Raw genomic sequence first — 144,179 nt, 5'->3', positions numbered from 1 at the left:
CAAAGCATTGAGACGCTCGGAGGTGCGGGGCGTGTCTGTTTTCAAGGGAGCATGAGATCCACACAGACGACTAGACCGCACTGAAGACATGGCGTCGGCCATGTTGAAGGTGAACGGAGTAGTGACTATTGACTGAGGGACCAGGCAGACCAGAAGGGTCAATATCGCTGATTCATGACACAATCAATAATACAATGCACAATGGGGGATGAGGAAGACGCTGCACAGTATATTCTCAGGTTTCAAGAGATGTGGAGAGCAGAAACGGGCAGCACCTGGGATCAATCAACGTCTTTGTTTTATTTTATTGTGAAAAGAGGGCTACCCAAGGAAGTGCAGAAAGTGCTCGATAAGATAGCTGGGGTGTAAGCAAAAGGGTGGCCTGATATTCAAAGTATCATAGTACACCAGTGTAGGAGGATCAAAGAGTGGCAGAAAGAAACTGTTCAGAGGCGGCAGGCAAAGGTAGCAAAACTAGTTCCAAATAAACTAGTGAAGGTAGCAGCAGTATCCACAGTGCACCCCCAGAACAGATGGAACAGGAAGGGTGTGTCTCCATTGCAACCCAGGCGAGGATGGCAGCAGTGTGGGCTGACAACGGACAAGGACAGTGAGAAGGAAACCAACACTTTTCGGGGGCCCAGGGGCAAGGAGGGCAGCAGCAAGAACGAGGTGGGTTCCAAGGACAAAGAGGAGGGGGATTTAGAGGACAAGGACCAAGGGGTGGTGGACAAGGGCTGTGCTGGTCATGTGGAAGGTGGGGACTTTTTGAGAGAATGTCACAGCAGGCAGGGAGGAAATTATAACTACAAGCAACAACGGTATGGGTATCCCCACCCACGTTGCCCCCAAAGGCCCGCTGAGAGAATGTCATCAATTCCGTACGAGATTCACCAGTTCTATACACAATTTCCTCCCCAAATCCCCAGCCATTACCGCTGCTTCAACCAACAGGCTGCGCAGAACAGAACCCAAATCGTAACTGCACCAAACGGAGCAGCAGCCCCATATCAAGGAGCAACAGTGGTAGGAGGAAACCCTTTCTCGTTCCCCGAACAGACACGTGCCCCGACTAGGACAGCCCACAGAGAGCACTTGCATGTCCCCTCCTGTCAATGACCTTACAACCAGAAGAGCATCCACTGGTGGGGCAGAGATAGGGAATAAACAATTCATCTTCATGTTGTACTCGGAGTGAAGAAGTCATGCATTAGTGAAGGTAACTTCCCGCTATCAGGAAACACTCTCGAATGCAGGGATTCTCTGGGGCTGTTTTAACAGTTCCTTACTCAAAAGACCTAGACGTCAAGGTGGGAGGGAAGGTTGTACGTGCCCCCCTCCGCTCGGAGAGCTCTCCTGTCAACTTGCTCCGTACGGACCTGCTTAGCAAACTGAACATGATGATCTTGTTCAAAGACAGCGGGATTGTCTGTGCCATACCTGGCATGTGCTCCTTATAAGCAATGCTGGTAATACATGCTGTGGCAAGTGAAGTGGCAGTGAGCGGTATTCCTGTCATTCTGGACATGCTTATTTATGGCATCAGTATGCTTGCACGAGCGGTCCCTCAGATTACGAGTGGAGGGTACCCACTGACTTCATTTTCCAAACTGTAGTGCTCCCCGAGTTGGTTGCAGGCACAATCCTTACATTAGACTTCGAGGGCCCAGTGATGTTGGCTAAACGAATTGTAGAGCTGGGTACTGGCCCCCACGGGTGCCAATGGCGCACTGCGTTTTGTATGGATCCCAATGTACCACTGCGAGAATTGATGGATGAAATGTGGAAGGTGGCTGTGGGGTGATAGGTGAAGGGGTAGTGGATGGAGTCAAAAGGGGTGAGCAGATGGGAAAGGAAGATTAGTAGACTGATGTTGCCACATCTTTGTTTGTCTTGCTTCTCTTTTGCTTTGAGTTTGTACTGTTTGCATAGCTCATTTAAATCATATTAGTTTAATAAAAAGGTGTATAACATTTCTTCTTAGGGCACGATTACTTGTGATTTACCTCTCAGGCTTCTGTTGAGAGGTCTGCAGTATATAGCTTTAAGTGTCCATGCTTTGGCATTAGTTTTTCTTATGTAGAAGGGGGGAGCAGGTGGAAGCTGAAGTGAGTAATGAATGGACGATCAAAGTATTGAAGGAAACAGAGGGGTGGATAGAAGAGCAGATCAGACAATTTGGAAGGGGTACAGGAGAACAAGTGATTTTGGATGGGATGAGCAGATGGAAGGGGAGACCAGATCTCTAACTTGAACAAAATGAGTGACTGTGGGCTTATCACTTTATGCCAGCAAAGCCTTGTGAGGTGGCCAGACTGTGTGCAGCCACAAATATACCCCTAAAAACACAACTCCAAAAGTAGAAAAGACCACTTAAAAAACATGCAACATTTGTCGCACTCGTGACAGCCATTCACTCCTCCCATCCTAAATTCCACCCCAATGCCCCACCTATCCACGGCCCTCTGTCAGTCTTGACCATGGAGCCCTTTGTCTTAAATCTACCACTGTGTACAATCATAGGAAGCAATTTCACAAGCATCCTGATCAGACATTCAAGTAGTCTTGCGGGTAAGTGTCTCGCCCCTAGTACTAACAACCTGGCTTTTAATCCAGGCTTCTGCACCTTTTAAAGCAGTCCGGCAGACTAAACCAATTTAAGGCTGCAAATGGATTTTTAGGGATCCAGGAAGGAAAATCTGGAGCAAAGCCAGTGCTGTCTTCAGGCTACTCCTACTTCAACACCCAATGGAAGTTGGGCCCCCTGACAAACCTTGTCCACTAAGATGAAAGTTTCTGGAGCCAGGCCTGTGTTTACTGTCACGGGGCAGGACTGTGGTCTGGGTGACTCCCTTAAGGTGGTTGAGGACTCCCATGTATATCAATTAGGGTTATGTCAAGGCCCATGCCTTTCTTATGTTTGAACATGTTTCCGGTATCTCACTGGTTTCTGTTTCAGCCATCTGTCTAGCATAGATGCCCCCTCTGACAATTTTTGTTGTTCCTAATTGTTGTTTTTCTTTCTGTGTGTGCTAACCACGCCTCCTCTTGTTAATTTCTCCCAATGCTAAGAATCTCTTTCAAGGGCACGCGAGTGCTCTCTACATAATAATAATAATAAAAATCCATCAAAAACCAGGCTGGAGGATTACCATCTCTTGGAGGATTACCGTTTCTTGCAGACTAGGAGGCCGGATTTTACAGGAAGTACAGAGTGAAAAGATGGAACACAGGGAAAATGCATGAGAGAGAGAGGGATGAGAGACATAGAGAAAGGACAAAGAAACAGGGACACAGGAAAGGGATTCTGAACATTGCCGAAAGGAGAGCAAGAGTGGGATAGAGAGAAGAGTAGAGGAGAGAAGGGTAAGAGGGAAAAAGAGATAACAAAGGAGAGCTAGAAGAGAGAGTGATACTGAGCAATGAAAGACAGAGAGACAGAGAGGAAGACCCTGAAAATGTCATTCATAGATGCTGAAGCGTCATATACCCTACCATTTTGGTGCTTTCTGATTTCTACTGCTCACTCTCACTCACTCTCACTCATCATTCCTCCGTCTCACTCCTCACTCTCCCCTCTTCTCCCATATGTCTTTGTTCTTCATCCCTACTCCCCGCACTTCACTGCTACTTCCTCTCCTTCCCAGGCACATTGCACATGTTATGATATTATCATGTGTACTCCTCATTGGTCAGCTCCCTACTCCTTTCTCACTGCTTCTCCACTCTCCATCCTGTCACGTAGTAACCTCCACATCGTAATGTGCGAGGCAGGGCTAGGGAGGGGGCATGAGAGGGGAAGTGAAGTTGTAGATGCAGGAAGCCTCAGTTATGATATTAAAGCAGTGGAGAATAAATGTGCATGTGCGGCTTCCGTTATTGCATAGCTTGTGCACACTACAAACTATCCCTGCCGTGGGCCGGAACTGACAATGGAGACGAGGTTGTTCCGGACCCGGCGGGGTGTGTGGAGTCGCACACACCTTCTCGCTCTCCCACAGGTGTGGCCTGCAGCGCTGCCAGTGCCCAACCAGGAAAGGAAGGGGCAGCATTCCCTGACCACGGGAGGTGCATCGACCCTCCCCATGTGGCCGCTTGAGCAGCTGCAAACATAAACATTATCCTGCCCGGGCAGCAGCAGTGACGCAGAGGGTTTTCCCATGCTGTCAGACCCCCACCCACTCTGGACGCACAGGAGCATGCAAGAGACGCGACAGGCCAGGAAGGCCCAAGACCTCATGCTCACCATGGCGATGCCAGGCCTCACGTGACCAGGGGCTCCCAGCAAACATCCAGTAGCAGTTGCTCCCACAACCACAGGGTTCAGAGGTGAGGAGGGTGCACAGGACAAAGAGGGATCTCCAGCTTCACATAGGAAGCCAGCAACTGAGCCAACATGTCCGCAGAGGATATCCCGGCCAAAGTATCGGCCCGCCTCTCTGATGTATTCCAGAACATGCAGGGTGACAGCTCCTCATGGCAATTACCCCCAGCTTTTGGCCTCAATGACACAGGAACCCTTGGACCCCGGTGGGTCTGATGGATGAAGGATTTTACAGTATGTATGGGGGCAATGGGCCTCATGGGTGACAGACATAAGAAGAACATCTTGACCCTGGCAGTGGGGGCGGCAGTAAGGGACATACTGTATGAGCGTGTCGATGCAGAAAAAGCAACCTTTCAAGAACTTTAGGAAGCCCTTGCCACATATTTTCCCCACACACCAATGTGGACTATGAAAGACACATCTTTCACACCACCATGCAGGAGAGGGGTGAGGCCCTAGATAACAAAGTTGTGAGACTTTGCATATGCATCAAACACTGCACCTTCCACCCAGTGGTCGAAGTGTAAGAAAAGAAGTAGTGGAACTATGTTCCCTGCTGACCTGCCCAGCTCCTCACAAACCCCATTGACCTGTCCCCTCCCACACACAATACAAACCCCCATACACATTTGCCTGCTCTTTAAGGGAATGTTTAGTGCAGTGCACTGAAAGTGCAAGTTTCAACTTCTTCCTACACTGTTATTTTAAAACGAAACCGTTGCGGAACAGTTCTTTTTAAAAATAAAAGTATAGGAGCTGTAAAACTTAATTTAAAAAAGTAGAGGAGCACCGCTCCCAACCGCTCCTGCTCACTTCGACCACTGCTTCCACCGCTTTTCAAATGAGGAGGCACTCCGCTCCCAAGTCATTGTCAGATGCGAGTCCCCGGAGTTCCAAAAGAGACTACTCCAGAAACATAGGTCCCTCAATGAGATTCTGCCCATGGCAAGCACTGACTCGGCGGTATCCCATCAGGTGGTTCACATGGGTGGGGTGAAGATATCCTCGAACCCCAGCGACCAAGAGACAGTCAAGAAGCTGAAACCATCACCGCCTGAAAAAAGCAACCACACCAACATGCTTCATGTGTGGTTATGAGTTCCCACACAAAGGCGTGTGCCCCACCTTGGGGCAGAAATGTGCAGCTTGTGGCGGTGATGACCTCTTCAGGGCTGTCTGTAGAAACACCCCTTGCCCAGCGAATCATGACAGCTCCCAGAGGGGCAGCAGGCGACAGCCTAACTACCGTCCAGGTGACAGTAAGCCCAGCCTTGAGTATAGGCGATACCGCCAAAGGGGAAGCAGACAGAAAACCGTCCTGGTGATCTCACAGGTCTCAAGACAGAAGAGGCACGTAAGGCCACAGCGAAGTGTACGATATGTAGAAGTTCACTCTCCATCAGGCAGTGAGTGGTCATTTTCCCAAGATAGTCAGAGGAAATGAAGCTACCTATGGGTGCTGGGAAATGAGAAAGTGAAATAACACAGCTCCATGATGATCCTCCAAGTACACTACACACCGACGGAGTTCCTAATCAACACAGGAGTGACGGTCAACATCATGAGCGAAGAGACATTCAACCGACTCCCGCACCCACCAGAACTGAGACCGTCACTAGTGGACATATTCCCTTATTTCTCCAACAAGCCCCTACCATGCAAAGGGACTTTTACGACAGTGTGCGCTCACAAGTCATACACGGCCCGCATCCAGCTGCATGTAATCTCCACTGAAGCCACCAGCGGATGCATCTTGAGCTTTAGAATAGACATACAGATGGGACTTGTCTACATATTGTACCGCATGATGGCCCACACATTTCTTGCCCCATATGGAGACGTCACAATAGCATTTCCAATCCTCTTCAAAGGCTTGGGCAAACTGAGAAACTGTAAGGTAGGACTGCCTATCCATCCAGCAGTCAAGCCTGTGGCCCAACACTACAGGGGCATCCCAATCAATAAACAAAAGCAGGTGGAGGAGGAAATTAGACACCTGCTTGATCTCAACATCATTGAGCCAGTAGTGGGGCCCACCCCATGGATCTCCCCAATTGTGCCAGTCCCAAAAAGATCAGCGGAAGGAGCCATCTGCTTATGCGTGGACATGCAACGCCCAAACATAGCCATATAGCTGGAACATCACTGGGCCCTCAGAATAACAGACATGATCTGTCTCCTCAATGGAGCGACCCTATTCACAAAATTAGACCTTAACAAGGGATACCACCAGCTGGAGCTAGCCCAGGAATCTCGGTACATCACCACCTTTGTGACTCACATAAGGCTCTAACGCTACAAGCAACTACATTTTGGCATCTGCTCAGCGGCCGAAATCTTCCAGGAAGAAATTCATCAAGTAATAAACCTGTCCAGGGCTGTTTAAATTACAGTGGTGATTTCCTGGTATTTGAAAACATTTCCCAGGAAATTACAACACACTATACAAGGTCTGTGCAGCATTGGAAGCAGCCCATATAACCCTTAACAAGGACACGTGTGAATTTGGCAAAAAGACCCTTAAATTCTTTGGCCACATATTCTGAGGCCAAGGCATGCACCCCGACAAAGTCACAGCACTACAAGAAGCCCCGCGCACTGTGAAAGCATCAGACATCAGGTCATTTATGAGCCTGGGCAGTTATTGTTCCCGCTACCTTGAGAACTTTGCACCAGTAAGTGCCCCACTACGAGAACTAACTAAAACCAATCAAGACGTCTGGACGCCAGAATATGAAGCCGGTTTCAAGGACATCCGAGCCCGAATCACAGTGGCAATGAGTATGGCCTATTTCAGTTCAGCCAAAGACACAAAGTGACAGTAGACGCCAGCCCAGTGGGACTTACTAGCACAATACGATCCTCGGTCCCCACACATCAAGAAGGTCATCTCATACGCCAGCTGCAGCCTAACGGCCACAGAACCGAAATACTCGCAAGCCGAAAAGGAGAGCTTGGCAGTGGTCTGGCCCTGTGAACATTTCCACCTGTTTCTCTCAGTAAAGGCCTTAACAATAATAACAGACCAACAATCGATTCTCACCATCTACGGAAATCCTCAGGACCGAATGCCACTGCGCACTGAAAGATGGGGACTCTGTCTCCAAGATGTTAAATTCACCATACAGAACAGGCCCAGGACAGAAAAAAACCTGGCAGATTACCGCTCACACCACCCAACAGGACCCTCACACCCAGAACACTCAATTGCAGATGCGTATCTACAATACGTCATCCACCAGATGAAACCATTCCCGGTGGCATGGAGAACTCTTCAACAAGAGTCAGCGGGCCACCCAGTGCTAGCAATCATCTCACTGTGTGTTGACCAGGGAAAGATGAAACATGCCAAGAAACATGCCAAACACCTTGACGAGATGTCACAGGTCAACATCAAAGCCATGGTACTGATAGAAGACGTGCTCACTACCACTGAAGACCAGATTATCATGAAGGGGTGCAAAGTTGTGCTGCCTAAATCACTATGCCAGCATGTCATAGACCTGGCTCACGAGGGACACTGAGGGGTCGTGTCCACAAAAGAATTACCACAGAAGAAGCTCTGGTTCCCTGAGTTGGACAAGCAAAGCAAGTGTAAGACACCCTGAAGAATTGCAACCTTTGTCGTGTGATGGCAACGCCCCCTCTCACCAAACCCCTGCTGATGTCCCCACTACCATGGGGGATATGGAAGGAGCTGGCCATTGACTTATTTGGACCCCTCTGTGACGGCACCTATGCACTGGTCATAATTGATGAATACTCAAGATATCTGGAGGTGCAGTGGCGACCAGGGTCATTCCGGTCTTGGACTGCATCCTCATGGCATATGGCGTCCCACAAGTGATCAAGTCAGATAATGGGCCGCTCCTTCACCAGTGTAGACTTTGCGAACTTCGCCCAATATATGTGCGTCAAACACCAAAGAAACATGCCCCTCTGGCTTCAAGCCAATGCCATAGTTGGGCCCTTTATGGGAAACCTCAAGAGAGTGCTGCATTTTGCCCACCTATCTCACGTTTTGAGCAGATATTGCACCAGCTCCTAAAGGACTACCGTCACACGCCTCACAGTACTACCGGTGAGTGCCCAGCTGATCCCCTCTTCGGTCGATAGCTGCGAACACGGCTGCCACCAGGGCCCCTGGAGGGGGTCCACACCAGAGGACCAGGAGATCTGACCCAGAGATGCAGAGGAGAAACACAAAATGAAAAAAAGCGGCCGACGAATGAAGGGTTGATCAACAAAACAACCTGGAGGAAGGTGATTAAGTAGTGGTACGGCAGACCCAAAGGAGGAAAGAAGACACCAGGTTTGCGCCAGAGCCCCTTACAGTCACACGAGTAAAGGGCACTATGATCACCGCAGCAAACAAAGAAGGACTTTAGATCACCAGAAATGTGTCGCATTTTATATGTTTCGAGGCGAAGTGACTGATGGTGGGTGCAGAGAGGATTTGGAGTACTCGTACATGGGAGATGGGTAAGACTCGGAGTACGGAGGAAGAGAAGCACTCTGCAAACACTCACATGACAGTCCAGAACAGGAGCGCGCAGGCAGGCAGGCAGGCCTGTGCGAGCTAAGGCTAAGCCAGTAAGCCTCATTGCGGAAATGGGTTCATATGTTTGACTATTCGGTTAAAAGAACGTTGTCACATCGTAACCTCCACATCGTTATGTGAGAGGCGTGGCTAGGGACGCAACATGAGAGGGGAAGTGACGTTGTAGAGGCAGGAAGCCTCAGTTCTGATTATAAAAGGAGTTGCGACCAGAGTACTTGTGTGGGCCTCAGTTAGTGCATAGCGTGTGCTACACTCTAGAAGGGTCCCTGCCGTAGGCCGCAACTGACATCTCCCTCATCCCTCCTCTATTTTCGATTGAACCACCCCTGCCATTCTAGTACTGGAGGCATGCATAGATTTGCTAATGCACCCGAATCATGACCCACTATACAGTCAAGATTATCCAGGGTGAGCAGGCTTCATGCTTCTGACCAGGAGTGGACTGGCCTATAGGGAACTCTGGAGATTTCCTGGTAGGCCTCTGCTCCCTGGGCTTCTTTTATGTGGTTGCCTTTTTTATTTCCAAATGTTCTCAAAGGAAAGGGGTTGGGCTTGCTGAAAATGTGTAATATGCAGCCACTTTGAACATTATTACAGGGCCTCAGTCCACACCTGCTTGTGACTTCAGCCAGCTGCAGTAAATGCCAGCACTCACACTATAATAGTTATACGAAGTGCACAGTTTATATGTTCTAATGTTCTATTCACTTTTCTAAAGTGACATCTTTTCAGATTCCACTGAGGGAAGTTATACACTCAAGTAAACATATATATATTATCAGGAAATCAGGCTTTCCTGCAAATCTACCCCTAGGTTTACTGGAAACAATCGTGCCAGATTGCGCGATCCATCAGGTCACGGGAGCGGCAGCTTTTCGCCTGAAATCTTGTCATCGGGTTTAGAGAGCAGGCCAGTGTTACTTAGAAAGAGTAGTTAGTCTAATCCCTTCCATACAGCAGCGGTAAGTAAAATAATCATTCTGCACAAGAGCGAGGCGGGATGGTTGCAGTGATAACAAAATGCAATTAAATTCCCGGGGGGACCAGGGAGAGCGACAAGGACACGAGGGCGGATGATATCTCAGCTGAAGCCCTCCTGGGAAAAGACGATGGGATCGCAAATGCTGGGGGTTGGAAGATCAGCTCTGCAATAGAACAATGACATGTCTGTCAAGGACAAGATAGTGAAGTGCAAGCGAGTATAAATTAGTTGCTAATGCAGTATAGTGGGTAAAATAGCTCAGCGGGTTGAGCTCACGCAACATCGACTCAGCCTCTCATCCTTCCAAGATCGATAAAGTGAGCACCAATTTCAATTGGGTAATAATAATGTATGCACGTAGGTTCTATTTAAAGCGCTTTGTATCAAAGCGCTCCATACATTGTAATTGTTTATTTATAGAGCGCTGTCACGCTCGGCCGCCGTTGGCGGCTGTGGAGACGCTGGCGATGGGGCGGCCATTGATTCGGCCGTCACGCTGCCGGCGTCCGCATGTAGCGGTCTAGTCTTCCGCCCCTCCTCTGCGGAGCCCATTTAACGTCATCCAACCCGGAAGCCCGCGCGTTGCAACCTTCGCGTCAGGCTCCGGGTTGGTACGCTGCAGTTTTCCGTTCCGTGGCTGCTGCCACCGTTCTCTCCCTTTGCTTCTCTTCCCTTCTCATACCTTCTCCTTCCACTCCTCATTGCCTCCCACGTCCTTCTCGTTCTTCCTCTCCCTCGTCTTGGCTAGCGTGTGTTTTTTCCCCGTGCATTCTCTCTGTGCCCGGTTCCCTGCTGGCTCTCCTCTTTGCTTAGCCGCTCTGCTTTCTGAAGTAGGTCCTCCTGCCTTTGCCCTGCCCAGTGGTCCTGCCAAGCTCTACTACAAGACCTGCAACAAGGGGTTTTTTGTGCCTGCTCGGCTTTTTCCCCTACACCGGTCTACCCCGGTTCGGGGGCCCCCTTTGCCCCGAGTTAGAGGGGCAGGGTGGCTTCCTCTCGGGGTAGGTCTTATCATCAGACAAGAGAGCAAGCGGTCTGGAGAAGGAGATTTGGAGCAGAACCGGAAGAGATACCCCCAGGTGAGCAGGAAGGAATTAAAGAAAGACGGGGAACAGGGGTGAAGTTGGGAGAAAGTAGGAGTTTATCTGACAGATTGCAACGCCAGGAAGCAACTATGGCCACCCCTGAACAAGTACAAGAGTTAGTGGCTGCAGTCCAGGCCTTGAACGTCGAATTACAGAACGTTAAGGCTGACAATCTAGCATTGAGACAGTTGATCACTTCTCGAGAACCCAGGGATCACGAATTGCCTCCCATGGCTTTGTCTACTGGCAAGTTTGATGGGACCCCGAAGCGCCTCAAAGAATTTCTGGAAGCATGTTCTATGTATTTCACCTTCAGACCAAGTTTGTTTTCAACTGATCACACCAAGGTGGGGTTTATGGTATCCAACATGACAGGGAACGCATTAGCATGGGTCACTCCCTTGGTGTCAAACAATGATCCTGTGATTAATAATTACGGTGGTTTTGTGACCTTATTGCGTCAGACCTTTGAACAAGCTGAGATTACTCATATGGCAGCAGAAGAGCTATTGGACGTTCAACAGGGTTCCAGCGACCTGTTGACGTATATATCCACCTTTAAGCGCTTGGCTTCCACCGCAGGATGGCCAGAACAGGCCCAGTATACTGTATTCCGTCGTGGACTGAAGGAGGAGATAAAAGACGAACTGGCAAGAATAGCTCGTCCCACAACCCTGTCGGATTTGTTCTCCATAGTCACCCAGATTGAGTATCGTTTGAGCGAACGCAAGGCAGAAAGAAAGAAGCATAAGTCCCCTGTCTTCCTTCCTCAAGGTACCCATTCCTTACCTTCTCTAGCTCACCCCAGCAACAAGGAAGAACCTATGCAAGTCGGGTCAGCCAGAACTCCATTGTCATCCGAAGAGAGAAGATGCCGTAGAGAATTGGGGCTTTGTATGTACTGTGGCTCGGATTCCCACCTGCTTCGAAATTGTCCCGAAGTACCGCCGAGACGGTCGGGAAACGAACGACCTCGGAACTAAAAGGGACGAGTGACCGAGGTCGGACTATTAGTCCCTATCTTACAGTGACGGTGGCTCCTCACCCAACCACGCTGGACTCACGTCTCATGGCAGTTCCCATCCAATTGACTACCTCGACGGAGGTCCTTACCACCATGGCCCTGTTGGATTGTGGCGCTGCAGGAGTGTTTATGGATACTATGTGGGCACACAAACAAGGGCTCCCTCTTGTACAAAGGGAGGAAGTCCAGAAGGTTGAAGGAGTCGATGGTTCCCCGCTTTCGTCGGGTCCTATCACCCACTCCACAGAAACCATGACGGTTCGCATCTTCCACCATTCGGAACAGCTACAGTTTGACTTAATCCGAGCAGCGCATTTCCCAGTAATTCTTGGAATCCCCTGGTTGAGGATGCATAATCCGCTCCTAGATTGGACACAGAACACTTTGGCCTTCACTTCCTCATTTTGTAAACACAATTGTGGACTCCATCCCTCAGAAGAGCCGGTACAGGTCCTTACTCCTCTACAAGAAGGGGTAAACGAGATTTGTAAGGTCCCTCCGGAATTGACCGAATTCTCGGACCTCTTCAAAGACAACTCGGTTTTGGAGCTACCCCCACATCGGCCGGAAGACTGTGCCATCGAGTTGCTGCCTGAAGCCCTGGTGCCATTCAGTCGCATGTTCTCCTTGTCTCTTATGGAAAAGAGGGCCCTTCGCAAATATTTGGATTCCCATTTAGTTAATGGCCTTATTCGACCTTCCAAATCCCCGGCCGGTGCTTCTCTCTTCTTCATACCTAAGAAGGATTCTTCGGAGCTAAGGCCCTGTATTGATTATCGTGGCCTGAACAAGGTCACGGTTCGAGACCGTTACCCCATGCCCTTGATAGCAGACATTCTGGAAGCAGTCCAGGGTTCCACAATATTTTCTAAGTTGGACCTACGTAGTGCTTATCATCTCCTACGAATTAGACATGGGGATGAATGGAAGACTGCCTTTCGGACCCCGTTTGGCCTTTTTGAGTATCGGGTGATGCCGTTCGGCCTAGTAAACGCACCCGCCATATTCCAACGCTTTATGGATCGCCTGTTTTCCGATCTGTTGTATTGCAGTGTCATAGTTTATTTGGATGACATCTTGGTGTTCTCGAAGACCGACTCTGAACACGTGTGTCATCTTCAGACAGTATTCCAGCGTTTACGGTCGCAACAGCTATTGGTCAAGCTTGAGAAATGCCTCTTCTACCAGCCCTCTATTCCATACTTAGGATACATCCTCTCTCAGAAAGGAATCTCTATGGATCCGATGAAGGTATCTGCCATCTTGGACTGGCCAGTTCCTGCATCCCTAAAGGACGTCCAACGGTTTCTGGGGTTAGCCAATTTCTATAGAAAATTTATCAATCACTTCTCACAGATAGTGCTTCCCATAACCGCCCTACTGAAGAAGGATGCCAAGCCCTTTCTTTGGTCGGAATCGGCCAACCAAGCCTTTATGGATCTGAAGAAAAGATTCTGCTCAGCGCCGATTCTGTCTCAACCGGATCAGGATCAGCCCTTCATAGTTGAGGCCGACGCCTCGGCCAACGCCTTGGGAGCTGTTCTCCTTCAATTTAAGGATGGCAAGGAACATCCGTTAGCCTATCTTTCTAAAACTCTTTCAACAAGCCAACGGAATTACTCTGTAATAGAAAAAGAACTTTTGGCTCTCAAGGTCGCTTGTGAAGAATGGAGACACCTACTACAAGGCGGGACCCATCCTTTCGTATTACGTACTGACCATAAGAACCTGAAGGTACTCAGAAGTATGGATTGTGTCAACTCAAGGCAGGCCCGTTGGGCACATTTCTTTAGCCAGTATGATTTCACTATAACGTACATACCAGGCACTCAGAATAGTCTGGCCGATGCTTTATCCAGAAGTCAGTCTTCCGAGTACCTCACACCTCCAGTCTGTAACCCTCTGTTTCCCCGAAGCCGGATTGTGGGATTAGTTTCTTCCTTCCTGCAAGAAATCAAGATGGTAACCAGACCGGACTTAGTCACCTCAGTACCTGGGAATCTACGTCCACAGGTCCGTTGGTCGGAAGGACTTTTGCTTGTGGGACAGCATTTGTATGTTCCCTCCAAAACCCTACAGCGGAAGGTCCTGGTCTGGGGCCATAACCATGTGACCGCTGGACATAGAGGAGTTAAAGGAACTACAGAGTTGATCTCTCGCTCATTCTTTTGGCCATCGCTCTCCCAGGATGTGAGACATCACTGTAGAACATGTATGGTGTGCGCACGGAATAAGAACACAACCCGCAAAACCATATGGTTTATTGACGCAACCAGAATTACCCAACAGACCGTGGTCTTAGTTTTCTACGGACTTCATTGTAGACCTGCCCTTATCCCAGGGTTCGACCTGTCTTATGGTTATCATAGACACATTTACTAAACTGGCACATTTTTCTGCACTACAAGGAATACCGTCTGCCGCTCAGATGGCAGAAGTTTTTCTTAGGGACATATTCAGACTCCATGGTCTTCCCGATAAAATCATCTCTGACAGGGGTAGTCAATATACATCTCGATTTTGGGGAGCCCTATGCCACCGACTAGGGATAGAAAGGGCTTTATCATCTGGCTTCCACCCCCAGACCAATGGTCAGACGGAGCGACTTAACGCCTCCCTCGAGCAATACCTTAGGTGTTACATCAACAAGAATCAGGACAATTGGGTTAGCCTTCTGCCCACAGCAGAATTCGCATACAATAACGCAGTACATTCGGCGACGGGTCTTAGCCCTTTTTTCTGTTCTTATGGGTTTCACCCTCGTAGTATACTTCCTGTTTTTTCCTCACCCTCTAATTTACCCACTATTGAATCTACCTTGGATCATGTAACGGCCGCACATTCTACCGCTTAACGGAGTTTGGCGGCCGCTAGGCACAAGTATAAGGTTTTTTCTGATAGGGCTCGCTTGCCCTGCCCGGATTGGAAGGAGGGTGATCGGGTTTGGTTATCAACCAGATTCTTGCCTAGATGGGTGCATTCGACCAAATTGACCCCTCGATTTGTAGGGCCTTATAAGATCATCAAGAAGATCAATCCAGTTGCTTATAAATTACAGCTTCCCAAGTCCATGCACCGGGTACACCCGGTCTTTCACTCCTCCCTCCTCTGTCCTGTTGATCCCCACATTTCAGTTAAGAAGGCTACAGGGCTGTCTAGTTATGCCAAATCCCTGCCCGAAGAATACGAAGTATCGGCCATCCGTGATTCCAGATATCTCAGGGGCAGGTTGGAATACCTGGTTTCCTGGAAGAACTACCCCAGTTCCGAGGACTCCTGGGAGCCTAATTCCTATATTCATGCACCCGGACTAGTCAGGAGTTTTCACCGGGCTCATCCGGGTAAGCCCGGGGGGATCGGCTCTGGAGGGGGGCATACTGTCACGCTCGGCCGCCGTTGGCGGCTGTGGAGACGCTGGCGATGGGGCGGGCATTGATTCGGCCGTCACGCTGCCGGCGTCCGCATGTAGCGGTCTAGTCTTCCGCCCCTCCTCTGCGGAGCCCATTTAACGTCATCCAACCCGGAAGCCCGCGCGTTGCAACCTTCGCGTCAGGCTCCGGGTTGGTACGCTGCAGTTTTCCGTTCCGTGGCTGCTGCCACCGTTCTCTCCCTTTGCTTCTCTTCCCTTCTCATACCTTCTCCTTCCACTCCTCATTGCCTCCCACGTCCTTCTCGTTCTTCCTCTCCCTCGTCTTGGCTAGCGTGTGTTTTTTCCCCGGGCACTCTCTCTGTGCCCGGTTCCCTGCTGGCTCTCCTCTTTGCTTAGCCGCTCTGCTTTCTGAAGTAGGTCCTCCTGCCTTTGCCCTGCCCAGTGGTCCTGCCAAGCTCTACTACAAGACCTGCAACAAGGGGTTTTTTGTGCCTGCTCGGCTTTTTCCCCTACACCGGTCTACCCCGGTTCGTGGGCCCCCTTTGCCCCGAGTTAGAGAGGCAGGGTGGCTTCCTCTCGGGGTAGGTCTTATCATCAGACAAGAGAGCAAGCGGTCTGGAGAAGGAGATTTGAAGCAGAACCGGAAGAGATACCCCCAGGTGAGCAGGAAGGAATTAAAGAAAGACGGGGAACAGGGGTGAAGTTGGGAGAAAGTAGGAGTTTATCTGACAAGCGCCTATACACAGGAGAAATACATCAAAGCACTTCAAGGCGGGACGGGAAGAGGGGAATACAGTCATTCTTAGGCCTGGAAATTGATCTTGCAAAAATGACGAGTCAACTTGGCCCGATGGCCACACTACAAGTACAGGGATTAGACTAAAGGAAGGAGGGAGAGGAGAGGGAGAAGAACATACAATCTTTGGCCAACGCAGTTTCAAATAGTGCAAGTGCGTGACAGATGGTAAGGCACTAAGCGGTGTTGGTGGGGAGAAGGACAAACAGAAACAAAAAACAACTGTCCTAAGCCTGGCAGACCAGGCCCAGTACATTCTAGGTAACCTAAGTGCCAGACATGGAATGAAAAGGAGGGGGGGGAGGGGCAAGTGCGCCCAGTCCAAGGCCCTGGCTTAAGTGCCGAGATGTGACCATTCACAAGGAATGAGTAAAGAAGTGCAGAAGTGGTGGGTGGAGTGCAGAGGCGTGGGGGCAAATGACAAGATATTATCAGAGATGCATTGTTTGTTTGAGACATTTTTGGCACAATGTTTACATTTCTATTTGGAAAATAGTGGCCATGCAAGAGCACAGATTTTGTGTTTGGAATTACAGAAGTAAATAAAGCAAAAGCATGGAGTACTTAATCAATAAAACACCTGTTTGGGCATCAAAAGCATAAGCTCTCTGAGCCCGAATGAGCAGCAGGAAGTGACGGTTGCAACGGGATTCATTCCGTCATAATTAGGCTCTGTTATAAAGTGAAACGCGTTTTTTTTTTAAACTTATCCTCGATGTGCTCAGTATTTTAAACGGACATATTCTGCGGCACTGAACTGAAGATGCCTATGTACCGAGTGCGTGGATTCTAATGGACAGTCTGCTGGCACGGACACTCTGTCGGACATGACGAATTCTCTGGTACATTACATGAAATGGCGGGCGGAGAACTCCAGCTAACGTGCGTGCCTTGACATGAGAGATGGGCTCCACACCCTGGTTGGGTCCCACTCAGCCATTCATAATCCTGAGGCTGATAAACTGAGTACCACGAGTGGGTAATAATGGGGACACCAATTATCACAGCGCTTAGAAAATGGAATATTGGTGTATGCAGCACTATTCATATGAACACATTATTATTATCCAATCTCCTGTGATAGGATATAAAAAGGATGGTATAGGCCTTGTACAAGAAATTTGAAGGTCAATATTTGTGCCGTGGTATATGGTAATGATTGGGACACCAATTATCACAGCACTTAGAAAGTGGAAGATTGGTGTATACAGCACTATTCATATGACCACATTATTATTATCCAATCTCCTGTGATAGGATATAAAAAGGATGGTATAGGCCTTGTACAAGAAATTTGAAGGTCAATATTTGTGCCGTGGTATATGGTAATGATTGGGACACCAATTATCACAGCACTTAGAAAGTGGAAGATTGGTGTATACAGCACTATTCATATGACCACATTATTATTATCCAATCTGCTGGGATAGGATAAAAAAATATATGGTATTGTCCTTGTACAAGAAATTTGATGGCCAAGTTTGTGCTCCAGTATATTTTTTCATCTGAGCTTTTGATAGTGCACCATAATGCTAGATTTTAGCTGAATCCATTGTTTACACTGAGCATAGAATGCATAGAACATCTTTCTATGACAATTCAACCTTGCAGTCAACAACAAGGCCACCAAACTGATGAAGAAAGCTCTCCTTAGCCTTCTTGACACCTTCAACCTCACACAACACATGAAAGACCTAACACATGAGAAAGGTAACATCCTCAACCTAATCATCACAGCACTGTATTCCCTACACTACAGCTCTCCTCTCCCGCTTTACTGGATTGACCACCTAGCCATGCCTTTCAACATCCTGCACACCGCCCCAGTCAAGCACTCCCAGCAGAAACCCAGCAGACAAACCTTCAGGTCCTTTGAGAACTTCCCAATGGAAGCCCTCACAGAAGACCTCCAAAACCTACACCTTGCATGGACAAAACACCCCCAACCTATCTGTGACTCTCCACTGGAAGCACTCAACACCACCATCTCGGCCTCCTTTGGCCAATACATGCCTATGAAACAATGCACCTGCAAACCAAAACCGTCAGAACCCTGGTACACACAAGAACTCAACCTCAGCAAAAGAGTCACCTGGAAACAAGAGAAAACCTGGTGCTGCACCAGGACTGCATCCGACCTGGCGCTTCTCAAGGAACTCCGAGCAACCTTCCGGCAACTCATCAACACAGCCAAGGCCACCTATCAGAATACCATAGCAGAAGCCGGAAACAAAAGCAGAGCCCTCTTCAAAGCGGTCAAGCAGTGCATCAACCCGCTACCAAGCCTGTCATACCACACTCGATTGAAAAATCCACTGCCATCAACACCTTCTTCAATGACAAAATCAGCGAGATTTGCAAGCACATAGATGCCAGCTCTGCATCCACAAACCCTCCTCACATCCCTCCTTGCGAAATCTTCACACCCTGCACAACATTCAAGACACTTTCAACAGAGGGCCTGGTAGAAACCCTGGCCATCCTCAAAGCCACATTGTATACAGATGACATCCTCCCAGCATCCATCCTCAAGACCCTCCCTGCAGAAGCTCACCTTCCCTACATGGAGATTATCAACAGCTCCCTAACTCAAGGCAAATTCCCATCAACCCTAAAAACAGGACAAATCCTCCCTCTACTAAAGAAGCCCATTCTGGACCATTGTGTACATTCTGCACAACAAACTAGGCAACTATCGCTCCATCACCCATCTTCCCTTTCTAGGTAAAATCATTGAGAAGGAGGTAGCCGCATAACTGCAGCAACACATCGACACCAACAATCTCCTCCAAACCTACCAATCTGGATTCAGACCAGATGCAGCACGGAGACATCAACCATACAGGTGGTTAATAATGCACTCAACATTCTTGACGGCCATCCCTGCCTCCTGGTTAGACTCGACCTCTCAGACACATTCGACACAGTAGAGCACCAGGCACTTACAGACACCCTACACTCACACATGGGAACCAGCAACCTTGTCCTGCGCTGGTTCCAGTCCGACCTCACCAACCACAAGCAGTTTGTTCAGGTGTATTCCTCTAGATCACCATTGTTGCCCATCACCTGTGGAGTCCCACAGGGTTCCATCCTCTCCCTATTGATCTTCAATCTACACATGGAGCTGGTGATAGCCCTCCAAGCCCCACACAACATCCACTTCCACCAATACGTAGACGACACACAGCTATACCTCAAGATCGACTCCATAGGTTCAAAACCTGCCTAACACTGATCCAGTCTTGGATGTCCAGTGCATACTTGAAGCTCAACTCCTCCAAGACCGATTTCCTGCTCCTCACCAACAACACAGACCACCCAAGACATGCAAATCCTAGCTATCAACCATGAACCCTGTGGGCTTCACACTCAAGCTTACCTCCTGCTCCAAGTCCCTTGGGTTCCTCATCGACAAACACCTCTACTTCAAGACACACATAGCTAAGAAAACTCAGACAGCTTGGTATCAGCTCTGCCCCCTGTGAAAAGTCAAGCCCTTCTTCCCCCTGGACAGCTTTACATCCACTGTTGAAGCACTGGTCCTATCCCACCTGGATGATTCAATACACTCCTCAAAGGCCTCCCTCCATCCTCTCTTGTGCCTATGAGAAGTGTTCTACATGTGGCTAAACATGCCTCATCAACGGTCTACACAGATATGATTACATCACCCCAGCCCTCATCAACCTTCAATGGCTACCACTGCATGCATGAATCACCTTCAAGTATTCTTGCATCATCTATAAGGGAGTCGCCCTCAAGTCATCGAACTACCTCGCAGAGAAATTCTGCATCTGCAGCAGACAGTGCACCACCAGAAGCCAGGACACGTGCAAACTTGAAATCCACTGGTGCAAAAAAGATACAAGCCTTCTCTGCCTACGCCCCAAGACTATGGAATCTCCTCCCCATCTGAATCAGAGTCGCCCCCATGCTTCTAGAATTCAGAAAAGAACTCAAGACCCACAAGGAGTCTCTCATCCTCAACACCTAAGCCATCACGTCGCCCCTTACACCACCTGACTCGCTAGACTCACTAGATGCCGCCCAACCTTTTACACCCTGCCACCCGGTACAGCGGTACCCCTCCTTTGTCCCCCTCTGTATCCTACCCCCCTCCTGCATATCTGTTCTGTTGTTACAACTGAAAAGCACCCTGTTGTGCATCTGTAATGTTGAACACCTATGTAAAGTGCTCCGTTATGCATCTGTATTGGTGTATACCTCTGTGAAGCACTCCGTTGCTTCCCGAAGATAAGTCAGCGCTCAATAAAGACAGTAATAATTATAACAATTATTATTATTATAAAACGCTTCTGTGAATTAGGCCCAACATAAGGTGCACACCAAATATTGTGTAAGATGTATACTGTAAGGTAAAGTGCCATCATTGATTTTGTTTTTTACCTGGGATCATTTGTTTGTGTGTGTTAAGCTATGCAGAAATCAGAAAGCATAGATGAGTCTTCAACAGAGTTTATTTATATTGCTGATACAGGGAGAATTGAACCGTCTGGTAGATTCATTCAGATGTCTTTTCTGCCCCTCATTTTCGGGCATACTTATGTTAGTAACACACACGTGTATTGTATCCTGAACTATTACCAGTGCGTTTTTGGAGACGTTATTTGAACATCTGGCTATACAAAGACCGCACAATTCCATCTACTAGACATGACCATTTATTTGAAATCACTTTACAGTTCTTTTAACATTCAAAGAAGCAAAGCTCTTCATGGAAGGCATTTCATTGGTACAAGGGCAATATTTTGCTTTACTAACTGATTGGTTTATGATTTACCATCAATTGTAATGTGGGTTTAAAGAAAATGACAAGAAAAAAGCCTTCTACCTGTCATGTGAGAGTAGAATAGGCAATTCAAGCTAAAGACTCATGCACGCACACTCACACACACACAAAACACCTCCACCCCGCCCCACCGAACCCTCCGCCCCCCCCAGTAGCAGCAGTCCCAGGAAGTGCACCTCCAGATCAGAGCACTAGGATTATGCAAATTAGCAGAAATGCTGTCTTTCTACTCCATCGGGAATAGTCATGTGGCCTCATAACAAGTTGGGTAGTGCAGTTAAAATTAGATGGTATTACTGTATACCGCCACATCACCGCACCACCCAACTATATACGTTTGTTGGAAAGTTGGAGGGTAATGCACAGACTTTCTGCCAAATTTCAGTGGAATTGCCGATGGTGGAATTACTGCAGCGGGAAATCCCCCATGAAGTCCCGGACACCAATTAATGAGGACTAGCACCGCCTACCACTTTTATAATCCAGCGGTAATAACGTTGGACCGTGTAGCAGTAATTGTAATACAGATTTGTGGTATCACAGCAGATTTACCGCTGAAATACCACCAAACCTATAATGAGGACCATTGGCTTACAGGGCAGCACTACTTAATACACAGCTTTAGCAACGGAGCGCTGACAACTCTCAAGGATTCAACTTCCAACTGCGTGCCCATTTCACCCTTAGTGGGGTCAGTGTGGCACAGGTTGACATTCTTGATATCGCAACTTCCATTGATGGCTACAAGGTGACACTGGTTGTGTGTGTGGCTATTTAGCTTAAATAGCCTATTCCACTCTCACATGAATCAATTGGGGCATTACTAGTGCTTGTTGGCTCTAACCTTGCCTTGTGCATGTGATTAGATTCTGGTTCGGGAAGGGACCTGTTCTCTTGTCAGTCTCAGGCATGTGCCCAGACACCAGATCCCTGAAAACCTCCTGAGCATATGGCCCTTTGGGAATCGTGCATGCAATGGATGGGGATGCAGAATAACTCTGACACCAAATAATGGAACCAACTCAGGAAGATGGCTAAGGTAGCCTGGCGCACGACCTTTGCTGTTTTATTAACAATTATATAAAACAGGGAGTTACAATGGACATCAATGGACGTTCGCTCGAGCTCTCAATGCATTTCTCATAAAAACAACCTTTTATACAAAAAATTGGTCAGACGTGACATCATACTACATGGCACAATAAGAAAAACCTAAGAGGTATTGTAATACGTTCAAGAGGAACATCTAAGTATACTTTCTATAAGGGGTGGGGTTGTGATTGGTTATCTACTGTTAGGTGGAGAATTTATGACTACCGCTAAAACATGTAATCTTCAACACTATTAAGTACACAGTATATCATTGGTTATACAGACTTCTATAATTGGTTGGCACGCTCGTGCCATGTCTGGAACATTCGGTTCACTTAGCAGCACTTAAGTTCAGACCCAGGTGCCAGGAGGTGGACTTGACATTTCCTCCCCACCCAATTAGCCCAACATCTCTCATCACCCATGCCTTCTGCCATGAAGATTGTTTTTGAACTTGGCCTCGCAAAGTATTCTTGTCCCTGGAAATATATGGTAGTGCGAGCATGCACTATCGTTGTTCTAGGACTCCACGCTCAACTCTATTTCCAATCTTGGCTCACGTGACTGGAGACCACGGTTTGGTCCATTTTGCAGCATTTAAATGTCTTAAATCAATAAAACTTGGCACGCTTGGGGTTCTTTCTTTGCACCTTAACAAGAGATGATTCAGCTTCACATGTTCACTACCTCCAAGAATAGATAACCAGTCTTGCCTGGATCAGCTTTGATACCAGGCCAAACAGCCTCTCCATTCATTTCACAATCTTAGCTTTATTCTTGCTGGGACACAGTTCTCAGCCTTTCCTCTCCATGGGTCCTGGCTTACTAAATTCATGACATCAATGTCCAGTTTCTATATAATGGCAGCGCTTCACCTGCAGTCTATTCACTATGCATAGCCAGTTTCTATGATCACTTAGTCTACTTGCGTTACAGCATCTGTACAGTTTTTGAACGGCTTGCATTTTCTGCAGTGCTTCGCACACAACTGCAATCTTCTTTTGTGGCACAGGTTGACATTCTTGATATCGCAACTTCCATTGATGGCTACAAGGTGACACTGGTTGTGTGTGTGGCTATTTAGCTTAAATAGCCTATTCCACTCTCACATGAATCAATTGGGGCATTACTAGTGCTTGTTGGCTCTAACCTTGCCTTGTGCATGTGATTAGATTCTGGTTCGGGAAGGGACCTGTTCTCTTGTCAGTCTCAGGCATGTGCCCAGACACCAGATCCCTGAAAACCTCCTGAGCATATGGCCCTTTGGGAATCGTGCATGCAATGGATGGGGATGCAGAATAACTCTGACACCAAATAATGGAACCAACTCAGGAAGATGGCTAAGGTAGCCTGGCGCACGACCTTTGCTGTTTTATTAACAATTATATAAAACAGGGAGTTACAATGGACATCAATGGACGTTCGCTCGAGCTCTCAATGCATTTCTCATAAAAACAACCTTTTATACAAAAAATTGGTCAGACGTGACATCATACTACATGGCACAATAAGAAAAACCTAAGAGGTATTGTAATACGTTCAAGAGGAACATCTAAGTATACTTTCTATAAGGGGTGGGGTTGTGATTGGTTATCTACTGTTAGGTGGAGAATTTATGACTACCGCTAAAACATGTAATCTTCAACACTATTAAGTACACAGTATATCATTGGTTATACAGACTTCTATAATTGGTTGGCACGCTCGTGCCATGTCTGGAACATTCGGTTCACTTAGCAGCACTTAAGTTCAGACCCAGGTGCCAGGAGGTGGACTTGACATTTCCTCCCCACCCAATTAGCCCAACATCTCTCATCACCCATGCCTTCTGCCATGAAGATTGTTTTTGAACTTGGCCTCGCAAAGTATTCTTGTCCCTGGAAATATATGGTAGTGCGAGCATGCACTATCGTTGTTCTAGGACTCCACGCTCAACTCTATTTCCAATCTTGGCTCACGTGACTGGAGACCACGGTTTGGTCCATTTTGCAGCATTTAAATGTCTTAAATCAATAAAACTTGGCACGCTTGGGGTTCTTTCTTTGCACCTTAACAAGAGATGATTCAGCTTCACATGTTCACTACCTCCAAGAATAGATAACCAGTCTTGCCTGGATCAGCTTTGATACCAGGCCAAACAGCCTCTCCATTCATTTCACAATCTTAGCTTTATTCTTGCTGGGACACAGTTCTCAGCCTTTCCTCTCCATGGGTCCTGGCTTACTAAATTCATGACATCAATGTCCAGTTTCTATATAATGGCAGCGCTTCACCTGCAGTCTATTCACTATGCATAGCCAGTTTCTATGATCACTTAGTCTACTTGCGTTACAGCATCTGTACAGTTTTTGAACGGCTTGCATTTTCTGCAGTGCTTCGCACACAACTGCAATCTTCTTTTCGCATATGAAAGTTTCTCAATTTTTAACTTCGTCATCAGTTTCTGTAAGATCAATGCATGCTCTTCAGCCAGTATCCTCAGGGCGTCACGCTCGTCTCTTGTGACGTCACTGGCTTCTCTTTCACTCTTTTTCATATGTCTTCAGGTAGATCCTCCCTAAAATTGTCATCTCTTCATGGATACATTTGGTAGGGTTTTCTCAGTGGGTACCTTCTTTCAAGTACTCGCCGTGGTATGGTCACAACAGCTGGTGTTAATCATGGTACAATCTCAGGTTTCCAACATATAGGCGATAGGAGGGCAGGATTTTCTACAGAGGCATGTAACTGCTCCTCTATACTCCAGAGGCTTTGACTGTGGGCACTGTCTTTGAATTATTTCTCAAGACAAGATGATAGAAACAGAGACAAGGGAGAATCCTATTCCAGGGTTTTTCAGTGTTGCACCCTTACCTGAAGACTCTCTGTCTGGGGCTTCAGAAGAGTGAGAGGCAGCATGTCCGAACATGAACCCTCTCTCCTTCTGGATGTCTCTCAGTCTTAAGTATACTCCCATGACTACATTGCATCTCCCAAGGTAATCTGTCCATCACAGCTTCTAGCTGGCCTGCCTACTAGAGAGGCAAGGTCGTCATCACAATTCTCACATTGCTTAACATGAGAAATGACACAACGCCTTAGCAATCCCTATTACCAAGCCTAGAGAGTTAACACCTTTAGTGCCAAGCATCATTCTGAGCCCCATTTCAATACAAAGCACTGCATTTCTGTGCAGGGGATAATAACACCACTTTGGAGCCCAAGATGCAACATGCCATGAACTACATTGCTTCTCTTGTTTGTCAATCACAATTACGGTAGGGGTTTGGGATTTGACTCCAACTACTTGGTACACATGTCCTTCCTTCAGGACCCTTAGGCACCTCTTAAAACCCTTGATAAACAAGCAAGGCCCTCCCTTTCTATCAGGAAACGTACAGCCTGTGTTGATACTCTAGTCAGTATAATAGTGGACATTCACTTGTGATTCAACAAAACCATGTAAAAAAGCATACACTTAATTTTGAAATGTTTTTCTTTAAATAACACATATTTGAACTGTTGATGTGTCCTAAAGCAGCAGCACACGCCCCGCTCATTGTACCACTTGCAGGCATTAGCCAATACAATTCATGGTTTAAAGTGAGTTGAATGAGGTACCAGGGGCACTGTCCCCCTGTGTAAAATTGCCTTGGAATGTATCTTAGAATCAGTAGTCAGCACATAGGGCCTCATTACGACCCAGGCGGTAAGTTACCGCCTGGGCCGTGACTTTACCACCATGGCGTAAACTGCGTTTACGCCATGGTGGTTGGCGGATTTACCGCCCCTTTCCAACCTTGGCGGGGCGGTAAATCCCCATTTTCCCATTTTCCCTTCCCCATTCCCATTTTGCCCCATAGGGCATAATGGGAGTGGGGAAGGCGTTAATTACGCCACCGTAAATTACGGTGGCGTAATTAACATCAAGGTCCCTTAGCGCCATGGATTTTAACACCTGCTAAAAGCAGGTGTTAAAACCTCCATGGCGCTAAGGGACCTCGGAATCAGGCGGTAAGGGTCGGCGCTGTTTACGCCGCCGTAAAACCCTTACCGCCTGAGTCGTAATGAGGCCCATAGTGTTTAACTGGACTTTAAAGTCTTTCTTAATTTCTTTTCATATGAAGAGGGCCCTGGATCAGCACGGCACACTGAGGGCCCGATTCTGTACCAGGCGCATTGAGCACGTTAAACAGTATGCTTGCCTGCGCCTTTTCCTGACGCCCAGACACCACGCTAATTCTGAAGTGGGCTTGGTATTGCAAGTCTCAGCAGCAGTTTAGTTAAATAGCAAGTTCATTGCAATTTAACGAAACTACTGCCGAGAACATGATAAAACACAAATAAACGGGTACAACAATTAAGCAGCATTTTTGAGAATGAAAGTGTAAGATGTACATTTGCAATAGTGTGCCCAGCATGTATAAAGCATGCTTTTAAAGGAATGGTTCGGTCCAAAGTTTTTATTGTCCCTATGAGTCGGCCATGTGTTTTTAAGCCTAAATCACATGATTTTCGAAAAATTTCCTATGGACCTTACCCGAGTTTTCGTCCATTAAACGCACGCGAAAACAGGCACCAGGGCGCTGCCATTTTGTGATAATCCTATCTCTTGCCCCATCGCTCCGGCTGATCTGCTTTTGCGGCACTAAATCATATCCCCGCCCCTGAGCCTGTCATCAGCAGACGCGTACCGCCCATTTCACAACGCCAAAGCACATCTCGTGTCAACAATCGCTGTGCTTCAGCTAATGACGTGTCACCATGGAAACGGCAGAAAGCCTCTTTACTCAATAAGTATAAACAGACCGTTTCACAACACACAGCAGCAGATTTTCGATTCCATTCCTCTCTCTGTGTTACTTTGAGTATTCTGTGACTCGTTTCTGTGCTCTGGTCAGCTACCTTTGCCGCTTGCAGCCCGTGTGAACACCTGTACCATCGCTATAAATTATTTTAGTTTGTTTACCACACAATGTCTACAATAATGCCCTACATGTACGAGCCCGAGTATACCGAGGAGGAACTACTGGAAAGGGAAACACGCGAAAACGATGGGGCTTCGGATGGCAGTTGGCAGGACGAATCAACGGATGAATACACTGGACCTAGTCGCATGGACGGTGTTTCCACCTGGTGCACATGCAATCGGTGCGAGCTGATGCCAACCGAGGAGGAGAACTGCTGCTGCTGTGAAAACTCTGGATGCGTGGCCTACATCTCGGAAGGCGAGCCACGACCGCAATGCATCACCAAGCTGCCAGACTTCAGGGCAGCCTGCCTCACACGGTCCGTGTTGAGGATAATGATGGTGCTTATGCACGAACTTCGCACAACTGTTCGTCTTCGTAATCCGAGTAACGAGTAAGTATACTCTGCTTGTGATGCCACTCCCATATCATGGTGTTCTACTATATCCACAATTACATATACATATCATGTTAACGCATGAAAGTCGTTCAATAGTGTGCAGTCTCCAGATAGCATTTGTCCAAGCAGAATGCCATTAGATACAAGAATTGTCATTGACAACAAACCTTTAATAAACTTATCTTGTTCATTTAAAAACAGTTTGTATCATTCTTTTTCACAGGTGGTACCGGCTCGTGGCCTATCGTTCCTTTACATGGTGGCTTCAGGGGAGGCTTGGACACCGCGTTCGAAGACTAATACCCGCCTGTGCCGTTCGTGTCATAAGAGAAACTTTCCCGAGTGACAGCGGTCAGTACAGGGGATTTTCCCTCGCTGTGCTGCAACCTGACCTGTACAATGTGTAAAGTCTTGTATTTTTGTGCCATCAAAATAAGATACAAAATAAAACACCACATATATTTCAACAACGGTTGTTTTGATTTTTTAAATGAATGAAGTGTGTCCCCATTCAAGGATGGACGTCAGACATCTGTGCTCTGAATGGGTGAAGGTCAGGTCGCTGTGAAGCGGGGTGATCACTATCTAAGCTAACATAATATATTCTCAATAATGCATGCACTAAATAACACTTGTTCAAAGTCTTTCAGTAGGTTATGTCTCTATAAAAGTCACACATATATCTATACTATCAATTAACACACTGGTTGAAGTGTGGGTCTGTGCTCACAAGAATCTCCGGTATGTGTCATTTGTTATTGATAGGCAACGATATACTGTGGTAGGGGTCTAATGTTAGTTGAGGATCTGCTAGGTGGGCATCATGGCGTGGTCAGTGGTCTGGCATATGAAGAGAATACCTTGCAGGGACACAGGGTCAGAATGGAAGTAAGTTTCCACTGGCGAGGGTGCGTGGGCAAGGACACGTTTGTGGAGATGAACGAGCTATGTGCTTAGCTCAGGCTGGTTCACATGCAGGACAGTGATCTCAGAGGAAGATTGATGTGTTACATTTATTAGCTGTTGTAAATACCTCCGGGGTTTCCCAGTCAGAGTTGGAACGAGGGTGGGGGCCATGTGCTCTGCGTGCTGGTCTATCGCAGTGAGGCCTGGTCACCAAGTTGGAGTCGAAAGGGGGTACAAAAATGGATTCCGCGTGACCTGCTCAGTGGTCCCATCTACGCGAATGTCAACTAAAGTTAACATCACATAAGGGCAAGGGGCGAACCCACTACTGGAGGCACTTGGTCCGAGTTTCTACTGAGAAGTAAAGGATGAGAGGGGCCTGATGGCCCCTCGCTCCCACACACTTGCCTGCACGCCCACCGGCCCATCCATCCACCCCCCCTATCAAAGGCATTTTGCACCCGTGGATGAGCGCTGCCATGGTGTGCTGTCAGGGGCGATAACGGCCAAGGTGCCATACACCATGTACACTTCAAAAGGTATCACACGCCAAAGGGGCAATCGCTCACATGGCCTCCTCAGACCCTGTGTCTGCAGGCAGGCCACCCCCCTGCAATCCACATAAGTGTGTCGCCATTCAGCAGTCTTCCTGTGCCTTGTCTGCACGCCCACCGGCCCATCCATCCACCCCCTCTGCCCTATCAAAGGCATTTCGCACCTGTGCATGAGTGCTGCCATGGTGTGCTGTCAGGGGCGATAACGGCCAAGGTGCCAAACACCATGTACACTTCAAAAGGTATCCCACGCCAAAGGGGCAATCGCTCACATGGCCTCCTTAGACCCCGTGTCTGCAGGCAGGCCTCCCCTGAGGCAGGACGCCCCACTGCAATCCACATAAGTGTGTCTCCATTCAGCAGTCTTCCTGTGCCTTGTCTGCATGCCCACCAGCCCATCCATCCACCCCCCCTCCCCTATCAAAGGCATTTCACACCCGTGCTTAAGCGCTGCCATGGTGTGCTGTCAGGGGCGATAACGACCAAGGTGCCAAACACCATGTACACTTCAAAAGGTATCCCATGCCAAAGGGGCAATCGCTCACATGGCCTCCTCAGACCCCGTGTCTGCAGGCAGGCCTCCCCTGAGGCAGGCCGCCCCCTTGCAATCCACATAAGTGTGTCTCCATTCTGCAGTCTTCCTGTGACTTGTCTGCACGCCCAACGGCCCATCCATCCACCCCCCCGCCCCTATCAAAGGCATTTCGCACCCGTGCATGAGCGCTGCCAGGGGCGATAATGGCCAAGGAGCCAAACACCATGTACACTTCAAAAGGTATCCCACGCCAAAGGAGCAATCGCTCAAATGGCCTCCTCAGACCCCGTGTCTGCAGGCAGGCCTCCCCTGAGGCAGGCGGCCCCCCTGCAAACCACATAATACCACGACATTCACACGTCATTCATTCACAAACACACCCCTGTTTCTAATACTTTATAAACCACTTGATATGTCTCATGAGAACATCTTTGTGCTTTGCAAGTCAACTCCTGAACGTTCTACCTGAGAAGCACTGAGATCTATGCTAATCTGCTCGTCGTTGTGCCATCTGTGACCGCTTCGAGAAAACTCGTCAGTGTGCTACCTGTGGCCATCTACCTGTTCTCCTGCAACATACTGCTCTGCCTGCTAAATACAACTGTTTGTTGGTCAAGGTAAGGCCATGTATCCTAGTCATATTTCGGTCATTTTTAAATTTCTATCTATTTGCGATTAGAGTACCCAATAGTGCTATGTTCATTTGGCTCATTGCTATTGACTTGAGTTTCAATTGGTATGCTATCGATAGATCTATTTATTTTCATCTGTGTCAATTGTTATCGAATTGCATCCTTCGGCGGTCCAGTCTATAATGTAAACATCTTTCCTTCTCGTGCAAGACAGAACATCCAAGGGACGAGTCACATGTTCAGAGTTTAGTCACATCATTTACAAATTTCTGCAATTTATGCAAACACTAAGCCGCACATGATGAACTGGTATAGTTCCGGCTAGTAAAACAAACTTTGCATTGAACATTGTATGGTTCATTTACTTTTGTATCACATTTTTATTCATCAAGATTTATTTTCAAATTTGTTTATTGGCATTTATTATTTAGTACATTTACAGGACACCAAGTATGTCCGTATTTCGAGGGTAATGAGCATTTCAGAATAAAACATTTAACAAATTAACATTACAACATTAACTATCTCCCAGTGTTTTTCCTGTTGAGCTAATGCTGCTTGGTGGAGCAGGGGGGGGGGTCCAGATAGTCTGGAGAGGGGCAAGGGGAGGGACCATGCCTGTGAGAGCCCAGTGAGGTAGCAGCAAAATGGTCACAGGTCTTGCCAACTCAGTTCATGGGTCTGTTTTCAGTGGATTCATACCAGTTCATGCAGGCTTGTCATCTGAGGGGTAAAACAGGGAGTCTGTGAGTTCTTTCCAGGCCTCCGGGGTGATACTAGAGTCATCTGTGGATCTGTCTACACTGTCCTCCCAAGCCGTTGTTTCTGCTCGTACCCAGCGTTTCAGCTCAGAGTGCCAGCTTTTCTGTTGGGGCCCGGCCGTTTTCTTCCAAGACATTGCCATAGTCCTCTTTGCCAATATACACATAATGTCCATTAGTCTGGTGAGGTGCTTGAGTTTGGCCGGTCTAGTGTATGTGCCCAATAGGCATTCCTCCGGGGTCCATTTCTATCTAGTCACCCCCAGATTATCGCTTGTCTGCTGTATGGCGGTCCACAAGGATTGTGTCTTAATGCACTTCCAGAACACGTGGATCAAGTCCGCATTATTCTGTCCACACCATGTGCAATTGGAGGGCGACATATTATTGATTTTTGCCAGCCTGGATGGGGTTAAGTATGTTCGGTGTAGTTGGTTGAGTTGTAATTGTCTGAATCTGTGGTTCCTGGAGACAGACTTGGGAAATGTCAAGGCCCTCTCCCATTCTCCATCTGACAATTCCCGGCCCATGTCCGCTTCCCATTTGCCTCTCAAAACGGCACTCTGTCGGTTGGGGATGTCACTTAGGTGGCCGTAGATCTGGGACACCGGCTTCCAACCTTCACCCAGGGCATAAAGTAGTGTAATCAGGGGGTTTGATTCCGGTTCTTCCGGCCATGACGTCCACTTGGTTCGTGCTGTGGTTCTCATCTTCTGATACCACATGAACTGGCCCGTATGGACTCCATCTACTTCCTGAAGTGTTTCAAAATCTTTAAAAGCCCCATCCACAAACAGGTCGCCCCATGAGTATATCCCATTCCTTTCCCAGTGTCTGAGGTGGTGCAGATCTGCGACAGAGCCGCATAGGTCCGAGAGTAGTGGTATGTCCGGGGAGTAGTGGCGCTTAGTGCAGGTAAGGGTTACTGTCCTGCGCCATATTATTTGTCCCAGGATGGCCATGAAAGGGGCACTTCGCATCAGGTGGGAGGGGGCCCAGATGAGTTTTTTCATATGCAACGGGGATACTAGGGTCTGCAGCAGGGGGGTCTCAGATGTGGCTTCATCTACTAGCCATTTGATGACAAAACTAAGCTGTGCTGCCAGGTAGTACTTTTCAAAGTTTGGGGGTTGGATTCCCCCTTGGGTGTACGGTAGCATCAGGGTGGAAAATGCTATTTTGCGTCTCCATGACCCCTACAAGAAATCCCGGGTTAACCTTTCTAGCAGGTGGAAAAAAGGCGCATTGATGTAAAAAAGTATATTCTGGAACCCGTACAAGAATCTGGGAAGGACAATCATTTTAATTATGGCAGCTCTTCCCATCATGGATAGGGGGAGTTTCGCCCAGAATTGCATGGATTTTCTCAGGGCCGGGATCGCAGTCTTCGTATTGTGCTCATGCATTAATGTAGGGGTATGCATTATGTGTATCCCTAAATACTTGAATGAGGTCAGCTCCCACTGTATTCCTACCGCAGGAAGTTTTGTTATGTCTTTCCCCTTGAGGCCTGCCAGGGGGAATAGGCAGGACTTCGCCCTACTGAATTGCATAACAGAAAACCTTGCAAAGTTGTCCAAGACGTCTAACATCGTGGGCACGTTGTTTTGTGGGTCCCTGACGTACAGTAGTACGTTGTCTGCGTAAAGAGAGATAATATGGTCAATACCCCCCAGCCGTATCCCAGCGTCAAAGAATTGTCTTCGGAAGTATATAGCAATGGGTTCCAGTCCTAGTACGTAAAGCATGGGGGAGAACGGGCATCCCTGCCTAGTGCCCCTATATATGTCCCAGGCCTCTGATATGTATTTTCCTGTTTTTACTCTGGCCGTAGGTTTGGTATAAAGTATCTTGATCCATCTAATGAACCCTGGGCCAAAGCCGAAACCCATATGTCTCCGTATTAGCCTCCGTCTGATAAATAACCTGTTGTACTCTACGTAGGTTCATGGTCCTGTTCCGGCCTGGTATGAAGCCACACTGATCCTCGTGCACTACATGCCCTATGATTTTGGCCAGTCTATCTGCTAATACCGTGGTCAATATTTTTACATCGTAATTAAGCATGGCTATTGGGCGGTAGGAGTCACATTTGTCGGCAGGCTTATTAGGCTTGATAATTGGAATTAACAGGGTCTCCCTCATGCTGTCAGGAAGTATCCCTCTCTCATGTGCCTCCTGGAAAACCTCATGTAACAAGGGTGTTAGGGAGGTCTCATATGCCTTATAAAACTCAGTGGGCAGTCCGTCACTCCCGGGGGTCTTAGCGGTGGCCAGTGACTTGATTGCCTCTGTTATATCCTCCGCTGTGATATCTGCGTCAAGAGCTTCAGCCTGTTCAGGGGTCATTTTGGGGAGCCCGATTTCCTCCAGGGTGTCTATGATTTGCTCTCGGGGAACCTGATCCCTGTGAGAGTAAAGGTTTTCGTTAAAGCCCTTGAAGGTTTCGTTTATATCTTGCTGTGTCTGTACTACCTTACCTTCTTCAGTCTGTATCATGGTGATCGTGTGTTTGGGGTGTTCTTTCCTACATAACCAGGCCAGCATTCTGCTAGGTCTATCGGCTTCTCTGTGCGTTCTGTTTGTTTTGGTGGCATAATCAAATTTGGCTAGTCTTTCCCATGCCAGGGCACATTTAACTCTAAGTTCCTTAAGGTTATCTTCTCTTTGGTGAGTGTTCACCGGGGTAGCTTCGAGTTGCTCAACCTGTCGTTCCCACTGATCTAATTCACCCCTCAATTGTTTCCTGATGCCCCCTGCTTTTGCGATGATTTCTCCCCTCGCCACTACTTTAAGAGCGTCCCACATCGTGCTCAGGTGGGTAACGCTCCCTGTGTTCCTCTCAATAAAACTATCTATAAATTCATGCAGTTCGTCCCTGAACACCGGGTCACTTAGGGCGTCTATCAGCATTCTCCACATAGGGATAGGGGGTCTGGGGCCAGTTTGATTCCATTCTATTAAGAGCGGCGAGTGGTCAGAAATGGTTCTTCCCAAATGTTGTGCTTCTTCTATTTGTGACAGGTGTTCTTTGCCTATGAAGATGTAGTCTATCCTCGTGTGAAGATCATGAGGGGAGGAGAAGTATGAGTACCCCAGAGAGTCAGGATGACGCTCTCTCCAAATGTCGGCTAGGTTCAATCTATCTGATAATAAGGACAAGGCTGTGGTTGCCGCTGAGGGTCCTTTCGGGTGGGACAGGGACCTGTCAAGGTTTGCATCATGGACACAATTAAAGTCTCCCCCCCAGAAAAAAATACCATGTCTGTAAGGTGCGATTTTAGCATACATAGAGTTCAAGTGTGCTGCAATGTTAGTATTGGGGAGGTAAGAGTTTACTATGCATATTTCTTCCTGTTCCAATCGGCCCCAGAGAATTAAAAACCTGCCCTCAGGGTCTGTCTCAGACCTGATTAAGTGGAATGGGAGTTGGGGATGGATTCAAGTGTACACACCTCTTGCGTATTTAGAGTAGGTAGTGCCCACGCCCTGTCCCCCCAATGTTCCCCCAGTCTAGCCAGGGAGTCCACCGTGCAGTGTGTCTCCTGCAGCAGCGCTATTTGCACTCTTTTTCTGTTCAAGTAGGACTTGATTCTGTTTCGGCGTAAGTAGGTTCCCAAGCCCCTCACATTCCAAGTCATTGGGCCTCATTACAACTCAGGCGTTAAGGGTTAACGCCGTCGTTAACCCTTAACGCCTGATTCCGATTTTAACGGCTGCTTTTAGCAGCCGTTAAAATCCATGGCGCTAAACCGCCTTGGTGCTAATTACGCCACCGTAATTTACGGTGGCGTAATTAGCGCCTTCCCCACTCCAATTATGCCCTATGGGGCAAAAATGGGAATGGGGAAGGATAAAATGGGAAATGGGGATTTACCGCCCCACTCACCTTGGAATGGGGCGGTAAATCCGCCATCCACCATGGTGTAAACATAGTTTACACCATGGTGGTAAAGTTGGCGTACTTACTGCCTGGGTCGTAATGACCCCCATTATCTTTATTTTAGCATTAGATGCCATGTCGAATCAATCGAATTGTCTCTGAATCAGTCCGGCACCTACCAGTGTCTTCTGCAGGTTCACCTGATCCCTGCCATCTCCCCTCCCGTCCACCTTCTTCAGCATCTTTCGTTTCACTCTTAGGAGATTCTGTAACTTGAGTAACTCCCATTGCCTTGAATGGGGAAAACAAACAAAACAAGTTGAACAGTCCCTAGCAGTTGCTCCCAACTTGCAACTCTCAGGGGGTCCCGAGCCTTCCAGGCCGCTCCTGGCCTTCCGGATCAGGTTGTGTGTGAGCAGACTGCTCACACAGTTTTCTGTGGGGTGGGTTGCCTAACTTCGCTCGTGTGGTCCTTTGATCTCTCGTCCGGTATAGCTTACTTTACAGAAGACTTGCATTGGATTGTGCTTGGCTGGGGTCAGTCATTATGTGGGGAGTACCCGTTTCCTTCTCTTTCTGGCAGGTTCCTATTCAGCCCTGATCTGACTTTGATAGTCCTGTTCCATCATCTGCCAGGTTGTTATGTTCAAGCCACATGTTGGCCGCGGCTGGAGTCTCTAGGAATATCGCTTTTCCGTTATAGAGAACCTTGAGGCGTGATGGGTAGAGCAGCATTTATTTTAAGTTAAGTTTCCTTAGCCGGGTTTTTATTGGGATAAAGGAGTTCCTTGCACGTTGCACTGCAGGGGTATAGTCGGGGTATATAACTATTGTTGAATCTTTCCTCTTTATCTCCCCACCTTCTCTGGAATATCTCAATACGGTTTCTCGATCTCGGAAATTTAAGATCTTGGCTATAATTGGGCGTGGATGGGATCCGGGCAGAGGACGTTTCTGAAGGGATCCATGGGCCCTTTCCACGAAGAACCCTTGGGAGAGGTTACCCGGTCCAATTTCCTGTAGCAACAGTGTTTCAATGAAGTCTGTCGGGTCTGGGCCCTCCAAGTCCTCAGGGACCCCTAGTATGCGAATATTATTTCGGCGGCTCGCCCTTCGGCCTCCTCAGAGCGGGCCTCCAGCCTAACCACTTTCTGTTCCAGATCCTGGACCGTCTTCTTCAGGTCTCTGGTGTCCTCTACGTTTTCCTGGAGAGTAGTCTCTGCCACCGTGACCCTTTCAGTTAGGTTGCAGGCGTCCTGATGCATGAGCTGTATGTCCGATTTCACCTCTTCCAGTCTTCCTTCGAGTGATGTAATGAGGGCAGCTATTGCTTGTAGGACTTGCGCATGTTTGAGATCCTCCCCTTGTTGGGGCAGTTCGTCGACAGGTTCTGGATCTTGTTGTGACTGTCTCTGGGGTCTAACTGGCGTGAAGGAATCCATCGTGACCAATTTCAGCTTGCCCTTGGGGGGAGACATCTCTTGTTTTTGAGGCTGTGGGTTCGTTTCTGCACAATGTGCAGGTTGGCCTAGCGGCCCCTTTTATTCGCTAATGTGTTTTAGATGTCAAGTAGCCCTTAGCAGTTCCGTATCTGGCGGCCCAGATGCGGTTTCACAAACAACCCTCTCTCGCTTCCCGGGCAGTTGGGTGGGGTACTGTCGCTGTTGTTCGGACTGTCGATCCGGCCGGGCGTAGGCCCTTGCTGCCCGCTAGTTTCAGGGTCTCAACCCCACCTTTGCCACTGTGTCTAGCAAGGAGCTTCCCAAGGGCCAGTCTGCAGACTCTCGGCCAGTGAGTTTAGTCCTGGGAGTTTCAAAGATTCAGGTCCAAGATGGCGTTCCCTCAGGAGCTTATTTTGGATTTGAAGGGGTGGACCGGCGGGGGTCCCCCACCTATGTTGTCAGTGGGCTGCTGGTGGGGTTCGGTGTTCCTGGCCTTCTGTAGGATTAGTCCCCAGGGGCTTATTCTCCGCTGCTTTTCTAGGAGCTTCGATGGAGGAACCGTGGGTGATTACCCCGAGCTTCCGGGGGCCGCTGTCTAGCACGAACTCCCTCTCACGGGTCTATCAGGCAGGTCCCGCTCCCTCCTCCTCACCTGCTGCGCCAGCCACGCTCCTCTCGGCCCGCTTCTGCTCCGTGGGGTGAACTTCTCCGCTTCTGCCTCGGTCCTTCTAGCGGGGGACACCGATGCAGCTGGAGTCCCGAGGCCCCGGTCAGCTCCGCCTCCGGCAGCCGCAATCGCTCCGTAGGCCCGGGGGGTGCAGTCCTGGACTTTGCCGCTCCTCCACACAGTCACCAGTGTTGAGGCGGAGCTGGAGCGCAATCAGTCAGCCCCAGCAGCCTCAGTGCAGGCGCGCGTCTCGCCCTGCAGTACGTCGCACTTGGTCGCATCTCTTCTTGGCCCGCAACGGGCGCTGCCATCTTGCGGGCCCCAGGGGCTTGACTTTGGGCTTCCTGTTTTCTGACTTTGCTTCTCCGATTCGGACCGGGAATCAGGACGAGTTTTGGGAAGTGGTTCCCCTTCCGTTCCGTCCGGTCCGTTCCTGGATTACCGACCCATTACAGCGATATTCTTGTCATATGGAAGGATCACGGACGGAGCTCCGCAGGAGCCTGTCTTCACAGCATGCGCGCAGGCCACGCCCCCCTCTTTATTCATCAAGAATGTTCAATAATGTCGATATTGACTTTTCAAAATTTTCAACAATGCCTGCCTGTTCGATTAGCGGTTGCCCTTCGAAGACCCATGCTAAATCGGAAGGCACTACAATGCATGTATTCCCGAAAACTGTTGATCGAATAAGAGAATTTGTCAGACATTGCGGATATCCACTGCATGAGCTTGAAAGTAGAATCCAACAAGTCTTTGAGGACAAGAGGGGTGATCGATACCGCATCTGCAGCCGGCACTTTCCCTCGAACATGTACGCCACATCTTGGGTAACAAAGAAGAATAAACGGCGAACGACACGAAAATTGCTCGCAAACGCCATTCCCACTCTATTCGTCCACATTCCGCCAGTGGTGAGTCAAGTGTCCGTTTTTAGCTTTAGGCCTTGCGGTAGTGTGTAGGTAGCCGAATGGATTCATTGATATTTTAGGTGTTTTTTCCAATTTGTAATACTTTCGACATTGATATGAGTGTATAGCTTTTTGAATAATGACATTTATCAATATATTATTTTTAGATTTCATAACCCACAAACGAAATCTATATATGGGCACAGTGAACTGTGCTATATTGCGCATTTTCAAATGCATTACTCAAGTATTCTGTCTCCTTACATGGCAATTTCAAATATTGGCATTTCATTATCAAACAATAATTTACCTTTACAACTGCTTGACTATCCCTTGAATCTGAAGCAAGAACATTCTACCTCTGTGACGTGCTCGCAGTTATCAACCACTTCTAGCGCGTATCAGGTAATCTTACTTGGCTATTCCGCTACAGACTTGTTTTATGCATGTCAAGTAATAGTTTTTATGTATCGTGTGCTTATTTTACCAATTGTTTGTTTAGTGCTTTCCAATTGATATGCACCTTAGTTGTCGTCCCCTGGTGTTTGTTTTCAGTTATAATTAGTGTTATCCATACTAATGCAAGTACTGTCTTTCAGGGAGATGCTGAAGCGTCCACCACATTGACAACAGCCCTAGATGTTCTTCAGCAGCACGAGGTATGGATACTGACAGCTCCATCGACCGTGATCATCAGGACTGGAACACTGGTCATTTGTTCTACACCATGTTTCATTCGTGGTTAGCCATTGATATGTACCTGTGCGGTCGACCCCAAGTGTGTGTTATGTTTTCAATATTGTAATCCTTAGTAATGCAAATACTATGTTTCAGGCAGTTGTTGAAGCGTCAACCCCCGCACTTGATGCAGAGCCTGACATTCAAGTAATTCCAGGGGAAGTGGAAGCGGGACCATGCGGATACGAATCGGCGCAACAGCTTTCGGAAGTGCGCACTACATTTACAACATCCCTAGATATTCTTCAGCAGCACGAGGTATGGATACTGACAGCTCCATCGAGCGTGATCATATAACGTGATTCCATTTGCTATACTTTCTTCCCTATTAACGCAAGTACTGTGTTTCAGGGAGACGATGGAGCTTCCACTACAATCACAACATCCCATTTAGATGATGCAGATGTAAATAAATCAGAGAAATAAGTCGATTAAATCTGATCATATTTGAATATTCCTTGATTCTTTTAGACAAAGCATCATTTGTGGTTATCTCTTTATATGTACCTGTGCCGTCGACCCCAAGTGTGTGTATGTTTACAATATTGAAAACCATACTGGAAGGGAAGAGATGCGGAAACGAATTGGAGCTACAGCATGCAGATGTTGAAGGTCGAGTCACAAAAGTTGCAAAGAAAAGAAACAAAAATAAGGTTAGTTACAATCAGTTCATAACTTTAGAAATGTTTTTGTGCTGGGGACTATTTTATGTTTTTTTCCAGTCAATTGTACTATACTTTATCTTGTATTTAAACTGAACATCCCTTTTCCAATCTGTCTTCTAGTTACCCGTGGGTGTACGAACTATACATACACAGACAGTGAAGCGAATGAGAGATGTTGCTTGCCAGACCATTTACACTATGGAGGAACTATTAATTCGGACGCCGCGTGTTGAGACTAGAGATGCTCATGTCCAATGGCCAGAACATGAAATTAATGTGTCCGGAGAATCCAGTAAAGTTTTAATGGACCATTGCTATAGTGTGACTGCAACACCACAAGAAGATGATACTGAATGTATTGAAGATAGCTCTGAAGTAGTCGCAGATCAATTCACACAATCTACACCCGCCAAAAAAATGCCACCCAAAAAGCTGTCGACAATGTTGTGTTCTCCCATCAATGTTGAAATGACAGAGAATTAACCAGCAGCAGCATTCACCGACGCATCAGAACCTGATATCGGCGATATTTCTTTCAATGTTGCTGATATGTCCTCAACGATGCAGTCCGAAACAAGTGCGATGCCGGATGACAGTCTAATGAAAGAGGGCAAATACATAGTATTAGACAGTTGTTTGATGGATATTATAAGTATGCTGAAATGTGGGCATTCCGTCAGAGGAAAAGTATGTCGGAAGCCATTGATTCATGTGACTCGTCAAAAACAAGGCAGTAACCTCACAATGCATGCCGCCTGTAGATTAAATCATACGTTCTCATGGTCTTCACAACCGATGCTGGGGAAACTGCCAGCAGGCAATCTACTGTGTGCAGCTGCATCACTTTTTAGTGGCTCCAGTTTCAGAAAGTTAAAGTCTTTCTTTCAGTTTGTGGGACTCCATTTCATTTCGAAAACGCAGTACTACAGATACCAACATGATTATCTATTTCCGGCCATTAGTGATGCTTGGAAAATTGAACAATTGTCTCTAACAAGTACATTCGAAGGCAAACGATTCAGGCTAGCCGCCGATGGACAGTGCGACAGCCCTGGATTTTCTGCCAAGTACTGCACATACCACTTTCAGGACATGGACAGTAAGAAAATTGTGAGTTCGGTGGTCGTGCAGGTGTCCCAATGTAAATCCTCAGTGGCCATGGAGAAACTAGGATTTATAAAATCAGTGTAATATCTACAATCGAGGGGAATGCACATCGATCGCATGGCCACGGACTGACACGTTTCAATTGCCAAGACGATGAGAGAGCAGTTCCCACATATTTAACATCAATTTGATGTATGGCATTTTGCTAAATCAATCAATAAGAAAATCTCGGCTGCAGGGAAAAAGAAAAGTTTGGAAAGTATTTCACAGTGGTCCCAGTCTATCAGCAACCATCTTTGGTGGAGCTCCAAAACTTGTGAAGGGTCAGTGGAAATCCTACTTGAAAAATGGCAGTCACTGATGCACCACTGTACAAACGTTCACGGCTAGACAGAAAACCTACATTTCCACCAATGTGAACATGGCCCTTTGTCCCCAGAGGAGGCACGGAAGAAGAAGTGGTTGGTTCCATCTTCGCCCAGACACAAAGCCATTGAGTAGATTGTTTTCGATAAAACTCTATCAAGAGATTTGAGGGGGCTGACAGAATTCTGTCACACAGGAGGTTTGGAAGTGTTCCACAATATGTGCCTAAATTACAGGCCAAAGCACTTGCATTTCAGCATGCAGGACATGAAATATAGGACTCTACTTGCAGTCTTGGCCCATAACGAGAATTTGTGCCGTGAACAATCTAGAACTACAGGTAATGTAGGGATGCGTTGCTACACTACGGCCTTTGCAAAAAGAAGTAAGCAATGGGTGATCAAACCAATCTATGAGGAAATGGAGTTCAACTTTGTTAAAGCCTTATTGTTGCTATACTCGAGAAGCACAGATATGGAATTTTGAGCGTTTCTGTGCAGAGCACTGATACATTGCCACCAAACATTGCCACTGTGCCATGTCCACCCAAAGAAGAACTTGTTGAGAAGTACAAATCCCGGTTTAAATCATTATAATCTGATTGTCTGTTTGTAAAAAACTGTTATTGTACAGTGTACATACAAAGTATGCAAACCTTAAACCCTACCTTCACCATCCTGGGTGGTGAACAACCTGGGTGTCATCTTTGACTTCTCTCTCTATTCACCTCATATCGCTGACCTTGCCAATATGTGTATGTATATATTTTTGGTGATGTTACTAAGCTTCACAATCTCATGTAAATGCTGCGCACTGTTAACCAAGGGGAGGCTTGCATATTCCAAATAATAAAACAAACAAACAATAAATCTCACTTTCAACTGAACTCCTCGGGTACTTTATACTTTCCCTGACCTTCCCCCAAAAAGTCAATATCCCCATAGTTATGGTTCTCTAGGGCTGCAAAGCTCACGGACAACAAGGACAAAATTGGGGGCCTTAGAACGCGCCAAGCGAGCCATTGCAGATGGGAGAGAAGCCAGTTCGCATTTGCACATTGAGGCCCAGTACATAGATGGATTCGAAAATTCAAGTTCTCACAGATGGCTTTACTACGGGATGTTGCAAAGTAAGAATGTATGCTCATTTCGAGTGAAGGTCAGCGACTTTGATTTTCAGCTCGTGGCCTGAAGAGGCCCACAACTCGCACTGGCAGTATAAGGTTCTATTGTTTTTTTGACCTTGAGAGACAGGGACCATGCCGAAAGGACTTCATTTGAAGGAGGTGGGCAATAACGTAAGAGACGATAAGGCAGAAAATTCGGAAACTAGACCGAGTGTCATATTAGTTTAGTATACGAAAAATCGTTGTCACAAGCACAGTGGAATTTACGGACTGCATTACGCAGAGACACAATGGAAATTGCAAATATAATGTAAGTAACTCTTTAGACGCTATTATACCGGAATGAAGAATTAATGAATGGATGAATGAATGAACGAAGAGCAAGTAAAATGTTTGTGGGATCGTCTTTGTACCGGGCACATGGGCATGCAGGTCCACATTCCACACGCATGTAGACAGTTGTTTCTCATTGTGTGTTAACCTCGATTTATTTCGTTAGTTTTCACATTGATTTTAGAGCCAAACATTCTCCATTGCACTATCCTTGCAAGCAAATAGTTTCTGATCGGCCGTAATGAATAAAATGAATAATAGTAATAAAGATCGGCTGACGAGACTATTTATAATTTTTATGTTTTCAAACCAGGTATATCCTACCCTACTGCTACTGCCACCAGTTTCAGACCCCGGCAGATTGTTTTTTCAACCGCCGGCTGCAGCTTTTCGTAACCAACTGCACCACTTTGACGATCTTATGGGACGATCGCCAAGGGCCCATATGCCCTTACGCGGTACTAGCGGCTAGAAGCAACATATCAACCTTTATGCTGGCCTAGTGCCTAGTTGATGGAACAGCCTTGTGTTTCACCGTGCAACCAAAGTGCTTCTTTTAACGAAAACCAACACCCTGTGTACCATAAAGGAACAGCGCGTGACTCACGATAAACTTTTACGGATTTGCGGCTCGAGAGAAAAGAAAAAAAATCACATTCCGATTTAATATGCAAATTGATGAATATTCTATAAACATTTAATGTCAAATAAATGTACTTTACCAAATGTACCCTGTTGCTTTTTGATTTTAAAGTACAGTTTCATATTCCGAATTGTGGCGCGTTGTGTTGTGAGTTGATCTGTGTTGGTTTCCGGGTTCTGTGTGAAGTCGCGTAGAAGACGACTGGGCGCGTTTGCCTACGCAGCACAGTAACGTCATGGAGAGAGGCGGGGAATATGAATGTTTTGATAATGTCACGTTCAGGGGCGGGGGATATGATTTAGTGCCACAAAAGCAGGTCAGCCAGGGCGATGCGGCAAATGATAGGGTTATCACAAAATGGCAGCGCCCTGGTGCCTGTTTTCGCGTGCGTTTAATGGACGAAAACCCGGGTAAGGTCCATAGGAAATGTTTCTAAAATCTTGCGACTTAGGCTTAAAAACACATGGCCGACCCGTAGGGACAATACAAAATTTTGACCGAACCATTCCTTTTACAGTGATGGCCCCATTCCGACACTGCTGCTACAGAAGTGAAGGGGGCAGGAGACCCTTCTCTCATGCCTGGCTGACGCAGGAGCGTCTAGCTGCAGCATTCTAAGACCTGGCGCATAACCGACGCCAAGTTTCCCCTTCTCATCATCCACCTCACCTTCAAGCGGTGAGCTCCATGTGGGTGTGGGCACCCTAACCCCTATCAGATCAGAGACCTTTTTAGCACTTTTTCTGCATTTCATTCCTGCTTCAGCCCGCTTTCCCCCCGCGGCTGCTTGATTCTAAAATGGCCGGCGGCACACAGTGCCACAACGAGGCTGCTTGTGTGGTCACCTAGCAACCAAGTACCTTAAGCTTCCAATCCACTGTGCCAGCAGGTCGGAAGCCGGCCAGTGCAGGAAGGCCAGAGAAAAAGGCCTTGTCTGTGCTTCATTGCAGACATGGAAGTGAAGAGGACAGGTGCCCCTTCTCTCATTCCCAGCTGACACAGGAGCATCTAGCTGCAACATTCCACGACCTTCCACACAACCGACGCCACGTTTCCCCTTCTCATCTGTTAGAGGTGGCGTGTGACCCCCAGGCCACCCACATGCACACACACGCTCGCAGGCATGGATACAGGAACACACAAGGGACGCATGTTGTTGGTACGCGGTCCTAGCTGCAACTGCCGTCGCGACCTCCTGTATTAACAACGTGCATGCGCGGCCCAGAACGAGGCGCACGCATGCGCACAATGCGTATGCACTACGCAACATCCCTCCTTTTTCCCCAAACAATTAACAAGTCCAACACTAACAAAGAACACACCCGACCTGGGAACACCGGAACAGTTCTCGACCTCCTAGGAGACTGGGTCCATGATAAAGTCCTGGAACCTCTGCAGGTGCTGTCGACCTTCACGGCTCGTGTACCTTCTGGACTCCTCTCGAGGTGGTCTTGGTGTCCCTGGGACCTCTGGAGGTCTTGGTCCCTCGGTGGTGGTGGTCCAGGTCCAGGTCCTGGAGAGGACGCCTCCGGCGGCACCGGGGGTGATGATGCCTCGATCCGCTTGAAGAACGAGACGTTCTGTGTGATGGTTCCTCTCGCATTGGCCGCCGTGACCATGGACCCCTTGACATGGGTCACCCCTAGTGGCTGGGCCTCGTACGGGAGTGACAGCTTTCCCTCCGGCCTTCTGTTCCGGACCAGAACAGTGTCACTTACCACGATCGTCTTCTCGGGCAGGTTCCTGCGGGCGCTTTCCCTCTCGTTCTTGACCTCACGCTCTACGCGTACACGGTTATTGTCAATCTACCCCGGGCAGTGCCCCTCCGCTTCCGGCAGCAATCCTCTGGGGCACCAATTGAATAGGGCCTTGGCCGGCGCGACCCCGGTAGACTGATGTGGGGTCGTGCGGTACTCTCGCAGAAATTCAAAGAGATTTTGGCGTAATTCCCCTCCCCCATCCAACGAGATTCGGAAGACCTTATTGAGTGTCCGCATGAAGCGCTCGGCCTCACCATTTGCCCTGGGCCATAGTGGGGTGACCTTCCGGTGGGTGATCCCTCTTTCCTCACAGTACCTGTCGAATTGCTGCCCCTGGAATGGCGGTCCGTTGTCCGAACAAAGTTCAGTGGGGAACCCGTGGGTCGCAAACATCTTCTCCAGTGTCAGGATGGTGTGGCCGCTGGCCGTTGACTCTACCAGCTCCACCTCGGGATACCGTGACCATTGGTCAACCACTGCGAGAAAGTACAGTCCTTGGCCTGTGGATCCGAAGTCGGCGTGCACCATCCCCCACGGCTGTTCACTTCTTTCCATTGCTCTAATCAGTGGACCTCTTTTCACCGGACTGGCTGCTTGGCATGGTACGCATGAGCGCACAAACTCGTCCACCCTTTTCTCCAGGTCCGGGAACCACACCTTCAGTCTTAGGCGTGCCTTTGTCTTCGCGGTTCCCTGGTGCCCCTTGTGGGCCAGCTGCAGCACTTTCATCACCAAGGCTCGTGGGATGACGATTTGGCACCCTCTCAACAGAAGGCCGTCCTCCGCAACCGAGAGCTCGTTGCACACTTTCCACAGCGCTTGGAGATCTCTTTGGGCCCCGGTCTCCCTCCTGGCATTGTTAGTGAGCACCTCTCTCCATTCCCCGCTGTCCATGGCCTCCTTAATGATCAGAAACATCATATCTTCATTCGAAGCGTCCGCAATCTTCTAGTGCGCCAGGGCCACTGGCAGGGCAGCCTCCACAACGTTGTGCATCATCTTGATGCAGTCCACCACCTCGGCTGTGTCACAGGGGCGCCCGGCCCCTGGATGTCTGAACAGGTAGTTCGCGGGGTTATGGGTGCCCGGGCGATACTGCAGCTTGACCCCATATTCTATCAGCGACAGCATCCTCCTCTCGATGCGTGGCAGTGGCTTAGAGGAGGTACCCGCCATGATTGGAATCAGCGGCTTGTGGTCTGTTATCACAACAACCGGTTTACCCAAAATGTAGATCCGGAAGTGCTTGCAGGGCCACAGGATGGCCAGGTCTTCCCGCCCGATCTGGGAGTACTGTTTTTCTGTATCCGTGAGCGCCTTTCTGGCATATGCGATTGGACGCATGAGCCCATGAGAGTCTGCTTGCATGAGCACCGCACCCAACCCCACTGTGCTGGCATCCACAACTATCTCGGACTCCCTATCCGGGCTAAAGTACGCCATGGTTTCCTGGCCCGAGAGAGCGTTCTTGATCTCGGCAAACACCTTTTGTTCCTTCGACATCCATGCCCATGCGACATCGTTCCTCGTCAGGGCCCGCAAAGGCTGTGACAGTGACGCCAGGTCGCGGATGAACCGTCCACAATAGTTCACCATGCCGAGGAAGCTTCTTATCTCTGCCGGTGACTCGGGCGGGCCGCCTCACGAATGTCTCTCGCCTTCTCTGGGTCGGGCGATATGCCCCCCGCATGGAATATGAAGGCGAAGAACTCTATCCGGTCCTTGAGGAACTCACATTTCTTTCTGTGCAGGGACAGCCCCAAGCTTTTTAGTCTCTCCAAGGCACGTTCCAGTCTCTTCAGGTGTTCAGACTCTGACTGTGCAGAGACCAGGATGTCAACCGACATGTTTATGACTCCTTTGAGTCCTGCCAGGGCTCCCCGGATGACGTCCTGGAAGACCTCCGCCGCTGACGAGACACCAAAACAAAGTCTTTTAAACTGATATAGCCCTTCATGGGTCGTAAAGGTGGTAATGTACCGCGACTCCGGGTGGAGTTCAAGCTGGTGGTACCCCGACCTCAGATCAAGCTTGGAGAAGACTTTTGCTCCTTGCAGCTCGCCCACCATATCGTCCAGCATGGGTGTCAGGTGACGCTCCCTCTTAATGGCGGCATTTGTCAGTCTCATGTTCACGCAGATGTGGAGAGCCCCTGGGCGCTTGGGCTTTGGTGCCAGCTCTATGGGTGAGACCCACGGAGTAGGGCCCTCTACCCTCTCGATAATGTCCAAATCGATGAGTGACTGAAGCTCTTTCTCCACCTGCGCCCTCAGGTGGAACGGGATTCTTCGATGCTTGAGGGCCGTCGGCCTTACGGACCCGTCAATGTGGAGTCTGATGGGGTCACCCTTCAGCTTCCCTACCCCTTGAAAGATGCTTTCGAACCGTTGCAACAGGCGATCAATGTCTGTGTGGTACACCGCCAGAGTGAAGTGCATGATGTTGAGGGCTTCAGAAGCATCACAACTCAATAGGGAGTGCTGGCTCACACTCGTCACAAAGAATCTCGCCTTGATCTTGTTCAGCCCATGTGACACCGGGGCTACAAAGACTCCCTGAGTCGGCAGCGGCGTATCCCCTCCAAAGGAGTAAATCCAGGCTTTGGACTCCTCCAATTGGGGAGGGCCCGGGAGGGCCTCATAGTGTTTAGCAGCCAGCACACAGACCGATGCCCTGTATCTATCATGACTGGGGTGGGCACATTGCCAATGTTCACCATGCACGTCGGCTGCCTGCTCTGCCTTGACCTGATGGCTATGCTCAAGATGAAAAAGATTTCCTCCTCCTCTTCTTCCTCCTCGGTGATGTCCAGATCTTGCACGCCCTGCTCGATTGACGACACACCCCTCATGCGCCAGGCATTGTCCCCGACTGACCTTGCTGGCCCCCTCGACACCGCCACTGGAGTTGAGGCCCTGCACACTCTCGCGTAGTGTCCTGGTGTGCCACACCGTCCGCAGACTCTTGTCTTTGCAGGGCATTCCCCAGCATGTGGCAAGTCATATCCACAGTACGGACACGACTGGGGGTTTCCGGGCGCAGAAGGACTGTCTACTCTTCTTGGGGCCCATCGTGCCCTATCTGAGGCAGAGCGCCCGATGGCGAAAGCATCCTCACACTTTCCTGGGTGCATTGGTGTGTCCATTTTCACAACTCTGGACTCCGCCAGTTCATACGCTCTCCCAGTGTCAAGGATTTGCGGCAGCATCACACCTGGCCCCCTAAGCACCTGCCTCCTCAGCTTTCCTGAGCTGCACCCCTGAATCAGCTGGTTCCTCACCATCTCCTCCTCATTCACCCATCTGCAGGTGCTTGCGAGGTGTCTCAGCCATGCACAGAACTGGTCCAAGGACTCCTCCCCTTGCTGCTTCTCTGCACACATCACAAATCTGTCGAAATCAACATTCGCCATGTGGAGGAAGTGGTCTTGGAGGGCCTGTTTCACCGCATCATATGTGACCACCTGAAGATTCAGTGAGTCATAAATCCTGTGGACATCCGTGCCAGCTGAGTATACCATCGTGGCCACCTTCGCATCATCATCCGTCTCTCATGAGGCCCTGAAGAACATCTCTAGCTTCTTCTCCCAGAGTAGCCACTTCTGCCCCAGCTTGGATGGTGGGCCTGTGGTGTCGAATTCAGGCATGGGCGCCAAGGTACTGTGCAACCTGTGTGGAATTGGCGCTGGGGCTCCCTCTTCTCCCTCCTCCTCACCCATGGTGGTGACTGGGTTGAGGGTATTGCCGGCGGGTCAGCCCTGGATTGCCTACATTGACCTTCAGGAGTCCAGGCCCCAAAAGCTTTGGATGGATGTGTGGTGGGCCTGCAGCAGGTGGAGGAGGCACCTTCAGCCTTATCTTCTTTTCATAATGATGAGCCACGGCCCTTATCACAAAAGGGCCATGGAGTGTCCAAAAATTATCTAAGGATGACCTGGAACACAGCCGGCGCACAAGCACCCATGTGGGCCGCAACTGCTGTGATCCGTGTGTGTCCCAAGATTGCCGCCGGCCACGTGCGTAGGTTCACGACCGCATGGGGAAAGAACGCACTATGTCCGACTCAGCAGCAGTCGGAGCAATGTCGCTTTCCCCAGCGTCGCCGTTCCTATCGCCAGTGTTAGAGGTGGCGTGTGACCCCGAGGCCCCCCGCAGGCACACACACGCTCGCATGCATGCATACAGGAACACACACGGGACGCGTGTTGCTGGTACAGGGTCCCAGCTGCAACTGCCATCGGGACCTCCTTTATTAACAACGCACATGCGCGGCTCAGAACGAGGCTCGCGCATGCACACAATGCGTATGTACTACGCAACATCATCATCCATTTCACCTCCATTGGAACGGTGAGCTCCATGTGTGTGTGGGCACCCTAGCCCCTATCAGATCAGAGCCCTTTTTAGCCATTTTTATGCATTTCATTCCTGCTACGGCCCGCTTTCCCTCACGGTCGCTTGGTTCTAAAATGGCCGGTGGCACACAGTGCCCCAACGAGGCTGCTTGTGTGGTCACCTAGCAACCAAGCACCTAAAGCTTCCAATCCACTGTGCCTTTCAGGTGGAAGCCGGCCAGGTGAAGAAGGCCAAAGAAAAGCTTTGACCGCACTGGGGCTGTGCTGCCGTGTCCCAAGAGAGTGCAAATGCTGTCTGTCTCTCTAGCTGGAGGTAAGCACACACAGTTTCTGTCTTGTCTGAAGCTGCTGCCTATCTCCCAGCCTTCAAACATTTAATGCTATGAACTAAATCATGGTTCCAATACTGTCACACTAGACTGCTCGCTACAATTTTTTACCAGGCAGTGATTGGCTGAAATATTCGTACACGATGTCATGCTGCAATGGACCCCTTGAACATTTGAGACTTTCAGTCTAGTCCTTAACGGAAATTACTGCCTCTACCTCGACCTACATACTGCTGCCCTGTGAGTTTTTTTCATAATTGCACTGCCCTTCTACAGATAGTGTTGTTACTAACTGCTCGCTCAAACCTATTCATGTATGTATAATGTGCTTTGATTCATGAGTTCAGATGTTTGTCCTTCAGCAGGGAAATAGCTCAATGTTATTGCCTTACCTGATTACTCTTGTTAACTGTATGGCCAACTATAGAAATGTATCCTGACATACTAGTAGCTACTCAAGGTCCGTAATAGGTTGCTGGGGATTTTGACTAGGTGCAAATATGTTAACCTAGTAATTATTTTGATAGGACCTTTGCCATAGCTGGACTTATATTTTTAGGATATTGTATTAAGATACGTTGTTATTATGTTAGCCTAGCAATCACTTACCCTAAGGTCCTGACTTGTTGCTAAGCATATTTGAGGTCATATTCCCTTGTTCACCTGAGTTCATCCTGCAGCATAGTAGCCACGCTACTCTTCTTGTCACACCTTGTCTACATTTCCTTCAGAGTCAGTTGACCATTCCATTCATAATATGTATGCTTTCATGTGTCTCCCGTTACTACTGCTGCCTTTTCTACTCGTTGTTAGGTCCTCTGGTACAGTTGGAAACGCCATTTACTCTGAGTGTCATTTCTCCACCATGTCTACTCCCACTCCACTGCCACTATGTATTAAGCCAACATTATTCTTACCTCACCTTAAGTGTTTTCCCCCACCCGACATCCATTAGACCTACAACCTTCCTACCAGAGTTAAAACGAGAAAGCAAACCTCATAAGATAGATGCTGTCACTTCTAATGGATCAGAAGGATCCCTATCTCCTATCCAAAGATCCAATAGCTCCGCCACTAGACCAGCACCGAACATTCCATGCGCTACTGGAGCAAGAAATATCAGGCTTTGCTCAAGACTTACCAAAACTCACTGGCCTCTAACCTGCCTGATTACTAAACCAAGACCTGCACTTAATAATCCCCCAACGAAGACTACCCATACAAAGAAAAACAGAACTAGTCAGAGAAACGTTGTTACTGTTACTCTTCTGATAAGAAGGATTGGCAATAGCACCTTTTCTATCACAGCACATAGAGTCAACACACAGAGAAATGACCTCACAATCACAGTTAACAATTAACAGACGGCTGTTACACTGATCTGATCTTCGGATGTATAATGATGACAGGAAAGTCCACCTAGCACTCCCTCACCTCGCCTAAAATAAGGCTCGGCGTGAAAATGCCAGGGAAACCCTCTTGGGGGAAAAAACCTTTGGTGGTTGGAGAGCGTCTGGTAGATGTTTCAGCGCCTGATGAATGTCGCAAAAAGTGCTCCGACATCCTGAAGTTACCATTGTATCCTAATGGTGTCTGTGTGAAGAGAGACAACAATTTAGAAAGGGAAGATTGAAAAAAGGTTACACTCTTTTGGCTCGTAATTACCTCTTGAACCGAGGCAGACTCTCAGTGGATGAATGGGAAGAAGGCGGGGCTTTCTTCTGAATGGTACAGGAAGAAACTGCAGGAAGATTCACTATTTATTATCGAAATGAAAGCAAAAGACCGAAGGGGAGCTAGAGTGCTATTTATCTTGCCTTTGACCTACCCCACTGGAATTCGGTAATAATCGAAATGTACGTAGCTGTTTCCCTATGGAATGCATTAGACGTGACAGGAGGTGTGGTCTTGTTTGTTTCGCAAAGGAAATTGTGTCTGATGGAGAGAATGGGAGTCAGTTTCAAAGAACAAGTGGGGTGTTACGGGTAAATGGGTAGAACGAGGAAAGGAAGTACACCTACTCTTGGAAAGCATGCAGAGACGTTTCATAGTGTTGCATGGGTTGTAGAAATGGAAAGTGTTGCTAGGATAGGGTTCTGATTTCTAAAAGAAACACGGAAGAGTTTAAACAGTGGGAGTGAATTGAAATATCGTAAAGCTAATCTAGAATACTAGAGGAGCCGGACTTACAAAGCGTGGCTGCCGAGAGCAGTAGCAACGCGCTGCTGACAGGAATCTTCCGGGTAAGTAGGAGAATCCTGTCTGGAGGCAGACGGCTGGATCACATTCAGGGAGGCGTTGAATTAGGCTTCAAAGTTTTTCCCGAAGTGTTATTCGAAACAATGTTTTAACACACAAGAACACTTATTGGGGTCCACCTTTTCAGTGTGGAGACTGATCCTTATTTTGGTACCATTTAATGGGTGACCTCAGAGGATAGGTTTCACAGAAGATTCCTCATAATGTATGGGGGCTCCTGTCCTTAGGCATGGGGTGCATGGGGCTGTTGCCCATTTCAGAGACAATTGTGTTGTTTCATAAGAACTTGGGGCCACATTTCAGTGAGGAACTATTTTTTCTTTTTATTCGACCTTCATAAGAAGTGTGTGGTCCCCGAATTATAAATCACCCGGTGATTCTTCAAGAGTGAGGTTTTCGTAGGAAATTTTTTTAAAAGCAACGAACTTCGTCCATAGTGCAGAGTTATATGGTGTTGTTCACAGGGTATCCCGGGTTGGTTTTTGGGATATCCTTAGTTAAAAAATGGTCGACCGGTTTCGATGAATTTAATTGATCATCTTCTTCAGGACCTCGATTTTGGCTTGTCTCTATGAGATCAGGGGTATGGGAGGGGCATAGACACCATCATCCCTTTTATCTAAGAGAAATCAAACCGAAATGGGTTTTAGATCTTGGGGCCACAGTGATTCTTGAAGTTTTATTCTATAGTACTTTCTATTGATTTTACACAATGAAATTGATATGCTAAAACATTTTTTAGCAGTCATTTAGCTATTTGGGCTAAAGTGGACATAGAAGGCAGCTGGTAATTACCTTATATATATAGACGCTGACAGCCGGGTCTTTTTTGTATCATGTGTGTCTCCAGGTCCTGCAAGACATTAACAAGGCGTATTTTAGAAGACAAAAAAGCCTGCATGAGCCCTCGTGGTGCTGTATCATAAGTGAGTTGTAATACGATTATAGGGATGTCTGGCACCGTCTGTTTTGAGGTTGACAGACGGAGCACTGGTGTGCGCTCATATCTCTGTATTTGCTTCCATTCGCACGTGCAGCTGTTGGTGTTGCGGTTCGCGGCACAGTGCGGGGAAACCATTTGTTCTAAGGAACGCCACTTTCTTGTGAAGAGGGGCCATCCCAGTCACATGCGCGTAGGCCATATGGGAATACATCTGCCCACATTCATGCGCGGTGAACAAGTCTACATATCTGTCCATAGAGCGTTGATATGAGCCCGAATGCTTGTAAAGATACCGATCAACGTGCGCGGCTGCTATCCCAATAACAGTTTGCGGTCGTGCGCGAGGGATCTTAATTCTAAAAGGGCCATGAGTGTCGACGCATGAATTGCGTTCGACTAGGAGATCACTCACCGTGTGTCACGAATGCTTGCTGGTGTCTGTGAGAAGCCGGAGGAGTTGTTCTGTTTTAGCAACCGTTGCCCGGCAACGGCGGCATTTATACGTTGGCCGTTTTCGCTGTTGATGATCCTCGTTTTTGGGGGCCATCTTAGAGAGTTACATTTAGGGGATATACATTTTTGCATAGGCGGTTTTGTGGCGGGCTGCAAAGATAGCTGGTGCAGCAGCCTTATTTTCTTTTAACTCCTGTATTCATTACGGCAATCCTTTTTAAGACACAGTGGTCTCGTTCCCTTATTTGGTTTTTGAAAAAGGGGAAAAGGCAAAGATAATTTGTTATTCTAAGTAGTGTCCATATTTTATTTATACCACCTACATATGTATTCGCCTTCTGTCTTCATCACGGGTGCTGGGCAGGGGACTTGGGCGTAATTGCGATTCCTTATTTGGGTAGCTTGGTGATTGTGTTATGTGTAAGGGGGGGCGCGCGGGGCGGGGCCTCAGCACCACTTGACTGCGGAGAGGAGGTTCCACATATGTAGGGGGTGTACATTATCATTTTTTTATCATCATTTTTCAGGTGTATCCCCAGTAGACGAAATCCCATGTGGAGTTTCTTGTCATGCTTCTTCATCTCTTTTTTGAACAATATCTTCATTTCATTAGAGCCAGGCTGTTCCACTGGATTTCTTCATTAAGTCCATTTTTCTCTGTATTGAGTCTGAAAATCCAGAGTTGTTGTCGTTTCAGGAGCATCTTTCCAAAATCCCCGCCCCTTCTGGGTGGGGTTAATTTTTCCAAGATGGTCCATGTGAAGTCTTCTTGTTTGTGACCTTTTTTCACGAAATGGTTCACAATGGGGGCTGTCAATTTTTTTGTACGAATACATGATTTGTGTTCAATAAGTCTTGTTTTTACTTCTCTCGTTGTCATGCCTACGTATCGTAGGGTACATGGGCACGTGATGAGGTAAATTACCCCTTTGGATTTGCAATTGGTGAAACTCCTCTGTTGCCATGGTGTATGCCATCCGATCATGATGGATTTGCTACGTGTAGTTTGGGCGCACATTGAGCACCCTCCACATGGTGTGTGTCCCGTTGGTTTGATGGCTCCCCAGATTGTGTTCTCCGACTCATTGTTGCTTGGTTCTCTCATAGTGTGGACCAGACTATCCCTTAGGTTTCTGCGTCTTTTGATGGCAAAGGACAGTAGAGCCAAGGAGCTGGAGCCTGTGTTTAGGATGGGCCAAAGTTTTTTCATTTCTTTTTTGATGCGGTTGAACATGGGGGAATAACTTATTACTGCTGTTATTTCTTCTCTTTTTTCATCTTTTTTGTGTTGTTGGAGAGTAATTTCTCTCGGTATATTTCTTGCCCTTTTGCAAGTGTCATTAATGATTCTTTTTGGATAGCCTCTTTTTTTCAGTTGTTTCTTGAGAGCTCCAGATTGTTCTTTGAAGTCTTCCAATCTTGTACATGTCCTGCGATATCGGAGAAATTGTCCAAATGGGAGGTTGTCCCTCAGGGCTTTTGGGTGATAGCTGTTGTATTGTAGTAATGAATTCCTATCGGTGTCTTTTTTATAGACCCGTGCCAACAGTCCATTTCCTTGGTTTGTGATATGGAGCTCCAGGAAGTGTGTCTCTGTCCTGTTGGCCTCAATGGTGAATCTCAGGTGTGCATTACAGTTGTTCAGCCACTGGTGGAAGGCTGTGAGTTCTTGTTCAGTCCCTTCAAATATCATGAGGACATCGTCGATGTACCTTTTCCAGACTTTTATTTTGTCCCGATAGGGGTTTGTGTCTTCATATACGAATTCCTTTTCAAAATGTTCAACATAGAGATTCGCCAAGCTAGGCGCAAAGGTTGCGCCCATTGCTGTCCCGGAAATCTGCTGAAAGAATACGTTTTCCAGAATGAAAAAGTTTCTAGTTAGGGCTATTCTAGCAAGTTCTGTGATGAAGCCCACATGTCCTGGGGTTAGACTCTGGTCATTAATCAGAGTTCTTCTTACCATTTCCACTGTCTCCTGCAGGGGAATAGTGGTATAGAGTGCCTCGATGTCCATTGTTACTAGCCATTGGTTGGTTCCATCAAAAGGGAGAGCAGTGAGCAGATTTAAGTGCTTGGGTGGACTTACCTGTGGCAGACCATGCTGCTTACTTACCAGACTCTTAGAAGTCCTCGGTGAACTGGGACTACTTTCTTACCTGGGTGGGGCAGCTCCACTCCCTGGATACAGCACTGGAACTCTTCTGGAAGCAGGAACTCTTTTCTTACCTAGGCGGGGCCGTGGAAGGAGATGCCTCATCACTCCTAGGCTATTTAAACCACACCCGATTGATGAAATGTGCTTCGCGTTATTCTGCATCTGCAGCAGAACGCTCACCGAGTCTGTTCCAGCCTTTCTTCTTTCGATCCTGAACCTGCAAGAATTATACTTACCATTCCTGTACCCGATCAACATCAGCACCTGCAAAAGACCCGAAACAACAGGTTAGCAGAACGAACTTTAACACGCAGTGTTTACTTACCTGATCCATCGGCAGCGGCCGTGTCTTACGCTGCACCTTCGCCTGCAAAGATAAACAGCATTATCATACTTACTGGCACGCTGTGCATTCCGGCTTCTTCACGCTGCATCTTCGCCTGCAAAGATAAACAGCATTATCATATTTACTGGCACGCTGTGCATTCCGGCTTCTTCACGCTGCATCTTCACCTGCAAAGATAAACAGCATTATTCTACTTACCGGCACGCTGTGCATTCCGGATTCTTCACGCTGCGTCTTCACCTGCAAAGATAAACAGCAGTGTTACACTTACCGGCACGCGGCGAATTCCGGATTTCTTCATTCTGCATCGTCGCCTGCAAAGACAAAGAAAGGTGTCCAGAAACTTACCGGTCGTGCAGACAACGACGGTACCCATCCTCTGAAGTCAAGAGGCCAACGTTTTACCAGTGAAGGAACTGGCAACGGCACCCTGCACTAGACGCAGATGGAGAGCCCAGCATTCACCTATCTAAGGTGAGCACGTTGACCTGGGAGGGGGGGTCAACAGTCAGGCTTAGAGGAGAGAGATAGGGACATTCACAACCCAGACCTTTAACCCCCATATTATTTCACCTGCAGAAACCTCACCCTTCGAGTCCGACACACAGTGCGGAGAGGTTCGACCCCAGAAGCCAACCGAATCCTGCACATCACGTTTCGTGTTACAGACACCTTCCTGCCAAGACCCGCGCCTCCGTGGGAATCAGGTGAGCGTTACAGAACGCGAAGCCCACCACAAAACTCCTACCCAGGCGCAATGGAAACCTCAGATACTGATCAACTAGCCCAGTTGCTTGGGGAATTAAGAGCAGAAGTACATGCAGCTCGCCAGGAAACTGGCTCTCTAAGAAGAGAACTGATAATTTCTAAGGAGCGAACAGAGGACCTTGCTAGGCAGTTGTTACAAACGCAGGCAGGACAGACACCTTTGCCCGTTCCAGGAGGGAGTTATCCTTCTGCATCAGCTTCAAATCCAGTGCAAATCAATCTGCCCGGTAATGTGCCCTTGGCTCCGCCCGAACGCTTTGCTGGTGATCCAAAGAAATTCGCAGTGTTCATCAACCAGTGCCGCCTGCACTTCTTATGTCGACCAGCTGCATTCCCAACAGACCAGGCCAAGGTGGCTTTCGTGCTTTCTTATCTCAGTGGCAGCGCTGCAGATTGGTCGATCCCTTTAGTCACCCAGGATGACCCGGTTTTACACGATTTTCAAGCCTTCCAGTCCAGCATGGAGAAACTGTTCGCAAGACATGCACAAGGGCAGGCCTTGGACAATGAACTTCTCTCATTACGACAGGGTAACCAAGACCTCTTGACTTATATAGCCTCTTTCAATAGACTCATAGTGGAAACACAATGGCCCGAGGACAAGAGAATAACGCTTTTCTACAGAGGCCTGCGTGGGGAGCTCAAGGATGTGCTAGCGCAAGTTGTGAATCCTCCACAATAATGTTCGGACTATATTGACTTAGTTGTCCAACTGGACCATAGACTACAGAACAGGAAGGCAGATCGTTCCAGATTTGATACCCGAGTGTTTTCTAAACCACAGACCTCGAATAAGGGAGCTGACACTGTGGAACCCATGCAAATAGGGGGCATGAGAGGACCTTTAACCCAGAAAGAGCGGGAAAGAAGAAGGCAGCTGCAATTATGCCTCTATTGCGGTAATTCAGGACACTTTCTTCGGGACTGTCCCGTGAAACCAGCTAAGAAGACTGTAGGAGCCGCGGATACCTGTACCACAAATTCTGAGCAGGGAAACGACCTCGCCCGACAAGAGTAGAGGTCCTCTTGCCGAGCGTTAAGATCTGTCCTGTGACCTCGCATTTCGTGATACCCATGGTCCTCATTAGTCCTGAACGTCCGGATCGTTTGCATGCAATTGAAGCTTACATTGACAGCGGAGCAATCGGTAACTATGTGGACCGTGAAATGGTATCAAGGATGAATCTACCCCTTGTCCCTAAGGCAGTAAAAGACGTCATCACTACTGTGGATGGCACGGAGATAGCCTCCGGACCAGTAACGCATGCCACCCAAGAAGTGACGTTGTTGAGTCACAATGGACACCGGGAGAGAATAGTGTTCGATGTAATCAAGGCCCCTCAGTTCCAGATCATTCTGGGAATCCCTTGGTTAGAGAAGCACAATCCTCAGATTGATTGGCGAGCAAAGACGGTTCAGTTTCCAGAGTGTTCTACCACTTGTTATCCTCGACCTGATGTTTCATTAGCGTCGATCTCTTCTGAGGAGATTCTCAAATTGCCTCCCGAATACCAGGAGTTCCAAGAAGTCTTCCAGGAGGATCAAGCTAACACTCTACCTCCTCATAGGTCTTACAACTGTCAAATAGATCTGATACCTGGAACAACTCCTCCTGGCAGCAGGATCTATGCCCTCACCGAGCCAGAGAACCTTCACCTCAGACAGTACCTGGACCAATACCTAGCTAACGGGTTTATCCGTCCTTCAAAATCTCCAGCTTCATCGGCTTTGTTCTTCGTTCCGAAAAAGGAAGGAGACCTTAGGACTTGCATAGATTACCGCGCCCTGAATCAGATCACTGTTAAAAACAGATACCCGTTACCTTTGATCCCTGAACTCCTGGACAAAGTCAAAGATGCATGTATATACACAAAGCTGGATCTCAGAGGAGCCTACCACTTGGTACGGATCAAAGAGGGTGATGAATGGAAAACGGCCTTCCGCACCAAGTACGGGCTATTCGAATATCAAGTGATGCCCTTTGGACTGTGTAATGCTCCTGCTGCTTTCCAATATTTTATGAACAATGTCCTTAGAGAGCTCATTGACGTGTGTGTAGTTGTCTACATTGACGACATCCTCGTATATTCCTCATCTGAAGAAGAACATCAGAGACACGTTAAAAAGGTTCTCAAGAGATTGCGTCAACATAGTCTTTTTGCTAAGCTTGAGAAATGCGTTTTCAACGCAACGGAAGTCGAGTTCCTGGGATTCATATTGTCACCTAACGGAGTCCATATGGATTCAAAGAAAGTTGATGCAATTATCAAGTGGCCATCACCAACCTCTGTAAAAGGAGCTCAAAGCATGTTAGGATTCGCTAACTTTTACCGCAGATTCATTCCTGAATTTTCCCGGATAGTCCAGCCCATCACCGCTCTGTTGAAAAAGAACAAACGTTTTGAGTGGTCTTCTGAAGCGGAACAAGCTTTTCAAGACTTAAAAGCTAAATTCATTTCTGCACCTGTTTTAAAACATCCTCGCCCAGAACTTCCTTACATCATGGAAACGGATGCTTCTAGTCTTGCTATGGGAGCAGTGTTATCACAAAGAGATTCGGTCACCAACCAACTACATCCGGTTGCCTTCTGGTCCCGCAAGTTTTCGCCTCCTGAGATCAACTATTCAATTACTGACAAGGAACTTTTGGCCATCAGATCGGCCTTTAAAGCCTGGCGGCATTATCTTCTTGGAGCCAGACACACAGTCACCGTAATGACTGACCACCGCAATTTACAATATCTAAAGACAGCCAAAGCTCAGTCTTCCAGACAGCTTCGCTGGGCTCTGTTCCTAGCAGAATTTGACTTTATAATTACTTATCGACCAGGTAGTAAGAACGGAAAGGCGGATGCCCTCTCCCGGATGGGAGTAGATGAACATTTGATCAATCCAGATCCAATACCCATAATCCCAGAACAAAGGATTTTGGGTTTGGTCAGCACTCAATCTTTTGAAGACATCAAGACCACGGTGAAATCGCTCCTAACTCCGACCGATTTGCAGGACTGGCAATTAAAGGGAAAAGAATTCTCAGTAGATCAAGACCTACCATATTTCCGAGGACGATTGCACTTGCCCTGTGAGAAACTACAAAAACAAGTAATCTCCGGTTATCATGATTCTCTAATGGAGGGGCACCCTGGCATTACCAAAACCATGGAAAAGATTAAAAGACATTTCTGGTGGCCATCGTGGAAAAGGGATATTAGAGAATTTGTAATCTCCTGCGGTGTGTGTGCCCAGAATAAAAGTCAAAAGCAAAAACCAGCCGGCCTATTACAGCCACTTGACATTCCTCCCTGTCCATGGCATACCCGGTCCATGGATTTTATCACGGACTTACCTCCATGCTTGGGATATACTACCATCTTAGTAGTCGTGGATCTATTCTCGAAAATGACTCACTTCATACCCTTGAAGGGTCTGCCTTCAGCCTCAGTATTGGCCCGGGAATTCTTGGCAAACATTGTCCGCTTACACGGTTTTCCTTCGGTTTTAGTCTCCGATAGGGGAAGTCAATTCATCTCCCACTTCTGGCGCAGTTGCTGTCGTCTAGCCCAAGTTGATGTAAGACTTTCGACCAGTCACCATCCCCAAACTGACGGACAAACCGAAAGGACAAACCAGACATTAGAACAATATCTACGCTGCATGCTCCCACAAACAGAAAAACCCTGGAAGGATATTCTTTGGATCGCTGAATACGCTTACAACAATTCGGCTCATTCTGGAACCGGGAAGACTCCTTTTTTCCTATTATATGGACACCATCCTAGAACCTCCAACCTGGATCCTCCCCAAGAAATTGAAGCACCTGCTGTGCATCGCTTGCATTCGGAGATCACCTGTGCCTTTGAGGAAGCCACTGCCCATCTGCAAAGAGCTAAAGCTCAATTCAAAAAGGCAGCCGATCGGCACCGTAAAGAGGCCCCTCACTACGCTGTAGGAGATCAAGTCTGGCTATCCACTAAGCACCTGCCTTTAAAAGGACCCCGCACTTTCATCCCGAGATACCTTGGGCCCTACCTCATATCTGCCATAATTAATCCGGTGGCTGTCAAATTGGAATTACCTACGCATATGAAAATACATCCAGTATTCCATGTCTCCTTATTAAAACCAGTACAACCAGAAACCCGATTGACTAAACTCCCAGAACCCGTTTTGGTAGACGGAGAACTCGAATTCGAAGTGAAGAACATCCTAGACTCCAAAATTTCCAGGTCTAAATTATACTATCTGGTTGATTGGAAAGGATATGGTCCCCAGGAAAGGTCTTGGGAACCCTCAGAACATGTCCACGCACCTCGTCTGGTCAAGAGATTCCATCTGAATCACCCCGACAAGCCAAAGCCCCCGGGAAAGACACACTTAGGAGGGGCCTTGAGGGGGGATACTGTCATGATCACTGCTTCCAAGGAGTCAGGACCAGCCCAACGTCCTTGGAAGCAGGCCCCTAACCCTGATCCTAGGCACCAGCCGGTCCCCACAGGGACCTTTTGGACCTTGTCCTGGCGCCGGTGGCACCAGGCTCATCAGAAGCATCGGTCCCGGCACTGGAAGCGCCGGGCTCATCATTGGTGTGAAGGTGCTTGGGTGGACTTACCTGTGGCAGACCATGCTGCTTACTTACCAGACTCTTAGAAGTCCTCGGTGAACTGGGACTACTTTCTTACCTGGGTGGGGCAGCTCCACTCCCTGGATACAGCACTGGAATTCTTCTGGAAGCAGGAACTCTTTTCTTACCTAGGCGGGCCGTGGAAGGAGACGCCTCATCACTCCTAGGCTATTTAAACCACACCCGATTGATGAAATGTGCTTCGCGTTATTCTGCATCTGCAGCAGAACGCTCACCGAGTCTGTTCCAGCCTTTCTTCTTTCGATCCTGAACCTGCAAGAATTATACTTACCATTCCTGTACCCGATCAACATCAGCACCTGCAAAAGACCCGAAACAACAGGTTAGCAGAACGAACTTTAACACGCAGTGTTTACTTACCTGATCCATCGGCAGCGGCCGTGTCTTACGCTGCACCTTCGCCTGCAAAGATAAACAGCATTATCATACTTACTGGCACGCTGTGCATTCCGGCTTCTTCACGCTGCATCTTCGCCTGCAAAGATAAACAGCATTATCATACTTACTGGCACGCTGTGCATTCCGGCTTCTTCACGCTGCATCTTCACCTGCAAAGATAAACAGCATTATTCTACTTACCGGCACGCTGTGCATTCCGGATTCTTCACGCTGCATCTTCACCTGCAAAGATAAACAGCAGTGTTACACTTACCGGCACGCGGCGAATTCCGGATTTCTTCATTCTGCATCGTCGCCTGCAAAGACAAAGAAAGAGACAGTAAGAGCGCTTGCCATACTTACGCAATTCCAGGCGCTTCTCCGCCACGCATAAAAAGACTATAAAGAGTAAAGGTGTCCAGAAACTTACCGGTCGTGCAGACAACGACGGTACCCATCCTCTGAAGTCAGGAGGCCAACGTTTCACCAGTGAAGGAACTGGCAACGGCACCCTGCACTAGACGCAGATGGAGAGCCCAGCATTCACCTATCTAAGGTGAGCACGTTGACCTGGGAGGGGGGGCTCAACAGTCAGGCTGAGAGGAGAGAGATAGGGACATTCACAACCCAGACCTTTAACCCCCATATTATTTCACCTGCAGAAACCTCACCCTTCGAGTCCGACACACAGTGCGGAAAGGTTCGACCCCAGAAGCCAACCGAATCCTGCACATCACGTTTCGTGTTACAGACACCTTCCTGCCAAGACCCGCGCCTCCGTGGGAATCAGGTGAGTGTTACACATCATTGAAGGAATTACATGAACTAAATCTCACAAGGAAGATCAACAAACTCAAAAAGGATCTGTCAGCCTTCTCACACGAGAAAGTCTACCCCTATACGACGGAAAACTACTTCACTGAAGAGGCGAAACAAGCGAGGAAAAATGCTTTCCTACAAAGCCAACAAGTGGGTGGAAGACAGTTTAGAGGCAACAGATCGGGTTCCTCTAACAACTTTAGTATGAGCTCAGATGACGACCTCAGGGCACAACAACATCAATCAACCACAACAGGCCAACCCCGGAACAACCGGGGACAAGGGCGAGGCACCAACAATGTCTGTTTTTTAGGCCAACAAGGGAACCAACGAGGGAGAATACGGTGGCAACCCTTTTCCCCAATGACAACCCGCAGCCGCAGCAAAGGATTCCAACAACCGAACTTTCCCTAGTCATGAACTTGTCATCACATATACTCACAGAAGCAGAAAGAAAAATTCTATATAAAGGACTCTCTTCTGTACCAACTGCTCGATATGACCCATTCCAAACAAGAATCGAAATAAAGCAACTGATCAGAAAAATAAGATTGAAACAATTCTTTCAAGACACCATAGAAAAAGAAACTGGGAAATTTACGGACCTCCATCCGGCCTCACAATTTTTTCCGCCTACTGAAAGCAACACCTCAGAGTGTAACACTTTTGAACAAGCACTCATCAAAAAAGTGGAAACAATAGAAAAAGAACACAAATTCGTACTCAACAATTACAGTAAAGTAGAAGCAGAGGCCTTAAAAACATTGGCCAATGATGATACAATAATAATCAAGCCAGCAGATAAGGGAGGAGCCACGGTCCTAATGGACATACATAATTACCGTCAGATGGTCAACACTCTGGTACAAGATCAGACCAGTTACAGAATTCTTCCCTGTGATCCTACTCCATCTCTACGAAGATTGATTGCACCTAACGTGGAGGAGGCACTCAATGAGGAACACATTAACGAAAAAGAAGCTGCTTTCCTCACACCAACACATCCAAGGCTGCCAGCGTTTTACGCACTACCAAAGGTGCATAAAGGGATATCCCCCATACCTGGAAGACCCATAGTATCAGGAATCAACTCGATCTTGGAACCCCTGTCCCAATATGTAGACAGATTCCTACGTGACAGGATTCCCAAGATGACATCCTATGTAAAAGATTCAACGGCCATACTAAATCTGCTCACTGCTCTCCCTTTTGATGGAACCAACCAATGGCTAGTATCAATGGACATCGAGGCACTCTATACCAGTATTCCCCAGCAGGAGACAGTGGAAATGGTAAGAAGAACCCTGATTAATGACCAGAGTCTAACCCCAGGACATGTGGGCTTCATCACAGAACTTGCTAGAATAGCCCTAACTAAAAACTTTTTCATTCTGGAAAATGTATTCTTTCAGCAGATTTCCGGGACAGCAATGGGCGCAACCTTTGCGCCTAGCTTGGCAAATCTCTATGTTGAACATTTTGAAAAGGAATTCGTATATGAAGACACAAACCCCTATCGGGACAAAATAAAAGTCTGGAAAAGGTACATCGACGATGTCCTCATGATATTTGAAGGGACTGAACAAGAACTCACAGCCTTCCACCAGTGGCTGAAGAACTGTAATGCACACCTGAGATTCACCATTGGGGCCAACAGGACAGACACACACTTCCTGGACCTCCATATCACAAACCAAGGAAATGAACTGTTGGCACGGGTCTATAAAAAAGACACCGATAGGAATTCATTACTACAATGCAACAGCTATCACCCAAAAGCCCTGAGGGACAACCTCCCATTTGGACAATTTCTCCGATATCGCAGGACATGTACAAGATTGGAAGACTTCAAAGAACAATCTGGAGCTCTCAAGAAACAACTGAAAAAAAGAGGCTATCCGAAAAGAATCATTAATGACACATGCAAAAGTGCAAGAAATATACCGAGAGAAATTACTCTCCAACAACACAAAAAAGATGAAAAAAGAGAAGAAATAACAGCAGTAATGAGTTATTCCCCCATGTTCAACCGCATAAAAAAAGAAATAAAAAACTTTGGCCCATCCTAAACACAGGCTCCAGCTCCTTGGCTCTACCGTCCTTTGCCATCAAAAGACGCAGAAACCTCAGGGATAGTCTGGTCCACACTATGAGAGAACCAAGCAACAAAGAGTCGGAGAACACAATCTGAGGAGCCATCAAACCAACGGGACGCACACCATGTGGAGGGTGCTCAATGTGCGCCCAAACTACACGTAGCAAATCCATCGAGATCGGATGGCATGCACCATGGCAACAGAGGAGTTTCACCAATTGCAAATCCAAAGGTGTAATTTACCTCATCACGTGCCCATGTACCCTACGATTTGTAGGCATGACAACGAGAGAAGTAAAAACAAGACTTATTGAACACAAATCATGTATTTGTACAAAAAAATGGACAGCCCCACTTGTGAACCATTTCGTGAAAAAAGGTCACAAACAAGAAGACTTCACATGGACCATCTTGGAAAAATTAACCCCTCCCAGAAGGGGTGGGGATTTTGGAAAGATGCTCCTGAAATGAGAACAACTCTAGATTTTCAGACTCAATACAGAGAAAAATGGACTTAGTGAAGAAATCCAGTGGAACAGCCTGGCTCTAATGAAATGAAGATATTGTTAAAAAAAGAGATGAAGAAGCATGACAAGAAAATCCACATGGGATTTCGTCTACTGGGGATACATCTGAAAAATGATGATAAAAAAATGATAATGTACACCCCCTACATATGTGGAACCTCCTCTCCACAGTCAAGTGGTGGTGAGGCCCCGCCCCACGCGCCCTCCCCCTTAAACATAACACAATCACCAAGCTACCCAAATAAGGAATCGCAATTACGCCCAAGTCCCCTGCCCAGCACCTGTGATGAAGACAGAAGGCAAATACATATGTAGGTGGTATAAATAATATATGGAAACTACTTAGAATAACAAATTATCTTTGCCTTTTCCCCTTTTTCAAAAACCAAATAAGGGAACGAGACCACTGTGTCTTAAAAAGGATTGCCGTAATGAATACAGGAGTTAAAAGAAAATAAGGCTGCTGCACCAGCTATCTTTGCAGCCCGCCACGAAACCGCCTATGCAAAAATGTATATCCCCTAAATGTAACTCTAGTCACTCTAAGATGGCCCCCAAAAACGAGGATCATCAACAGCGAAAACGGCCAACGTATAAATGCCGCCGTTGCCGGGCAACGGTTGCTAAAACAGAACAACTCCTCCGGCGTCTCACAGACACCAGCAAGCATTCGTGACACACAGTGAGAGATCTCCTAGTCGAACGCGATTCATGCGTCGACACTCATGGCCCTTTTAGAATTAAGATCCCTCGCGCACGACCGCAAACTGTTATTGGGATAGCAGCCGCGCACGCGATCGGTATCTTTACAAGCATTCGGGCGCATATCAACGCTCTATGGACAGATATGTAGACTTGTTCACCGCTCATGAATGTGGGCAGATGTATTCCCATATGGCCTACGTGCATGTGACTGGGATGGCCCCTCTTCACAAGAAAGTGGCGTTCCTTAGAACAAATGGTTTCCCCGCACTGTGCCGCGAACCGCCACACCAACAGCTACACGTGCAAATGGAAGCAAATACAGAGATATGAGCGCACACCAGCGCTCCGTCTGTCAACCCCAAAACAGACGGTGCCAAACATCCCTATAATCGTATTACGACTCACTTATGATACAGCACCACGAGGTCTCATGCAGGCTTTTTTTGTCTTCTAAAATACGCCTTGTTAATGTCTTGCAGGACTGGAGACACGCATGATACAAAAAAGACCCGGCTGTCAGCGTCTATATATATAAGGTAATTACCAGCTGCCTTCTATGTCCACTTTAGCCCAAATAGCCAAATGACTGTTAAAAGTTTTTTGAGCATATAAATTTAATTGTGTAAAATCAATAGAAAGTACTATAGAATAAAACTTCAAGAATCACTGTGACCCCAAGATCTAAAACCCATTTCGGTTTGATTTCTCTTAGGTAAAAGGGATGATGGTGTCTATGCCCCTCCCATACCCCTGATCTCATAGAGACAAGCCAAAATCGAGGTCCTGAAGAAGATGATCAATTAAATTCATCGAAACCGGTCGACCATTTTTTAACTAAGGATATCCCAAAAACCAGCCCGGGATACCCTGTGAACAACACCATATAACTCTGCACTATGGACGAAGTTCGTTGCTTTTAAAAAAAAATTCCTACGAAAACCTCACTCTTGAAGAATCACCGAGTGATTTATAATTCGGGGACCACACACTTCTTATGAAGGTCGAATAAAAAGAAAAAATAGTTCCTCACTGAAATGTGGCCCCAAGTTCTTATGAAACAACACAATTTTCTCTGAAATGGGTAACAGCCCCATGCACCCCATGCCTAAGGACAGGAGCCCCCATACATTATGAGGAATCTTCTGTGAAACCTATCCTCTGAGGTCACCCATTAAATGGTAGCAAAATAAGGATCAGTCTCCACACTGAAAAGGTGGACCCCAATAAGTGTTCTTGTGTGTTAAAACATTGTTTCGAATAACACTTCGGGAAAAACTTTGAAGCCTAATTCAACGCCTCCCTGAATGTGATCCAGTATATCTTTGTGCAGCCACTTGACTGCTGGGAAGTATTAAAATAACAACGGATCTGGAGTACCCCTCCGGTCAAAAAGTAACCCACAACAAGAAGGAACAGTCTGGAAATTTTGGCTAAAAAAGACATATTTTACAAAAACCATCAAATAACGAAAAAAGGGCATAAAATAACTACCTGACATTTGCAGAAGATCTTTTGGAAGGCGTTCTAGCGAACCCCTCCCTACTTGGAACAAATGCAACAATACAAGCCCTGACAAACAACGACAAATGGAATGAAATTGAAGCCCTAAGGAAAAACTAATACGAACAGAATTGCATGGAGCACTAATGGTAGAATATCTAAGAGCCCATGCAGCACCCAGTGGGCTCATCATACATATAGAACCGAGAATCTTCCTAGACGACCTGCAATTTAGAAAAGACTGGTCCTTTATAGCTAACAAATGTACAAGAGATTGGCTAATTCTCATCATTAATACAGCCAAGACAGTCTCAGAAAAACTAATGAAGGACATTCAAACCAAATTAGATACCAGCAAAGCCAATATCGCACTAGGGATTTACAATACTAAATTAGCAGCGCTTGAGACATCATTGAAGGAATTCCATGAACTAAATCTCACAAGGAAGATCAACAAACTCAAAAAGGATCTGTCAGCCTTCTCACACGAGAAAGTCTATCCATATACGACGGAAAACTACTTCACTGAAGAGGCGAAACTAGCGAGGAAAAATGCTTTCCTACAAAGCCAACAAGTGGGTGGAAGACAGTTTAGAGGCAACAGATCGGGTTCCTCTAACAACTCTAGTATGAGCTCAGATGACGACCTCAGGGCACAACAACATCAATCAACCACAACAGGCCAACCCCGGGACAACCGGGGACAAGGGCGAGGCACCAACAATGTCCGTTTTTTAGGCCAACAAGGGAACCAACGAGGGAGACCACGGTGGCAACCCTTTTCCCCAATGACAACCCGCATCCGCGGCAAAGGATTCCAACAACCGAACTTTCCCTAGTCATAAACTTGTCATCACATATACTCACAGAAGCAGAAAGAAAAGTTCTAGAAAAAGGACTCTCTTTTGTACCAACTGCTCGATATGACTCATTCCAAACAAGAATCGAAATAAAGCAACTGATCAGAAAAATAAGATTGAAACAATTCTTTCAAGACACCATGGAAAAAGAAACTGGGAAATTTACGGACCTCCATCCGGCCTCACAATTTTTTCCGCCTACTGAAAGCAACACCTCAGAGTGTAACACTTTTGAACAAGCACTCATCAAAAAAGTGGAAAAAATAGAAAAAGAACACTAATTCGTACACAACAATTACAGTAAAGCAGAAGCAGAAGCCTTAAAAACATTGGCCAATGATGATACAATAATAATCAAGCCAGCAGATAAGGGAGGAGCCACGGTCCTAATGGACATACATAATTACCAACAGATGGTCAAAACTCTGGTACAAGATCAGACCAGTTACAGAATTCTTCCCTGTGATCCTACTCCATCTCTACGAAGATTGATTGCACCTATCGTGGTGGAGGCACTCAATGAGGAACACATTAACGAAAAAGAAGCTGCTTTCCTCACACCAACACATCCAAGGCTGCCCGCGTTTTACGCACTACCAAAGGTGCATAAGGGGATAACCCCCATACCTGGAAGACCCATAGTATCAGGAATCAACTCGATCTTGGAACCCCTGTCCCAACATGTAGACAGATTCCTACGTGACAGGATCCCCAAGATGACATCCTATGTAAAAGATTCAACGGCCATACTAAATCTGCTCACTGCTCTCCCTTTTGATGGAACCAACCAATGGCTAGTAACAATGGACATCGAGGCACTCTATACCAGTATTCCCCAGCAGGAGACAGTGGAAATGGTAAGAAGAACCCTGATTAATGACCAGAGTCTAACCCCAGGACATGTGGGCTTCATCACAGAACTTGCTAGAATAGCCCTAACTAGAAACTTTTTCATTCTGGAAAACGTATTCTTTCAGCAGATTTCCGGGACAGAAATGGGCGCAACCTTTGTGCCTAGTTTGGCGAATCTCTATGTTGAACATTTTGAAAAGGAATTTGTATATGAAGACACAAACCCCTATCGGGACACAATAAAAGTCTGGAAAAGGTACATCGACGATGTCCTCATGATATTTGAAGGGACTGAACAAGAACTCACAGCCTTCCACCAGTGGCTGAACAACTGTAATGCACACCTGAGATTCACCATTGAGGCCAACAGGACAGAGACACACTTCCTGGACCTCCATATCACAAACCAAGGAAATGAACTGTTGGCACGGGTCTATAAAAAAGACACTGATAGGAATTCATCACTACAATACAACAGCTATCACCCAAAAGCCCTGAGGGACAACCTCCCATTTGGACAATTTCTCCGATATCGCAGGACATGTACAAGATTGGAAGACTTCAAAGAACAATATGGAGATCTCAAGAAACAACTGAAAAAAATAGGCTATCCGAATAGAATCATTACTGACACATGCAAAAGGGCAAGAAATATACCGAGAGAAATTACTCTCCAACAGCACAAAAAAGATGAAAAAAGAGAAGAAATAACAGCAGTAATGAGTTATTCCCCCATGTTCAACCGCATCAAAAAAGAAATAAAAAAACTTTGGCCCATCCTAAACACAGGCTCCAGCTCCTTGGCTCTACCGTCCTTTGCCATCAAAAGACGCAGAAACCTAAGGGATAGTCTGGTCCACACTATGAGAGAACCAAGCAACAATGAGTCGGAGAACACAATCTGGGGAGCCATCAAACCAACGGGACACACACCATGTGGAGGGTGCTCAATGTACGCCCAAACTACATATAGCAAATCCATCGAGATCGGATGGCATACACCATGGCAACAGAGGAGTTTCACCAATTGCAAATCCAAAGGGGTAATTTACCTCATCACGTGCCCATGTACCCTACGATACGTAGGCATGACAACGAGAGAAGTAAAAACAAGACTTATTGAACACAAATCATGTATTCGTACAAAAAAATTGACAGCCCCCCTTGTGAACCATTTCGTGAAAAAAGGTTAAGAAGACTTCACATGGACCATCTTGGAAAAATTAACCCCACCCAGAAGGGGCGGGGATTTTGGAAAGATGCTCCTGAAACGAGAACAACTCTGGATTTTCAGACTCAATACAGAGAAAAATGGACTCAATGAAGAAATCCAGTGGAACAGCCTTGCTCTAATGAAATGAAGATATTGTTCAAAAAAGAGATGAAGAAGCATGACAAGAAACTCCACATGGGATTTCGTCTACTGGGGATACACCTGAAAAATGATGATAAAAAAATGATAATGTACACCCCCTACATATGTGGAACCTCCTCTCCGCAGTCAAGTGGTGCTGAGGCCCCGCCCCGCGCGCTCCCCTCCTTACACATAACACAATCACCAAGCTACCCAAATAAGGAATCGCAATTACGCCCAAGTCCCCTGCCCAGCACCCGTGATGAGGACAGAAGGCGAATACATGTGTAGGTGGTATAAATAAAATATGGACACTACTTAGAATAACAAATTATCTTTGCCTTTTCCCCTTTTTCAAAAACCAAATAAGGGAACGAGACCACTGTGTCTTAAAAAGGATTGCCGTAATGAATACAGGAGTTAAAAGAAAATAAGGCTGCTGCACCAGCTATCTTTGCAGCCCGCCACAAAACCGCCTTTTCAAAAATGTATATCCCCTAAATGTAACTCTAGTCACTCTAAAATGGCCCCCAAAAACGAGGATCATCAACAGCGAAAATGGCCAACGTATAAATGCCGCTGTTGCCGGGCAACGGTTGCTAAAACAGAACAACTCCTCTGGCGTCTCACAGACACCAGCAAGCATTCGTGACACACGGTGAGTGATCTCCTAGTCGAACGCGATTCATGCGTCGACACTCATGGCCCTTTTAGAATTAAGATCCCTCGCGCATGAACGCGAACTGCTATTGGGATAGCAGCCGCACACGCGACCGGTATCTTTACAAGCATTCGGGCGCATATCAACGCCCTATGGACAGATATGTAGACTTGTTCACCACGCATGAATGTGGGCAGATGTATTCCCATATGGTCTACGCGCATGTGACTGGGATGGCCCCTCTTCACAAGAAAGTGGCGTTCCTTAGAACAAATGGTTTCCCCGCACTGTGCCGCGAACCGCCACACCAACAGCTGCACGTGCGAATGGAAGCAAATACAGAGATATGAGCGCACACCAGCGCTCCGTCTGTCAACCCCAAAACAGACGGTGCCTGACATCCCTATAATCGTATTACGACTCACTTATGATACAGCACCACGAAGTCTCATGCAGGCTTTTTTGTCTTCTAAAATACGCCTTGTTAATGTCTTGCAGGACTGGAGGCACGCATGATACAAAAAAGACCCGGCTGTCAGCGTCTATATATATAAGGTAATTACCAGCTGCCTTCTATGTCCACTTTAGCCCAAATAGCCAAATGACTGTTAAAAAATTTTTTAGCATATCAATTTAATTGTGTAAAATCAATAGAAAGTACTATAGAATAAAACTTCAAGAATCACTGTGACCCCAAGATCTAAAACCCATTTCGGTTTGATTTCTCTTTGGTAAAAGGGATGATGGTGTCTATGCCCCTCCCATACCCCTGATCTCATAGAGACAAGCCAAAATCGAGGTCCTGAAGAAGATGATAAATTAAATTCATCGAAACCGGTCGACCATTTTTTAACTAAGGATATCCCAAAAACCAACCCGGGATTACCCTGTGAACAACACCATATAACTCTGCACTATGGACGAAGTTTGTTGCTTTTTAAAAACATTTCCTACGAAAACCTCACTCTTGAAGAATCACTGGGTGATTTATAATTCGGGGACCACACACTTCTTATGAAGGTCGAATAAAAAGAAAAAATAGTTCCTCACTGAAATGTGGCCCCAAACAACACAATTGTCTCTGAAATGGGCAACAGCCCCATGCACCCCATGCCTAAGGACAGGAGCCCCCATACATTATGAGGAATCTTCTGTGAAACCTATCCTCTGAGGTCACCCATTAAATGGTACCAAAATAAGGATCAGTCTCCACACTGAAAAGGTGGACCCCAATAAGTGTTCTTGTGTGTGGAGGCAGACGGCAACACTGGAATGCTAAGATTCGTAATGGACGCCATCTTGGGAGAGGTGACTCCAACACCCAAAAAATGACGCCAATGCTGCCAAACGGACCATGAGCGAAGCCAGCCCCTATGTTTACTCAGAAAAGTATGCCCCCTCTGACCGGGGCAAAGCCAGGCTTACCCGGATGAAACCAGTGAAATGAGCGAACCGGACTTGGGGCATACACTGCAGAAGCCGGTTCCCAAGAACGTTCAGCCTGGGAATAACCTTTCCATTCAACTAGATATTGGAGGACCCCTCTCTGATATCTGGAATCGCAAATCGCAGCCACATCATACTCTGGTCCAGAATCGGTCTTAACTGGCAGAGGCGAGCCTACCGAGCCAAGGAGGAAATGGTTCTGAACGTCCAATTTCAGTTGGGCGACATGAAAGGTTGGGTGAATACGCCACCATGAATAAAGAAGCTGTAGTTCAAAAGCAGCAGGTCCTTTCGTGGCTAGAACTGGGAAGGGACCAAAACATTTAGGAGACAGCTTGGATGGTACCTGTCTTCTAGGGAGGAATTCATTAGTCAGCCATACCTTGTGCCCAATGTGTATAGGGGGAGCTGGAGTTTGGTGCCTATCCACAAACTTTTTACTCCGGATTTGTGCTTCCAGCAAGGCATCTCTGGCTTTCCGATGATCTTGATGAATGACATTAATAAGAAAATCAACATCTGGACAGGGAGTGGATTGAAGAGGTTGATTGGGAAAGACAGAGAGATGAAAACCATAAGTACAAAAAAAAAGGGCTAGCTCGAATGGCAGAATGTGCTGTGTTATTATAGGGAATTCCACCAGAGATAGATGACTCTTCCAGTTGTCTTGGGTTGCTGATACATAACATCTCAAATAGGCCTCCAATGTCTGGTTTAAACGTTCTGTCTGGCCATTGGTTTGTGGGTGATAACCAGAACTTGAGGCCCGGGAAATACCTAAGAAGTTGCACAGGTGTTTCCAGTAATTTGAGGTATATTGTGACCCCCAATCCGAAATGATGGTTTCTGGTAATCCGTGATGGGAATAAATACGGTCTAGGAAAATCCTTGCCATTTGAGAAGCCGATGGAATGGAAGACAGGGGAATTAAATGAGCCATCTTAGTTAATGAATCAATTGTAACCATTATTGTGGTGCACCCTTCTGACTCCGGTAGGCCTACTATAAAGTCTGTAGATATAACTTGCCAAGGCTTAGATGGTATTTGCATTCGCACCAACTCTCCTAAAGGGGAAGTTCGAGGTGTTTTAGTCTGTAGACTGATGGAACAGGAAGCTATGTATTCCTGAACATCCTGTCTAATAGTGGGCCACCAGAAATGTCTTTGTATCAGTTCCAAAGTACTTGTGACTCCTCTGTGACCAGCTGCTTTAAAATCGTGACACAGCCTCAAAACCTCCTTGAGGAGGTCGTCATCCGGAATATATACTCTTTCCTCCTTAAAGAGCAATCCTCCACTCCTTGTCAAGCCATATTTAAGGAGGATGTCAGGCTGTGAAGATTCCAAAGCTTTTGTCTGGGCCTCTACCTTTTGTAAAAAGTGATGGACTACAGGTACAAAAACTGCCTTCGGGAACATGGGTTCTGTCTTAAATGGACAACGTTCTAATGGATCTCTTCTAGAAAGAGTATCAGCCTTCAAATTGCTCTTTCCCGGAATGAAGGTGAATAATACCCTAAAGGGAGAAAAGAAATGAGCCCACATGGCTTGTCTGCTATTGCATGTTGAGCATACTGTAGTGTGCGTAGATTATGGTGGTCTATTCTGACTTCTATACGATAACATGCTCCCAACAATAAATGTCGCCATTCTTCGAAAGCACGTTTAATAGCGAGCAGTTCTTTCTCCAACCCGGTGTAATTAAGTTCAGCCGGAGAAAGGGTCTTAGAAAGGTATGCTACGGGTCACTCAATGTTTCTGGCATCTGGTTGTAGGAGAACGGCCCCCAAAGCGTCATCAGATGCATCAGATTAAACTATAAACTGATGTTGTTGGTCTGGTACTCCTAATATGGGAGCTTTAGTGAAGAGTGCTTTTAGCTCATCATAGGATCTTTGCGTTTCAGTGGTCCATGAATAATTGATACCCTTCTTTAAAAGGTGTGTTAATGGTTGTGTAAGTGCTGAAAAATGTGGAATTGATCGCCTATAAAAATTGGCAAAGCCCAGGAATCTCTGAATGTCCTTGACTGTTTTCGTGGAGTGGGCCAGTCTATGATGGCAGATACCTTTGCCGGGTCCATAGAGATACCTCGATGAGAGAGGATGTAACCTAAATATGCCACACTGTCTTTATGGAATTCACATTTTTCAATCTTACCGCAAAGGTGATTTTGTTTGAGATGATGCAAAATCTCCTTAACATGAAAAATATGTTCTCTTTGAGTTGAGGAAAAAACAAAAATGTCGTCTAAGTAGACTATCACACAATGTACAGCTATGTCAGCAAAGATGTGATCCATGAATCTCTGGAATACTGCTGGTGCATTAGCCAATCCAAAAGGCATCACCCGGTATTGGAAGTGTCCAAATGGTGTCCTAAAAGCTGTCTTCCAATCATCACCTGCTTTGATGCAAATGAGGTGGCATGCTCCACGCAGATCAAGTTTAGTGAAAATTTTTGCGTTCCTGACCGCCTCTAATATATCGGGGATGAATGGCATGGGATATTTATCGGGTATAGTGATCTTGTTTAACCCTCTAAAATCAATACAGGGGCGTAATTCTGTAGTGCTCTTTTTTGGAATAAAAAAAGGAGAGGCATCTGCGGGTGATGTAGATTCAGTGATCAAACTGTTTTTTAGATGAGCATGTAAATATTCCTTTAGTACCTCTTTCTCTTTGGCGGACAGAATATACATGCAACCAAATGGAAGAGGACTGTCGGGCAGTAAATCTATGGCAAAATCATCTCTACGATGAGGTGGAAGCTCAGAGTATTCGGCTTTAGTGAAAACTGACTGATATTGGAGATATTCTATTGGTAGAGCCGAGACTTGATTGAGAACTGTACTGGGTGGATTATATTCTTCATTATGAGAAGTATTAGACAATAAAACCAAATCACCTCTATGACAATGTTGAATGCAGTATTCTGATCCCAAGAATAGTGATCCAGCGGCCCAGTTAATGTACAGGTTGTGTACTCTCAACCAAGGAAGACCTAAGATGATAGGGTAATGTGCTGTCTTAATGATGTCCAGTTCTAGGGTTTCTTGATGGGCAGTGACCGTCATGACTACAGAACGGGTCTGTTCCTTGATGGGACCGGAAGTGAGAGGACTACCGTCTACGCTCTCCACTGGAATCGCTATTTTTTTTTGGGTCCTATGGATATTGTGACTCCTGGATCAGATTTCATCGATAAAGATCCCTGCTGCACCACTATCGATCAATGCTGGTACATTTTCTAATCTTACATTGTTCCACGCCAGTGAAACTGCCAGAACGACCATATTTTTTTTACAAGGGGGAATTCGTAGATAAGGGTGTGAGTCTTGTAGAGACCTGGCTGTAGATCGTGAACTCTGCACCGTCGTTCCCTTTACGGCCAGGTGTTGGCATTTCCCGTCTTCCGAGGAGGAGCTATTGGGCATTCTTTGACTGTATGTGTGGACGCTCCACAGTACATGCAAAGTCCTAAATACTTTCTTCTGCTACGTTCCTCTACTGAGAGAGGACCCCGGGTGCTCCCTAATTACATAGGTTTTTCAGTAGAATCAGGTTTTGATGGGGTGGATAAGTTTTGAGGAACAAATCTAAGGTTCCTGCCTTTCTTTCTCTCACAGTGCCTTTCTTGTAGCCGATAGTCTATTTGCATTGCTAATGTCACAAATTCAGCCATATTGTGCGGATGTGGGACTTTAGAGACTTCATCTTTCATTTCTTCTGAAAGCCTGCGTCTAAAGATTATCATCAGGGCATCATCTGCCCAAGCGGTATCTGCAGCCATTATTTTAAATTTAGTTATGTAGGTCAGGATGTCCTGACTTCCTTGCTTAATATGCATTAAACGTTCTTGTGCGGCTATGGTGACTTCTTGTCTACCGAACATGCTTTTTATGCTATTACAAAATGCTGGATAAGAATCTAGTATGGGGTTATTACTAGTGACGAGAGGAGTCACCCATGCCAGGGCTGCTCCCATCTTTTGTGCAATCATGTGTCCTACTTTGTCTCTATCCGTGGGGAAGAAGGCTGCTTTAAATGCAAATTGCAAGGTACATAAATCCAAAAACACTTTTACAAGAATGTGGATTCCCATCAAATCAACCAGAGGGTAGAGGACCTGGAGGTACCTCCGAGCTCTGTGCGACACAACTTGTTTGTTGTCTTAAAAGTAAATTCTCTTGTTTAAGTTGTTGGACTTGTGCTGACAGCGACTGTACTGCTGCCAGCAACTGTTGTACCTGTTGCTCCATGTCTGCTTATAGCTCGTCTATCAGCTGCAACTGTGACTGTGTTGTCAATCAATGCACTTTAACACTCTTATTACTACAACTATTCTTTTTTAGGCGTTGCTATCTGTTACTCCTCTGATTAGAAGGATTGGTGATAGTACCTTTTTATATCACAGCACATAGAGTCACCGCCGAGAGAAATGACCTCACAATCACAGTTAACAATTAACAGACGGCTGTTACACTGACCTGATCTTCGGATGTATAATAATGACAGGAAAGTCCACCTAGCACTCTCTCACCTCGCCTAAGATAAGGCACAGTGTGAAAATGCCAGGGAAACCCTCTTGGGGGAAAAAACCTTTGGTGGTTGGAGAGCGTCTGGTAGATGTTTCAGCTCCTGATGAATGTCGCAAAAAGTGCTCTGACCTCCTGAAGTTGCCATTGTATCCTAATGGTGTCTGTGTGAAGAGAGACAAAAATTTAGAAAGAGACTATTGAAAAAAGGTTACACTCTTTTTGGCTTGTAATTACCTCTGGAACCAAGGCAGACTCTCAGTGGATGAATGGGAAGAAGGCGGGGCTTTCTTCTGAATGGTACGGGAAGAAACTGCAGGAAGATTCACTATTTATTATTGAAATGAAAGCAAAAGACAGAAGGGGAGCTAGAGTGCTATTTATCTTGCGTTTGACCTACCCGAGTGGAATTCGGTAATGATCGTAATGTTCGTAGCTGTTTCCCTATCGAATGGACGAGACGTGACAGGAGGTGTGGTCTTGTTTATTTCGCGAAGGAATTGTGCCTGCTGGAGAGAATGGGTGTCAGTTTCAAAGAACAAATGGGTTGTTACGGGTAAATGGGTAGAATGAGGAAAGGAAGTACACCTACTCTTGGAAAGCTTGCAGAGACGTTTTGTAGTGTTGCATAGATTGTAGAAACGGAAAGTGTTGCTACGATAGGGTTCTGATTTCTAAAAGAAACGCGGAAGAGTTCAAACAGTGAGAGTGAATTGAAATATCTTAAAGCTAATCTAGAATACTAGAGGAGCCGGACTTACAAAGCCTGGCTGCCAAAAACAGTAGCAACGCACTGCTGACAAGAATCAGAGGGAAGAAATACCTCTTCCGGGTAAGGAGAAGAATCCTGTCTGGAGGCAGTCGGCACCACTGGAACTCTAAGATACGTAACGGACGCCATCTTGGGAGAGGTGACTCGAACACCTGAAAGATGACGCCAATGCTGCCAAATGGACCATGAGCTGGGCCAGCCCCTATGTTTACTCATAACAGTTACTAACTCGCTGAATATGGATATTACACCCATCAAAGGTGCCCTAATTAATGTGAGATCTCTGGTAGCCCATGCTGTCGACATAGCTGACGTGATCATCGTGGATAATTTAGACTTCTTAGCTATTACGGAGACCTGGCTCCATGCAGCATCTGGCCCCTTGCTTCTACTAGCCATACCTGAGAATTACACTATTTTGAGAGCAGACAGAGAAGCTTCTAGAGGGGGTGGCATTGCTTTTATCGCTAAGTCAAATCTAGGGTTGAAAGTATCTGCATCACCTTTGCGAACTACTCTCTGTCAAACTACTCATCTCTGATTCACGTACAGTTATGGCGCACTTAATTTATAGGCCTGCAGGCCCCATCGGCTCCTTTGAGGAAGACATGACTACCATAATATCCACCAACACAAAACCCAGCTCGCAAATACTTTTGCTAGGTGACTCCAACCTTGGTCTCAATGATCCTAAAGACCAACACGCATAGGCGCTCTCGAACACCCTTACCTAATATGGCCTCACACAAAGAGTCAAGCAGCCTACCCATGAGAATGGTAGAACCTTAGACTGGGTGGCTGATCTCAATTGCGAGACAATCAAGGACCACATTGACACCCTCGCTCAGGCCCTTGCTGATTTTTGCAACCACTCCTTTGCCTCAAGATCCATCAGCTCCCCTCTGAAGCATTCCTTTGTGCATCCTCTTCTCAAGAAACCCACAGCTGATCTTTCTTATCCGGCTAACTATCACCAAATTCCATTACTCCCTTTCTGGGCAAACTCCTGGAAAAATTGTCCATCTCTCAGCTTAACCTTCACTCCAATTCTGTTGGCTGTCTCCATGACCACCAGTTTGGCTTCAGAGCTACCAGAATCACAGAAACTGCTCTCCTGAACATCTGTGAAGATCTGCTCCAACATTCCCTCTGTCCTCATTCTGCTCGATCTCTCTTCTGCCTTCTACACATTCAACCATACCATCCTGCTCAACCATCTTTGTGATAACATGGGTATCACTGATCAGGCTCTGGCCTGGCTGACCTGTTTCCTCTATGATCTCTCCCAGATCCAACTTGGGTCCTTCCTATCATCTATCTTCCTCTCTACCTGTGGTGTTCCGCATGTGTCTAACTTCTTGCCCTGGCTTTTCAACCAATACCTGGCAACTCTGGACCACTGCATTGCGATTTTCTGCTCAAATTTCCAGTGCTACGCTGATGACACTCAACTCATTTTCAGGCTGCCCTCGGCCACCTCCTCTCCCTCTCTTATCTCTGATTGCCTAACTGCCATTCAAGATTTGTGTGCCGCCAATGATCTTTGTCTGAATGCCAATAAGACAGAGATCCTCCTCATTGGCACACCTTCAGCATCCTTTCCCCTCACACCATTGCCTGGCCTCCCTTGGCCCTCCTCCTACCCCACCTGCGAGGCTAATAACCTCAGGTCATCTTTAACTCCACACTTTCCTTCTCCGCCCACATCGCTGATGGCTCTAAAAAGTCAAACTTCCTATTGACCTTCTCAGAGGTACTCTGCCTTTCCCCTCCTTCCCCCAGAAGCTCATGGTCTCCCAAGCTCTGGTTCTCTCTATTTTGGACTATTGCAACAGCCCCTTTCTAAATCTACCTGCCTGTACTCTCCACCCTAATACAGAACATGACTGCAAGACATGTCCTTGGCCTCTAGCCCTGGAATCGTATCTCTCCAGCTCTGAAATCTCTCCATTGGCTCCTAGTGGATGCAAGGATTAAATTCAAAACCCTCTGCATTGTCCACAAGGCTTTCTGGGGTCTGGGTCCAAAATACCTTCATCTATTCCTCCACAAATACTGCCCCTATCAAGCTCTTTGCTCCTCTACCTCTATCTCCCTCAGGGTCAGTCGCTTTTCAAAGAAACAAGCTGGCGGTAGATCTTTTTTTTTTTCAGCTGGGGCCTCCCTCTGGAACAGCCTCCCTGCCACTCTAAAACTTGAGGAGAACCATCTCCGGTTCTGGAAGCACCTCAAGACCTTTCTCTTTGCTTCTGCCTTCGCTCCCTCTCTCCTCTGCTGATCTGTTCTCTCTTGGCACCGTGCACCTGGCCACCCTCTGCCCTCCGGGCCCAGGTACCTGTTCATCCTGCCACCCTCCCGCACTGCCTCCGGGCCACCCCTTGCACTAGGGTCTTTTCTTCCTTCACTTATCAGTCCTACCCTGTCTGCTGCCTTAAACCAGCACTTGCGAATTGCTGGCTGCACTAGCACTGTTTGTTGCCTTTATTATTCATTTATTTAATATTATTTATCTGTTTCTCCTTTGCTCCGCACTTTCCACTTCTCCTCCCTTCCATGCACTTTTCCCCTCCCCCTCTCCCATGCACTTGCGCATTCTCAATGTCACTGGGCCTAGTAAGATCCTTGTTTTGTTCTCCCCTGTTCCCCTCCCTTGCCTTGTCGAGCTCTGAAACACTTGTGTAAGAGCGTGATAGAAATAAAATATCAATATCAATATCAATGATCACCTTGATCGAACCTCAGACATGGACTGACCATAAGCTAGTATCCTTCACTATACAAGCCAATAGACCACTGCTTAAGAGTAAGCTAACAGCACCAACCCTCCTCACGAGGAACAAACGGAACATCACAGTAGACAGATTAATGCCATATCTGCTGCCGGTCCTTAACCCGTTGCCGAATACTTCTGGCCCAGCTACCTTAGTGGACCTATACAACTCCACTATCACACAAGCCCTAGACACCATTGCCCCGCTCAAATTGCGCAAAGGCAAACCTAGAGCCCACTTGAACTCATGGTTTACTCCTCAGCTAAAAGCCTTGAGAGCTGAAAAAAGGAAAATGGAAGTCCAATGGAAAAACCTACCTACTAAGGATAACAAATGCAACTTGTTGAACATTTCTGCTAAATACAAAGCGGAAATACTACTAACTAAAAGACAGACCTACAACGACAGAATCAATAAATCTAGTTCAAGTACCAGAAAACTTTTTTTGATCCTTAGAGAACTGGACGCCCCTGTTCCTCCTGTGGACACATGCATTAAGGATCAAGCATGGTGTTCCAACATCCAGAATGCACTCTCCAACAAAATTTCCCTCCTCCAAAGAAAGATTGCAGAAAAAAATCTGACTCTGTCTACAACAGGATTCCATCAAAGAGTTCAAGATCTTACCCTTACACCTTTTCCGTGCTTCAAATTTGCCCAAGTCAATACCCAAGAGGTGGTAAATATCATTGCTTTGCTTAAACCAACAAGGTGTCAGGGTGATATTTGCCCAGCCCAGATTATTATAGAAGCAGCTAGAGACCTGGCTATCTTCATTACCAAACTAATGAATGCCTCATTTCTATCATGTAACGTCCCTACCAACTTAAAGGATGCCTGGGTCATGCCTCTTTTTTAAAAAAAACTCCCTGGACCCATCTATCCCAACTAACTTCAGACCGATAACTATTGTCCCATTTTTACATAAGATAATAGACAAAGCAGTCTACTTCCAGATACAAGCTTATTTGGAGAATAACAATCTCCTAGGGCTTCGGCAATCTGGCTTTTGACCACAACATGGCACAGAAACAGCCCTGATAGTGTGGGATGCATCAGCCCACTCATCCAAGCCCTGCAACAGTACTGTGCATTGCTGGCAGCAGAAACATCAGAATGGCCACTGGAAATCATGCTGCTCGCTCAAAACCACCCAAAAATGCGCAGTAAAAATCTGAAAGATAGGCTGCCATCCACTTTTGCCGATCTTAGGGAGCACAGGAGATCACTGCCTAAAACCACCATTGGGCCATCCACAACGCAGCCTGAAACCACTTGGAAAAAGCAATTCTGATTGCCAAAATCAATACAGAGCTGTTTGGGAATTCATTTTCTTGATTGTCAAAATGTGCTAAAATCATGGCTCACAAATCACCAAAAAGATCCAACCTTCTTGTTGGGTGTTTGTCATGCTCCGGCCCTGGAAGTGCTGGCAGAAATGGAAGTACTCCTAACATGGTGGTCCTGTGTTCCATTCCATCATTCTAGCCTATTTCCAAGATGGCCACCGAATGTTTATCTATGGTGAATAGGATACAATCCTTGCATTGTATCGTCTATGGTTCCCACTCAGAGTTTCTGTGTTGTTCCAGCGACTTTCTTAGCAGTACAGCGCTCCGCTATATACTTCTTCCCCTGTAGTCCCCTTCTCGTTCTGCATGGTTTCCTGCACTCAGGTGACTCTGCCTTCCCTAAGGTACTGTCATATTATTCCTTCTATTCCCTTTTTCCACGTCTCTCATTCTTACTTTCTCTTTTGCCTTTTCTCTCGCTCCCTTCTACTGCCTCCGTACTGCCATCGTCAGAGTTCCTTATCTTTCTTTTTTTTTAACGGTGCTGCTCTGCCATACGGGTCTCCCGCGGTTCATGACGCCATTATTCAGTAATTCTTACTTAGCGGCGTACGCTAGCCTACGTGTTTTCTTTTCTTTGCTTCGGCGTATACTCGCCTTACCTCTCTTTTTCTACTGGAGTCAGTATTTCTCTCTTCCGTAGGCGTCTCTGCTTCTGCCTCCAACCTTCCTACTGATTAGTCTTGTTTTACATGCTTCTTTTTTTCCTTACCTCTTACTCTACCATACTACACTTACCTTCTATTTCCCTGCATTGAACAACCGCCAACTTCTTGTGCTATTGTTCTTGTGAAGTCACGCTCAGTTGGAACTACGGTATCCAGAGTTCCTTTCTGCTTATCCAAACAAGCAGTTACAGAGTATTGCCAGCTGTCTTCCCGTTCCTTCAGGAACTACAATACCCAGAGTGCAGCGTACCTACATGATCCGGCTCACCAAGATAAGTCTACATCGAAGGACATTATCCGGATTCAACAATCTTACGCCATCAAACAGGGTTTTTTCAGCCAGGAGGCTTTTTCCCTGAAACTTTGGGTCTTGCTCCCTGGGGTTCACCTAATCTGGTTTACCACTCCCAGTCAAGGTGGCCTCCGAGGGAGCACGTCCTTATCTTCATCAAAAGAAAGACAAGAAATCAACAGGACAGAGGAAACCGCGACGAAAGAAGACATCAGAAGCATTGGACAGTTCCTTAGAGGAAACAGGTGAGAAGTAGTGTGGGGAGGATCTTCGGTAGCCTGACAGAATACAACGCCAAGAAATCAAAATGGCTTCACTTGAACAGTACCAAGAGTTATGTAACGCCATCCAAGGTCTTCGAGTAGAGATGCAGGCGGTCTACGCCGAAAATGCTGCACTTTGTCAACAGGTCACTGCCAGTGAAGAGGGTAAGGGTGGCTTACCAGTTATGCCATTTACGTATGGTAAATATGACGGTAACCCAAGACTTTTGAAAGAATTCCTAGATGCCTGTTCAGTCTACACTTCTTTCAGACCCAAGGCTTTCGAAACTGAAAGAGCTTGCGTGGGGTTCTTAGTGTCAAATCTGACTGGTAGAGCATTGGCATGGGCGACACCATTGGTCAAAGGAAATGATCCATTGATGGGCAATTATAACCAATTCCTCCAGAGTTTCAAGGAGAGATTTGAAAGACCAGAGGTTCAATATTCAACCTTTGAGGCCATTCTGGACATAAGGCAAGGTAACCAGGATGTGCAGACTTATGTCTCCCAATTCCAAAGATTGGCACAGAATGCTGGGTGGCCTGACACAGCTCAACAAACCATTTTCAGAAGGGGATTGCAGGAGGAGATAAAGGATGAGTTGGCCCGAATAGCTCGACCAAGTTCTTTCCAGGAATTAGTGACACTCTCCTTACAGATAGAATTCCGATTTACAGAAAGAAGATCTGAGAAACGGAAGAATCATGGATTTCCACCTCCACTCAACATTCCGATAACCGCTAAGGAGAGACCTAACACTGAGGAGCCCATGCAGATAGGGGCTACAAGGGGTCCTTTGACCACTGAAGAGAGAAGGAGACGGAGAGAGCTGAATCTCTGTAGATACTGCGGTTCCTCCAAACATCTTCTGCGAGACTGCCCAGAGGTACCCCCACGTCGTCAGGGAAATGATCAACCCCGTACTTTGGCAAGGGAAGCAATGGGGAGACAAGTTCAAACCCTTGCAGTTGCAGCAGAGTCGGTACCCAAGGGGACACTCGCTTAATGGCATTCCAGATCACTTTATCCACATCAGGAGGAACACCCATTACGGTGTATGCCATGTTGGACTGTGGGGCCGCAGGCAACTTTATGGACGTTACAAGGGCTACGGAGCATGGTATCCCTCTGGTGCGGAAGAATCAAGCCATACCGGTTGAAGGAGTCGACGGTAGATCTTTGTCCTCAGGTCACATAGAAATAGAGACTGTTCCCATTCTAATCATGATGGAGGGTCACGCTGAGAAGATCATCTTTGATGTAATAAGGGCTGCTCATTTCCCTGTTATTCTCGGAATCACGTGGCTTCGTCTTCATAAACCCAGCATAGACTGGAGAGCTAATAGACTTAGCTTTGACTCTGATTTTTGTGGTCAGAATTGCATGCAGAATCCTAAGAGAGAGTTCCACGCAGGTTGCTTGATTGAGCTTCCCAATCCATCCATCTCCGTGATTCCGGCCCAGTATCAAACCTTCTCTGAAGTATTCGAAGATGTCATTCCCCGACTCCTTCCACCTCACTGTCTCAAAGACTGCGCTATAAATCGTAAGGAAGATGTACCACTTCCGTTTGGCAGGATGTTTCCTCTGTCCCAGCGTGAGAAGGCTGTACTTAAAGACTGTCTCGAAGTCAATCTAAAGAATGGACTCATAAAGACGTCTAACTCATCTGGTGGGGCTTCATTATTTTTTGTCCAAGAAAGGAACTGAAGAGTTACGCCCCTGCATTGACTACAGAGGTCTCAACGACATCACTTTCCGAGATAGGTATCCCATGCCCCTAATACGTGACATTCTGGAGGCCGTACGGAATGCCTGTATCTTCTCTAAACTCGATTTGAGAGGGGCTTATCATCTGCTCAGGATCAAAGAAGGTGACGAATGGAAGACCGCTTTCCGGACACCACTGGGTCTCTATGAATATCGAGTGATGCCGTTTGGGTTCGTGAACGCTCCGGCTATCTTCCAGAGGTTCATCGACAAAATATTCTCTGACATGCTGTATATCTCCGTAGTTATCTATCTGGATGACATCTTGGTTTTTTCTTCTGGCCTACAAAGCCATCGCATTCACATGAAGGAGGTCCTTCGGAGACTGAAAGCCAACAAACTGTATGCCAAGCCCGAGAAATGTATTTTTGAAGCTACCGAGGTGTCTTACCTTGGGTACATACTCTTCGCTGAAGGTATTCGTATGGATCTGGGTAAGGTTGAGGCAATACTTCAATGGCCAGAGCTAAGATCGGTAAAAGAGGTCCAAAAGTTTCTCGGTCTAGCGAACTTTTACCGTCGTTTTATACCCGGATTTTCTAAAGTGGTATTGCCTTTATCATCTTTGTTAAAGAAGAACGTGAGATTCTCTTGGACTCCAGAAGCGCAAAAAGCCTTTCAGTGTCTTAAGGAGTTGTTTACCACAGCTCCAATATTGATGCAGCCAGACCAATCTAAGCCTTTTTTTTGGAAGCTGACGCTTCAGATAGTGCGGTAGGAGCGGTTCTGCTACAAGAAGACAAAGCCGGAGTTGAACACTCTGTCGCCTATTATTCCAGAACATTGACAACAAGCGAAAATAACTACTCTGTGCTAGAATGAGAGTTGTTAGGCATCAAATTAGTTTTCGAAGAGTGGAGAAATCTGCTCCAAGGGGCTACGAATCCCTTTGTGGTACGCACCGTCCATCGAAATTTGAAGGTGCTCAAACAGATGGAGTGTCGGAATGCCAGACATGCCAGGTGGGCATACTATTTTTCTGGATTCGACTTCACTATTACCTATATCCCTGGTTCATAGAACATTGTTGCTGATGCCTTGTCTCGCTGTTGGGCAAAAGAAATAGACCTGCCACGAACAACTGAACACCTCATACCCGAAGAAAGAATTCTGGCTATATGTAATGTGTTTCTAAATGAAGTCAAAGAAGCCGTGTCGGGGCTCAAACCGGTTGAAATACGACGCTATGATCTCACGCAGAGCGACGGGCTTCTCTTTCACAGATCAGCACTATATCTGCCTTCTTACGTATCCAAGCTTTACAGTTCTGTCACGACTTACCCTTGACGGGACACAAGGGAGAAAAGGCCACTTTTGAACTACTATCCCGAAATTTTTGGTGGCCATCTATGTGTCGAGATGTACATCTATGTATCCGCCTGTTCCATCTGTGCTCCTCACAAGATTTCTCGACAGAAACCACTGGGATTGCTGCAACAAGGGGGTTTGCCCTCTAAACCTTGGGAACAGGTGTCAATGGACTTCATAGTCGATCTTCCCCTTTCCGAAGGGAAGACTGTTATCATGGTAACGGTAGATTCATACTCCAAGCTGGCACATTTTTCAGCCTTACCTGGGGTCCCTTCTGCTTTGGAGACATCTGTGGTCTTCTTATGAGACATAGTCCGACTCCATGGCCTTCCTGGTTCTATCATCACCGATAGAGGTTCCCAATTTACCTCCCGTTTTTGGTCTGCCCTCTGCGAACAGTTAGGAATTCACAGAGCATTATCATCCGGCTATCACCCACAGACCAACGGTCAGAGCGAACGCCTCAATGCCAATCTCGGACAATATCTACGTTGCTTCTGTAACAAAAGACAAGACACCTGGGCAGGTCTGCTTCCTATGGCCGAATTCGCCTACAATAACAACACTTTCCAGAATGCTATAGGAATGAGTCCCTTCAAGTGCACTTATGGGATTCATCCCCGTTTCCTTCCCATGATAGACCAGACGGCCTCCAAGATACCCGCTGTGTGCCCTGAGCGAGATTGACAGGACACACAAAGAGGCTTTAACCACTTTGGAGGAAACCCGGAAAGACTACAAAAGATATGCTGATGGAAAAGGCAGCTACAATCCAGAGTGGAAAGCAGGTATGAAGGTGTGGTTATCCACCCATTATCTTCCACGTTGGACTCACCTGGTCAAATTCTCTCCCCGATATCTGGGTCCATTTACTATACTCTCCAAGATCAATCCCGTTACTTACAGACTGTTACTACCCAAGAATATGCGAAGAATCCACCCCGTGTTTTATGTTTCCCTTTTGAAGGCCTACGTTGAAGATCCCTTCAAAAGGGTCATTCAGAAAAGACCTGTTCCCAAACCTGCAGAGCCTGAAGAGTACGAGGTATCCAAGCTGATCGACTCTAGATACCACAAGGGCACTCTACAATATTTGGTGCACTGGAAGGGTTATCCCGATTCGGAGAGATCATGGGAACCCAGGAGATATATTCACGCTCCCCGTCTTCTGCAGCAGTTTTACAGAAGGTACCCTGGCAAGCCAGGCGGGACCAGGCACAGAAGGGGGCATACTGCCATGCTGCGGCACTGGAAGTTCTGGCAGAAATGGAAGTACTCCTAACATGGTGGTCCTGTGTTCCATTCTATCATTCTAGCCTATTTCCAAGATGGCCACTGAATGTTTATCGGTGAATAGGATACAATCCTTGCGGTGTATCGTCTATGGTTCCCACTCAGAGTTTCTGTATTGTTCCAGCGAGTTTCTTAGCAGTACAGCGCTCCGCTATATACTTCTTCCCGTGTAGTACCCTTCTCGTTCTGCACGGTTTCCTGCACTCAGGTGACTCTGCCTTCCCTAAGGTACTGTGGTATTATTCCTTCTATTCCCTTTTTCCACGTCTCTCATTCTTACTTTCTCTTTTGCCTTTTCGCTCGCTCCCTTCTACTGCCTCCGTACTGCCATCGTCAGAGTTCCTTATCTTTCTTTTTTTTTAACGGTTCTGCTCTGCCATACTGGTCTCCCGCGGTTCATGACGCCATTATTAATTCATTCTTACTTAGCGGCGTACGCTAGCCTACGTGTTTTCTTTTCTTTGCTTCGGCGTATGCTCACCTTACCTCTCTTTTTCTACTGTATTTGTATTTTGTATTTTATTTATTTCTATAGCGCACCAGGCCCAGGGGCAACCGGGCGCTTAACTTAGTTACAACAAGATGAAAGCATGACAAGGCAATGTGACAGAGTATTACAGGATTATTACAGGAAGATTTACAAAATTTACAAAATATACATTCAAACGAATATCGATAAGGCAGTGATTTACAGGATAGTTAATAAGGGATGCAGAGTAGGTCAAAGTGCAAGTAGGGCAGTAAGCTGGTGTTAGCAGTCTTGGGCGGATAGCCAAGCTTTGGTAAGGTATTTGAATTTCAGGAAGGAAGGTTCTGCTCTAAGGTCATTGGGGAGTGAGTTCCAAAGTTTGGCTGCCAGGATGGGGAAGCTGGTTCCACCAGATCTTTGGAGATTAAAACGCGGGATGTCAAGGCAGTTGGCTTGGGCCGCTCTGCGAGGTCTGGTGGAATTGTGGAAAGAGAATCTGTTTGCCAGGTAGCGAGGGGCTTGGTTGTGGAGGCATTTGTGTGTGAGAGCCAAGGACTTCAAGGAGATGCGATGTGGGATAGAGAGCCAGTGCAGGTTGCGCCTGGTGTCAGATATATGCTGGCGCCTAGGAATGTTAAGGGCCGCTCTGATCGCATTGTTTTGGACAATTTGTAGCTTGTTTAAGTTGCGGAGATTAGTACCTAGATAGAGGGCATTACAGTAGTCGACCTTGGATAGTACAAGGGTCCTGGCCAAGGTTACGCAGTTGGCAGTGGTTAGGAACGGGCGACAGGCGGTGATGAGCTTGCAAGTATGCGCTGCTGCAGATGAGACTGCGTTGGATTGTCTAGTCAAGGATAGGGTTGAGTCGATGTAAATCCCTAGGGTTTTCGTGTCCTTAGCAATCGGGATGGTGTTCCCATCAATGGTGAAAGACTTGAAGGCAGGCTCAAGTTTAGTGAGTTTTTGTGGTGAACCAAGAATGAGGAGCTCTGTCTTTTCATCATTTAGGCAGAGGCCGTGTTGGGCCATCCACGCTTGGATGACCTGGTAGATGGCGTTGATGGCAAGGGAGTCAGTTGTGTAGTCTCCTGTGATGGGGATTAGTATCTGTGTGTCGTCAGCGTAATTGGTATACGTGACGCCCAAATGGTCCAAAATATCAAAAAGGGGTTTGGTAAACACGTTATATAACGTGGGCGAGACACAGGACCCTTGAGGCACACCACAAGAGACCGGAGCGGGTGGTGCGGCCGCAAGTGGGGAGAACACGCGCATTGATCTATTATCCAGGAAGGATCTGATCCAAGTGGCGGCATTTTCTGAGAAGTGTGCGGCTGATTTGAGGTGATGGCAGAGAATTTTGTGATTGACAAGATCAAAAGCAGCAGAGAGGTCCAGGAGAAGTAATAACGCCAGTTTGCCTTTGTCTTTGAGATCTTCGATCTGCGTTTTTAAATCAATAAGGGCGGTCTCAGTGCCATGGCGAGGCCGGAAGCCTGATTGCCTGAGTCCCAGAAGTTTATTTGATTCAAGGTATTCCTGAATTTGTAGGTAGGCCGCGCGGTCAAGGATTTTTAGTAAAAAAGGTACAGTGGTAATTGGTCTGTAGTTTGTGGGTATGCTGGGATCCAGGGTAGGTTTTTTCAGAAGCGGGATGACCCATGCATCCTTAAGATTGTCCGGTACAATCCCAGAGCTAAAGGAGGAGTTGATGAGCGTAGTGATGAATGGTGCTAGGTCGTGAGCAGCTTCCTTAATAATAGGTGCAGGACAAAGGTCACCCTGACAATTGGACGGTTTAAGGCTAGTGATAATCTTTTCCACTTCGAGAATGGAGAGTGGAGAGAAGCTAAAAGGAGTCAGAGAGTCTGTGATAGAGAGGTTTATGGTAGGTATAGGGATCTGTAGAGGGTTGGATTGAAGGCTAGATTGTTTGTTGTTGATTTTAATTTGGAGAGTGGCAATCTTACCTAAGAGAGCTTCTTGGATTTTGGAACACCAGGTGCTATCTTTAGTACATGTGTCAGGTGGAGTAACAGGAGTTTCAAGTTCTTTTAGGATTTTAAATAATTCTTTGGTGTTAGATTTGGCTTGCTCGATGCGTTTGTTATATGTGTCTTTTTTTGCCTGGAATATAGCTTCCTTGTAGTTAAGGGTGGCCAGGAGTACGCGTGATTTGTTAGCTAGAGAGTGATTGCTTCTCCAGTGGGATTCTGCAATTCGTTTTTCTTTGCGTAGTGCTCTGAGATGGGGTGTAAACCAAGAGTTTAGGTGGGCTCGAGGTTTAGATTTTCTCAGTTTCGAGGGTGCAATGGTGTCTAAGGCTGTAAGCATGGCCCGGTTGAATGTGTCGACCAGGGCCGTAGGGTCAGAGCATGAGGGATCTCGAACATTGAGAGCTGGAAGGAGGAGGGGGAGGAGTCTATCGCAGGTAATGTTGCGTTTGTTACGGGTGGCCATAGCCGGGGCAATGTTGTGAGGGAGGCTGATAGGTTTGGACTCAATATTGAATGTAATTAAGTTGTGGTCTGTCCAGGCGCACTGTTGGTTAGAGGTGATGTTGATGGGACAGTTGAGGGCGGCTAGCCAGTCAAGGGTTCTGCCCTTGTTGTGGGTAGGTTGGTTTAGGAACTGAGTGAATCCAGCATTAGTGAGGATGTTGTCAATAGACGAAGCAGCAGTGTCCTTGGGGTCGTGGAGGCCTAAATTGAAATCCCCCAGTATCATGACCTGGGAGATAGCTTTGGTGTTGTGTGTGAAGATGTTGGAGAGGTCCTCCGCGAAGGTGGATAGTGGGCCGGGTGGCCGGTAGAGTAGATGGAAGGTGATAGAATGGTTGGGTGTGAGAGCTAGTTTAGCTGTCAGAGCTTCCAGAGTGGAGGAGTGATGTGTGGCTGAGAGGTGGAAGTTCAGAGCGTTTTTGTGGATGATGGCGATGCCACCTCCTTTAGATTGGATGGAATTACGGTCATGTCTGATAATGTTGTAGTCAGGAGGGATAGCGAGGAAGAGAAGAGGACCTGAAGCTGGGTGGAGCCAGGTTTCAGTGATTGCTATAAAGTCGAGGTCAAGGTTGAGGATCAAGTCAGCTACTTCTAGGGCATGAGCCGGGAGTGATCTGGCGTTGATTAGCGCGCCTTTGATATTGTTTAAGTTAGGGGAATTGGAAGATGGTGGTAGATTAGGTGAAAGTGTAGGTGGTGACAAAGGGAGAGGCAGTTTGATGCGGTGAGCTAAATGATGAGAAGCGTGGGTAAGACGCGAGCCAAGTCTAGCATTTCTCAAGGAGATAGAGCAGGGTAGGTTAGGTAAAGGTCTGGTGGCGAAGTGCTGGATCCAGAGGGCTGGGTTGTTAAGATAAGGGTTGGTGTGGTGAGCGTGGGATGGCATAGTTGAGGTGTGATGCAAGTAAAAGTGGTAGATAGAGGTGGTGGTATGGTATAGTGCAGTGCAGCCAGGGTGCAGTATAAGGATGAGAAGGGTAGGCAGCAGTCTGGTAAGTAGGGTACTGAAAGAGTACAGTGGTGAGTTTGCAGTAGTTAGACTGTTGGTGGGGGGCATGTTGACCTAGTAGAGTCTAAGCGCGCGTGGTCTGGTAAGGAATGCGAGGGCGACCATATGACATTTACACAATAACACTAGTCTGTTAGTGACCAGGGGCACAACACAGTTGCAGTGGTCAGTTAGCGACCATAAGGCACAACACAATTGCAGTGGTCAGTTAGCGACCATAAGGCACAACACAATTGCAGTGGTCAGTTAGCGACCATAAGGCACAACACAATTGCAGTGGTCAGTTAGTGACCAAAGGCACAACACAATTGCAGTGGTCAGTTAGTGACCAAAGGCACAACACAATTGCAGTGGTCAGTTAGCGACCATAAGGCACAACACAATTGCAGTGGTCAGTTAGCAACCATAAGGCACAACACAATTGCAGTGGTCAGTTAGCAACCATAAGGCACAACACAATTGCAGTGGTCAGTTAGCGACCATAAGGCACAACACAATTGCAGTGGTCCGTAGGCGACCAAAGGGCACAGCCAGTAGCAGTCATGAGGCATACAGCATTAGGGGCAGAAAGTGACTGTACTATTGAGAGGTGGCAGTAACGCAAAGAGGCAGCAGAGTTGGAGGCATAAGTGTATGTAGCAAACAGTTATCGAGGGTGAAGAAAAACCGAGTTTAAATGTTTGTGATTGCGGAGTAGCAGAAGACATACCAGAAAGCACAATAGTGTAGACTGAGGGTATCCCCTCTACTCACAATGGATTAAAGGGCCGAGTAGACACTGGCTCCAAGGCTCCGGAGGCGAACAGGGGGCAAACAGGGGCCTTAGTGCGGGCCTTTGTTGAGAGGCCGGCATTCCCGCCTGCCGGCGGAAGGGGATAAATATGAAAGGGGAGGTCAACAGCTGATTCGTGCGGCCAGAGCCTCGCTCTGGTGCCGCGATGCGCCCGCCATTGCTGGGCCAGGCGGAAGAGTCTGACGGAGTCAGTCGATTCTCAAGAAGCGTTGCGCTTCAGAGATCGACGAGCAGCTGGAAATCAATAAATATGCACGATGGCCATACCTGACTGAGATATGATGGCAACCCTCGCCCTTGAGGGAAATCGGTGAGGCAGGGTGATCTGACGCACGGCCGAACCGTGTGTAGCTGGAGATGCTCCTCGGCTCAGGAGGCTAGTGCTCCTACCCCTCCTCCGTGGTGTGCTGCTGCGGCTGGAGCGGTAAGGGCAGAGTTCCTGGCCCCTGTGGCTCCGAACAGGCTCTCAACAGGCCTTTGTATGGCCTTCGTAAGGGCCGCCGGCAGATCCGCCTGCCGGCGGATGTAGTGGCGTGGATAAGCGAGGCTTAGCCTCGTTGTGGCGCCGCGATGCGCCCGGCATGCGGGGGTCAGGCAGGAAGTAGGACAGGCCAGGCAGGCCTTCGTTGCAGCTTACCAGCTGTTGCGGTTTCCGACGATGGGGAAAGGGCTCCTGCCCTCTTCCCTTGGATGGGGCGACGAAGTGAGGCCAGACAGGCTCTCAACAGGCCTTTGTATGGCCTTCGTAAGGGCTGCCGGCAGATCCGCCTGCCGGCGGATGTAGTGGCGTGGATAAGCGAGGCTTAGCCTCGTTGTGGCGCCACTGGAGTCGGTATTTCTCTCTTCCGTAGGCGTCTCTGCTTCTGCCTCCAACCTTCCTACTGATTAGTCTTGTTTTACATGCTTCTTTTTTTCCTTACCTCTTACTCTACCGTACTACACTTACCTTCTACTTCCCTGTATTGAACAACCGCCAACTTCTTGTGCTATTGTTCTTGTGAAGCCACGCTCAATTGGAACTACGGTATCCAGAGTTCCTTTCTGCTTATCCAAACAAGCAGTTACAGAGTATTGCCAGCTGTTTTCCCATTCCTTCAGGAACTACAATACCCAGAGTGCAGCGTACCTACATGATCCGGCTCACCAAGATAAGTCTACATCGAAGGACATTATCCGGATTCAACAATCTTACGCCATCAAACAGGGTTTTTTCAGCCAGGAGGCTTTTTCCCTGAAACTTTGGGTCTTGCTCCCTGGGGTTCACCTAATCTGGTTTACCACTCCCAGTCAAGGTGGCCTCTGAGGGAGCACGTCCTTATCTTCATCAAAAGAAAGATAAGAAATCAACAGGACAGAGGAAACTGCGACAAAAGAAGACATCAGAAGCATTGGACAGTTCCTTAGAGGAAACAGGTGAGGAGGAGTGTGGGGAGGATCTTCGGGAGCCTGACAGTGTTCCACATTATTCTACTGCAAGAATCCACATCAACAGAATGTCAGCAAGAATCATATGCTATCAAGCTAAATCCCATTTTAAAGATACTGATGTAAAGACAGCTGTCAAAAATGGGTGCAATACCGGTACTCACCACTACAAGAAGCTGGTGTTTTAAAACCATATTCTTTGAAAACTGTACAACTGAACCCAAACTATACCAAAGAAGAGAATACTATCAAAATGCCATATAGAGGGCCACACAGCGATTTCATTGTTGAAAAAGATTTGATTTAAAGATATGTTGCTTATTGTGAGTTTATAAATGTATTTTTTTTACAAGGAACTAAGTTGCAATTGACTAGAAGGCAATCTGATTTAGTTAAAACTTCAAGAGGCCTTCTGTCCATGGGAACCCTTCACACCTTGTCCTTTCTACCAACAGGAGAGGATATCGCATGGACATGTTAATTAGAACTGTTGGAGGAGGAGGAGATTTCCCGTGCAGACAGGAAAAAAGAGACAATAGATTCCTTGACTGAATAGAATATGCCTGGTCAACAACTGCTCTAGCAGGAAGGCACGCCATGTGACCATCTGACTCACCCAGCTCTGGGAGGCGGACCAGACTGAGGTGTGTATTGAATTGAAAGCAAACGTATGTTTTATAAAATTGCGTATAACAAATTTTACCAAGCTGACCAAAATATGAAACTTTGGGATTCTTAAAATGACAAATTCACTCACAATTTAACACTAAGCTGGACGCCGTGTGATGTTCTGAGACCAAACTCCGGGATTTATTAAGATTGCAGCTGTAGTGTTTTTGCTATGAACATAAGAATTTACAGTAATATGCCCAGGGAGGATCTGCATGCATGTATCAAATTTGGTGCAGAACCAATATTCCGAAACCCACCAAAAGCACAAATAAGTTGTCATTTCTGAACCCAAGCTCGTAGGAACATGGGACTTGAACAGAGATGTGCCTTCATTAATTTGTGATGTATGTATGTATTATGAACAAGTTGTGCACCTTGGAAATATGTTTGTTATGAAAAATTGATTTTCTAAGTAAAAGCAAATGGGAGTGTTCTTTCCTTAAGCCATAAACATGACACCTGATGACACAGGATGACACACTACTCCCTTCTCCAGTCAGGCGACAGGAAATTCTCTAACCTTTCAAATCCTTAGGCGGTTGGGCATGTAGAATCAGCCTCCACACCCACTTTGGAAACACATAAATAGAGACTGCTTAGGACAGATGAGACACACACCTTTCCACTACTCAACTGATTCCTGCACAGCACCCTGCCGAAAGACTCCAGAGACCAGAACTTAGAATCCAGAAGCCAGATATGGAAACACCTCTAGAACCAAACTCTAGAACCTTGAAGCAGGGAGGCCTAATCCACAAGGTGAATCCTCTTCAGCAGGCCTCAGAATCTTTTGCAACCTGATTCTCAACAGCCGGGCTGTGCTGTTTGCTTCTAGCCAAGAACCCTGTGTTAGAACCCAGATCCAGAGAAAGCAGAGCTGTATCCAGAACCCGCTTGATCCAGTCTAAGAGGCCGCACAGACCGCCGTGCAGTGCTGAACGTAGACCAGGGTGCCTGACCTGTCTTGGTGGCGAGAGAACCGCAGCCCAATCCTTTAACCAGATCTTGACGGGGCCCATTTCCATTCCATTCCAAAACTAGAAGTGAGTATCTAGTCTAGAACTGTACAGAACCAATCTCTTAGTTTAAAGTAATCCTCTTCCATTCATTTCAACCTATCCAGAACTGCATTATAGAATCCTGTGTTCATCCTGTTGATTCCAAATTTGTAAAGTGCCATCTGTCATTCTGAAATCTTGACTTTATTTCTGAAAATCTACCTTCACAAAAACATCTGTATCTTTTGAACCGCACGTCCTAGAAGCGATCATTGTAAAGCTAAGATCCTAAGCTTTCGAACAAACCCAAAACGACATTCCAATTCATTATAGTTTTTCCATAATCGCGAATTGGAATTTAGCTCCATCTCACCACTTGTAAAAATAGCTGCTTCTTGCTTTCCACTGCTGAATTTCGTTTCCAATTTGATAATCATTCATGAATCATTGCTAGTGTTGACCTGAACCGTTCTAAAGTAACTATCACTCATCCTGAATCTCTTTAGTGAATTAAAATCAATTTAGCATATTTTCCCATCCATTACAATCACATTCAAAAGCATTTTGACCTGTGTTTTAAAATCATTCCTGTGTCTCTCTAGGCTTGCTGGGGAAACTGGAATTGAACTGCATTCTTGATTGTATTCCTGAAACCTGTGTGCCCTCATTTCCTTCTCTTCATATTGCACAGAGGGGAGTGAGTAGTCACAGGGGAAAAAGTGATCATATTATCTTTTGTTGAAATCATATCAAGTTTATTCCTGTGTTGCATTCTTTCCATCTTGCATTTCCTTGAACCATAAAAGTATTCGCTGCTACCTTATCCTTACTATTCTTACTCCTAAGTGATTAAAGAGATTGTCAATTTTCTAATATTACCCATTGTTGATTACCGTCCATATTCATAAGTGTGCTATTCCGATAATATTTTGTTCATAAAAGTGTGATATATATATTGTTTAATACTTCAAATAAATCTTTTAATTTGCAAAACAAACCTACTTCTTGGCTCGTGAGGTCAGGGGGATTCAAAGAGAGGGGCGTTACACAAAGGTTCATCATGCAGATTTAAAGAACTTTGATATAGCAATATATAAAAAAGGGCTTCCATTGGGCATCCTAAGCATTGACTTAGTTGGATTTCCTGGATTTACAGATTGGGGGCTCGGTAGCCGGGGATTCTGGATTAGATCTACGACTTGTGCAGCTTAATACAGTGTGCTAACTAATAGGATACATAAATCCTGTTGGGCTACCACTCTGTGTTACGCTGTAAAAGCACCCGTCAAAAAGGAACGCTCCCAGGAAACGGTCTGTTTTGCAAAATAAAATAACAAACTTCTGTAAGTCAGGAAGGAAATCAATTTCCGGAATGGCGACATTGGTAGACATCAAGATAGCTAGAGAGCACCTTTTGCATAAGTTGTTTGTGAGAGGTGAATGGACTGAGCAGGACCAGAATGTGTGGTTGCAGGCAATCACACAACAGATCACTGCAACTGGGTTAGATAACTGGAAAGATCAGGGTCCCTTACGTGGCCCTGAGTGAACTATATATGGCCCCAAAGGCCAAGGATGAGCACGACAAGATTGTTAGGATAGCGGCATATTTATATTTATATATGGGAGCCATACAGGACAAATGTGCTGAAAGCCAAGACCTGGCAAGTAGGCAACTGATGGCATTAGAGAAGGACCAATCTGACCTGGACTCTTCTGAGCAGAGGCTGCAGAGGAGCCAGGAGTCAGAAAATGAAAGTAGGCAGTATATTATTAAAATCAAAGAGGATATGGGTATCCTGCAACAGGAAAGGGCAGACTAGGATACCAGAATTCGGGCCTTGCAGAAGGGGTATCAAGAAGGTTTGGACTCCCTATTGCAGAGCCAGAAAAAGCTGGAGCAACAACTGGATTTCAATAGGGAATGCACAGAGCAGGTAGTCACCCTGCAAAGCCACCTAGATAGAGTGAAGGCAGAGAGCAATAAACTGATTTTGAAAAACCTGGATACCCAAGATGAGTTTGATGAGGAGCGCCAGAAAGCTGGTGCCCTTCAAAAGGCAGAGGGACGACCTGGTGGCACAGAGGCAGGCTCTTACTCAGGAAAGGGATACCTTAGGCCAGGAAGTCTGTCACTTAAAAGGGAAGCTGGAGGAAAATCACCTGGCACTCCAGGGACTGGGTGACCTCCAAAAAGAGCATCAAAACTTGTTGGAGCACACCAGGAGGGTGGAAGATGCTCTGGCAAGAAAGGAGCAGGCCAGTAGGGATGGGACTCAGGAGGTAACCCTCCTACAGCAAAGACTGGCCCAGTACTCCAGGACCAACCAGGAAGCACAAAGAGAGAATGAGGCTCTCTGTCAGCACAATGATAGGCTCCAGCAACAGGTAGCCATGCAAGAGAGACTGATAGAGTCTAATAAGACCTTGATTGAGGAACTGAAAGCACAAGCTCTTGCATGGCAACAGGGAGCAGGGGCTGATAGAGATGAGGTTCGCTGGGAAAGGTAAACACCTGAGCATAACCTCAGGAGCCCTAGTACCAGAGGTCTCCATCTCTCACAGTCCCTGGACACTGCCACCCCCATGTCCCCTGGCGCACAGGGCCACGGGGATGGCAGATTACTATCCAGTCAGAAGCATGGGGCTCATAGGCCAGTACCTCCCAGGAATGGATGGGCGGGCATCCGGGTATGGGCACCCAAGTACAGTGCAATTTAGTGGGGAACCCCGGGAGAGTAGGCCCACTAAGGGTATCCTGAAAACCTCTTCCCAGTTAGGTCAGTGGGGGGGTACCCAGAAATCCTGGCAGCGAGGAGGAATCTGAAGACTCCTCTGAGCGTCCCAGGACACAAGAGACCAGGTCCCCACATTTTGCCAGCCATTCCCGGGCTCGCAGAATCTGGGAAAACCTGGAGGGTCAGACGGGCACCGCTGGGAGCAGTGCCTCTGAGTCAGAGGATGAATGGACCAGGGTTATTACACAAGAACGCCAAGTAGTCTGTTTGGGAACACTTGGAGCTCTATTAGCAAATGATGGAGACTTTCCATTTGAAAGACAGCAGTAGCTGCACTCAGTACGTAAAATGGACATTCTCCCCAGAATACTCCAGTTTCTTTGCAGGGCTGGAGGACCAAAACCATTCAAGATGGTCCACATATAGGGAGGCCATCTTAAAGCACTTTTCTGTTCATAGAAATCCTCAAGAGGCTCGCAAGGCAGCCTACAATTTGCAATGTGGGGAGGATCAGGCCCCACAAGAATGTGTGCAGGAGTTGAAGCGTGCCTTTGCGCAGACCACCAAAAGAGTGCACACGGACAGTAAACAATTTGTTAACACGATTTTCCCATGCTTTGCCCAAATACATCATGACCCAGCTAGTGAGAGATTTTCATGAGAAAAGATCACTAGACCGGGTCATTGAACAGGCCACCCGAATCTATGAGGTACAGAAGCCCATAGAAAATAAAAATAATGTTCAGAAAAACCCCAAAGGTTGCCCCCATTTTAGATTTGGAGATGGGTTGGGGGGCCTAAAAACCTGCCTGCACCGAATAATTCCAAGCCCAGAAGGCCCAGACAGGGAGCAAAGGAGGTAGTCCCACAAATGGGGTCCCTCACTCCCCTGACTATGTAAGTCCCCGCTACAAGGGAAACCGACCCATCCTGGGTTATGTGTGGACTCCTCCAGCCCAAGGGGGGGATCCAACCAAGTACCTAACCCAGGGAACTTCCCTCCTAACATCCCCACAGGAGGGCATAAATTCACCAAACCCTGGGCAGAACTTTTTCCCCAGGTATCCACCCAACTTCCAACCCCAAAATCATCCATCCTTCTTTCCCCACTTCCCTGAGCCCAGACCACCTAATCCAGGAGAGGGGAGGCCAAGGGTGGAGGGGTACCCAAATCTTCCCAACCCGGGGTACTACCAGAGAAGGGATAGCTACCCTTCCCGGGATCAGCCCAGGGGAGAAAACAGAACCCTGCATCAGCCTGAGCAGGTTTCACAGTTAGAGCGCCAGGTCCAAAATATGGCACAGGATCTGGGTCGCATGCTGAGGGCTCAGCAGAATCCTCAGATGAGCATGCCGGCACAGAATGCCCCAAACTCAACCCACCGGTTCCCATGGAGGAGGCACAAGGAGAAGGGGGGTGTAAAGGCTTGGAGGAAGCTTCCTTCCCCACTTGTAAACAGCCCCTGGAAACCCAGGAACCGGAAACAAAATCTCCTACCACTGAAGGTCTGCCACCAAAGGAGCAGAGGGGGGGAGGAGAAACAACTGACCCAAACAGACCCATTTTGTGGAGGAGATACAGATCTTCCCATTTGAGGGAGAGGGATCCTCAAAGGATCCTGGAAAAAGGATTTTCTCCTTCAGAGATGGGGGAACTCCTCCCAAAGAAAAATGGGTCCCAAGGGATTTAAATCCCGACTGGGTAGATGTGGGGACTGAGCTAGCGCCGCCCATCAACCCATCCCAGAACCAACCACATCAAAATCCCCTGGTTCAAACCCATCCTGGTGACTGCCTCCAAAAAGGGGGGGGCAGCCCAGAAACGGAACCAGGGGAACCCAAAACATCTCCTATCTCCAGTTGCCAACTTTTTCTTTCAGATTCCCAAGACTCTCCACAGAATTCTGCCCAAATCTCTTCTCTCTCCATGTCCAAAACCAGAAAATTAGCCCACCAGTTGTCCAAAAATGTGCATTATCTGTGCCCCCTTGCGGAGAAGGAGGGAAGATACTGTGGCCCGGTACAAGTACAGGGGCAGGGTACCATTTTGGCACTGGTAGACACTGGATCCCAAGCTACCCTTCTGTCCAAAAAGGCCTTTGATGAACTAAATTCAGGAAGGGGGGATAATTACCAAATCCCTCTCACCGCTCTTCCTGGACAACTTCAGAACGTTGACGGGAAGGAAATTCCCATCGAGGGGACTGTGGATTTGGACATTAAAATTGGGTGACATAAGGTGAAACACCCGGTCATAGTAGTGACCCCAGAGGGCACCCCTTGTTTACTAGGGAATTACCTCCTGAGAAGGTTTTCACCCCTAATAGATTGCGTAAACAAGGTCCTCTGGACCCAGACTAGCCGACCCATAAAATTGAAACAGAGTGTCAACCATGTTAGTCTAAAGAGCACATGCCACATGGTTGAAAAAAAATCTGACCAAGTAGAATTTCACTTCCAGAACAACCAAATTCCAGATGTGACAGTAATAGCAGTAGGACAACAGACTGGTGATGGGGGGTCCTCTCTATTTCTGAAAATCAACCTTCCTTCCAGTTTAAGGTGGTATTCCACACTGGAAGGAAACACTCTGAAATTCTTTACCAATCCACAATCAGACATTCCCACTCCAATAGTCCAGAAAGATGTAAAATCAGCTCAGAGCCTGGCTGATGTTCAGCAAATTGGAGAACAGTTGTTCATCCCTGTTCAGTTAAATGAAGGGAAGGACTCTGTTCTCGCCCAAGTGTGTGTGAACAACGGTAAGAGCTTCATCAGAGAAGCCATGTTCCACTAACTCCCAAAAGATCCTGCCATTCCCACATTCAAACTGATAGACAAATGGGAAATGGATCTGGAAACACCCAATTCCAAACATCTCTTGCCAAGCAGGTGTATGCTCAAAGTCTCCATTGGCAACAAGAGCATAGTCCATAATTGTTGGGTCATGTGAGACGTCATTGCCGCCTTTTACTTAGGCAGTGACATTCTCAATCGCTTTGCCATTAGTTTGGACCTAATAAACTTCAAAGCTTGGTCCCGATTAGCGGATAATCCCATGGGCTTTGATGACCAAGAGAAAGCATTTAGGTCAGCTCAATTGCTACCTTATGCATTTGAAATGCAAATTGGAGAGGAAGTCACCATCCCAGAAAGGACCCGACAATTCTCCCTTGGAGTGAAAGTTAAAAGAGGACAAAAATTGAAAAACCCTGATGCTTATATTCATCTAAATGCTTCTCTCCAACAGCAAGGGTTGGGGGTAAACCCAACACCATTAGTCAATATAGAACATGACACCATTCCAATAGAGGTGGTTAACAGCGACTAAAAGAGTGTCACTCTAGCCGCAGGGACCATTATTGGAATGGCGGTTGATGACTGGCATGTTTCCACTGATTTAGGAAATGAACTGTTAGGACCAATCCCCAAGGACTGTTTTGACAGTGACAGTGATGACAATACAACACCAGACACGATCTTTAACCGGCATGCGAGGAACTTCCTGGTGTACACTTCCTGCTCTTATGGTAAGGAAGATGTGACTTGTGGCTTCAGGAGGGATGAGGTGATTTTTCAGGTCCATGAGGGCTGCCTTTCCCACCTGACGCCACCAGTCCAAATCAGCACTCTGACCAGGGACTTCTCCACCCAGCTGGAGGAGGCCGCTGAGATAGCGCAACCAGAAGTCTTTCCAGGCTTCAGGCAGATGGTTGAAGAGAGAGTCAACCTAGCTGATGCCTGTGTGACTCTGAAGCAGAAGCAAACGCTGAAACAAGTTTTCTTGGATTTTCAAGATCTCTTCGCGGTAGACTCATATGACTGTGGTCGCACCGACATCCACACAACAACAATTCCCACGGACCCGGGCATGACTCCAGTGTTTGTGAAGCAATATCGCTTGCCTCTCGCATCAATGGAGTCCCTTACTTAAATAATTTAGAACCTTGAGTCCCCCGGGATCATCCGTCCAGTCCACAGCACCTTCAATAATCCGGTGCTGGGGATATTGAAGCCAAACGGCCAGTGGAGACTCTGCGCCGACCTTAGGGAGCTCAACAAATGGGTCCATACATCCCGATGGCCTCTTCCCTACATTGATCAAGGGCTGGCCCAGATCCAGGGGTCACAGGTATTCACTGCAATAGACCTGACCAATGGATACTGGACTGTGCCTGTCAGTAGGGAGGACCAACACAAGCTGGCTTTTACCTTGGGGGCCAGCAGTACACATGGACCTGGACTCCCTTTGGATACCTAACTCCGGTAATGAGTTCAACATTTTCCTACATAAGGCCATGCCCGACCTGGGTGAGTGGGGTAACCTGGCTTATGTAGATGATGTCCTCATCAAAAGCTCAACTGTGGAGGAACATATAGCTGAGATCCGTTATGTTCTGACCCAGCTGAGGGCTGCCGGAACAAAACCTTCCTTTCAGAAAGCACAGTGGTGTAGAACCCGTGTTAATTTCTTGGGGCATGAGATTACTCCTCAGGGTCTCTGTCCCCAGGAAAAGAAAGTGGAAGCACTTCAGAAACTGAAAGACCCCACAACTCAGCAGGAACTAAGGCGCCTCCTTGGACTGACTAATTACAGCAGAAAGTTCATTGAGGGCTACGCAGAGATCACCAGACCCCTGATTCATCTCTTGAAGGGGGGGTCAAGTGGGAATGGGGTCCAGAACAAGTCGAGGCAGTAAGACAACTCAAAAGAAGCCTCTCACAAGCGCCTTGCCTAGCTTACCCTGTCAGAAACAAGGAGTTATTCTTGGAGACAGGGTTCTATAATACATGCTTGATTGCAGTATTATACCAAAAGCATGACAAGGTCAATAAAGTAATCTCCTATGCGAGTAAAAGTTTATCCTCTGTGGAGGAAAAATTCAATGATTGTGAGAAGGCACTCCTGGCAACAGTGTGGGCATTGAATAATTACCGCCCTTTTATCCAGGGGGAACACATCATAGTGGAGACGCCTCACCAGCCTCTGCAATATCTCCAAAGTGACAGAATCCGGGCCGGAAATGTGAGTAATTCCCGAATGACTTCCTGGATTCTGTCAATGCAAGGCTTTCCTGTGGAGGTCAGATATGGCCAAAACAAGAAGAGTCCCCTCCGCGCAAGGTCTGGCTGACTTGCATGATTGTGCCAGAGAAAACTGTCTCGAGGACGAAAGTCTAAAAATCGAGGACAACATGGAGGCATACCTTAATTCCCCACACAAAGTCTTTGAAGAAGGGAATGCCCACTGTGTATGTGGATGGATGCTCTTACCATGTTGACAACAACGGGGAAAAAGAACTTGTGGCTGGCGTAGGGAATGCATGGGTGAATGAGTCCCCAGAACCCTCCGCTGGGTACAAGATTAGTCCCCGAAGTAGTCAAGTGGCAGAGTTGATGGCTGTGCATCAAGCCATCCTCACTGCTGTCCAACGTCAACTCCACGAACTGCTCATAATCACAGATTCGGATTATGTACGGAATGGGTTCATGGAGCACCTGGTTAATTGGAAAACCAGAGGCATGCTATGTGCTAATAACAAACCCTTGAAACATGGGAAGTTAATTCAAAATATTGACGATCTGTTCACCTCGAATGGGATGACCATTTACTGGAAAAAGATCAAGGGTCATTCCAAAGTAGATGGACCAGACAAAACTGGTAATGACTTAGCTGATCAGCTGGCCAAAACCGGGGCCATCCAAGGGGATCTAATAGAGATCGAGTCCCTGTTGGGGGAAATCCAGGTCCCTGCTATCACTAGGTCCCAGACAAATGCTCACAATGATCTCTCAACTGCACAATGGAGTAAGGAGACCCCAGATGCTGTTTTGATTACGGCTCAAAAAGGGGATCCAATAATTGGCAAGTTTTACCAACACTTTGAGGACCCTGAGAACTTTCCCCTGACTGATACCGATTACATAGGGAAAGAGGACCTCAGAGTGTTGATGAAATGTCCAAAAATGTTCAGAATCCAAGACGGTTTGTTGGTAAGGAAATCCCAAGCTGGCCATGATCATTGGGTGGTTCCTACCTCATTCTGAAGCCTGATGTTAAGTCACGCCCATGATGCGGCCACAGCCGGTCATAGGGGGATTCATACAACACTTGAAATCTTAAGAGAGGTTGCATACTGGCCACACATGGGGCAGGACCTCGGCCAATCCTTGAAGGGGTATCTTGTGTGTGCACAATTTCAGCCAACATCCCTCACACACCGTGCGCCTCTCCAAAAGAGGGGGATGACACTGCCATGGTCAGATTTGCAAGTTGACTTTATAGGGTCCGTGATTCGCTCCTCCAGGGGGAATAAGTACATTTTGACTGTGACATGCTTGTTTACTAAATGGGTGAAATGTCTCCCGGCCCCAAACTACAAGGCAGAAACAGCAGCTGCCCTGATGATCAACTACATCTTTTCTCGTTTTGGACTAACCCAAAGGATTGAGTCAGACAGAGGTAGCCATTTCACCAACAAAATAATGACAAAGATGTGGGAGATACTTGGGGTTAAAAGGAAGCTACATATTGCTTACCGGTTGGCCTCTAGTGGGGCAGTAGAATGTTACAACAAAACCATTGTGAGCATCTTAAAAAAGTTTGTGGCAGATTCTGGGCCAAGTTGGGATATCCGATTACCTCTTGTCCTAATGGCCATCAGATCTACCCCTTCATCTGCAACTAAAATGTCACCATTTGAGCTGATGACTGGACGCAGGATGGTGCTTCCCCAGCATCTGCTTTACAGGACCCAAGAGCAGACATTGATCAATGCCTCCACAACTCATGAGTATATTGAACATTTAAGAAAACACCTTCAACATGCCTTTGCCTATGCTCAGCGAAATCTAGAAAGATCAGCCGATAGCATGAAGACCCATTATGACTTGAAGACTACTAGGAAAGAATACAATGTAGGAGAGCGGATTTATCTATACAATTTCCAAAGGAACCAGGCCAAACAGCGTACATTTCTGCCTACCTGGAAGGGACCTTTTGAAATTGTAGACAAGATCTCACCAGTCGCCTACAAGATCCGCATCCCAAAGGCAGTTTGGCAGAGGGGGAAGATAAGTGCGTCCATATTAATCAGATAAAGTGTTGCCATCCCAGGCACACTCTGCAGCAACTGGAGGAGTCCTCTGGAACCCCAGAGGGGGCCGCTCCAGATCAATAAAATTCCAATCCTAAAATATTCCACAAATAGTCTATAAAATACAATAATAAGAATGCACATGTCTCCTGATTTATAAAATGTATATACCCACCCCACTACATTAATGGTGGTGGGGGAAATGTCTATGAATATGTTGTTGCCTTGTTGCTTTGTCATCCTAGGAGAGATAAACCATGGAGACTGACCATGGAGGACGACCGGGGACCGGGAGCAAAGATCCCAGGGGCCCGGGGTATCGCTCAATGCTCCCATCAGGACTGGCGAGGAGAACCGATCGATCCACCCCTGATGGAGGAAAAGACGATGGACTTTGCCATTTTGGAATCCGGAGAGATGAGGCTGACATCCCAGTCTTGTGAGTTCCATTGAATGACAATCAACGCCATCGCAAGAGGGATGCATCAACCCGCTCATCCAAGCCCTGCAACAGTACTGTGCATTGCTGGCAGCAGAAACATCAGAATGGCCACTGGAAAGCATGCTGCTCGCTCAAAAGCAGACAAAAATGCGCAGTAAAAATCTGAAAGATAGGCTGCCATCCACTTTTGCCTATTTTAGGGAGCACAGGAGATCGCTGCCTAAAACCACCATTTTGCCATCCACAAAGCAGCCTGAAACCACTTGGAAAAAGCAATGCGGATTGCCAAAAGCAAAACAGAGCTGTTTGGGAATTCATTTTCTTGATTGTCAAAATGTACTAAAATCATGGCTCACAAATCACCAAAAAGATCCAACCTTCTTGTTGGGTGTTCCACATTATTCTACTGCAAGAATCCACATCAACACAATGTCAGCAAGAATCATATGCTATCAAGCTAAATCCTATTTTAAAGATACTGATGTAAAGACAGCTGTCAAAAATAGGTGCAATACCGGTACTCACCACTACCAGAAGACGGCGTTTTAAAACCATATTCTTTGAAAAACTGAACAACTGAACCCAAACTATACCAAAGAATAGAAGTCTATCAAAATGCCATATAGAGTGCCACACAGTGATTTCATTGTTGAAAAAGACTTGACTTAAAGATATGTTGCTTATTGTGAGTTTATAAATGTATTTTTTTTTACAAGGAACTAAGTTGCAAGTGACTAGAAGGCAATCTGATTTAGTTAAACCTTCAAGAGGCCTTCTGTCCATGGGAACCCTTCACACCCTGTCCTTCCTACCAACCGGAGAGGATATCGCATAGACATGTTAATTAGAACTGTTGTGAGAGGAGGAGATTTCCCCTGCTGGCAGGAAAAAGAGACAATAGATTCCTTGACTGAATAGAATATGCTGATTTGGGTGTGCCTGGTCAACAAATGCTCTAGTAGGAAGGCAGGCCATGTGACCATCTGACTCACCCAGCTCTGGGGGGTGGACCAGACTGAGGTGTGTATTGAATTTAAAGCAAATGTATGTTTTACAAAATTGTGTATAACAAATTTTACCAAGCTGACCAAAATATGAAACTTTGGGATTCTTAAAATGACAAATTCACTCACAATTTAAGACTAAGCTGGACTCTGTGTGATGTTCTGAGACCAAACTCCGGGATTTATTAAGATTGCAGCTGTAGTGTTTTTGCTATGAACATAAGAATTTACAGTAATATGCCCAGGGAGGATCTGCATGCATGTATCAAATTTGGTGCAGAACCAATATTGCAAAACCCACCAAAAGCGTGAATAACTTGTCATTTCTGAACCCCAGCTCGTAGGAACATGGGACTTGAAGAGAGACGTGCCTTCATTAATTTGTGATGTCTATATGTATTATGAACAAGTTGTGCACCCTGGAAATACGTTTGTTATGAAAAATTGATTTTTTAAGTAAAAGCAAAGGGGAGTGTTCTTTCCTTAAGCCATAAACATGACACCTGATGACACAGGATGACACACTACTCCCTTCTCCAGTCAGGCGACAGGAAATTCTCTAACCTATAAAATCCTTAGGGGGGTTGGGCATGTAGAATCAGCCTCCACACCCACTTTGAAACACATAAATAGAGACTGCTTAGGACAGATGAGACACACACCTTTCCACTACTCAACTGATTCCTTCACAGCACCCTGCCGAAAGACTCCAGAGACTAGAACTTAGAATACAGACTCCAGACTCCATATCTAGTACCAAATCTAGAACCAAACTCGAGAACCTTGAAGCAGAGAGGCCTAATCCACAAGCTGAATCCTCTTCAGCAGGCCTCAGAATCTTTTGCAACCTGATTCTCAACAGCCGGGCTGTGCTGTTTGCTTCTAGCCAAGAACCCTGTCCTAGAAACCAGATGCAGAGAAAGCAGAGCTGTATCCAGAACCCGCTTGGTCCAGTCTAAGAGGTCGCGCAGACCGCTGTGCAGTGCTGATAGCAGACCATGGTGCCTGACCTGTCCGGTGGCGAGAGAACCGCAGCCCAATCCCTTTACCAGATCTTGATGGGGCCCATTTTCATTCCATTCCAAGACTAGGAGTTAGTATCGAGTCTAGAACTGTACAGAACCAATCTCTTAGTTTAAAGTAATCCTCTTCCATTCATTTCAACCTATCCAGAACTGCATTATAGAATCCTGTGTTCATCCTGTTGATTCGAAATCTGTAAAGCGCCATCTGTCATTCTGAAATCTTGACTTTATTTCTGAAAATCTACCTTCACAAAAACATCTGTATCTTTTGAACCGCAGGCCCTAGAAGCGATCATTGTAAAGCTAACATCCTAAGCTTTCGAACAAACCCAAAACGACATTCCAATTCATTATAGTTTTTCCGTAATCGTGATTTACGCACGCGGAAAAATTGCTGCGAATTGCAATTCAGCTCCATTTCACCACTTGTAAAAATAGCTGCTTCTTGCTTTCCACTGCTGAATTTCGTTTCCAATTTGATAATCATTCATGAATCATTGCTAGTGTTGACCTGAACCAATCTAAAGTAACTATGACTCATCCTGAATCTCTTTAGTGAATTAAAATCAATTTATAATGTTTTCCCATCCATTGCAATCACATTCAAAAGCATTTTGACCTGTGTTTTAAAACCATTCCTGTGTCTCTCTAAGCTTGCTGGGGAAACTGGAATTGAACTGAATTCTTGATTGTATTCCTGAAACCTGTGTGCCCTCATTTCCATCTCTTCATATTGCATAGGGGGGGAGTGAGTAGTCACAGGGGAAAAAGTGATCATATTATATTTTGTTGAAATCATATCAAGTTTATTCCTGTGTTGCATTCTTTCCATCTTGCATTTCCTTGAACCATAAAAGTATTCACTGCTACCTTATTCTTACTATTCCTACTCCTAAGTGATTAAAGAGATTGTCAATTTTGTAATATTACCCATTGTTGATTACCGTCCATATTCATAAGTGTGCTATTCCGATATTATTTTGTTCATGAAAGTGTGATATATATATTGTTTAATACTTCAAATAAATCTTTTAATTTGCAAAACAAACCTACTTCTTGGTTCAGTGAGGTCAGGGGGGTTCAAAGAGAGGGGCGTTATACAAGCGTTCATCATCCAGATTTAAAGAACTTTGACATAGCAATATATAAAAAAGGGCTTCCATTGGGCATCCCATCCTAAGCATTGACTTAGTTGGATTGCTGGATTGAAGTCACTTACAATAGATCTGAAGACACAAATTGACTTAATTAAAGACAACAGGAAACTTGTCCTCCTACTTTTATCAGAATTATCATCCGCGTTTGATTTGGTGGACCATGAAGTGCTATGCAAACACTTATCTACTGCAGCCCACTTCTCTCAAGCAGCTACAGCATGGATCCATTCATTTCTCAATAATTGGTCAATGAGAGTGTTCTCACCCTCAGCCTCAGCAGACCCTATAGTGGTTACATGTGGGGTACCTCAAGTGACTTGCGTATCTCCTACTATGTACAATGTCTTCACTAAACCATTGTTTGATGACTATGACCATCTGGGTGTCACCCTCACTCATTATGCAGATGACACCAGATCCTGATCCCGCTCACTGTAGACTATGATAGCGACTTGGCCCTAGTGAACAAAATCTATCTAATTATTAGGCATGAATTATTCAGCAAACACAGCCTCTGTTGAATGATGAGAAGACGGAGCTCTTAATCCAAGGAGTTTCGTCCAACATCTCCAAACTCAGTAGCAAATACTCAGCCTTCAACATCGATGGCATTGACATTACAGTGGCAAAAGAGGTAAAAACCTTAGGTTTCTACCCAGACTCAATTCTCAGCCCGGGTAAACAAGTTAAAGCCACTGTCTCTGCTACAGCCTACACCTGTAAGCTGATACAGGCATGTAAACCATTCCCCTCCACCGAAAGCGGAATCACACTAGTGAGAGCTCTAATTCTTTCCAAACTGGATTATTGTAATGCCCCCTAGTTAGGTGCTAGCAAATACATTGTCAATAAACTACAAACACTCCAAAATAATGCCCTTAGAACTGCCCTCAGTATACAGAGGAGACAACACATTTTGGAGGCTAGGCGGAATATTAACTGGCTCTCCATCAATGACAGAATTCAATTCAAAACTGCCTCACTCACCCATACATGTCTAAACAATGCAGCCCCGCTCTATTTAATGGAAAACATTAGCAAAAAAACATCAACCCGCCCACTCGGTCAGCTAATTACTTCTGCCTGACAGTCCCAAGATTCAACCTAAAAAAAGCAGTAGGTAGCAGCTTTCCCATCCTGGCCGCCCCACTATGGAACTAGCTTCGCATTTCCCTGAGGAAAGACACTAAAAGTTGGCTCCTTACTAAGGACTCATGAAGTATTGTTGGGCACTCTGGATGCCTTATCACGGCACAACCATATATCCTCCTATGTTAACTAGTGAGGTAATACAAACTATGTTTGTACTAACCTGCCGGCACCTATTAAGATTCTTTGTATATAATGTCTGTAATATCTGTAATATCCTGTATATAATGTCTGTAGGATTCACCTGTGCATGCTGAAACCTGATGCCTGTATATAATGACTGAAATCATCTATGTAACAAACTTTGAAACTTTCTTGTAATGCGTCCAGATACCTAAGGGTTTGGTGCGCTTTATAATTTAATAAACAAACAAACAAACAAACAAATGGGAATGATGGGTAGGGAAAGGATTGCAGAACATTAAAGCCCTGCCCTGCGGTTCCTCAGCAAAGCTGGGGGGTTGCAGGGCTGAGGCAGGCTGTATCAGACATCACAGCATAGCTACCCATGGCACTCCTCCACAACAATGACACCAAAGTTGCGCCGTACATGGGTGCCACTTTTTTCCATTAGGAATCGCCATGTAAAATGACCTATACCGAAAGTGCCGATTGTTAGTTTGGTTTATTGCCCTTCCAAGCAACCGGCACCTATATACCGAAATTGGGGCATTCATTCCGACTTCGGAAGAATGCACCACCTTCAGAATTTGTGTTGAGTATCAAAAATGTCAGAAACGCTTTAAACGACATTTCTGGTACTTTACACTATGTTTTCTCAGGCTTCATCTAAAGCCAGTCATAGTTACACTCCCTTGTGGAACCTCTTAGTGGAACTCTCTTACTTAAAAGGATCATCAGCGACTAGAGTTATTAAATCGTAAAGCGGGAGCTTGTTTATGATGAGAATGTTTCTTTGATGAAACTGGAGCATTCTTCATTGGTAGACGGCATTCTTCGTTGGTAGAAGGCGCGCAACACTGCGATGGTGGAAGCATTTTTTCCCCGTTGTTCAAGGAGCACTAGTAGCATATCATGACCCCACTGTGGCATACCAAGACAGCACCCAAGTAAAAATATGGTTGGTATCTAATACAGTATTCTTTTGCTTAGTAACTATTTCTGATTTTAGTAATCTGCAGCACATTTAGGTCGTTTGATTCTTCCCCACCATTACTTCCTGCCGCCTCAGCCATTTTAAATGTCATGCAGCTTCAATTCCAGTGATATCACAAGGTGTCTAGTGTCACTTCCGCTACTACTGGCATTTTGTTGCATTGACCTCCATGAGAGCAGAAATACCTTCAAGGTAGTCTCCCCATTGCTTAACATTGGGTATGACACAGCAACTATGCAATCCTTGGGACTCGGCCTGGTGTGTTAACACCTTAAGTGCTGAGGAGCAATCTGACACTCATAAGTGCCATGGACGAGGATGTTCATCCTTTTTTTCATAGACTTGCATAATAGCCTGGTACTTAAGGGGTTAATTTCAAAGCAATGTATTTCTGTGCAGAGGAACAGTAGATCTATCGGTATCCCCAAATGCAATTGGAAGTCATTAAATGTAAGCAATAAACCCTAATATGGGGGGGGATTACAGGGTTGGGTAGTGCCCTTGGGACTAAGTTACAGGGAGTCCCAGGTAAGTGGGGTGGGGGTTGGTTAGCGATTTTGAAATGGGTGTTGAGTGGTGGTGGCTAGGGGATGCCAGAGAGCGTTGGGGGTGCACTTACCTAGGTCCCAGCAGGGAAGATGGTGGCCTCCCGCTTCCGAGGAGGCTTTTAACAGGGGCTTTACCATCTGGTAAAACTCCTGTACAAAGCCTCCTGATTGGATGGGAGGCTGTACACACCCCTTGCCGGGTGCTAATGTATATTAACAGCTGGTTGAAAAATATTCAAGTGCACTTGTGTCAGTCAATGTTGTCGAATTGCAAGAATGAGTGCATTAATACTAAAGCAACATTTCAGATCTCGAACAAGTGACACCTCCCCTTGGATTCTCAAACAAACCTTGAAAAAAAGTACTGTGTTGTTATGTTTTACCTGGTTGCAGGACTTTCCAGGTGGGTACTATAAGGAACTATAGCCTTGAATTTGGATCACAGAAAGAATGAATGGCTCCAGTGGCACGTCCAGCTTCCCTGAAGGTCTGCGCTTCCCCTAGTCCCAAAGAGGAGCTGGGTCTGCTGCAGAGATAGGGATGTTTGAGAGGGTTGTGGGGGTGGACCTTTAATCACCTTAAGCCAAAACATTTTCACCACTTAAGAAGTGAGTACACGGTTGTACATAAAGCATATTAATTGTACACAGTTCTTGGTGTCGGTTAGATGGTTTTGCAGGACCAAACTAACCCGAGTCTCAACAATACAACATCAGTTGGCAGTTTATATACTTTTTGCAACAATTTAAAACACTCCCAGATACATGTTATTACTCTCCACCCACCAAATATGATTGGACAAAACCTCTTAAAAGAAATCCCATCTTTCACCAATTCTTCCATTTTCATTGGTAAGGCTTATCTTCATTATTATCTTAAGATCATATTTAACACACACCTCGTTTTGGGATTGGTGGTATTAGGTCCTGACGATGAGGCACGGTTTAAACATTAGGATTGAAACATAATTCTTTGCTAGCAATAACTGGCCTAAAACGTTTAACATTAAGTATGATTCCACATGGTCTTGCTGCCGTATTTCAGCAAATAGAGGAAGGTTTGCTTAACCATTATTTCCCTTGAACTATAGATAGCCATCTCCATTCCACAGACTTCTGGCACCTTAATCTAATCTATGCGGCCACATACAATCTCTAATGACGTGGAAAAATACTTAACCATCAGGACTCTGGCCTCGGTGCCCTCCATTGCTATCAATAAGTCGAGTATGTACTGGTTTTGCAAAGTTATGAGCCTCAGTGCCCACAATTCTTCCTTAATGGCACTAAATGCTAATGCTGAAGTGTTCACAAAGAGTAAGAGTTCATACCTGGCCACATGGAGCCATTTGGCAATTGCCACTGCTTGAATGCCAGGTGCCAGGAGGGAGGTAAAAAAAAAGGTGTCTGTGTGGCTAAACAGCTGATATCGACCAGGAATGTCTGCTAAGGCCTGTGAGGATGTTGCTGAGAGGTAGTTGGACCTTTTCCTTCGTAATAATTGTCTGGGATTTCCTCCATCAAGAATAGTCTCCGATTTGTCCTTATGTGGTGAAGAAGGGGACGCAAGGGGCACAGGGGACAAAGGGAGCACAGATTTGGATAAGCCAGAATCATATTCTCTTCAGGGATTACAGGGACGAGCACATGAAGGGTAGAGAGACAGCACACATAATACCAGGCTAAAGGCAACTGCTTGTATGCATGCTCTCCACAGATCCAGAAGTTGTTGAGAAGGGCATATGTACCTCTGGCCAAATCTCCAATGCTTAGAGTGTTACTGCAGTTACCATTTGTGCCAACAGGCACCATGCCATTGCCCTTAAAACATAGAGAAACATGGGTAAGTGTCTATATCTTAACAGGTTTGTCTGGTCCCACACTCTTTGTTTATTTGTGCCACCCTTTCTTCTGAGAATCCCCACATTCCTCCTGCTCTGCAACTCTTCACCCTTTGCTCCCATCATTTTTCTTTAAATAGCTCCTTCCAAAATCAATTCTAATATTTGAGTACACCTAATATTTTTGTGCTCTGCCCACTCAGCCTTTGAACAGTCCTCATCACTTGGTATAACTGATGCTGTAATTGACTGACCTTTAAACTGCCCTCAAACCCTGCACAGGGCTAAGTGCAGTAGACATAGAGCATATGCTACATCCATCTCATTTGGAATACACACTGTAGGAATGCCAGAAGCATGGCGAATGAGAGAGCAGATGTAGAAATATCCTAAGGATCTCACTCTCCCCACCTTCATCATATGGCTGTACAATACGTTGTCAGCTGTGAAACCATGTGCATCCATTATGGGATTTAACTTACCATGATCATTATCGAAAGAATCTTTATCAACATTGTTTTCCCTCTTAACATTGTCTCCTCATACTTCATAAGATTAGATAATTCTAATTGGTTTCCATTCGTCATCTTCAGACATAATGAACCACGGACCAAAAGTAAACACAAAAACATTAATTGTTACACAATTTACAATCATAAACATTCCTTTTCTTATACAAAAACTATTTAAACTCCAGATCTCCATCCGCACCCCACCCTCGCACTGAAACGAACATGGAATCCCTAGGGTGTACTTAACTTCTATGCCTCATCCTGCTCCTTTGCAGGTGGAGGCTTGTTGGTATCCCTTTCAGAGTCTTTTAGATGGATCCAACTCTTATTGCCCTCTACTTTCACAGCAGTGGGAGTTTGGTAGACTACTGTGTGGGGCCGATGGAAACGCAAACCCCACAGCACTTTTTGTCCTCTTATTAATGTACCATCAATAGACATTTTTCAAAAAATGATTCTCAACGATCTGAAGAAGATACAATTTCATGGACCCAAGAGGCACAACTCGAATAGGGGCGAACAGTCACAAATTAAAATTCTCTTTACAGATGAGACTATCACCATTCGACCAGCTGATAAAGGGGGAGCTATTGTGATTCAGGACACGTCTCAATATCACGAAGAATGTTTACGACAACTTTCAGATGTCAATACGTATAAGCTACTGTTGCATGATCCGACACCACGCACCAAAAAGAAACTTAAAGAGATTCTTGCACAAGCAGTAGAAGATGAATGGATCAGCATCAAAACCAAAGCATACCTACTGACCACACATCCTGTAATACCCCATTTATACACCTTGCCGAAGATACATAAAAGATTAGATAACCCACCTGGAAGGCCCATAGTGGCCGCAACGCAAAGCATTCTGCAACCACTGGGGACATACATAGATTTTTTTCTTCAGCCAGTCATCCAAGCCACAACCACATATGTTAAAGATACCACTCATTTTTTGAGAATATTAGAAACAATAACATTAACTCCAGAAGACATTCTATACACTATTGACGTGGTCATCTTATATACCAGCATTCCACATGACCTTGGACAGAAGGCAGTTGAAGCTCTACTACTACAGACAGCTGAGATTGGAGCCAATAAGGAATTCCTAATGATTCTTCTTGATTTCATTGCTAAGAATTCAAACTTCCCGTACAATGGTAAATACTATACACAAATATCAGGAACGGCCATGGGAGCCACAATGGCACCTGCATATGCAAATTGTTTTATGTACCAATTTGAAACGTCACATGTACTCAACAACCAAAGATGGAAACGTCACCTCAAGACATGGGTTCGTTACATTGACGATATTTTCGGTATATGGGCAGGTAATCAGAATGAACTCCAAGAGTTTTTGGAGTATTTAAATGGAATTGACCATCGTATCCAATTTACACTTGAGATAGGGGATCCCAATATCCACTATCTAGATGTTCAGACCATTATCAAAGACAACAAGATAAACACTACTCTCTACACCAAACCGACAGATCGAAACTACCTTTTGCACCGCATGAGCTTCCATCCTCCAAATACCTTGCGCAACCTGCCTTATGGACAGATGTTACGTATAAAAAGGATAGTGAGTGATCCAGAAGACTGTCAAATTCAGCTTCAGAAACTGCAAGAAAAAATGCAACTGAGAGGTTATCCTGAAACAGATCTAACTGCGGCCAGAGTTAAAACAGATACACAAAATCGACAGGAATTACTTGACAAAAAACACGAAAGTGCCAGTCCGGAACTTGTGTTCGTAACAAAATTCTCCATACAAAGTAGGCAGATCAAAGCTATCATACACAACAGGTGGAATGTGCTTACCAGCGACGAAAGAACAAAAGAACTATACCCACTTCCTCCGGTTTTCGCATATCAGAAAAGCAGCAATTTACGCAACATGTTGGTTAACACCAGAGGTAGGGCATCCTCGATTAAACCAGACAAACACCCTGGAACATACCCATGTATGAGTTGTGGGAATTGCAACAACATTATCAAAGGTAACATAGTCACGCACCCACGAACAGGAGAAAAAATCAAACTGAAACAGCACGCAACGTGTCTATCAGAAAATGCTATTTATGCGATCAAATGCCCTTGTGGTAAATACTATGTAGGAGAAACATCACGAAAAGTTCGCATTAGGATGAATGAGCACAAATCGAACATTAGGAACAAGAACAGAACGTCGGCAGTTGCCAGACACTTCAATGACAATGGACACTCAATCACCCAATTAAGGTTTTTGATACTTGAGGTGATATCTACCAAAGGTCCTAACCGTGATATTAAGAAATGGCGAGCACAAAAGGAAGCCTATTGGATTGATAGACTGGACTCGCAATCACCTAATGGGATGAACGAAGAGTTAGACCTCAGTTGTTTCCTTTAGCATTCTTTTTCATGTGTCTTCTGATGTATACCCACTTGAATCGAATATATAGTGGTTAGCAATGTAGCAAGGTGGTTAACCGTATTTGCATCCCATAAGTCCATATATGTCTTGCCAGTGGCCAGCAAAGGTTTTTTCTTGCCTTCTCCCCTTTACTATCATCTTGATTTTTTCATACTATGACATTATGACTGCATATATTTTGGAGATATGGAGATATTTGTAACACACTGTCAGTTTTGTGCACCACGCAAGGTTGATTTTGAGCTTCTCAAAATCAACCTTGTATTATGAACTCTCAATCAGGCAGTAGAATACCAGATCAGCACACCCCCGTTCACCATATCAGGCAGACCTAGAGTCCGGCACAGCATGATGCACTCATTTTCAGGCAGTAGCTAGCCTACTCACAGATACCATACGTGCGCATCAGGATACATCCCCGTCCTTTTCTTTACGATGGTAGCGCCTGCTACACATTCCAGCACATATCACTGCTTACCATGGATTACGCTTTAGCAGGATAGCTAGACGGTATTTAAATTTAAATATATTTAAATATACCAGCACATCTATGCCGCCAGCATTCAATCCCAATTTTTTAAACATTATTATTTTCTAAATTTTACGTTTATTTACTCGATTTTTTCATTTCGAGTTAGAAGTCATTCCATTAGGCTCTGGGGGGAGGCAATAGAGACTAGACCTAGAAACACAGGGAAAGATTACATTTAGCATGACCCAACAGTAATTATATGTGTTATAAGATGGCCGCCGCCGTAACGAAGCGTTGGGCGGTTTCCATGGTTACGCTTTCCAAACAAGCTGGAGAATCTAGTTATTCAGCACACGACTCGCGCGCTTACAAGGCGTCCTTCAAGGATTCACTCTTGTGGTTACTAGGTAAGCAGTCCGTTGATTTTACACGCTATCTCTATGCACTTTTTAATCGCTTACACGTCTGTGCCAACCGCACGTACATAAGACCTGATACTTGCACTTGTATACATTTTCTAGCGCTGCAGTCCTCGCTAGTCAGCCATACTGAGCAGTTTTTCCGTGCTATTCTACAGCAGAAGTACTGACACTGGATACACACCAAGGTCAGTACCTCTAGTTTATTGATAGTAGTTTTAAAGTATCTCACATTAGCGGACAATCAGCTAATTTAGTAAATCCTATGTTTTCTCATTTATTTTTTCTTTTCTTCTTTTCTTCTTTTTTCATACTTCCACGACTCGGCACGTATGTATGGGCTATATTTTATGATTTTATATTACAATCATCATAATCTAAATGATGCGCTTTGTATTCCTACACATGTGACACTTTAACTTGATGATGATGGTGGCTGATATGATCAAATACTGACGCGGTAAATATTCACTGGCCACATTCGGAATGTTAATCATGATGATATTGCACCACACGGCCTACTTATGCCTTTGTTCTACTCATAATGTAACTACTGTTTACCATAATACTCTCTGTATGATTAATTAATGCTGCACCTCTATTCTGAATGCTATTTATACGATGTATGCCTGACATATATATATAATGTACATTGTGGGCCTTAGACTGAAACCGATGATAGGTTTTTGACACATTTAATATTACATGAGCTGGCCCTGAGGAAGGATATTGATTCCGAAATGCATAGGCCAATTCGGGCTCATGTGACGCATCTGCTAAAACAGTGATGTATAACTGTAGAGCACTAAGGAAATTAAACTCTATTTCTTCATAAATATTAACAAAGTATTCGAATAATTATTACCTCCGATTGACCGACTGAAAACAGTTATACCACTCTGTGGTTATTGGGAGTGCAGCCCGCACCGCTGGCCTCACGGCCTTGGTCCACTTTTTTCTCGTAAATCCCTTTGTCTGCCTCCTTGGACATGGGGAGCTGCTTAACCCTTGATAATATTGCACCGGTTTTCAATGTTATCCTCACTGCTTCAACACTTTTTAGCAGCCCCACATCATGCAGATTGCTGGTCCACAAATGGTTCAGCACTTTTACCAAATCCACCTTCCAAAATGTATCTTTAATGTTGAGTATGGTCTATGATACTTCATTTGCTCTATCACTATATGGGAGGGCATCCCAATTTCAGAGACCATCTCTCCTGTGTCTTCGGTGTCTTTGAACAATTGCTCATCAGACACGTCCCTTAGCGTTAAGGTTGGATCTATGCACAGAACTGTGTGCCATTCTCTGTCTTCCTCATCTGTGCCTGAAGGAACCACCCTGCTCTTCTTAATCATTAATGCCTCTAAGAGAATTGTAACAATGAAGCCTGGTGTTATTTCCTTTGGCACATCAGGCCAAAATAAAAACTCAAATGTACTTACCAGGCCTGATTTCTGATCCCCGGGACCCAACTCAACAACACCATAACCCCATAGAAAAACAATGCTGTACACACAGGAATCCCCCTAATCGCACTGTCGCTACAATAGGTCTGAAAACGCGCTGCTTCCCTTACCGGATACAACCCTGGGGTTCAACATACAATAACTTCCTCCGTGAAGGCAATCAACATCTGCAATTTACTCAGGATGTCCCTTCCCAAAGGATTTGCTGGGGTATCCATAAAATACAACAAAGGGGCTGATAATTATTGAGTACCCACATTGATATGAAGATTTTCAGTATAAGGAACAGACAGGACAGCCCCAGAGAATCCCTGTGTGCTCAGTGTTTTACCTGACAAGGGGAATTCACCTTATTTAATACAAGACGTGGAAGCTCCTGCGTGAACCATAAATGAAAACGTTTAGTCACCTACCTGCACACCTATCCGGGGTTCCTCATCTGGATCGGTGGTAATGGACAGGACTGGACACATCCAGGGATCAGAGATCCCTGTGGGATAGCCTACTCCTCCTAGATATTAGCACCTGGGAGAGGAAAAAGGATTTCCCCTCATAACACCTGCACCAGTGTAGTGCGCAACTGTTCCTTGGGGTAAAGGATTCTTGTCCCTTTTCTGCACTGATGCTTGTGCTGGAATGGTCGATGGGATCCCAAATGTCTTTGCAGCCCCAATTTCTAGGTTCTGTTAAACCTGTGCCTGCTGTAATTGCACAGGACCTGGGACATGTGGCAGGGTGAGGGCCTGCCTCTGTTGAGCTCCCATTTCAAAGTACTGTGGCCATTCATGACAATCCCATGACACGTGCCCTAACCTTCCACACAACTAACACTGAATCCCATAAAAATCTCCATAATTATTTTCTGTTGGCCCATTTAACCACGGACCGCTTCCTCCAAACCCACAAAATGACCCACTTCCCCATGGAAATCCTCCTCTGTCCCTCAGAAATCCTCTTATTCGCTTTGGACCGGGAACATACCTGTCCACCCAGCCCTGCGTCATACCCGGTTCACTGTGTCGTTGTTGTCCTGGTTGCCCCTGCTGCCCCTCCATACAATTTGTAATTACTGCCCTTTCTAAACAAACTTTTGCCAATTTCGTTTGAACGAGCTTAGCCTCTGCTTTTGGTTCCTGCTCTACATTCTCCCTCTCTTTTTCCTGTCTTCTCTTGCATAAATGCAGTCTGTGCCTGAATTTTTGCCAACTCTTGGACTCCATCCCTACTACTTTATCTAAATCGTGCTGGACTTCTTTCGGAAGTCCCTTCTTCAGCATGTGGTAAAAAGTTACCACATTTTTGTCTCTTGATTCTCCCATTTCTGCCCTCCACATCTGCTGAATTAACTGGATGTATGTGACAGGATCACCATCCAATTTCATTGTCTTCGCTCAAATCAAATTGATATCAAGTGTATCGAGGTACACAATCTACAAGGCCCCCCTATACCCGTGCCCTAAGATTATTAAAAGCTGCTCCATCATGGGTATTTGTATCCAACTGAACTCCTGGATACCCCGACCTCTTCCAAAGTTCATCTGACCTCTCCCCATTAGGGTTGTGAATAAGCTCTTCATGTCCCCTATGGCCAGCATGACACCGGAAGTGTGTTTCTCTAATGCATAAATCCACTTCCCCTCCCCTGCAGTGAGCGAAGCAAGGGTTTTCACCAAATTATTCCGGTCCATGTGTGACCACAAGACATAATACACCCTTCCAAGACCCTTTTGGATCAACAAAAATTGAGTTATACCTGTTTTTACTGGGTTTTCCCCCATCACTCCCCTACCACTTACTACAGCCATGCGAATATCCTGGTGTGTCCTATAGTTCCATTGTGTGCTTTGTGTCTACTGGAGCGGAAGGTAGGGTGCCTACGCCCTGCTCTCCTTGCCCAACATCCCATTCCTCTCCTTCTTCATCGTCTACCCCGACTGCTACATCCCTAACCATTCTACAGGTTAGGAAACATAATCAGCACTATCATATGGTGCCATCTCGCGTCCTCCCATCTCAGCCTCTGTACCCATGGAAGCATACCTGTTGTGCATGTCTACCTCAACTGTTCTGATGACCGAGTTGTCCAATCTAACAAGAACCTACCCATGTCTCCACCTTCCTTCTTCTACGCCCATTACCTGTCTTCTCACTTCCTCCCGCTCTTCATCTCTATGCCACCGCAACAACATCACCTCTTCCTCTGCTAGCCGTAGCGCTTCCTTCATCTTTTCCCATTCTTGCACATCTACCACTCTTCCCATTCTATTCTCTATCCTTGCAGGAAGAGGATAGCCTCTTCTTTCTCTCTTGTTTTCAGTCCTTGCTCCAATCTTTTAACTATCCGTCTTACTCTTTCTTGCTCCTCCCACCTTAATTTATCTGCTAAACTAGCAGTTGGGGGAGTTATCCCCTTCCTGCTCTCTATTTTCAACCTCTCTGCATCCCTAACCATTGAAGGGGTTACCCTTCCACTTTCCTCAGAATCCCAGTTCTTAGAAATCATAGTTGATGGAGGCGTTGCCTGTGTCCATCTTGCAACCATTGGAGTACCTGCTGGCGAAAATGGTGGTACAAACTCAGGCTCTGTGTACCCCTCTGTGGGCGATAAAGTATAGCACCCACATGGGGGGTGCAGAAGAATTCCTGCATGCTCCTTTTTCCACCCTTCCCCCAAAATGTCAACATTATGTCCCTTCTCGCTTTTCTCATACATCCTCCATAATTCCAAAATGTTTAACTGCTTTTCTAACTTCAGGCCCTTCTGCTTTGTAGTTAAAAAGGTATGCAGGTTCTCCAATATATCTGTATCATAGAATTTCTCAGTAGGTGAAGAATGTATCATTTTTCCATTACTGTCCTGCCACCATTTCCTATGATATTTTAAAATGTCTGCCTTCTAGCCGGTCACTACATGGCACAAATTATTCAACAGAGTATCCATACTCCAATCCAAGTTAGAAAAAAATAGTTGCACAAAAAATCTTCACAATAAAGGAGACCCTCCTTGACTACCCTGACAGGGTCTTACGTTGCGCCAGATGGGAGCCACACCCTGGTAGTCGAGTGGGCCAAGTGGTAGGGCATCAGTGCACACATTTGAGTTTACAAAAACAAGGATTTTAAGTCGAACTTCTTGTTACTTTTTTACTGTAAAACGTGATACATTGCCTTTTAATGGCTTTAGCTCTTTGATGTATTTGTATTATGGCACTGAAATTATGTTTGTTTTTAAATAGAAGTAAAACTGTATGTATCATGTTACCAAAACAATAACTGGACCACTGAGGTTTCACACACCTGACATGACAGACTTAGTGACTGACTGACTGACTTTAGGAATGGCAACATTTCCTCTTAAAACTCATGTGGCTTGGAAGGCCATAAATAATGTCCCGAAGGACCGCAATGGGACCATGGGCCACATGTTGTGCACCAATGTCCTACATAAAAGGTGCAATTCATGTCATCAGTTTCATAGAGGGGAAGACTACTATACCATTCCAGAAGATGCTTATGGATCAGGCTAGATAGAGACTCAATTAATATTAGGATCCCTCCGGAAGAATCAATGGAATCAATAAGAGCGAATGATGGGCTAAATATAATAAGAACGAGACCCCGAAGTGGAGGTACCAGAACATGTTATATCTTGGTGCAGAATCAGATCACTAAACTAAAAGGATTTCCAATGAAAAAAACTGCCATAGCCCAACAGAATGAAAAGCCACAGGAGCTACAGTACCTCTCAAATTGGCCAATGTATATTTCCATTATTTGGAAGAAACAAACATACACCTAGAAACCAACCCATGCAAAAACAATACTGTGCCATGGAAGTGACACATACATGTTTGCCTCATCATGTGGGACAGCACCGGACATGTAGCAGAGGGCTGCACTTATGTATCGATCACCAGCTAAACACATACTTAACATTCTCTGGCAAATCAACCTCCAAGAGGTCACATTTTTGGATTTGATGATTTTTCACAAAGAAGGAGTTCTCTACACAATAATATGTACAGAACCAACAGCTAATAATATCATTACTTGGGAACGATTCCTTCCATTCGAAATCCCTGAGACAGAATCTTTCTTAGGAACAATTCCTCTGGAAACGTTAGCAATTACTCCAAGACTAGAGATTTTGAAAGAGAGACAAATACTCCAGGCTAAAGACGGAGGAAGACCTGGCTCCCTCCGTACGGAAAGCAAAGAAAGGGCATTCCACAATGACACAGATTCCACCCTTGAAGGAAAACAGCTCTGCTGCTCTCAAGAGGAAAGGCTGGTCCTTATCAGAATTTTTACCACTCAGCTCTACAAAACCCCACAAAATAACAGTATATGGACACTTTTAGCTCTGTTTGTAGCATCTTTAAAGAAAGGCTACACGTGTGGATACACACTATATGACCAAGAGAAATTGTGCACTGAAAAGCAAACATAGACCAGCCCCCAGTAGACATGTCACTAACGCAAAAGAGTGAGGATTAACAGACAAAGCAGTCCATTGCATATGTAGCAAATTAGTTATATACCAACACCCCTGAAACAGCATGGCGGTAGACACAGGCCTTAAATGCAAATGGAAAGAAAGAACCTTAACAAACTGCCATTCATTGTTTGTGTGTACAAATCTATAGTAGTTTAACCAAGCGAAAAGTACACATACGCATTTCTACACAGAGAAGCTTCACATGGAACAAAGGGATGCATGCCGCAGTGCTCAATCCCTGTGCAAGCATGATTCATAGACTGAGTGATTTGAAATGGACGATTTAACAGGAGATCTAAAGAGATGATGAACAATCAGCTGACCATACACTGATCCACAGAGAACAACAATGTACTTTCCTCACAAAGAGCCTCATCACAGGACTTAATGATATGCTAGAATGGCACAAAATATAAACAAGAAGATAGACAACAGGACAGCTTAAGGATAAGGACTTCCCAGCAGAGCAATATCACAGAAGGTCTGGATGCAGGGCACTGGCACAAAATAAAATATGTGGATCATGTACCCATCCACCCAGCAATTGCCCACAATACCACAGTATTTAACATTATTCTATATGCACGAAATGCAGCTTCTAGAATTAAGCTAGCAATGTCTAGTTTTTAAAGCTCCTACACTTGCATACTTCCAAGCTCTTTACTGCTTCCGAAGAAAGGCAGTGGAAACAGAGAAAGGACAAAAGACTTTGCGGAGGTGAGGTATGGCCATTCAGAAAGGACTACTCCTGGCCTAGATAAGATAAAGACATCCCGACCGCCATTACAGTAATGACAGTTGAGCCCAACAGACTCCTGTCAACTTTTCCACTTGGCTACACAAGAAGAACCGGTAGGTATGTATTACCAGATTTTAGGTATCTGCAGTGCTTGAAATGGAAACACAGAAGTGCAGCTATTCACTAAACCTAGGTACCTGTTTACTGTTGAGAAGTGCTGATAGTCCTCCATTAAATCTATTGCTGAGATGTACCAGTACTATGTTTCCCAAATAAAAGAAGTGCAAGTACTGAGGAACGGCAAGTACCTGCCCATTTATATTTATAATTGTTAGTTTATAATGCGCTTAATACTAGAGATTGGTTTCCAAGCGTTGGATTGTGATTTGAACCTGTTTTGTGCTGCGTTGTCTTGCTTACAAGACAAACGTGTCACCCGTGGGCTATCCCCCTTACTAAAGCACTGGGCTTCTGTGACATCATTCTACCCACAGATTTCTACTTAACACAACTAGCAGTTTGTCAGTGCCGCTGGCATGCTTATTGATTCTAACTAGACAGGCCTAGCAGCCCCAGATGAACAAACGACAATCCTTCTAAGTACCCTCATCAATTGATGTGCAAACATTTTAAGAATTGTGTCTTTGCAGTTGAATGTTCGACAACAGTAACCACACGTGGAGTGACGTCACAACTATGACCCCTATAATAGGTTTTTGACCCTCATTAACTGCAGTGATTGGATGATGGGAGGAAATGTGTTAATCCTCTATAGTGCGTAAACACAACAGGAACAACACGTCAAATAAGATGCCATGAATCAGTGGACTCAATATTCCTGTACTTGATATGTAAATCAGATGCACAACGTGATTGGATACTTACGTCACTACTACAAATATCCTCAGACAGCAACTTGCTGTATGGTTATTTATTAAATCAATATGAGTCAACGCAGCAATCTTTAGAAGCCGGGTAAGTCTATGTACTTGTATAAGATACACACAGGTCCTGGAATGCTTCCCTTGTTCAGCGCTGCACCTAATCACCGAGTTGTCGGGCTCCTCCAAATGCTAGCATGTTTTCTTACTTATTATGCTAGCCATTTTAGTGGTAGTCTGCGCCATTGTCAAATTTATGCAACACACAAACTCAGCCTGAATGGGCCTGAAGATTTCTCAGGGTGTTGCTTTCATGGGCATGGAGACATCAGGTCCTTGCCTGCATGAGCACGGAGATAGCTCAGGCCTTTGCCTGCATGGGCAATGATACATCAGGCCCTTGCCTGCATTGGGATGGAGTCATCTCAGGTTCCAGCCTGCATGGGGCTCAAGATATATCAATTTTTTAGCTGCATGGGCATGGGGACATCTCTGGCTCCAGTCTGCATGTGTCTGAAGATATCTCAAGCTCTTGCTTGCATGGGCTTGGAGATATATCTGCCTCTTACCTTCATAAACAGGAGAACTCTTAGACCCTTGAATGCACGGGCATGGAAATATCTCAGGCTCTATTCTTCATGATATGGAGACATCTCAGGCTTTTGCCAGCATGGGCATGACGAAAGCTCAAGCTCTTGCCTGCATGGGCGTGGAGATATCTCAGTCTCTTACCTTCATATGCAGAGGGGCTCCTAGACCCATGAAGACACGGGCATAGAGACACCTCAGGCTCTTGCCTGCATGGGCATCCAGACATCTCAGACTCTAGCCTACATAGTATGATGACATCTCAAGTTCTTGCCTGTATGGGCAGGGAGACATCACAGGCTCCATCTTTCATGGTATGGAGACATCTCAGGCTCTTGCCTGCACAGGCTTTAAGACATCTGAGCCTCTTGCCTGAATGGGCATGGAAGCATCTCATGCTCTGCCATATTTTGATTCAGGGTCCCTCAAAGCCCTGAAACTGGCCCTGTTGTTCTCAAAATTCACACTCCTGGTAATATATGCCTTCCATTAAAGTAAAAGTCTAACTGTGCCTTAGTGTGTCATCAGAAATCAAATATGTTTGGGCTGTTTGGCAAACCTAAATGTGTGGGTGTCCCTGCTTTTCTATAAAGGAATCTTTCAAATGCAGGGACCATAATCATGCCTTGCCAATGAACCAACCCCATAATTCCCCTTTTGGAGGCTGAACTCTCTAAGACCAGAATAAAGCACACTTCTGTGTAAGGAGCTGAATGCTGGACAGATCTTTCTCAAATCATGCCTCCAGAATCCAATACAACCATACAATCCCAGGTTATTTTTCTCCTTGTTGTAGAGAAGCAGATGTGTATGTCCCCTCTTTGCAGGCACCTCCCTCCAAAACATCAACAAAATGTATATAATCCAAAACAATGGCCTATGCTAAGCACTCGACATTTCCAATAGAGAACACATCTCCGAAGCTAAAAGGGAAGCCCATTGGCTCCCCATTCGTAAAAGGATCCTTTTCAAAACTCTATCCATCACCCACAAATGCCTTTCAGACACTGCACCAGTGTATCTAGTAGAATAAATTGCAATAAGCCAAAACCAGAGGTTATATTGTTGCAGGGGCAAATCCGCTGTTGTTTTGCTGCTATAATCTGTATTATACGTAGTTAGAGAGAGGTTCAAGGTATACTTGCCAGATGAGGGGCAGCCAATCATGTTGCTAACACCTACATAAACTATAAGTAGATATGTTCCCCTAACCAATCCCTGCGTCCAATAGGTTTTATTATTTGCCACGTTGGAGGATGTCATAACTGACGCACATCGAGGTATAAAGACTTTGTCTAACTGAAATGTAATTGGGAGTATGTGGGTTATAATTTGTTGTTGACGAGGTTTCCCAACTTTATTGAGCTGATAATAAAATTGTATTTTGCCATATTCTTTGAATCTGCCTGGTTATTTGGGTCCAAGATCATTCATTATGGTAATCCCATTCTGCGCACAAGACCGCCCAAAGGTGCTACTGCACATTTTGGTAGTGCTGCGGATGGTTCAGATCCAGACTCTTGGATGCTTGACATCTTCCACCATTAGCCAGAAGACTGCAGGGTTTTCTGTGGAGTGCAGTAGTACACGGTTGGCAGGTGCTCTTTGAAGAAATTCCTGTCCGGTCCCTGCAGGCACCCCGTGGACTGAAGGCGAAGTGGTAGATTGGGGTAGAGTCGATACCGAAGGGCTCGAAATAGAAACATTGAAAAGTGGCAAATGTTTATATATAGAGAGGTGTAACGCAACAGGATTTATTAGGGAAAAGAAAATACCTTGATACTTGTCCTCAAGGAGGGAGAAAGGACCACACCAAACTCTGAAAGGGAATATTATGTAAGGGATTTCTGCAGCTACATCCAAAGAAGGGTGCGCGACACACTCCAAAATGGAGTAAAATAGAGATGAGATACGTCTATCAGGAGAATAAGACAAGACGATCGTAGAATAAGTGTGCCCATGTGTTCGGGGGTTTGAAAAAATATCAATGTAAAAAATAAATTGACAGGTTTTGTATTAGTGGTGATAAAATCGGGTTGCAAGCTTAAAACCAATAAGAATAATAGCAATACAATTTGACAAAGTTATTAGGCTCTAGAAAAGCAAGCGATTAGCGCCAATCAAACCAAGGAGGGAAGTATTTAAGGAAAAATTGAATAAAATAAGATTCTTAAATTATGCAAAATAATAACAGGATAGTACGAATTGATAAAAAATGATAAATGAAGACATACAATGGATGCTGTTGTATAGGCTTGGAAATTGTTTTGAGAAATTGTTTTTGGAAAATGGGCAGTGATTGATGGTGCCGGCCTGAAGTGGTTGTTGTAGTGTGATTAAATAAATAATAAACAAACAGAAAATAAGTAAGTATTGACAGTTAAGAACGACTTGTCTTTATGGATGACAGTCGAATTTTACATCTATGCAGGACATTACCAAGATAGACACCTAAGATCCGAAAGTACCACGCTGAGTGGATAAAAGGCACAACTAATAGAACACTCATGCTGTGGCCTCAATATGGCTCATTATCAAAAACAGTACTGTGACACATGACAACATAATTACATGTTACATATGCAGGGAAGAAGATATAGAAAAGGTTCGCTGTTTTAGAACTATGGAAGATGTATCAGAGTGAGAGAAAAGACCCGTCTGAGAAGCAGGGGATGCTCAATCAGCATAAAGAGGAGGATGTATCGCCCTCAGCTCCTCCTAAAAAAGATAGCACAATGGAAGAAAATCAGGGAATCTATCCTCCAAAGGAATTAAAAGCAGTGACAGGGTATGTTAATCCAACATACACACCTCCTGCTTATAATAGTGAAGATAGCATGGAAGCAAGTAAGAATAAAGAACCTAAATATATGGCTGCAAGCGACAAACATAAAGAGCGCAATGAGAGAAGAGATAGACAGATAGAAATAGAAGAGGAAGTCAGGAGAAAGAAAAGAAAGAAAGACAAAGCAATTGGAATGACAATAGTACAAAATGAGTGGACGGGAGGACAGTTACTAGTTAAATTAGTTGGAAAGGACATTGATGATGTTAAAGAGAGAGAAGAAAGAGAGGAAAGAGAAAAGAAGAAAAAGCAATGACAAAGGGCATGCAGGGAAGAGAAGGAGAGAGATAGGTAACAAAATGAAGAATGGAGAAGGTATGAAGAACACAAAAAAGAGAAAGAGAGAATAGAAGAGAAGAAACGTGAAGTAATAGGAGCCCAAAGATTGAAAGAAGAAGGTTGCAAAGAAGACGAGAGGAAGAAGAGAAAAGAGTGATGAGAAGAAGGGAAGAAGAAATGAGAAGGAGTAGGGGACAAAAAGATGATGAAATAGATAATTTTGTTAATAGAAGTATGATACCCATTGAAGCACGAAAGCGATAGGAAGAAGAGAGACGATCACAACAGCCTTGCAGGGAGCTGCAAGGGATACCGATAATACAGACATGGGCCGATGAACATGAGGCAGAAGGCAAAGGGAAAATGATTGGGGATCTATATAGACATATGAGAGAGAAGGGCGATTAGGATGCTATGGGGAACGTTGCAGGATCGCCCCCAAAGGAAACAGGTTATAGAGTGTAAAACAGATTAATGGACGAGCATAGACCGCTGTCCTTAAGTAGACCAGATCTTGATGATGAGGAAAGGGATAATAGCCCTACCAGTTGTGGTATAATGATGTCAGATGAAGCGAGGGAGGAGAATGAGAAAGCGCTAAGAGAAGGCGCACGCAGTTTTTCAATAGATCCAAACATAGAGCGAGGGGTAAAATGGGGTCAGATTTAGAAGATCCAAAAGAAAAAAAAACAGAACCTATACCATATTTTGAACATCCACCAGCACAGTTGCCTAGTGCAGGGGATATGGCCCTGCCTTATGTAAGCAAGTTAAGGCCGCTGCCAGGAAGAAGATGAATGGGCAACACTAGCCCTACATGGAAGATGCAACGTGAAGGGGGATATGAATTTGGACCAGGATTTACACAATTACCATTATTAAAGAAAGTGGGAGGATGCTAACAATATATTCCGTGGCCACAAATGGACAAAGAACATTTGAAAAGTAAATTACCTAATTTGACTGTGGGTGCAAGAAAACGGGTTTATGAGTTAGAAAGAATTTCAGCGGGAGTGACGCCAGCAGTGGGTGACGTTAAAGGCCTACTGGCAGCTATTCTAGGTAAGAGAGCTGATGGCATTTGGAAATGAGCAGGATATGCGAGTGTAACAGCACAGAACACAACACATGACGGAGCGCCATTTAATAATTACAGACATATGGAGGGCGCTTAGAGTACTGACACATCAAACATGGGTCTGATTATGACAAGGAAAATGGGAGAGGACGAAGATCCTGTTGCTTTTTTTTCAGGAGATTCAGGAACATTGGTGCCTCGAGATGAGAGATCCGTGGGATTAAACAGTGGCATTATTTTATATTTTATGTCATGGACTTCCTGAACCAGTGCAATGGCAGGTGAAGAAACAGGTAGGGATGCAAGCAAAGCCATGGCCAGAAATACAGTTGATTATTAACATCATTGTCGATTGTTGCAAGAGAAAAATAAGAAGAAAGCTGAAAATAGAAAGCAGGAGGAAGCAAAGTCAGTCCAGAAGAAATTGTCGAAGTTTGCTATACAAGGATCAGTATTGACGAGTGGTGAAGGCATGGCCACACAAGAAGTACAGTCAGCAAAGCAATGTAATGCAGCCTATAGATCGGAGTGGGTGCACCGTTTGACCACAAGGTAGGGGGAATGGACCTAGAGGACGAGGTGAATTTCAAAAACCCTCAAAGGGCAGGAGGATGTAATGGGGGACAACCACAGCTATGTTGGAATTGTGGGAGAACAGGGCATATATCCCAAACATGTCGAAGTAGAGGAGGAGGCATGCAACAAAACTGGCAAGCTATAATAGGGGGATGAGCTATTCTCCTCAGTACAGTACAGAACCACAGGACTTTTATGCCCAAGATCACACGCAACATCAGACAGGCGCGCCACAAACACAGCAAGTGCAGCAGAACCCACAGCAAACACAGTCGCCACAAGGGTAACCACAGCAAGCACCCATGCAGACACAACAAGTATACACAAGCCAATCACAGTACACACTGGTGCAACAAGTGATGGTGTCACAATGGAAGGTGAATTACAGGAGCCCCACAAGTATCCACACCCAGGATAGGGAGGGAATCATTTTACGTGTACAGGGATGCATTTATATCCATAATAGAAAAGTTCACAGAGTGACTTCATGTGTTCAGTACTATCTGTGACACCAGAACCACAAGAGGAACCAAGGGTCATTGTAACGGTAGGAGGCAAGACATTTTCATCCCTCGTGGATATAGGAGCAACTCTTTCCTGTGTTCGAGAGGGAAAATACCCAATGGGCCTCATTACGAGGTAGGCGGTAAGGGATTACCGGCACCGCTAAGGGCACCGGTACTGGTAATCCCTTACCGCCCTACTACGAGTTCCCTTTGCTGGCCCTCCCTTAACGCCTGGTTTTTCCAGGCGTTAAGGACGGGACCCGCAAAGGGACTTTGGAGCTAGTAACGGTACCGCAATTTGCGGTACCGTTATTAGCGCCTTCCCCATTCCCATTGAGCCTATGGGCGCTCAATGGGAATGGGGAAGGGCCCTGGTGAATGGGGAATTACCGCCCCCGCCAACCCTGGAATGGGGTGCTAATAGCTTCATTCACCAGGGCGGAGTCGGTAAGGGTTTGGAGGCAGCCATAGCGCTATCAGCGCCATGGTTACCTCCAAACTCCTAATGAGGTCCAATGTCTTGGATCACCATGAATGCGCAGGGATTCTCTGAGGCCACAAGTTTGGTTCCTTTTACTGACGAAATTGCCACTTTTTAAAGGTGAACATGACTTGTCAATGCCACTATTGTACTCTCTGCAGACACCAGTTAATCTATTATGGCCTGGCTTGATGACAAAATTAAACATGACAATGGGCCTCATTACAACTCTGGCAGTAGCTGTGCCGTGCCGTTAAAAATTGCATGGCTACCGTCGGAGTTGCATTTTTTCCGGCACCCACGAATGGGCAAGAACCGGGTCATGCCGAGTTAGGCGGACCCGGTATTTGCCCATTTTGGGGTATCAGAATCAAGAGCCTCCCCATCCCCATTCTGCCCCATAGGGATGAATGGGGATGGGGACGTCGAATGCACCGGCACATTCAGAGTTGTGCCGGTGCATCCGACGTGCTCTGCCAGGAAAAACCCGCCAGGAAAAACCTGGCAGGTAAAACGGTTCCCGCGAGCATAGCCCGCAGTATGGCGGTCTGGGAAGAACGGTAACGGCATACTTACCGGTACCGTACTTCCCAGACCGCCATGCTCGTAATGAGGGCCAATATCTTTTATGGTGTGTTCAACTCCAGGGATACATTATGTTAATGTGAGAGAGTTTATACTAGCTTTTAGCTTTTACAGGCCAAAAAGCATTATGAGGGGGCCCTTTAAATACAGAAATATTTGTGTATGGAGTAAATATTTTTTTGACATGGCTTCCTGGACTGACAGGGAAAATATTGAGAATACTTGATGAATTTTAGTTTAGACCAGAAATAACTATGGATGATGAATGGGGACAGGTCATTCCCATAGAGTTAGAGACAGAAGAGGTAAATCAAGAACGGGTGGTTGTTCATGGGACATATGATGAGGGCAGAGCTTGGAAAACAGTAATAGCCGTACGGAAGGTTACTGTTACTCACCAACTAGGATGAGGATAAGGAGGTGACCAGGACTGGTATTCACAGGGTTTGATTGAAGAGCTCGGATGGGGCCTCCAACCGAGCCTCCTCTCTGTGAGGGTATAGATCTTTAAAATGATATGACCCTCTACTGATTAAAACAGTACAAGAGCCCGATCACCCAAAAGAGCGGGGAGAACACACCGCCACGGTTTTACCAGCTGTAAAAATAAAGAAGAAGAGATGAGTTTTATGATTGCAGACCGAGGATGGATTTTCCTACCTAAAGACAATATCATTGTCAAGACTATTCAAGGAACTATGACAATGGGTTGGAATAGGAAAGAAACACTCCTTACCACTAGTAGAGTTGGGATCAATCCAAGGTGAACAAAAACGGCAGTATAAGATAATAAACGGGAATGTTAGTGAGGGTTCTAACCCGAACGGCACGAGGAGCGCACTAGGTCCGGGTTGGTGCACACTCTGCGCAGCGTCCCCCTGTGCACTTGTTGAAGAAAGGTAAATGCAGTCCCCAATGTCCAATAGATCAGAAGTGATAGAAATGTCAATGAATCCCAGATGGTAAATTCCAAGATGGTAAGTTCCACAAAGGTAGTTAGAGATCCTGTTAGATGTGCTGTTCGGGGCTAGTAGCTAGGGCCAGTGTAATGACAGAAAGCAGGTGTGGTGTGAATGGAAAACTTATAAGCAACCGCAGTAACAAGGCTTGCAAAAGGTAGAGCAATCCGAAATGCACGGGCACTTTCCTTCTTTTTTACAGGCTAGAAATAGCAGTGATAAATGTTAGGTGAATCACTCAAAGAAGGTTGGAAAGGGTCCTGTTAACGTGCGGGCGGCAGAAGTACAGAATCGTGAGGCAAGGCAGTCCGTGAAAACAAGATATAGGTCCTGGTACACTAACCTGGCAGTAAAGTACAAAGCAGCAGACAAGACAGTCCGTTAGGCAGGCAAAGGTCAAGAAATCCAGATTTCCAAGAAAGGACGAAGACGAAACTTCAAAGGCGCCAGCAACTTCAATCAGAAGCAGCGAGTCGAATGAAAAGACTGCTTTTACCCGAAAGTGAAAGCAAAACGTCAGAGCATGGTGATTGGAGGCGCAGGACACATGATAGTGCAGTGGAGCATCATGGTACTCATAGTTTGTTCGATCCCTGCCGCAATCTCCATTGTAAAAGGAACGGGGGAATGAAGCGCCGCACACCATAAGGAAGGAAAACAGGTCTGCGCGTACCTTTTAAAAAACAAGCCCGTCTTCTGGAATGATGTGCACGGCGGGATGTAACAGTTACAGACTAACAGATTTGATAGATGATTAAATAGCATGTTTCATATGTCTCACTTATTGGATGAAAATTGAGACTAGAGAAATACCACAGAGAATGGCATTGGTAACACATAAACCGTCATTTTTCCAGGAAGATTTAGTGCCAAGCATTTTATGCCCAGCAGTCCATATGATCTGGGTCTATTGAGTGGAGCAGGAGCAGTTAAAATCAAGCTTAAACCAGGAGCAATTTACCCATGCTCAAAACAGTACCCCATGTTCAGAGAAGCAGATGAAGACATATTTGAGACCCTTTCTGCTTTAATAAAGCTGGGAATAGTGTTGCCATCAGAGTCCTGTGCAACACGGTAGTGTTGCCATCAGAGTCCCTGTGCAACACGGCTGTGTACCCAGTGAAGAAATCAACTGTGGGGTTGTGGATATTTATTCAGGATCTTTGCCCCTTAAACAATATTGTTGAAGCAGTTTCCTCTGGTTGCAAACCCTGCTACAATATTATGTAACCTCCAAGCTAAAGCCAAATAGTTTACAGTAATAGATATGAAGAATTCATTCTTTTCAATTCCCCTTCATAAAGACTCATAGGACTTGACTTCATTTTCGTATAGAAGCAAGTACCTAAAACATACAAGACTGCCTCAGGGGTACTGTAAGTCTCCATCATTTTTTAATAGAGTCCTTCAGATGGACCTAGGTAACATAAAACTCGAGAGCACAAAAATACAGTATGTAGATGACATTTTAGTGTGCAGTGAGGCAGAGGAACGAGGCAGGGAAGACTCAGTTTGACTAGTGACAATACTAGCAGAAAAATGATACAAAGTAGACAAAGAAAAAATACAATATTGTCAGGAAGAGGTCCTGGTCATAGGGCAATTCATCTCTCAAGAGGGGAGAAAAGTGAATCCTGAGAGAGCAGAAGCAATCATGAAAGCTCCAAAACCTGAGACAGTAAGAGAAATGCAACAGTTCCTAGGCCTCTGTAATTATTGTTGGGCCTTGGTTTTTGATTACAGTACATATATTTTGACGACTTTTAAAAGGACTCAGAGAAGAACAGGCAGGTAAATGTAAGATAACATGTGCAGATCACATTATTGAAGCATTTGAAGAGTTGAAAAGGGTGATTTGCACAGCCCCTGTGCTAGGAATGCCAGACTATAATAAAGAGTGTTACTTATTCTCACATTCAAATGGAGAAGTAATGACAGCAGTACTTACACAGAAGATGACATTAGGACATGGACACAAACCATCAGCCTATTATAGTGGGATTTTAGATGCAGTAATGAAAGGACATTATCCTTGCGAACAAGCGTTACCTGCTGCTGCTTTCGCGATTGAAAAAGCTACCAGTATTACAATAGGATGTTCAATAACATTATTTGTCGAGAACTCCTTATTTGTCATTTTGGAGAAACCCAAAAGTACATTGACTACACAAAGAGCATCTGGATACAAAGTGATTATTTCAAATCCAGCAATCACAATTATTAGATATAGAATAATGAATCCAATGACATTTATAGCAGAGCCAGTAGAAAAGGAGGACTATATACATGACTGCACAGCATACACCAAATTCTATGATGATAGTCCCCATGTTAGAGAAAATGTTCTCGGAAGGGGGGGAAGTTCTCTTTATTGATGGTTCTTTGAAAATGGATCAAATGTCCTGTGAAAGGCATATTGGGATGGCAATAGTGAAGTTAAAAAAGAATGGTAAATTCTAAGTAGTGACGAGTGAGAGATTGTCTTCACATTTTTCAGCGCAGGCTGCAGAATTAGTGGCGCTCATTGCCACACTTCAGAGATTTGAAGATGAGGAAGTGTATTCAGACTCCAAACTACTGTGAGGACAACCATACACGCAGGTATGTGATGTTGGAAAAGAAGAGGTTTCCTCTGCGCAGACATCACTCCAGTCCATAATGCATCCCTATTGTGCAAGCTCATTAATATACCAAAGCTCCCATTGGCTATCGCCGTGGTGAAATGCACAGCCCATACTAAAGGGGAAGCCATGAGTTCTCACAGTAACAAAGCTGAAGACGTAGAGGCCAAAAGATCAGCATATTTTTGAAAAATATCTGATTTTGATTTAGAAGATGATAAGCAAGGTTCAGAACCATGCGTGATAATGCAGGAAAGATTTAATATTTATCCATTGTACAGTTAATTGAGCTGAAACGTAGAGCTCCAAGGAAGAGCAGGATTTTTGGAAGGGACGGGGATGTTCTTAAGCTCCCACTGAGGCTTTATGGAGACAGGACAGCACTGGAAAGCCAGTTATGCTTCTAGCATTATTGAAGGCGGCGCTGGAGCAGCTTCACTTTGAAAGTGGCAATGGAGCAGCTTCACTACCATGCGCACACCACCAGAGAGAGTCTTGGTGCAATGATCACAGAGACTGATTCAAACCAAATTTGTTAGAACATGTTGCACAGTTTATTGTAAATTGTATTGTGGGCCAGAAATGTACAGCAGGGCAAATCTTGCGAACAGTGCGAGGAGCAATGTCTTGACCCAATGGTCCATTTCAGCATCTACATATAGATTATGTGGATATGTTACAAGTATGCAATGGTTATGGGTACATGCTAGCAGTAGTATGTCCCTTTTACAGATGTATAGAGGCAGGTACATGCACGCATCCCAATGCCACATGCGCTGTGTGAGGTGTTTCCTAGGTGGTGTGTGTGCAAAGTCCTGCAGTCTGATAATGGGCAGCATTTTGTAAATGAATTGTTTGAACAGATAGTTCTTCCAATAGGCATAAAAAGCAAGTTTTCCTTCTGCCTATCACCCACAGACAATTGGTGTCTGTGAGAGGCTAAACTAACTTCTCAAAGAAAGGATTGCAAAAATCAAAATCACTCTGAAGAATGGATGGATACATTGCCTATCCATTGCTTTGTTTGCCCTGAGAAACCAGACCGGCTCAGATCACGACCTAACGACTCATAAGTTGGTGACTGGACGCTGTATGAGGGTACCACTTGCTCCTCCCACTCAAATAAAAACTGATGCCCATAGTGTAGAGAAAACATTAATGGGTGAAATGCATGACTATTTACAAATATGACCGCTAGTGTTTCTTTTAGTTCCCAATATATCAAAAATCGGAGCAAAAGGTCAAAGAATATTGAGGAAGACAGCCAAACAACAGATTTTATTAACTTACTTAAGCAGCCTAGTTTTTACCCAGAGGACCAAGTACTAGAAAGTGCTTTGCTTGTACTTGGAACAAGCCCCATTTTTAGGGACCGTACCGAGTAGAGGAGCACTCCTGCTGCAAAACTTCAAGGGAGAAGAACCAGGCTGCACTTGAATGACGTAAAGCTCTACAAAGGAGAGACAAAGAAGAGACCCCTACCTCACCCGCAATTGCTGACAGTGAAGCAAGAGAAAAAGGTCTGCGCATGATCAGCTACCAAGGGTAAAAACAAAGAACCAGTGGACTAAAAACATTCTGGAACAAATTGACATTCCCTAAGTTTAATAGGAAATAAATGGACTTGCTGCAGTTCCAGAACTTTTTCAGTTGAACTAAAAACAGACTATACATTGAAAATAAGACAAGGAGATTGTATAGCACACTTTATCCTGGCTGAAACGTTGCACACATTTATGCATGCTGTTTTTGTATACATACTAGAAAACATATCCAGCTCTAGTGCAACAAAACATGGATGTTGTACTTTTTTTGAAATCCTAAAAACAGTCCCATCATTCGCAGAGTTATTATCCCAATCATAATTCAGTTTCTGTTATAACAAAGTGCAGATTCTGAAAAGTGATTAAAAGTGAATAACTGAATTAGAAATGGGAATTTTTCAATTTCATTATATAAGACACACATTGCTAACAGGAAGGCCAGCTAATCCAAAAGAGAAAATGTGACATTGAATAACTTGGCAATACTTCTTACAACTACATTTTGCTTCACATGTTGTCTTTATTTTCTTATGCTCTTCACATTTCGTGACATATTGTTTTATAATTCAAATAAAGTATCCCAGAATGAGACATCTATTCTTATCCCCAACAAAAGCATGAGTGATATTTTCCTGACATTTCTAAACAAATTGTCTGACTTAAAAGGGATGCTGGGGAAGATAATGAAGATATAAATTCATATCTTGATAATTCAGCCCATTTAAAGACTAACATGTGGTATGAACACATGGAGGGAGTGAGGTGAAGAACATCAGATGAAAGCTGTCACATATGTTCTCTTATCCCCTATGCTATGTGAGCAACTAAAATACTCACAGAAACAGAAGCACTAGTAAAAAAAGGCACACTGCCTGACGCACCTTGCAGTTTGCCTAACCAGAAGACAATTCCAAGGCAAGACAGCATCACTAGTATGGGTGAATAACGCGACATCCCAAAGGGAAGACAATTATGGACAAGAGATGACGTTTAGGGCAAAGCAAGAGACAATGAACTCAATAATAAAATACGAGCAGCCTGTAATAAAGGGAGCAGGAATCATATTCGAGGAAAATCGGATGTTACAATGCAAGGATAAGAAAGGGAAAGAAGTGCCAGAGTGCTGGGAAAGAGGTTAATTACGAATCAAAGGAACTTTCCTTACTCCTGAGGGATAGGCTGGGCTGTGGACTGATCATGTGCAAGGCAATGCCATTGTTAGGACAATGGGAAGCAGTTGTGGTGAATGCAAAATAAGAATGCAAGGACCAACGGCATAAGATCACATGGTGGTCAACGTGGGTCAATAATGAGGGGGGACCATTGCAGATGTGACCCCTGGAGAATGCATCCCTATGTTTCAGAAATAATGGCATGATAAAAGTTGGAGAAAACCTCAAGTGTGGCCGGGTTTTTGACATAGCAGGCATGAAAGGAGGAACAGCAGTCCTGATGGAGCACTACTGGACCTGTGGATCAAGAACATATATGAAGTTGCCACCAGAATGAGGAGACGTTTGTTCATTAGTACTGATGAACATACCAGCCCTAGTAGTACCACAAAGCAACCTGCAGATCACAGACTTTCCTAAAATGGATACACACCAGAGAAAGATATTTACAGCTATATTCATGCCAGGAATTGAAAGTGCAGTAAATGACAAGTCATTACAAATCACTAGGTGGGAGCTGCTACAAACGGTCAACACAACAATAAAAGGATTTAATGCGATCAGAGAAGAACTAAGGGCTATCAGGCTCATAGCCCCCCAGAATAGGTATGTCCTGGACTTAATTACATCAATGGAAGGGGACAGTTTGGGCCGTCCTGCTGTACATACGTACCGGCCCACAATGGAGAAAATGGAACCCTGACAGAAGCAATAACTATGCTATGAACCCTGCATACGAAGATGGTGGAAGAAGTAGATGAGACCGAGGATGAGGATTGGCTTTCGCCCCTTCTTTCATGGGTTACAACCTGGTTGCCAAATGCCTTCAAACCACTTAGAGCAATACCAGCGTTGGTGTTGCTGGGATTCTGTCTTATAAGAATAATCATAGGACAGTGCAAGAAGACAACAAAGAAAGTGATTGGGATGAAGATAATTATCGATTTGAATGCTGTGGCTGACGAGCACACACAGACCAAAAACACCACCCGCGAGCACCAGAGAGAAAGTCATCTGGAACCCCACAAACAAAGTTTTTTTACCCCGAGGATCATAAGAACTATGTAGGGAGTTGTGTTTTCTGTCAACCAAATGGGGAGTGCTGCCATATGACCTGAAGTGTGGATGAACACATAAAGAATACAGATGACCTGAGGGGGGTGACTAAGATATGTATCCCAAAGAAGTCATTCTGTGGAGGAAAAATGAAGAAAATTAAGGAGGAGGTAGTCGAGGACTCAACCAGAGGGGGGAATGTAGAGAAGCATATGTGTATGTCATTGATAGAACCTGCCCCCTCACCTCTGCCATACTGGATGAACGACAAGATTTCACTGTGCATGACACCAGGTATCATTCCAAGACTGCATCCGGTGTAAGAGAGACCATATGCACTCAGACAACCGTGTCGAATGTACCCTGGAACTGAGTGGTAGCAGGCGATTTGCAGACACTACTAAACATCGAACAGCTGTAAAGGAAATCTCACAGGTGCAAAGTGATGTCATAATGAGAAGACACAATGATGCACAGAAATGATATAAAATACTTAAAGAATGAAGAGGTAACTGAAGAAGCAATGTAAACATATATATAATTGAGAAGAAAACAGTAACCAGATGAGTAGTAAATGTATCAATTGTAACACATTTCCCAGTACCGCGCTGAAATCTTCTATTTAATGAATTGAATGAATGATATAAGAGGAGATTATCTTGCCTCAGAACAGCTTGTGATTTATTTTCACCGATTACAGACAGAGCATTAGCCTTCTCAGTCAGAGTTCTCAAGACAATTAATGATTTGTTTTGGTTGTTGCACACAAAACATAAACCTTCTCAATCAGAGTTCAAAAGCAAAAACAACAACAAACACAAACAATAGTCTGTGACCAAATCAATATCTATCCATGCCCAAAACCAATAGTCTGGGACAAAATCAATGTCTATCAATGCCCCACGGCATGGGCTTCAGTGGAAAAAGGCATTCACACAGCATCAGCATCATTACATTGAGCAATAACATAGACAAGATATACGGGGGATTGACTGCAGGGTAAGCAACTTATATCCAATTTTAGAATGCAAAGATTGATGAGCCATCTCCTTAAAAGGCGTCCAAGTATTCTCCTTTTTCAACATGCGTATACTTTGATTTCAGATGAACCAAGCAACTTATCGGGGATCATCAGTTTAGTAACCATTTGGAAACTTCAGAGGAATAATGTCCATTAACTGACTAATATGAGCCAAGCAGTATCAGGACTGCAAGGTAATTCTATCAATACATTTAAATTCACTTGTATGTATCACACTATGGAAATAAAATATTGTGACAACAATAATATGGGTTCTGCCATCATACTAAATGATCGATATAACAATAACATGGCTGCAATCACTTCAGTAAATGACAATGAAAGGTCAGGTCAAAATCTTGGATATTCTTGAAGGATGTATTATGTTTGACTTAGGCTATTTGACAGACTCCATACTAGGACATATGTATTGTTTACATATTGAATGGAACAAATAATTCCTTCATTGAGCAATAATTAGTTTGAGCCCAATATATTGATGTGCTGTAATCAATGAGGTATTAGAGTGAGAGCACTTTTGGATACATGGCAATCAATGGGCAACAAATGAATGTGATAAATTAGGAGGGATTTTTTCCATTGATGTACTGTAGTTAACCAGGAAATGCGTAATTTCGAATATTGATCTTTGTTTTGTTTCTTCTTTTTTCCCTCCTCTATCTCTTATTCTCTGCTTGTGAATGACGTTGTGGGTGACATATTCATTGAAAAATAGAATGGTTGTGCATTCAAAAAATGTGATAATCAGAATATCATTGACTTGAGTAATGTGCCATGAGACAAGGATTGTTTCAACAAATATACATGCCCTGAAGAGGACCCGTATGGGTCGAAACATGTGTTGGCATTGATAGACATTGATTTGGTCACAGACTATTGGTTTTGGGCATTGATAGACATTTATTTGGTCACAGACTATTGTTTAGGTGTTTGTTGTTGTTTTTGCTTTTGAACTCTGATTGAGAAGGTTTGTGTTTTGTGTGCAACAACCAAAAACAAATCATTAATTGTCTTGAGAACTCTGACTGAGAAGGCTAATGCTCTGTCTGTAATCGGTGAAAATAAATCACAAACTGTTCTGAGGCAAGATAATCACCTCTTATATCATTCATTCAATTCATTAAATAGAAGATTTCCGCTCAGTACAGGGAACATGTGTTACAATTATTTCAGACGTCAGTAGGGTGGGGTTAGCCCCTCATTTCTGCATGTAACCGCAGCTTGAACCTTTACAAACTTTCTTCAAGGAACAAATGGAGCAAACACGTGGAATTAATTGGTTGAACTCATTGTGCAACAGGTGACTAGTTACTCCACCACCTTTTCAGAGTAGTAAATGTATATACGCAGAAACACAAGGTAGATGAGTCACATAGAAGCTTGCTGCAGTAGAAAATATAACGCAGGTAAAGCGGGTATGTTGAAAAGATGGACGTCGGCTCTGAATAAAAGTAAGTAAAAAGCTTGAAGAAGAAAGACCTGGGTTGCAGAGCTGATAGATGCTGCAAAATGGATTTACCCACGAACAAAGGATAGCTTTTGGCCAGAGATCAAAGATGCCACAGCAAGAGGCAACTGCAAGAAACAAAGTGAGTCAACGGGGATAAGCAATATATGCAAGACATATTTCTCTTAGATTAAGTCAATTAGCAATCATATGTGAATGCCAAGTATTGAACAATTAAAGATGCAGAAAGCATATGTGAGATGGAGCAACCATGTCTCCAGAGGCCGAAGAGGGTAATGACACCTGACATTATTGAATCAACTGGCACTAAATAGAAAGGCGAGATGGACAAAATCATGGTCTCTTCACACGTAATGCAAGACCAGAAAACAAGGCCTGTTCATAAGCCCCAGATGAAGATAATAATGTACCTTAACTCCCCTTAAAGTTCCAGGAAAGTGAACATTCAGCAAGGTCAAGTACAAAGAAGAAGCTTTGGCTGAACACTTTGCTGATGAGAGATGGTAGACTAAATGGGCAAGTGGGCAGAAGTTTGACGCTGTTCTCAGCAATAGGGTTTTGTTTTGCTTATGTGCTGCTAACGAGTCGAATGTCCATGGTTGAGAGAATGCCAACCAATCATGAGGGCCTATGCAATGGTGACTATACATTGTTGCAGGGGCCAGTCCGCTGCTGTTATGCTGCTATAATCTGTATTGTGTGTAGTTAGAGGTAGGTTCAAGGTATGCTTGCAAGATGAGGGGCAGCTGAAGGCTGGCACCTTAGCATGCAAGCGTCCCAATAGACAGAATAAAGTACACACCCCACTATGGAATGAGACCAAGAGAGTAGTTGCAAGGGAACCAACATTTATATAAGTAAAATAAATGCAAGCAAAGAACTATGCTGCCCGAGAGCGCTCTGCCAAAAGATACATGAGCAGCACATTAAGAAGGCACCGATCGTCATGGATGACATCAAAGATAAGAGACGTTCTAACAAACAAGATTGGCGAGGCACATATACTACTCCCAGCTCCATAGAGGAAGCCTGGGTCCCATTGGTTGCTGTCTCTCCATCAGTCACAGTACACGTGGCCAGCTGGGCTCACCCTTGCAAGGTGAAGGTCAGGCGAAGTTCTTCAGAGACGATGTAGAGCTGTCTGACTAAGCTAAATAACAGGGCTTGGCATGCAAGAAATAATAACAGGTATAAACTATCACATGAAAGGGGGTTGTTCATTTGAAATAGGTATATTCTAACCTGTATTTTTATTTTATTTATTTATTTTTTATTTTTTTACATTTGTATAGCGCGCAGGCAGTCCAAGGGCATTGTGGCGCTGTTACTTGCAGACAACTTAGTTACATTATGCATAAGTTACAGATTGGGTACATAGGCGTAACACATAATATGCATAGAGGCGTACACAGGTCAGGTATACATATGGCGGGTGTACATGAGAGACGGTAGAGAATCAAGCAAACAGGGTGGTTTTCAAGGTTTTGCGGAAGGTGGTCAGAGAAGGTTCAGCTCGCAGGGCAGTGGGGAGGGCATTCCAGTGTAGGGCCGCAAGGGCCGCAGTGTGGGGGTATGGGTTAGGGGTCATTCCTTCAGGTGCCTTATCAGAAGAGGCGATCTCTGATTTGTGGTCTCTGGGGCCTCAGGTTCTCAAATACATTGGGGATAGATGTTTGTGTTACCAGAATATATGACCACTGTGGATTAGGTATATGGTGGGTGAATTTAATGCGGTCCAGGGGGAGGGACTGGTGACCAGACGCGTTCAAAGGAAATAGGGGGCAGGGGTTCAGAGGACCGTGGCTTGGCAGGGAGGGAGTGGAGAGGGCATGAGTCAGTCAGCAGAGATGTATGGGGCACTGGGTCTGGAGCAGGTCTTGGTCTCACGTTCTAGGATGAACGCATTTTGTCAGTACTCGATTCTTGCTAATGGCAACAATGAATGGCTGCGTTTCGTGAGAACAGGAATCGCGCTGAGCTGGCAGAGGGTGGAGGGGCAGGGACTGGCTGTGTGTAGCGGTGGGAGAGGGAGAGTGAACATTTCAGCAGAGGGGCAGAGGGCCTCGAAAAAGATGGCATTAGGAAAGATACAAAATGGAGTACAGACTACACGCTTTAACATGGCGTTTATGCACGTCTATCATAAAATGGAAAATGAAAATAAGTTCCATAGGGGTGGAGATGCCCCCCCTTACCTCACACATTTACCTGGTGCGGGAATGGTGCAGGGGTGCAGGATATACCGCCTCTCCACCAACATTCCCCCCTTTCGTTACTTCTAATGTAATTAATACTTAGTTCCATCCCTTCTACATTCCTCTGCCACTCTTACTGCTTCATCCCAAGCTGGGGTACCTTTTATTGCTATCCACGCTCTGCAAACATTTCTTAGGCTTTCCCCTCGTCGAGCATACTCTTCAGGGGTACAGGACATGTATATACAATCTCCATCCCCATCTAAATCCACCGACACCTCCCTGTGATTTTCCAAATCTTGTGGCTCTTTCGTGGTCGTATGATAAAGGTTGTCAATTATATCCCCAGTATTGTATATGGCCACCATGCAAAATTCGGGCTCATTACTCTCCCCAGTTTGTACTTGTGCATCTTTAGTGATGTGAGATCCTCTGTCAGTCCCTTTCTGGCTGCCAATCGTCACCATCATCATTGCACTATTAGAAATCGTTTTGGCACAACATCGGATACCTAGCTGGCACACACAAAAGATCAGCAAGAAGAAAACAATGATAGGGATCAGCATCTTCATCACAGTCCCAAGCCACGATGGAACTCACTCAAATGCGGAGATGAACCAGTCTGTTTGTTGCACACCACCTTCTTTTTTCATCCGTACTCCTAGATCATGCACTGCCTTTATGACATGTGAGAGTGTCCCATATTCAGCGTCAGACGAAGGTATGACCGTGCAGCATGTGCACCTGTTTTTTCGGCTAACACCTCCTTCCATGGCTGTGAGCAGGTTCAGCACATACCTGTTCTGCATTGTCATTAGTCTCAGTGCTCTTAACTCCATCTTGATGATGTTGAACCCCTCTTCAGTGTCA

Source organism: Ambystoma mexicanum, chromosome 2p, assembly GCF_040938575.1.
Source record: "Ambystoma mexicanum isolate Mex_15411 chromosome 2p, UKY_AmexF1_1, whole genome shotgun sequence".
Taxonomy (NCBI): Eukaryota; Metazoa; Chordata; class Amphibia; order Caudata; family Ambystomatidae; genus Ambystoma; species Ambystoma mexicanum.
This window is presented reverse-complemented; position numbering follows the sequence as displayed.